This window comes from Trachemys scripta, chromosome 9 (genome assembly GCF_013100865.1).
Source record: "Trachemys scripta elegans isolate TJP31775 chromosome 9, CAS_Tse_1.0, whole genome shotgun sequence".
Taxonomy (NCBI): Eukaryota; Metazoa; Chordata; order Testudines; family Emydidae; genus Trachemys; species Trachemys scripta.
Window position 1 is genome coordinate 22,245,944 of NC_048306.1, and position 144,179 is coordinate 22,390,122.

General features: G+C 44.0%; 1 protein-coding gene and 1 long non-coding RNA gene across 3 annotated transcripts; one reads left to right on the plus strand and one right to left on the minus strand.

Annotated features, from left to right (window-relative positions):
• Window positions 1-20,366: 20,366 nt before the first annotated feature.
• Window positions 20,367-55,988, plus strand: C9H8orf48 (chromosome 9 C8orf48 homolog). Of its 2 annotated transcripts, none has more exons than XM_034781644.1 (7): window positions 20,367-20,690; window positions 24,756-24,889; window positions 30,948-31,207; window positions 34,586-34,705; window positions 50,700-50,932; window positions 53,594-53,746; window positions 54,333-55,148. In XM_034781644.1, the coding sequence occupies exons 3-7, from the start codon at window positions 31,003-31,005 to the stop codon at window positions 54,339-54,341; spliced, it is 720 nt and encodes a 239-aa protein (XP_034637535.1). In that variant the 5' UTR covers window positions 20,367-20,690; window positions 24,756-24,889; window positions 30,948-31,002; the 3' UTR covers window positions 54,342-55,148. The 2 variants fall into 2 exon arrangements, with proteins under 2 accessions (XP_034637535.1, XP_034637533.1); XM_034781642.1 differs by lacking the exon at window positions 54,333-55,148 and adding an exon at window positions 55,195-55,988 and having other exon boundaries at window positions 20,377-20,690.
• A 3,219-nt stretch (window positions 55,989-59,207) lies between these two features.
• On the minus strand, window positions 59,208-73,284 carry LOC117882823. Its single transcript, XR_004647118.1, has 2 exons — window positions 72,898-73,284; window positions 59,208-61,840 (listed from the first exon to the last, which is right to left on the minus strand). It is a non-coding gene; the product is annotated as an uncharacterized LOC117882823 (long non-coding RNA).
• Between the last annotated feature and the right edge of the window lie 70,895 nt (window positions 73,285-144,179).

The following is a 144,179-nucleotide window of genomic DNA, read 5'->3' on the forward strand; positions in this document are numbered from 1 at the left end:
ATCTTTATTTTTCAGTAGTGTATACAAACACCCACACCGCTCAATCTCGCCTCTACTGTAGGTGCCCTTATATTAGTTTAAAAGATTATGAAGCATAGTCCAAAGCCTCTTGTCTCGCCCAAACTGAGAGTACACAAGTTCTCTGACACTGGATGGAATATATGCAGCTGAGCATAAGTATAATGTATTGTATATATTAAGTAATTTATGCAATAAAATTCAAATCTGGATTTTGGATAGCAAACATTTTGGAGGTGTCCACATCTGGGATTTTACTTCAGCCCTTTATGAAGATAGGAACTGTTTGCAAAGTTAGATCTGAATCCAGTTTTGGATTTCAAACACCCTTGAAGCTGTGGTTCCTCAGATACAGAAGTAAGAAATGTTTGCTGGAGAGATACGTCCTGTGGTCAGAACACAGGATGAGGAGCCAGGAAGTCCAGACTTCTAAAACCAGCACAGCTAATGACTCTCTCTAGGTCTTTTTGGCAAGTCACTTAGGCATTGTGACACTGAGCATCACAGCGCCTAACTTCTAAGCACATAGAAAATCACAGGAACAACACTGCGATTCACAAACCCAAGTGAAGCACCTAAGCTCCTATACAATGAATGGGGAGAGATAGGCACCTAGGAATGAGATCCACAAACCATTATGCTAGTCAATGGAAGGTGCTGACAAGAGGGATGCATGCTAAACCCTGTCCTCTCATAGAGAAAGGCACCTAAGTCTGGGCTTTAGGGAGGCACCTGTCTCTGGTTGAGAGTCACAGACCGGGGGAGATAAGTGTTGAGCTACCTAAGTCATGCGCAGGGCCTAATCCAGTAGGCATGTTCAGAGGCTACCTACCAGATGGGTGCACACAAAACAGCCAGGGGGATGGGAAAGGAGAAAACTGCCTTTCTTTAGCATAGTGGATAGGGTGCTCACTCAGGATGTAGAAGATCTGTGGTTCAATTCTCCCACCTCTGCCTGACAAGGAGAAAGGTAGCAGATCCCTGTTCAAATCCTCTCAGGTGAGTGCTCTAACCACTAGGCTATAGTGTCATTCTAACTCTTTATCTGGACCAATTAATATTTAATTATTCAATTATTTAATTAAAAGTGGAACAACTTCAATAGGCGAGCTTGAGAGACATCAGAATATATCATAGCCTAGAGGCTAGGGCACTAACTGGGCTATTTTGTGTGAACCCGGCTGAAGGGTCTGATCCAGCAGATAGCCTCTGAGCATGCCTTCTGGATCGGGCCCTGCACACACTTAGGCATTTGGCCACCTGTCTTCCCACATTTGTGAATCACTCTGGGGCTTAGGCAGGAGAGAGGCACCTGGGTATCTAGAGTGAGACAGTGGTCTGCATGTCCAGAGGCAAAAGCTTAGGGGCCAAGTGAGTTTAGGCACCTACAGGGTTAGGCAGCACCTAAGTGGGAGTTTTGTGGATCGCAGTCATGCCTTAGCGCGTAAGTGCCTTCGTGGATTGCATCCTTAAGCTCACTGCCTCCATTTATGCCTCTGTAAAGTGGGGCTGCTATGCTGGAAGTTGAATGGAACTTCACTGAAGCTGGTGGGCATAACAGTCGCCTTTCATTCTGGAGAAATGTAAGAAGCAGTTAAGCTCTTTTAGAATAAAATACCTGAAACAACAGCAGCCTCTGCCCAAAGCACAGACAACACACAAGGCTGGTCAGAAGCTGAGTTATGTGTTTGCAGGAGGTTTCCCTCAGGGCTGAATGCAAGTGCTCATGGAGGTTTGTGTGTCTGGGAGCAGAAGCAGTCAGCAAGAGAAGCACTGGTGATGTGGCCATGAGAGAAAGCCAAGAGGGAGAGCTTTTGGGGGCAGTGTTGGATGGAAAGAGGCTTGGAACTGCGAGCAAAGGAACTACCTTGGGTTGTTTGATTTTTTTACTGTATTTGTGGAAACAGGACTTTGTTTATTTACAAAGAATGAACACAGAATTGTACCAAGGAAATATCTGACTCCATCACCAATTTCTCCTCCTAATAGAAACAACCCACCAGACCCTGAATACGAGCTAATCACTGAGGTCAAAAGGGGTAACAAGGATAATAAAATTTACTTACTTAACCCTTAAATTGCCCCTATGAGCTAACAACTACAGTACTGCACTTTTATCTCTTTTATGCTCCTACAACTTAAAAGTACCTTTGTTTGGAAACATCCAAATAAGCTCCAAGTAATTACCCTCCAAAAAGCAAAAATTAATTCTGTTTTAATGAAGACAAAAAGACAATAACAACCCTCCTCAGAGCACTGAGTCTGTGCCATGAACTGAGTCATGGGAGGATAAGGGGACCTTGCTTGCGGAGTATTTGGTTTGCTGCTTCCAATCTTGTCTCTGTTAATTGGCATTTTGCCACTGAGTACAATGAGAGCAGAATGACCCCTTCACTGGTGCTTTTATGAATAGGAGTTTGTGCTTCTTTTCTCTGACTCAGAAAAGAGGGGGCTCTCTTGTTCGAATTTCTATCACCAAACTGAAGGGAAAGCAGGGATGATTTACCTGCTCCATGATGGAGTCACCCCTTCTCTGCATGCCGACTAAAGCAACTCTGCCAGAGAACTCATTAAAAACCCTATCCTGGGATTCAAAGATCTTCAGAAGAGCAAACATGTTGCATTGGGAGTGGTTTGGACTGCACCAAAACCTTCTTGGAGAAGGATATCCCCAGACTGCCCTAAAAAAGTCCCCACCCCTTGTGCCATTTCAAATCGTACACATTGAGCATAGGTGCTGGAACTAAAGATGCGGGGGGTGCTGCAGCACCCCCTGGCTTGAAGTGGTTTCCATTATATACAGGGTTTACAGTTTGGTTCAATGGCTCTCTCAGCGCCCCCACTATAACAATTGTTCTAGCACCCCTGAGATTGAGCATTTTGCTATACTAACAAGATTCTTGGCAGATTGTTCAGGAATAAAATGCAGCCTAATGTAACTATTTGCCCAGTGGTGTTGCCTCCATACTTGGCTGTGGTAGTGAGAAAGAATATTTTATTAAAAGGGGAACACTGAATACTAATAGATTTCCTAGTCCCTTCAGCCTCCCCTGTGCAGCACACACTCTCCTACTAGACACAGTTTATCTTAGGCCAAAGGGGGAAATGGTTGTAGGAGTCCCTTGTTAAAATACTGGCAGCAGGACACTGCTATGACTTTGATTGAAAACATCACATGCTACAGCTCTCCTAGGTCACTGATGTGTTTTGGTGTTATAATTTCTATTCTAACAGTCAAAAGACAGTATTCTTTTTAAATGGGATTCTTTTTAAATAGCTGCTGCCTCCTGTTGGGACTAAGCAGGTGTCACAGAGGGGCTTGATCTCAGTACCCTGCAAAACCTACACACAGCTGGACAGCTGTTACATGTGTGAGCTCCATCTCCTCAAAATTTACTGGCAGCTTGGGCAGGACCGGCTCCAGGGTTTTTGCCGCCCCAAGCGGCGGGAAAAAAAAAAATTCAGTAGCAGGTGCTTCCCTCCGAGAGGGACCCGCCTCCGAATTGCCGCAGAACAGCCCGACGTGCCGCCCCTTCCCCTTGACTGCCCCAAGCACCTGCTTTCTGGGCTGGTGCCTGGAGCCGGCCCTGAGCTTGGGACTCAACTGCAAAGAGTAAAAATACAGACCACTTGCTAATGTGCAAAAGAGCAATAAAATATGGACACTGAATGGTAGTAAAAGAGTGCGGGAGAAAAGCCCGGGGAGAAGTGGCATCCTTCTGATGAAGTGTTAAAGCAAGGTCTGTCTTGCGCACCTTTGGTGATTCTCTAGTGAGTTGATAGATGCCCAAACTTTGCCATGCCAAAACCACATTAGCAACTTGCCAAGACCCTGAACGCGACACCTTATTTATATAGTAATTAGCATTTTTTTAACATCAAAAGTAAAAATATGCAACATGCCTATTCATTTGAACTTGTCAGTTAACAGGCATCACTGGGAATAAGCACCTTTAGTTGATCTGCTTTGTTTTACTCTTTGCCTTGTCAATAGGAGAGGGCAGCTGCAGGCAAAACATTTTAGGCTACCGCAAGCTGCTGGTGGTGCTCGGGCAGTATTCTGCACTCCTGTGATCCAGGTGGAAGGGAAAGATACCAAGTTACTTTTCCAAAAGACAAAGGAGAACCCCAGTTTCCTGCCCAACACATTTATGTTCTCTTAGTGAAAGCTACTGGGTGAGATCAAGTGTTAGGATTATGCCAGGTTGTTTAAGAGAGAGCCACAATGCCTGTCATGACGGGAGGTGAGATTCAATGAAAGGGGGCGTCTCTTCATTCCAGGAACTGAATTCCATCTTTGGATATTGTTGAGCTTGTGATGGGACGGCTGCTCTATTTGTACATGCAGGCCACCATTCTGCCCACAGAGACACAGGTGCCCACTTCCATTTACATCAGCATATCTGCAGGCAAAATTGAGTCCCTAGACGCTGCTACTTATAGTCTTTTGTGCAACCCATTTCTGGATACCCTGTAAAAGATATTTAAGAAAGCTAAAATTCTCTTTTATTAAACCCTATAATGCTGCTCATTAAAGGGATCATCCTGCATTCCTTATACACCCAAAACTCCCATGCAGCAGGAATTTTGGATGTACTGACCATGCAGGATTAGGAGCTAGATACATCATTCCCTGATTCAAACATTTTTTAAAGTCTCATCATCCCTTGGCACCACAGGCTGCGTTTGGTGACAGGATGCTGCAATACAGTCAATAGCTCCTTAAACCTTTTTGTCATTCCATTGACTGAATAATACCTTCATCCTTTCACTCAAGTCTGGCATGCTCCCTTGCACTGTGTATCTGCAGGATACCAGGCCTCTGGTAGCATGCAAAGTATTATCTCAGTTTAAAAGCAAGAGCTAGGTATATTTGCTCATACAGCAACTGCATAGTACCATCAGCAGATATTTCCTGAGAAATATGAAATTTCTGAATAAAAACCTGATGTTGCTTTATTTTCTATCAATCATAAAAATAGCACAAACTCTCTTTGTAACTGCATCGTAACAAAATGAAATGCAAGGAGTGGGGATTGGATATTTACTTCGACACTAGATTGTTGTAATTCTATAACATTGCAATGTTCTAAAACACTGCAATGAACACTGTAACTGTTCTTGAGGTTATTTGGTAAATTCCTGCATAATTATGAGGTACAATCAATACAGCCTGTAATCACTATGAAGTTATAGGGTCTATAGTAATGTGGTTACAAGCTATTTCGTGTCTTCTAAAAAAATCAGTGGAATTTTGACTCAGTGTCATTTGCACTACAAGACCCAATTGCAGGGACAACGTTAGCAGAATTAAATTTCTGCAGTATGGATTCTTCAGTCTATATTACTGACCAGAGATTCCTGAACCTTTGTGAAACCTGCAAGTGACACTGGCCAGTGATACTGATCACAGCCAGAACCTATGCTCTGGAAAAATAGTGATGGCAAAGCCATAACAGTAGGAGATAGAGATTGTGGCCACCACCAGCTTTTCATCTCTGACTATCAGAGTGAAGCTGGGTCACAAACAACTTTACATTTTTATTGAACTTTTTACAAGCAAAAAGTCATCCCAAGGCCCTTTACAGCAAGGGAGGAGTGTTCATTTGAAAAGCTAAACAAATCAATGATGTCTTATGGTGAGATTTAAAAAACATGCAACGGTTTTAGAATCATAATTATTTTAATACATACACACACACACACACACATACACAGAGTAAATTTAGTAATGGTAAAAGAAGCTGGACTGACAGCCCTGGAAACTGATGTCCACTGTACTTGAAGAATTAAGTGCAATTCCACCACTGGGTAATAAATCTCATTAAGAGAGCCTAATTAATTCTGTCTACAATGTTAACTGAGAAATGCACACATCGATCAAGTACGGATGCTTATGCAGCCCTATGGTTAAAGGATATTGTAGTATTAATGGAAGGAGAAATCAGAAAGCACATTCAACAATTGTGTTTAAAATTTACCATAACATATGAAGAGATGGGCTACAATAAAAGCCTATCAGTGCTTCTCACACAGCACTATTTATAGTTCTGTGCAGCAAAGAACACCAAGACATTAGTGTTAGTAAATCTTAATATTCTCTGACACAACTGGGTGGGCCATCCATTAGCACCTTCAAATCCTTTAAAAACAAATATCAGTTCAAAGAATTATGCTGTTAAAAATATGAACTTCCTAGGCACCAAGTGGGACATGATAAACTGACCTATTTAGGAAAGACCAACAAAAAGAATTATTTGTCTTGTGTAGCTATTATTACTTCTATTTATGCAGTGCCATCTACATTTAAGTTGTGCTGTGTTTGTCAGGGATTTCCATGCGGATTGGCTAGTGGTGACAGCTGTTTACAGGAGCTCAACTGCTATCTATTACAATTCTGACCTTCACAGCCATTTTTGTCATGTCACACTCTGATATTCATGCTAGCCTGGGCAAGAATATCATACCACTTCCTTAGCCATGGAGAACTCTATCTGCAACTAGGAGCAGGGGTTTGAATAAAGTGCCTTCAATAAAAGAAACTTGATGCTGTCTACTATCCAGGTAAGATGTGAAGAAGGTGAAAGCTTCAGCATAAAGATATAGATGTTATAATAGGATTGCCTGGTCAGCACAGCATCAAAAGTAGTTCTCAAATCCACAAGCACCAGCATGAATATTCATCCAAAACCTGTGTTACTATATAAGGAGTTTACTGCTCTGATAGTTGATCCTGCACAATAAAGTGCTCAGAAAAGTCAGGTGCTTTTTAAATTGTGGACATGCTATCTACAGATATTCAGTCTTCTACCCTTGCAAAGTTTGAGAGGGGGATGGGACACATGCATCTTCCTATGGTTTGATACTTAGCACTGTATTATACCCAAGAGCAATACTCTTGCTCGTTTGCTCTGCATTTTGCCTACTTTCTCATAGTATAGCGGATGCACATGACACTATATTGGAAGGGTGGCCAAACTTACTGACCCTCCAAGCCACACATGACAATCTCCAGAAGTTTGAGAGCCGAGGCACAGCTGCCAGGGCTCAGGGCTTCAGCCCCATGGGAGGCACCTGCCAGAGTGTGGGCCTTTAGCCCCACTCCTGCTGAAGCCCCGAGCCCTGGCAGGCATGCCCTGCGGGGCTGAAACCCCACGATCCCCCTCCCTGCTGGGCAGAAGCCCCTTCCCCAGCACTCTGCTGCAAGGCCGAGGTCACAAGCTCTCCTCTCCCCTGCCAAAGTCTGGTAGGTGAAGAATGGGCAGGGGTGGGGAGGGCGTGCGGGGCTCCAAGAGTCACATTTTAACTCTAAAAGAGCCACATGTGATTCATGAGCCACAGTTTGGCCACCCTTGCTATACTGCATGATTTATAATTTAATGAGTATTGGCGTTGGCACACACGTAGACTACATATCGAATTACACTTGAATCTAAACAATTTATGGTCACTGGTAATGCTAGTGCTTTATCACGCGTTGTCTTAAATAAGTTCTAACACAGCACGTCTGTTGGTCATTGTGCGCATGGATGTGAGTTGTGTTTCCCACATTTAGTGCCAAACTCCCTGTAACATCAGCACACAGTGTGCTCACTGCTTTTCACTTCTCCCAGATAACCCAATGCTCAGCCCAGCCCTCCTCACCTGATCATCTCATTGTGGAGCCTTTGAGGACACTGAAGAAGAATTAGATGAAGAAACCAGGGACTCCTTGAAGCAGTTGCTAGTCCAGGTACCTATCAGAGGAACTGTTATAATAAGAATGCCCAAATGATGACTAGAGCTGCTCAAATAGTCAAATTCATTGTCTGTGAGGATTAATTTTTAAACTGCCAAGCAACCAGATTATTCACTATTTCTTCCCTGTCAATCATTGAACAAACTATTTGCTAATAATTCAACTAGACCCCTGAAATCATAGGTGAAATCTGAGGCCTAATTGCAGATGAGGGGGAAATCACTATTCTAAGGACATACAGCAAGTCCTTCCACTTCTAACAATTTAGGAGCTCATACGTCACCATCCACACATCTCAAGAACCCCACATTATACATGATATTACTGAATATAAATGGGGAAAGGTCAGATCTGTCTGTCATGAGCTGGTGTATGGGCTAAATAAACTTGCAGTTCACGCAGCCCACAAAATGGCCTTTTTTTCTGACAGGGATTGTAAAATGGTGCAGTGATGCCTCAATATGTAAGGAAATTTTAAAAATCTGCATTAAGCATATTAGGACTATGCAAATTAAATAATAAATAGGCATCTGAAGCCATTGGGACTGCTGTCCAGAAGCAGCACTTTATGCAGTGATTTTTTTGGATTTTTGTTTTTTGACACTATCTTTTTTTCTACTTTGCAATTAAAAATACACATCTTAGTGTGCAGAAGTGACACTTAAGTTGCATTGTTGTAAACAGTGTAAAAATGCCTGGAAAAAGAAGTGGTAACAGATATGAAATGCTTGCATAGCCTAGCACTGAATGTCAGGGTCTGTGCCTTACTGATGGCTGTGAAGATCAGAATTCCCAGAGATGGCAGCTGTGCTCCTGTAAACAGCTGCCACTGTCAGCCAGTCACATGGAAATCCCTGACGAGCACAGGACAACTTAAATGGAAATGGCGCTAAATAAATTATAGGGGGCCAGTCTCCAGACACTGGAAATAAATGGAGTTTGCCGTTATTTCAAGTTGCATCCAAATTAGAAAAAAAGTTGGTATTTACCATAAAAGATAATTAAAAAAAGAAAAGAAAAGAAATTTAGTGTGGGAAAAAGTTGGCAGCCTAGGACAGAGCCTGGAAATCCTGCATCTATCACCAGATTAGGGACCGGCTGTGCAAGCTTTGCTTCCTGCCATCCAATATGCTTCAAACCTAATATGATTCATGACCCTCTAGGGATGAAAGGGAAGTTCAGTCTCCATGGCTCATTTAGTCCTTGGCCTCTCTGCAGAAACTGCCCACAGGAGGGCCAGTTAGTGGTGGTTTCTGTGATGCAAACCTGGTAGTATGCCTCATAGTAAGGAAGGGACAGGACTTGGTTGTAATGAATATAAAGGAGATTCTTCACTGAAATTGCTGGACTCAGGCACTGTGGCTGACACAAAATGTCTTCCAACTTCATAGCTTAGACTAATCACTTATGGAAGGGACTGGCTGCAGACCACCAATTCATTCCACATCTACAAGTGAACCAGTCTTACACAGTAGTGGCTTTAGGTTACTACAGCTTTGACATGCATTTGAACTGGCAACCCAAAGGGGAAAGGTTCCATACCCCATTACCACATCTCATAAGCCCATGCACACACTGCAACAACAGAGGAGCTGGAAGCAAACTTTCCCAAAGTTAGGAATTGTACAGAACTGGAGGGGTTTGGTCCAAGCCCACATAGAGTCCAGGGCAATAAGACAGCTCTGGTAATTCATGAAGTTGGTCCATGCTTTCCCACTCCAGTCCAAATGTACATGGTGCCCTAAGTTCAGACAACTGAATTTTAAGTCTAGGATACCATCTCCCCCACATGCCCCTTTTGATAATGTATAGTGGTATCACTGAAACCTGTTGCACAGAGATCGGTATGATGTCATCTAGCGAAGACTATAATGCTTAAGAAGCATCTAAAAAATGGAGAAAGATGATGCATCTCTCCAGTTGACATAACAAGACATTAACTGCATTTGACAGGATTTGTGAACTGCTCTTTAGGTATGCTGAAAATTCCCTTTCATGCACAGACATTGGCAACCCCCGGTGCACTTCATCATTTAACCTGTCTGCCAGCTGAGTATTAGCTTTCTGCCATCTATCTCCTTTCCTGACACCTATCTCCGCCCTCCTGTAGGTGGTTCTGAGACCCAGTAAAGTGAAAGACATGCAATTATTCTTCAGAAATATCCATCATATTACACTGTGAGAAATAGCATAAGATATATTTTAAGGGCTTATCCTGCTATGTACCCAAGAACTCTATGGTATGGCGATTTACCCTGCATGATAATGTATCCAATGTGAAAGGAATAAGAAAATCAGAAATGGGAATGTATTTTCATGATCAGATTAGGAATGTTATGAAAGTATGAAGGATTTGTGCCTTGTCATAGCAAGGGACGAGGAGTCAGGACCCCTGGATTCTATTTCTGTGTGAACTTGCGCAAATAATTTAACCTCTGTGCTTCAGTTTCCTCTCTGTACAGTGTCTAACTTATATGTTTTGTGAGAATTTAATTAATGTTTCAAATATGCTTTGAGATTCTGTGATAAATCAATGCAGTATTTGGCCCAATATCTATACACTAGTTGCTTTTTTATGTACAATCTGCTCAGAACAATACATGACAGTATTCATCATATGAACTCTGCCTACCCCTAAGAAATTAGATATTTTAATAAATTAAGTTAACATATATTCCATAATCAAGCTACATGAATTTGAAATTCCTGGTGCTAATGGGAACTCACTTAAAGTTAGTTGGGGAAAAAATTATCTCATTTTTTCCTACAATCAATTAAAATGCATCTGAGGGAATGACAAACCTGCTTGGTGGTTGCAATACCATTCAATTAAGAGCCATTAGTCCGTGCACAAAAGAGGAGCTGTAGGCATCTTATTGATATCTGATGGCCACAGCTAGCTATCAAAAAGGAGCTGGTAGCACCAGCTCAGTTTCTAGTGAACTGCCATCCACATCACAAGAGAGAAGGATAAGTGAACAGATAATATAGTAATGAGCTAGACAGACATACAGACAAAATATACTGGTTTACAATTTTTGAGAAGTCGTCTGCTTCAGAGATAAAATGTGCTATTTATTATGTATTTTGATGTGCTGAATTCAAATATGACAATTAAAACAACTGTTTGGCTACTATTTCTAAGATATTTAAGTTTTTACATTTGATGTCTATGTATATTGTGTAGATAGTAGAGTTTTAATCATAAATTGTAAACCTAGGTCATTTCATGTGTTTATGGTTGCTTTACATGATAATATTTCACCTGACCTGTTTATGTAACACTTTAAAAATCAGCAGAAGGGTTCTATAAATAAAATTTATTATGAAACAAAAAGGCAAAAAGCTATTATGTACATAGTTTAGTCCTATTCAGTGTCTACTCGGTGCTTCTTGGCTTGTCTCTTATATTCATTAAATGGAGCATTTCTTGTCACTGTCCAGCAATAGTCTGCAAGCATTGATGGGCTCCATTTGCCCTGATAGCGTTTCTCCATTGTTGCAATGTCCTGGTGAAATCACTCGCCGTGCTCGTCGCTCACTGCTCCGCAGTTCGGTGGAAAAAAAATCTAGATGAGAGTGCAAAAAATGTATCTTTAGTGACGTGTTGCAACCAAGGCTTTTGTATGCCTTGAGGAGGTTTTCCACCAACAACTTGAAGTTGTCTGCCTTGTTGTTTCCGAGAAAATTTATTGCCACTAACTGGAAGGCTTTCCATGCCGTCTTTTCCTTGCCACGCAGTGCATGGTCAAATGCATCATCTCAAAGAAGTTCACGAATCTGAGGACCAACAAAGACACCTTCCTTTATCTTAGCTTCACTTAACCTTGGAAATTTTCCACGGAGGTATTTGAAAGCTCCTTTTGTTTTGTCAATGGCTTTGACAAAGTTCTTCATCAGACCCAGCTTGATGTGTAAGGGTGGTAACAAAATCTTCCTTGATTCAACAAGTGGTGGATGCTGAACACTTTTCCTCCCAGGCTCCAATGACTGTCAGAGTGGCCAATCTTTCTTGATGTAGTGGGAGTCTCTTGCACGACTATCCCATTCGCAGAGAAAACAGCAGTACTTTGTGTATCCAGTCTGCAGACCAAGCAAGAGAACAACAATCTTCAAATCGCCACAAAGCTGCCACTAATGTTGGTCATAGTTTATGCACCTCAAAAGTTGCTTCATGTTGTCATAGGTTTCCTTCATATGGACTGCATGACTGTAGCGGGATGCTTACCCCGCTCCTGCCTGGAAGGGTTTAAAACAGCCCTGTCAGAGGGCTGGGGCAAAGGGAAAAGCTACTGAGCTGATTGAGGGAAGTGGCTGCAGCTGGGGCCATGCCCCAATCAGGCTTCAGCTGGCCTATATAAGAGGCTGGGAGCCAGGAGCTCAGAGTCTCTCTCTGAGTGCAGAGAGAGAAGGGCCTGGCTGCAGGGAGCAAGACAGGGTGCCTGTAGTGGAGCTGGGCTGGGGAAAGGCTGAGGAGCTGCAGCCTGGATAGCCCCAGGCTGCGGCCTAGCGGAAGGCCAAGGGGTACTGGGGGTTGCAGAGGGCAGCCCAGGGCTAGGCCAAGGCAGCAGGTCCAAACCCTCCTTGCCAGTGATGAGTGGCCTATACTGCAGTCTGCCCCAGGGAGCGGGGGCTAGTTGGTGACTGGCAGTGGCCTAGTGCTGAGGCAAGGTGGGGATAGTGGGTGCAGGTTCCCCAGGGAGGGGAGACCTAGTGTGGGGGTACTGCCAGGGGGCAGCATCCCAGTAATAGGGGCACCGGGTCCTGGGAGGGACATGGGTGCCAGCAGAGGACAAGGCAGATCACCGGCCTGCAGAGGGCGCTCCAGAGGCTGGTGAGCTAATTCCCTGGACGACCAGCAGGAGGTGCCGCAGGGGTGAGTCTGGACCCTCTTACAATGACCAACTGGAATTGATGGCAAAACATTGCCATTATGCAGAAAAACAGCTTTAAGACTCGTCTTCGATGAATCAATGAACAGTCTCCACTCATCTGGATCGTGAACGATGTTGAGGGCTGCCATCACACCATCGATGTTGTTGCAGGCTACAAGATCACCTTCCATGAAGAAGAATGGGACAAGATCCTTTTGACAGTCACGGAACATGGAAACCCTAACATCACCTGCCAGGAGATTCCACTGCTGTAGTCTGGAGCCCAAACAGCTCTGCCTTACTCTTGGGTAGTTCCAAATCCCTGACAAGGTCATTCAGTTCACCTTGTGTTATGAGGTGTGGTTCAGAGGAGGAGGATGGGAGAAAATGTGGGTCCTGTGACATTGATGGTTCAGGACCAGAAGTTTCATCCTCTTCCTCGTCTGACTCAAGTGAGAATGATTCTGGTGCATCAGGAACCGGCAGTCCTTCTCCGTGGGGTACTGGGCATATAGCTGATGAAATGTTTGGATAATGCACAGTCCACTTTTTCTTCTTTGACACACCTTTCCCAACTGGAGGCACCAAGTAGAAGTAACAATTGCTGGTATGATCTGTTGGCGCTCTCCAAATCATTGGCACTGCAAAAGGCATAGATTTCCTTTTCCTGTTCAACCACTGGCGAAGATTTGTTGCACAAGTGTTGCAGCATATGTGTGGGGCCCACCTCTTGTCCTGATCTCCAATTTTGCAGCCAAAATAAAGGTGATAGGCTTTCTTAACTATAGTGGTTATACTGCGCTTTTGTGATGCAAAAGTCACTTCATCACAAACATAGCAGAAGTTATCTGCACTATTCACATAAGTACGAGGCATCTCTGCTCACTTTGGCTAAACAGAAATGTGTCCCTTTGCAAAATCAAACACTGACAAATAAGAGAGCACGACACTGTATGATTTCTAGAGCTGATATAGGGCAATTTGTTCAGCAGAGTGATGTAAGCTTCGTTATGATTGCATCATCCATGACTTCTAGGAATAACATGATGCAATTCATATCATGTATGATGCAATACCAGCTTCAGATTGCATCATTCATTGTTTTGCCTAAAAAGCAAGTACTGTCCAAACCCAGTCATAGATTTATTCATAGATCCAGTCAAAGATGTATTTTAGTCATTTCTGGTTTAAATTGAGATCCCTTCCCTTTATAACTCACTTATCCTCCGCCATTCCCAAGTCAAGGGTCGTATATACTGACCCAATAGCATATCTTGAAAACTAGAGCCAATCAACAATTTTAAGCATCATTTTCATTCTCAGTGACCCAGAATTAGTAAAGTTAGACTATGTTTATTTCAGAAGCATTTTGGCTGTAGAGCAGTGCAGTCAGAATATCAAATGTCTGGGATGTTTGCCTTAGTCTATCACCCCAAAATACAAATATAACAGGAGTTTATTGCCTGTTCCCTAACATGCCCCCTATAGGGTGTGTATGTGTACTGACATATATATACACTCTTAACTCGGGGGTGGGCAAAATTTTTTGGCCCGAGGGCCACATATGGGTACGGAAATTGTATGGCGGGCCATGAATGCTCATGAAATTGGGGGTTGGGGTGCAGGAGGGGGTGAGGGCTCCAGCTGGGGGTGCGGGCTCTGGGTGGGGTTGGAAATGAGGGGTTGGGGGTGCAGGAGGGTGCTCCGGGCTGGGACTGAGAGGTTCGGAGGGCAGGAGGGGGATCCGGGCTGGGGTAGGGGGTTGGTGCACGGGACAGGGTTAGGTGTGCAGGCTCTGGGCAGCTCTGTATGCTGCCCTGTCCTCAGGCACCACCCCTGCAGCTCCCATTGGCTGCAGTTCCCAGCCAATGGGAGCTGTGAGGGCGGTGCTTGGGGCGGTGGCAGCATGCAGAGTGGAGCCCCCTGGCTGCCCCTTCACATAGGAGCCGGAGGCGGGACATGCCGCTGCTTCCAGGAGCTGTGTGGAGCCACGGCACGCGTGGAGCAGGGCAAGCCCCCGACCCTGCTCCCTGGCTGGAGTGCCAGAGTGTGGCAAGCCCTGGACCCCCCCCCATCCCAGTGGGAGCTCAAGGGTCTTATTAAAATGTCTGAAGGGCCAGATGCAGCCCCCGGGCCGTAGTGTGCCCACCCCTGCTCTAACTAAAGAAAATGTCCATCTGCTTGTGACCAGATGCCAAATTCAAGGTTCTGGTGCCACTTTTCAAAGCCCTGATGGGATAAGCCCAAGCTACCTAAAAAATTGCCTCTTCCTCCACAAGTATGACCATCTGTAATAACTAGTCTGTTCCCCTGGAACCGGGGTTCTCAAACTTGGTTTGTGGCTTGTTCAAGGTAAGCCCTTGGTGGGCCGCGAGACACTTTGTTTACCAGAGTGTCCACAGGTAGGGCCACTCCCAGCTTCAAGTGGCCGTGGTTCGCTGTTCCCAGCCAATGGGAGCTGTGGGAAGTGGCGCAGGCTGGGCCACCGCTTCCCGCAACTCCCATTGGCTGGGAATGGTGAACCGCAGCCACTGGGAGCTGCAAGCAGCCATGCCTGCGGACGCTCAGGTAAACAAAGTGTCTTGCAGCCCGCCAGGGACTTACCCTGAACAAGCCACAAACCAAGTTTGGGAACCCTTGCTCTGGAACAATCAAATGCTGAACCACAAGGGTGAGACTCATGCTCACAGAAGACTTCTCAGAAACTGGTCTGTGATTGTGTTCTTCATTTAAACAAAATATTAGAAAGACCATGAATCTCCATGTCTTTGAAATAACATACAAAATCACTTCTTCAGCTTGGATTTCTCTAATAATGATAGTAACCAATCAACAGAGGGATGGCAGGGGAGAAACAGAGATCCTTGCTAATTCTTTTAGAATCTGTAGGATTCTCAGATAACACAGTGATAAGCATGATATAAAAACCTAGTTAAGAAACCAGTTAAATATTGTGTTTAAATGGTACAGCGATAAGTTAAACACTGTGTTTCTGTGGAAAGGCTTCAATTTCTAATAGAAGTTATTTACTGACGTGTCAAAATGGCTCATCATTTTGAAACAGAGTCTGACAGATTCCAAAGGGAGCCAACCTATTATTGAGGAAAACTGCTTAGCTGCTTCCAGTACTGATCTGAGCGAAACCTGTGTTGAGCTCTGCTTTCCCTTGAAAAGCTCTCCCTTTAGCAGCAGGCTGGGAATGCTTCAGAAAAGTCCATGGAAAAATCCCAAGTGAAAACAATAAAAAAGGAAGAAAACTTAAGCATTTACTATATATCAGGGGTCGGCAACGTTTGGCACGCAGCTCGCCAGGGTAAGCACCCTGGCGGGCCGGGACAGTTTATTTACCTGCTGACACGGCAGGTTCGGCCGATCGTGGCCCCCACTCGCTGCGGTTCGCCGTCCCGGGCCAATGGGGGTGGCGAGAAGCAGCACGGGCGGGCATTTTTAATACAATGGACGCTAAAGGTATTAAACCTAATTCAATAAGGTTTAACTTAATTCAGTAAAGTTTATCTTAATTCCACAAGATTTGTCCAGGATGTTGCAGAATATTGTTCAGTCTGTCACAAGCAGTAACTCTTTTGAAGTTAGTGGAATTATACCGGTGTAAGGTAGAGGAAACTCAAACCTAAGGAACTCAAGGACATGGAGGTGCAGGCAGAGGCAGTTATTTTGAAAACAGCTTAATACTAGAACAGGGAACTCACTGTTCTTTGTTATTGACCCACTTTGGTTGCCAGTTGCTGCTTGATAAACAGATGACATATAGATTTTAATTGACCTTGCTGGAGAAATTGATAAAATGTATAACATGAACATCATGAATTTAGCTATGCAATTTCCAAAAGAACAAGGCATCATACTCTCTGGAAATGTTTGGGATGCTGAAAAATCACTGACATTGCATTACATATTCTTGAACTCACAAGCGTTACCATAAAAATCACTCTCTGAAAAACATTTGTTTTGAACTTACTTTTTCAGATGCTGTTTCCCCCCCGCCCCACACACAGTTTCCCATCAAGGTTTGAATGTGTAATAAATGAAAAAAAAAATTGTTTGATAGTGTGTGTGTGTGTGTGTGTGTGTGTTTCCTCACACAGAAAGGCGAGTCTATCATCATTTTGGAGTGCTGGTGGGAGGAAGTGGCTGCACTTTCCTATGGATTTTAATGAGCTCCTCAAACCAATTTTAGGACTGTTTTATATGAATTATGATCTGCTTTGTGTCTCGTATTTTAATTACACTGTAATCATAAGATGAGAAGGATCCAAAAGCATCTTACAGTCTGCATATGCCTTTCCCATTGAAATGTTGCCAACTGTGAGGATGAACATGTGTGTCAGCTGTTTAACAGCACAGCATATTAGGACAAAAAGTAAATAATAATATATCCACTTGAAAGTGCAAATTAAAATTAGGAAAGCACAATATAATTACGCAGCTTGGAATCTAGGGCAAGTCACAAAGCTTAATACCCAAATCTTTGCAAAAACAGACTTGGGATCCTTAGTATCAAAGTGGTAAAGTATCTTATTGTTTTAAGTCTCATCTAAAGACAACACTTTCAGCAGCATAATGTCCTCTAGCACCACATGGAGGTAACAGACTTGTTACTGACATGGAGCAAAAAATGCTAATTACTTGATTTCTCATAGCACTTCCTTCAGGACCAGTGCTTTTCTTGGAAGTCTCTCATCCACATACTTACCAAGTCTGATCTAACTTTCCCTATAAAAGCTGACAAGATCACAATACAAGACAGTATGGCTGCTTCTAAAAAGGAAGTTTACCTTTTTCACAAAAGATTGTAGCCCCTCCCCATCCTATTCTGTAGCTCAATGGAAGTAGAACCCTACTGTGTCTTCTTTCTGCCAGGCAGAGCATAATTAAAAACAGACACCTGCCAGTCACTCCATTACTTTTACTGTAATAAAATGATTCTTTTTTTATGTGCAGTGGCTCATGACTGGAGTTCTAAATATTTTTTACCATGGAGTCCCTATTCCCTTCTGCCTGGCACCAAATACTTATGAAATTAAGTCACTTCATTTTAACAAGGAGCATGTCCTTCAGCCAAGTAGCCCAGCCAAGATTACATAAACTGCATGTTTCCATAGCCACCAGAATATGAATAATCCCTTAGTTTCAAGATTTAAATAATTCTATAAAATTCAATATTTACCCATTAGAAAAATTCTTCAGTTTCTCACAAACACTGATCTGTAACATTTTTGTTCCATTTCATCTTGCGGCACCATTTAATTCCTATCTACTTAAACCTGTATAGTAATGATGGCTATTAATATTTCATCTGTGTGCACAACTTCTGATCCGCCATGGACAACTGCCAGTCTCAAACAACACTAAGCCGCAGACCAGTCCATTTCCTAATTGAAGATATGGATTAATTGGAATTGAAACCACCATTTTCAAATGCAGCAGCCCTCTGCAGTAACCCCTCAGAGAGAGACACATTCCATATCATTTTCTGTGCAATATTTTTAAGTTAAGCATTCTGTTCAATGATTTACAGAGTCTGGGTGCTACTTGGCAGCACTTTCAATGTCTATGCTGGTAAAGACAAAAATTATTGATATTTTTAACTCTAAACACTTATTTCTCAGATTTCAAATATTTGAGTTCTGACGTTTCTGGGTGAAAACACCTGGGTGTATAATGAGTTACATAAATTTTACCCATCATCAGAGTATGGTGTGAGGCCAGTCCACCACTGGGTAATGAATTTCATTATGAGAGCCCAATTAGTTCTGTCCACAAGGTTAACTAGATTACAGTCACCTGGGAAATGCACACACCTATCGAATATGGATTCTTATGCAGCCCTATGGTTAAAAGGGATATTGCAGTCTTAGTGGATTGAGACATCAGAAAGCATTTGCCTGTATTAAGACATTCAACAGTTGTGTTATGTTTAAATTTAACATATGAAGAAGAGATGAGCTGCAGTAAAAGCCTGTCAGTGCTTCTCACACAACACTATTTACGGTTCTGTATAGAAACAACTTCAGTACATTAGTGGTAGCAAATCTTAATATCCTCTGACATAACTGGGTTGGGCCATCCATTAGCATCTTCAAATCCTTTAGAAACAAATATCGGTTCAAAGAATATGCTCTTCAAAATATGAACTTCCTAGGCAGCAAATGGTACATTACAAAGACAAAAAAAAAATTATTTGTATCCTGGACTCCAAACCAAATGACTCAAATGTGAAGACAATACTTTCCCTGAATAAATGTCAAAGGAATAAACCTGTTAGGAGTAATATATTTTTCATGCACCAAAATTATGAATTTAAAAGGGACTGGGTAGATCAGGAGATTGAAATGAAATGTCAGAATCTTTCATCTCTAGGAAATCAATTCAAATTCTGACCAAGTCAGTAACCTAAAGTCATTACCTATTTTCATAAAATTGGTAATGAGAAAGTGTTGAATTGTGGGGAACGGTGTTTAGTGGTGAACTGTAAGGCTCTATCAGTTTTTGTTTTATTTGATATCTTAATTAGTGATCTGGAAGAAACTGTGAAGAGGTTGGCCTAACCTGGTGATCATTTATGTCCCAGAGCATGAAAACAGGAAGCCTATTTTAAATTACTCCAAATTGTGTTCTTATTCATTTTGGAATCTTACTATGCTGTTAGCTTCACTAAACTCCTCAGATGGAAATACAACAATAAATAACAGGTGAATCCTTGGGTTAGAGATGTATTAGCACATGGTACAAATTTTCTTGATATAGAGGGCAGACCTTTCTGAATATATATATATTTTTTCATAGTGCACCACAACTATAAGTGTGTTCTCCTTTCACTGTCACGCCACCAACTCTCATTTTCTGTCATGTGGATTATTTCCCCTCCCATTCACAATCACACAAAATCTCTGTAGCATCTTTAGCAATTTCACAAACGGAAAAAAAATAATATGAGGAAAGTATTTAATGCAGGTGTCGCTTTTTTGATTTGGCAGGCTGAGTAGAAAGAAGGGCCAGCATACAGCGAGCAGCCAGCTCTCTGTACATGCCAGCAAATGCTCTGTAGACCACAGCCTGAGAACCATTGCTCCAAAGCATTGCCTATCCATCTCCATCTTGCTCTTTACTGTCTCCCTCCAGTTATGCAGTCATTAGCTACACCATGTATCCTGATCTACAGTGGCTAACCTGTCTGTTATACATTATTCTTTTGTATTACAGCAATGCCCAGAAGCCTCCTTCAAGATCAGGGCCGCAGGGTGCTAAAAGGTGCCCAATGCTAGCCAAACATGGGCGAAGATGAGGTCCCTACTTTGAAGATCTCACAGTCCAAACGTGACCCCAACAGCGCAAGCCACACACAGCGTGTAGCACAGACCAGGACAAAACACGCCAGTGACATGCTGTGGGAGGCAGGCCAGGGCCAGGGCAATTTGTTAGGGGGAGGGATAGCTTAGTGGTTTGAGCATTGGCCCACTAGACCCAGGATTGTGAGTTCAATCCTTGAGGGGGCCATTTAGGGATCTGGGGCAAAAAACTGAGCAGGGGGTTGGACTGGATGACCTCCTAAGGTCCCTTCCAACCCTGGTATTCTATGGACCTCCTTGCCTGCACCCCTCGGCTATGCCTTCTCTAAGGCGACATGCAAACAAAGGGCGGGTTTTCACTGCCAGCCAACTCCAGCCAGGATACTGGGCGGGATGGACCTTTCAGTCTGACCCAGTAGAGCCGTTCTCATGTGCCGTCAACCCGACACGGAGCGAGCTGGGGTCAGTCGTAGGCTGAGCTCCATTAGCCGGGACAGCCGGGGCCGCCCCGGCGCTTTCTCCGTCCGTCACTGGCAGCTCGGAGTCCGGGCCCCTTCCCCCGCAGCAGTAGCGGCAGCTGAGCCAGTCGGGCCCCCGCCCTGCGCGGCTAGAGAGCCGGGGGCAGCGGCCGCGCTCGGAACCCAAGTGCGGGCTCTGGGGACAGGAGAGGAGGGGAGGCGCCGCCGCACCCGGGGCGGGGAGAGAGGCCGGGCTGGCTGCCTGGGCAACGGGAGCGGCCTGCAGGAGGAGGTGAGGCCGGGGTTTCCCTGTTCGGCGTCTCGTCCCCCAGAGCGGCTCTCCCCGTGCGGGGGAGGGGGCGATGCAAAGCCCCTTCCCCGCTTTGAGGCTCTCCCCGTGTTCCGGGGTGGGGGCACAGAGCTCCTCCCCGGGTCTGGGGGGGGGGTCTTCCTCTGCTAGTGGAGGGGGGATTTTAGTGCAGGAGCCTTTGCAATAACATTGGCTGCATCTTTGGCACAAGATGTGCTGGCCTTTTGCATCTCTCATGCCCCGTGGGATCAAGCCTGGCTTAGAACTTAAATGGGGAAGGCAACTCTCCAGTTTGCAGGAAGTTGTGTTAGCACTTGGCAGTTCATTGTGGTATTGTCCTTCAGTGTGTCCTAGAAGTGCTGCGATGGAAGGGGGTGTGAGCGCGTTGGGATGTGCACCAGAGGATTAATGCAAAGCCTGAGTACACACTGCTGGGCTAGGTCCAGCAGTGGATGGGAGCAGCAGGCCACATTCATTATTTCTTCCTCCCCCCTGCACTTTGCAGCAACTGGATGTAGGCTGCTTGGTTAGATGGACTGGGAGGCTCTGAAATTTATCCTGAGCTTGAGAATTCCTGTCCTTAGCCTTGCTGTACTTCACTGTATTTTCCTCAAGTGCTTTCTTTGTGCCTTTCTCCATTTTTTAGGAGTATTTATGCCATGTAAAGATCATTCAGCTTATTTAGGAAGAATTGGGATAGTAACACCACTGTATTCCTGATCAATTTCCAATTTGAGTCACTGCATTCTGCCTCCCTGCATTTCCCCTTCTGTTTCAATTGAGTACAGTGCTGATCAGCTCATGTCCTAAACTGTTGGATAATTTAGTTGCCCTATTCCACCCCACAGTTAGCTGCATTTTCAGTCATGAAGAAAGCAGTCCCCTTATAGTGTGCTCTAGGATCCTGGAAAAAGTATATATATTATGCACTGAAATTTTCAATCTGCTTTTCCCTTAATGGCACATCTTTTCCTTTTTAATAGCTGCCTTTTTATTTCTAATAAGAACAACAGCTGGAATTTGAGTAATCAGAATTATAGATCCCAATATGTATTTTTCAGTGACAATATAGTAGCTGTTATTACATGCAAATATATGGGTTGTTTTCTATTGCACACACAAGAAAAATACTTGAAACACCCACACAGGACATGCCCCCAACTCTATTTTCCCCCATTACTCTCAACTCTTACAATGGCTAATTTAGTTGCCTCTCAACCACGTCCCCACTGCCAAACAGTTCTGCAGCCATAATTCAGCCCAGGGGTACTAAACATTTCTGCAACACTTAATGACAAACACCCCCTAAATCCATTATATTCTTGATGGTAACTTAGAACACCAACTTGACCAGTAGAAAGCATCCCCATTCCTGATGGTCATACTATCAAATCCTGACACGTCCCTGTCCTCCTGATCACAAGCAGCCTCCTCTGCTCTTTGTCACTGTCTTTTTTCTATTGGGGTGTTGAGAATTGTACACACTATTCCAAGTGCAATGTCACCAATATCACACAAGGGGAAACGGACCTCCATAACTCACATGGTACCTCTTAAAAAAAAGAAAAAAAGAAAAAAAAAGAATGAACACCTTTATGAATAGTGAGTTGCCAGTTTTCCACATGTTTGTGAACTTCTGTGATGAGCTCTTATTTCTATGTTACATAAGCCTAATAAACAAAAATGTGATTTTTGTTTAACCTTCCTTTGCTATAAAATTAGGGAGTATTCTGAAAGAAGAGGATGTCACTACTAGAGTTCCAAGGGAAAAGAGAGTAGTCAAAAAAGCTAACAATATTAGGAACCACTAAGAGAGGGATAGATAAGACGACAGAAAATACAGTGCCACAATATAAATCCATGGTACACCCACACCTTAAATACAGTGTGTGATTCTGGTCACTCCATCTCAAAGAAGATACATTGGAAGTGGAAAAAGTACAGAGAAAGCCAACAAAAAAGATTAGGGGTATGAAACAGCTCCTGTAAGAGGAGAGATTAAAAAGTCTGGGACCGTTCAGTTTAGAGAAGAGATAAGTAAGGGGGGATATGATGTAGGTCTATAAAAATCATGAATCGTGTGGAGAATGTAAATAAGGAAGTGTTATTTGCCCCTTCACATAAAAACAACTACTAGAGGTCATCCAATGAAATTAATAGGCAGCAGGTTTAAAACAAACAGAAGGATGTACTTCACAACATACAATCAACCTATGCAGCTTGTTGCTATGAGATGTTGTGAAGGTCAAAAGTATGTTAAAGAAAGAATTAGATAATTCATGGAGATTAGGTCCGTCAGTAGCTATTAGCCAAGATGATCAGGGATGTCACCCCATGCTCTGGGTGTTCCTAAGCCTCTGACTGCCAGAAGCTGGGACTAGCTGATGGGGAGTGGATCTTGATAAATAGCCCTGTTCCGTTCATTGCCTCTGAAGCAGCTGGCTCTGACCACTGTTGGAAGACAGGATACTCAGCTAAATGGACCACTGTTCTGACCTAGTATAACCATTGTTAGGAAGTGGACTGAAATGAGTGATGTAAATTTTGTTCCCTTCCATCTAACAAGTTACATACCTTGCAAGCAGAACTCACTTAGGCCATGTCTACGCTAGTGAGCTTACAATGGCACAGCTGTGCAATTGCTCGTGTAGCTGCTTTGTGCATATGCGAGAGAGCTCTCCCATTGACATAATTAAGCCACCACCAGTAAGTGGCAGTAGCTATGTTGGCAAGAGAGCTTCTCCTGCCAAGATAGGTTACACTGACAGAAGTACCAATGTGGACAACACTATGTCGCTCAGAGGGTTCCCCCCCCCCCCCACACACACACCTGAGCGACATAAGTGATACCGCCAAAAGTGCTAGTGTAGACAAACTAAGGCTATGATTGCACAAATTAATTTGCTGACATTTGTTCATCATTGGAAACATACTGCTTCTAAGACTGCAAGTGGTCCTGATGCTGGTGCCAACAGAACAGTGTTGCTAAAAGATGTCCAGAATAGCGCTGGGTGGTAAATAGTTTTCCTGTTCTGCATAGGAATGAACTTGAAACATTTAGAAGCTTTGTGTGAAAAGCAACAAGAAACCCTTATTCCCCCATTAGCTAATAGCTCACTGGTTAAGAAGCTATTATTTGGTATGTGGGAGACCCTGGTTCAAATCCTGATCTAAATTACACAGAGCAGAGATTTGAATTAGAGTCTTCCACATCCCAGGTGAGTAGCCCAATCACTGGGCAATTGGCTATTCTGGGGTTAAATTACATCCTGGATGTGAAAAACCTCTCTTGATGAGTGTTTCATTGAAGCTGGTACATTCCTGCAAAAAGAAAAAATTGATTTCAACAAATCAATATTTTTCAATTAAAAATATTAAATCAAAAATAGCTGAATAGCTCTAGTTCAGAACATGTGGTTTGTGAAATCCATTTCCAAAAGAGAAATATATCAAATTATAGTATTCTACTTTGTGATAGAGCTATACAAAAAAATATTAGTCCTGCACAGGAATTCAGGAATTACAAGTTTTTGAATGTTTTTCTTTATTTCAAACACTAATCTACATAGAGAGTAGTTTCTTCCCTGATTTTACTTGCTAGTGCTTTAAATAGTTTGAGAATGTGATGGCCCATTTGGAGTGTGATTTACTGCTTACAAAGCGAAAAGAGAGCACCTCTTTTCTTCAGGTTTTCCTCTAGAATCCTTCCCATGTTCTCTGGCCTCATGTTACAGCCACCTTTTGTTGCCACTTCTGTAGCTGGCCAAGGGAGTTACTACAGAGAATTTCAAACTATATCACCTCCACGATTCCTCCCTCCCAAAGCCCTCAATAGAGAATTTAACCTGATGTTTGCAAAAGCGAGTACATATCTGCTACATCCTCATTATTTTACATAAGACCTGCTGTAGTAGGAGCACATCTAATTTGGTCTGAAGTCTGTTTAGCTGTAATTTTGGCTTTCCAGGATATTCCAGCATTGTGTGAAAGGTTGCTGCTAATACTCAATTCAACTTGTTTAGTAACTTACCACTTTGTATTGTAAAGACAAGGTGATGTTGGTTACATCTGATGTTGTGAAGTGGTTCCAGCTCAGCCAATCCATCATTTTGCTGAATTCCTCCAGTTCCTTCCCCTTCTATGCCTGCTGTGGCTGATGCTTCACTTAACAAAGATATTAGGTAAGTGTGAGCGTTAGAGTACTAATTGACTCCCAGCTTGCATTTCTTATTGTTATCTTCCCATGGCCTTGAACTCAATAACCAGTTTCAATCCTGCATTAATGCTGCTGTAACAAGCAGAAGTATTACATCAATGTTGATTAATATTAGAAGTTTAGATCAGCAAGTTTTGATTGTTGAACCAGCCTAAAAGCAAAATAGAAACCCTTTTACAATCTGACATTGAGACCCTATCCTATTGCCTTCATAACGTATTCATCATTATGGCAGCCACTAACAGATGCAGTAGACAATAGGCTGTGAAACACTAATTTGCATTTCCATAAGTAGCTCTTAAAGCTTAATACATTACAAACCATCCTTAATTGAGCCTCACAACCTCCATGTGTGATGGTTTACAGAAGGGCAGGCCAAAGCCTAGGGCTTAATTTCAGAGGTGCTGAGTACTGGCAGTTTCTGTCAAAGTTAGTTGGAGTTGAAGTAGAGCATCTTTGAAAATCTGCCCATAAGGGCCATATATTAAAAGGTATTTATGTGCTTAAATATCCAATTAGGTGCCTAAGTGGGATTTTCAAAAGCACCTAAATGGATTAAATATCTAAACACTAGTTGAAATTAATACTAGTTTGGTGCCTAAGTTGCTTGGCACTTCTGAAAATCCCACTGCATCTTTACATGCTTAAATATCTTTGAAAATCTGGCTTTCACCAAGTTCACAGTGAGTCAAGCATATAGAACTGCAAATAGAACCCAGGAATCCTGCTCTAGACAGTAGGGCCCAGATCCACAAAGGGACTTAGGCAATGTAGCAGTCAGCATCTTGGTGCCTAACTTTTAGGGACCTAGAAAGTCACAGGAACAGCACTGTGATCCACAAAGCTTGAGTTAAGCGTCTTGACTTCCTACCCACCAGGCTACAGAGGATACATTTATACTGTAATAAAAATATCTGCAGCACCAAGTCTCAGAGCCTGGGTCATTTGACATGGGCACAAAGGACTCCGGTTGGAGCCTTGGCTCTGAAACCTGATGAGAGGGGGAGCGTCTCAGAGTCTGGGTTCCAACCTGAGCTCAAATGTCTATACTGCTATTTTTAGCCCTGCAGCTCTAGTCAATTGACCCCAGTTCTGGGATGTGATGCCTTGAGTTTTTTATTGCAGTGTAGCCATACCCAGAGGCACTCTCACTCTCTCTGATCTAATGGCTGTTTAAGTATTTATCTACAGTGGAACAGTCACTGGGGCAGAGAGAGATTGACTCTGTAGCCTAGAAGTGAGGGCACCCAAATGGGAGACCAAAGTCCAGTCCCTAGTCCCCCTTAACCACTTCCTCTTTAGAGACATTGGAAGTGTCAATAGGAGAGATTGAGGAAGTCCCCACATCAGAATACCATATAGTCAGTGGTTAGAATACTCACCTAAGAGGTAGGAAACCCTCTCTTCAAATCCTTACTTCCCCAGTTAGTGGATTTTGTTGGAAGAAAAACAGGCTGACCCAGAGGCAGATTTGAGTAGATGGGCTTCTTTATTGCGGTACTTGTTCCCCTGGACTCAATTGTCCAGTAAGCACTGGATTAGTTACATCATACTCTTTATCTATATTAGTATGTAAATTCCTACATTTATTATAACATCCCCAAAACCCTTATGGAGTAATATGAATGCCCATACAATGAATATTGATAACCCTATACTGAATATAATTATCCTTGCCCCTGATTACTATTTACCTCATTAACATATTCTACCGATAAATTTTACTTTGAAGATACACTTTTTTTTGCTATAATTGCAGTCGAACTCCTTGGATCAGCAGTTTGCAGGGAAGGGAGAAAGGGACCATGACCCCAAACTCGCCTGTGCAGCTGGGAAAGAAAGGGAGAGGGAGATGATACTACTTTACCCAAAAAGGCATCCTCATTCCTCAGGCAGCTACAACCTTATCAAACCCTTAACAAGGAGAAGGGAGGGGACAGGGGTAGCCCTAAAATCTATCATCAGACACAAAGATGCCTGCATTTTATCAAGTGGAGCTGCCAGTCATCTCTACCATTGGTGGTATTTCCCTGCAAAGATTGGTCTTCCAGAATGTATGGGGTGTTGACAGTAGCATTGTTGAGTCTGCCTATTAGCAGCATGGAAGCACTGCCCACCTGGTGCCCTGTAGACCCATGGTGAAGTCCAACAAATCCTCACACCTAGATCATGCTACATCTCTGCTGATTTTTAATTTTATAAAGAAGCAAACAAACAAAATTAAAACATTTAGAGTTTGGGGAAAGAGGTTTCTTGCCATGTGAACTTTCAAGAGTCCCATATTGAGTTAATATAAGAACTGTCTTGACTGCTAAAATAATGTTTGGGGACAGTATCTCAGGAATTTATTATCTATGAGTTTAAAACTATTTTGGCATTATTAGCTCATTCAGAATTGACAGTAGAAATAAGGCGGACTTGGCTACAGGAGATGGACATTTGTGTTCTGAAGCCTGGGAGAACAGGAGCAGCAGCTATTATTGATTAGATCTTCAGTCAGGGACACATACCATAAACCAGTGCAATGCCATTGAAGGCAGTGGGTTCCCAAGTGGCAGAATTTGGCCCTTAGTGATATGTAGGGTTTGTTTAATTAGATAGACTCATATGTTTACTTTGGCAAGCTGATATTAGCTAATACATGGATGTGACTTGGTGTCAGGTCAGATATTTTCTTATCTATGTTATAACTGTATACTTAAGATTGAGGACAGATGAAAGAATCCCAGAGGATTTACATTACAAAGATTATTACCCAGCTTGTCTCAAACAAAATGCCATAGCTGATGTTATCAATACACAGTTCCCATAACTTTTTTTTTTTTTTTTTTTTTTTTTTTTTAAAAAAACACCAACTGTTCAAGGTACACAACATTAACAGAGGTAATGCTTTTAGAGAGCGTTTAAGTTTCTGCTCTTGTACCCATAGGCTTGCAACATGACCCATATAAAATGGATTTACAAATATATTTCTGGTTAGAAATTACAAATGCCTGTATATGGACAAGGTTCAGATTAATTTGTCACACCATTCAGCCAGCTATAATAGATCCTCTTTTTTTTGGCCCTGATCCTGTGCGATGGAACTCAATGGGAGTTCTGCCATTAGCTTCAGTGAGAACAAGTTCAAGCCCTGTGTGTTCTGGACTTCTGTTCACCACTATACACAGATCAATGTTAGCTGAAATTTAGGAGTATACTTAGAACATTGAATGCAACACATAATTTGGAAGTTAAATCTCCATGTTGCAAACTTTTGCTTTATGGCATTGGGAGGGTGCGTATTCAGCTAAGATCACTTTAGTTTTATAATTATATCAATGGGAAAAAGTGAGCTATTGACTATGTGGGGTTTGATCGTGCAGTCCTTATGCAGGGAAAATTTCCATTGAGGTCAAAGATGGCAGTTACATGCGTGTCTGAATGCAAAGTTAAATATGGGTGAAATCCTGTCTCAGCTGAAGTCAGTGGCACCTATTGGTTTTAATGGATCCAGGATTTCACCTTATGCTTGAATCTGCAGTACATACATTCTAATTAGTTGTGTATCCGTGTTTTGCTTTCTTATTGTGCCAACTTAATGTTTGTATGCAGTGTAGAGTTTAAGTGTAGGCCCTGATCCTGTAAAGACCAATGCTAGTGCATAACGTTAAGCACCTGAATAGCCCTGGTGACAAAAGACTCCACCACACAGTATCAGAAGAAAAACATCGTTTCTAGACATTATTGGCTATGGATACATTTTAAAAACTTGATCTGGCTTATTTTATCCTCTTCCACTAGGATAGTGACCTACCCACTATTTCCTTATTCATGAAAATCTTGCTCCAGTATATATTTTGAGTACTCAGTGGGACTACTCTTGCTTAACATTTAAGCACCTGCATATATGCAGGATTAGGGCCTTAATCATTCATTGCAGCATTCTTCCTTTACTGGAGTTATTTTTTTGTGAATCTGTTTTTAAATGTTGCCATCATTATAAAGACTTTGTTCACAGAATAAATCATTTTTAACATGCAAGTACCTGTTCTCAGAATCTTTAGCCTCAGATAAAGAAAAATAATGACTCTCTCTCTCCAAGGACCAATTGTTTTGTTAAATTATAATCTTTTTTCAATAAGAGGTTGAGCTGTATTTAAATAGAGATTGGCCTTTTTTTATTTGACTTGGGCATTTGAAGTTTGGAACTGATCTGTTTTACATGAATGAACGAACAAGAAATGCAAATTGGATCTAAAATGGATGGTAATTTTTATTGTTCAAGAAGTGTGGGATTAATATTTTATTAAACAACCTAAATTAAAGACTAGGGAAGGAAGAGTACCTGTAAGTACTTTATCATGTGAAGACATTTGTAGGCATACAAAAAACTCTGATCAGGCTGCTTCTAATTCTCTGTTTGCTGTGCTATAACAGTATCTAAATTGAGTAGAGCGTTTCCATGATTAGAATGGAGGAAATGGTTAAGACATAATCCTAATGGAAGAGGATAAAGTAAGCACATTTGATGCTTTAAAATGTATTAGTGACCAATTATGTATGTGAGTATTGTTTTCTTCCCACAGTTTGGGTTGGTTTTTTGTTTGTTCATTTTTTCTTTTCAGATTTGGAATAAATCCCCATTAATTTAAGTATATCAAGCAGTTGAAATCTTTGTTTTCTTTCCAGTTTTCAAAACAAAGCTGAGTAGTCCAAGGACGCTTTGTATTTCTGAGTGGCCAGTGAGAGGGATAAAAATCCACAGCAACAATTTCAATTTCTTGGTCATTTTTTCATATTCATATGAAAAATTTTTACCCACAATTTAGTGTAAATTCTTAACATTAATTCTTAATACCACAATTGCATGGTTTCTTTTTAAAGCCTTTTATGAAAGCTAAGCTATCAAAGGCAGTCATTGTAAAGGGGGATAGCCTGAATTCCTTACTTATGGTTACAACCTTGTTTACATCGAGTAGTACATTACTCCATATATTACACATAATAGTTCTATGAATAAGGTTGGTAAAATCTGGTTGTCTGTTTTTACTCAGGCAAATGTCCATTGACTTCAGTAAGTAAGGAATTCATAACTTGACCTCAGACTATTTGTAAATCTGTGAAAAGTATAAAAAAATAGAAATCTAGCTAATTTGACAAATTGTCTGGTTCTGCACTTTTTTAGAAATTAAATGATGTTACCTTATGGTAGTTTTGATATCAGTAGACTTCAAGTGTATACTTTAATCTTGTGTGAGCAACTACCATGATAAGCCACTTTTAGTACAGTTATGGCTAAAGTAATGATCTGTTCTTATCTGCAGTAGTAGGTTATAGGGTATGTACATCTGGAATGAAGTTAAAATAAAATCACTTAAATTTTGATATATTGCAAATTCATGAAATAACTATTTCAGACTCATATTTTGAGGTCAGGAGTGGTGCCAGAGTTTTTGCTGCCCTAGGTGGCAGTATTCCTCCTTGGCGGCAGCACTCCTTCTCTGAGCATTCGGCAGCGGGGGTTCTAATATATGGAGATATCCTATCTCCTAGAAGTGGAAGGGACCTTGAAAGGTCATAGAGTCCAGCCCCCTGCCTTCACTAGCAGGACCAAGTACTGATTTTGCCCCAGATCCCCAAGTGGCCCCTTCAAGGATTGAACTCACAACCCTGGGTTTAGCAGGCCAATGCTCCGCTCCTTCGGGGCACTTTGGTGGTGGGTCCTGGACCGAGTGAAGGACCCACCGCCGAATTTCCGCCGAAGACCTGGAGCGGAAGGAACCCCGCCTCCGAATTTCTGCTGAGGGTGTCAAAATGCCACCCCCCAAATCCTGCCACCCTAGGCAACTGCCTAGGGTCATCTAGTGGAAGTGCCGGCCCTGTTTGAGGTTGAACTATACCTTGCACACACACAAGTCTGTAACAGCTATTTGTAACTTGACTGAGTAAATTGCACTGTTGATTTACAGAGCAGTAGTCCAGGTGAATCTTTTTAAGAGCCATATGTTACCAAATCTGTTATGGGTTTTTCTTATTTTTAGTATTCTACTTTGGTGACCAGCTGGATTGAATACTCGGTGCTTTGAAGAGGAGTAGATGGAATCAGGCCAGAGTTGCAGCACTACTCTTTCAGACTATTTTGAGGATACATTTGAATCCTTCAGTGAGGAGGAGGAAGCCTGCAGGCAATACGAGAGTGAACCGTTTGAATCTTATTGTTCCACAGAGGAGTTGGAGTGGCCTGCTGCTGTGTTAGATATATCTGAAAGCGTATGGCAGTCAATAAGCCAGGATGATGAAGGTACGCAAGGTTTCTGTGCATTTGAGTCAGTCCTCCACCCAATTTTAAAATTACACAGAAGGGCACAAGTCAGCGAAAACAAAATAAAAATTACATCCAATTTTCTTGCTGTGCACAGCATCAGAAGCCTCAAAACATTGGCTTCCTCAGCCAGCTCTGTAATTTTGCTGAATCAAGACTTAATGGAGAGTATATGAGGAGGTATGATGTACCAAATTGAGTGTTTAGGTATGGAAGTCCTTATTCAATCTTACTGTGTGCTGGAGTTTATTGGTATGATAAACAGGTCTTAAAGATACCTTGACTGAATTCCCATTTCAGAAAAATAGCTGGACTGTAAAAATAAATAGTTTCCCCAAGGGAATTGTGGAAGGTCCATCACTAGGGACATTTAAAAGTAGACTGGAGAAAGACCTGAAAATGTACTGTTGTAACCATGTTGGTTCTATGATACGAGAGACAGGGTGGTTGAGATAATATATTTTATTGGACCAATTTCTGTTGGTGGAAGAGAGAAGTTTGAGCTATACAGAACTTATTGACCCAGAGAAGAGCTCTGTATAGCTCAAAAGCTTCTCTTCCACCATCAGAAGTTAGTCCAATAAAATATATTACATCACCCACCTTATCACTAAATATATATGTAACATTAACAAACCTACAGCAGGTAAGGGTAAAAGAAGCAGAGGGAGGAGGATAAAACAACTGACATAATAGGGGGTCTGCCTTCTTTGACATTTTGGTAGTGTTCCCCATCCTCCTGCAGCCTCTTTTTTCCCTTTTGTTTAGTCTGGGAGATACAGTGGTGACTTCAAGCCATTGATCAGCTGCTATTTTTAAACCTGTCACATTCTCTTGGTATAAGGGCTTGTCCACTCTAAGATAAATAATTTAGTTTTTAAAATGTGTTAGCTAAAGTGGTTTAACTAACATGTATTAAAAACTAATATAGACAGAGTAAGTTGCGTTTTAACTTGCGGTAGTTGTTTGTGTCATAACCCAGCCTCCCACTTTGGGGTCACGTTGGCCGGCTAACAAATGTTAAAATATAGTTAACCCTGCCTGAACTAGAATTTTAAAACCTCTTAGCTTAAAACATTAGCAAAAATATGCCTTTTATCCTAGTGCTCCTTATGGTATTTGTACACTGCAATAAAATACCCAGGGCACAGCCATGGCTGGCTTGGGTCAGCTGACTCAGGCTTGGGGGAAACTCAGGCTGCAAGGTTAAAAATGGCAGTGTAGATGTTCAAACTGGGGCTGAGGTTAGAGCCTGGGCTTTGAAATCCCTAGAGAGTGAGTCTCAGAGCCCAGGCTCCAACCCAAGCCCGACCAACTACACTACAATTTTTAGCCCTTTAAACTTGAGTCAGTTGATTTGGTCTCGGAGACTTGGGGTTTTTTATTGCAGTATAGCTGTATCCTTAGTGTCTTTCCTTCCCTCCCTGACCCAACAATACATTTGACCTTTCTCTCTATAAAAGAGACTAGCACTGCTACAGTTAAGGATCCAGCATAAAACTTATTTAGGCATGAAATCTTACTATAGGCCAGCTTCCACCCTTGGATTCACATGTCTTAAATGGAAATCTTGTGCACCCAAGGGCAGAATTTAGCCTTATAGATCAATGTGTCAAAGATTTGCATAATGAGATAATGTTTGCCTTGGTGACTTGTTCATGCCACATTATACAAGTGTCTTCTTCTAGCCTTAGTTCCATCTGTTTGGGGTCAGCTCTTCTAGTCCTTCCATCTGGGAAACACCCTAGTTCATATGGGGCATATTAAGGACTCATTTAATTGATTTCTTTGGCAGTTTTACAGCCAGCTGCCAGCCTGACACCATTCCTCCTCCTTTTTCAACCAGCCTTGGGACTAGATACGATGGACTTTAACATATCAGACAATTCTCTTAAATTTAGTGACTTGGTTCTGGATCTCTGTTTTCATAGTGCATACATTTTAACAAACTATTCCTTTTTCTGCAGAAGGTTTTAAGTGCTCTTTATACAGCCAGAACATCACATCTAGAGGAATAATCTAGTGCACAAAAGTAAAATATGGAAGAAATTGACTAGTTAAAGGAATACATATAAAAAGAGACAGCCTTTTCTTGTAAAGAATACTTGTTAAAGGGGGGGGGGGGAGAGAATCTGCAAGATTTGACTGTTCTCAGCCGTCCTGTACACTTGTTTTAGGGCAGGTCTATGCTTAAAACGCTGTATTGGCTACAGCTGTGCCGTTGTAGCGCTTTAATGAAGACACAGGAAAGAGCTCTCCCATCAGCACAGTTAATCCACTTCCCCAGGAGGCAATAGCTGTGTTGATGGGAGAAGCTCTCCCTCTGACATAGGACTGTCTACACCAAAGATTAAGTCGGTATAACTGTTGCGTAGGGGTGTGGATTTTCCAATGTAAGTCTGTACAGTAACTGCTCACTTAAAGTCATCCCAGTTAATGTTGTTTCATTGATCAGCAATTAGGGAACATGCTTGTTTAAAGTTGCGCAATGCTCCCTTATAACATTGTTTGGCAGCCACCTGCCTTGTCCACTGCTTGCAGGAAGAGCAGCCTGTTGCAGCTAGCTGGTGGGGGCTTGGAACCAGGGTGGACCTGCAGCCCCCTCCCCCCCCCAATCAGCTCCCTGCTCCCCTAAGTTCCCTGTGCAGCAGCCGCCCAGCAGGTTACCAATTGCCAGCAGTTCAGCTGTCCCTCTCCCCCCTGCCATATGCTGTTCCTGCCCTCTGCCTTGGAGCTGGTCCTGGGAGCCTCCTGCTTGCTGTGCAGGGGAGGGGGGCTAATATCAGCGTGTCTTTCCCCCCCTCCCCCCATCTCCTGTGCCTTATCTCCATGGGGGGAGGAGGGAGACGAGAAGAGATTGAAGTGTTCTCCTAGGATAAATGGACAAGTCAGATATCAGGAATGGCAATATACAAAAACCTGTATGAGAACACTTCAACCTCCCTGGACACACAATAGCAGATTTAAAGGTAGCCATCCTGCAGCAAAAAAACCTTCAGGATCAGACTTCAAAGAGAAACTGCTGAGCTTCAGTTCATTTGCAAATTTGACACCATCAGATCAGGATTAAACAAAGACTGAATGGCTAGCCAACTACAAAAGCAGTTTCTCCTCCTTTGGTGTTCACATCTCAACTGCTAGAAGAGGGCCTCATCCTTCCTGATTGAACTAACCGCTTTATCTCTAGACTGATTCTTGCCTCTGGAGATTTCCACTACATGCATCTGAGAAAGTGATTATTCACCCACGAAAGCTCATGCTCCAATACGTCTGTTAGTCTATAAGGTGCCACAGGACTCTGTTGCTTTTTACAGATCCAGACTAACACGGCTACCCCTCTGATACTTATTTTTATAGGTGATCACTCTGAGTTGTCAGACTCAGAAACGATAGAAAAAGAGTTGACTGGAAAATGGATCAGCCATCTCAAAAATAAAGATAGCATTAAGCAAGGCAAATCTATCATCACACACACAGGTGAGTTCAAAATCTGTATTAAAATCATTGCTTTTTAAATCTGAATCTCTCATATTTTAGTGCTCCTCCCTGGCCCCAACCTAGCCTGGCCCCCAACCTGCCACAGCCAGAGCAGCCCTAATTATGCTGAAGTCTGGACCTGCTGTGGCTGGGGAGCCCCTACCCCGGGCTGAACCTGAGGGTTCCTACCCCGGGCAGCCCTGACCCAGCCATGGCTGGGGCAGCGTGACGCGAACCCAGGTGGCTTGGCCCGCCCAGACCCAGACCCAGCCACGGCTGAGTTATCCTGGCCCAAATCTGAGCAGCCCAGCCTGGACCTCTTGCAGGGCACCCCTCCCCAAACCCAGCCCTGGCCTAGACCTGAAGTGGCTGGGGTGCCCCTCCCTGAACCTAGCCCTGGCCGGACCTGCGGGGACTAGGGGAGGGGCATCTATCCTGCAGCCTCAGGCCCAGAGCTGCCACGCTGGGTAGAGATGCCTCTCCTCTCCAGCCCAGGTGCTGCTGCTGGGAAAGAGGGTTGGTGATAGTGCTCTCTCCCCAGCGCACCTTCCTGCACCCCAAGCCTCTCATCCGTGGCCCCATCCCAGAGCCTGCACCCCAAGCCAGAGCCTTCACCCCCTGCACCCAACCCTCTGACTCAGCCCTGAGCCCTGTCCCACACTCTGAACCCCTCAGCCCCACCCTCACCACATGAATTTTTTTCTGTGCACTGATATGGAGGTGATGTGTCACACATCACCTCCATATTGCTGCACATAAAATTCATTCTGTACATGGGTGGGAAAAATTAGAGGGAACACTGGTCAGAGCTACTGTTATTTAATTTAAAACAAAATTATGAAACAAGGACTTTGCCAACAATTGAAGTAAAAGTGGATTTTCTTGAGTGAACGAACTCAAGTTTTTGGGTCATCCCTAAGTCCTTGATCCAACAATCAGATCTCAGCCAAGTGAAGTCCTATGGTATCTGGGTCCACAACTCTTTAATCCCTCTTCACCATAAAGAACCAAAAACTGCACCACACACAAGTGGTGAGGGGAAGGGGCCCTGAGCCCAAACCCCTTTAAAAAAAAAAAACAATCACACTTAAGCATGTGGCCAGTAGCCACACAGTTGTGAGTCAGAATTCCTGACTCCCAGTCTGTAGTTCTGGCTGTTCTATTACAGAGCTCAGAAATGCCATACAAGACAGTGTGATGGGGTGTATCTAGCCTACGACACTTGGTGTAGAATGCAGGTAATGATAGGGATGTGCTAAAAGGTCCAGATAAGGAGGAACAGATGATGAAACCCTCATGGCGAATGTGGAAACAGAAGCTCCTGAAGTGGATGCTGGAGAGCCAGCAGCAGCAAGTGGCCCAACGACAACAGCAGCAGGCCCAGCAGATAACCACCCAGCAACAGTTCCAGATGGCCCAGCAACAGCAGCTGGTCCGGGAGCTGGCCGCTCAACACCAGGCACGGAAGGAGTGCCTGGTGCAACAGATGGCAACACTGCTGCAATTGACCAGGCCACCTAGACTTGCCCTGGCAGGACCAGAGGCAGGGGATTTCTTGGTGGGGTACTGGTGCAACTCAGCCAGATGGGCCCAGTGATGATCCAGAGGCATTCCTGGTCATTTGAGCGGGTTAGCACTGCCACCCAATGGCTGTGGAGCACTGGGAAACCCTGGTGGCTCCATATTTGACTGGCCTAGCACAGTTTGCCTACTGTAACTTGGATTCTCATGAGGTACTGGATAACCCTAAAGTGAAGGCAATCATCCTGGGCCACACTGCCATTAGCCTCAACTCCTACTGACAGCTGTTCTGCCAGGAACCTGACCTCAGACAGTGTTTCAGTGCCTTCAGGACTATTGCTGGAGATGGCTCAACCCAGAGAAGTTGACTTGGGCCCAAGTGATGGAGGTGGTAGCCTTGGAGCAATTCACCCAGATCCTCCTCATTGGGGGGGGGGGGGGGGGGGGGGGGAGAAGAGAAAAAAGAGTGGGTGCAATGTCACAACCTGGCAAAATTTGCAGAGGTGGTATTCTTGATGGAGGACTAACAGCAGAACCCTAAACCAGGGAACCCCGGGAGGCAGGGGCCAGACTGCCAATAGAGGGAAGCATAGGCCCAAAATGGAGAGGCCCCAGAACAAGCCAGGGCTGCAGCCGACCAACTCATGACAGAAGCCGAACCACACATCCGCCCTTCTGTGAGAGAGTCCCATCAGGTGGTCTTGGGGTACTGAGACCTGACCCGTGCATGGGAATACCCAAAAGCCCATGCTATGAGTGTAGTCAGAGGGGCACTTCCAGTGTGATTGCTGTTTTATGGACTGCAGCCATAGCCAGGCGTGGGTGAATAGCACCCTGGTGACAGCCCCTCATCGATTCAGGATGCAGTCAGATACTGGTCTGGGCTAACCTGGCGAAGTCCCTGGACCTGCTGGGGACTCCTGTCCACCTGCAGTACGTCCACGGGGATGTATGACCATGCTTGACTGCCAGGTTGCGCCTTAAGGCAGGCTGCCTCGGTGAAGTATGCTGGGTTGGCTTAGCCCCAGCACTGTGTGCCCAGTGATCCTGGGAAATGACTGGCATGGTTCAGAGAAGTCCTGCATGAGTGGGAAAACCAAATCTAGAGGAAGGGAACCCTGGGCCAGCAAAGAGGGGACTTCTGGGCCCTGAAGACCCGGATGAAGATCCCCCAAACACCAGTATAATGCCCCACATTGGATGAAGCTGGACAGGAATGCTGGCAGTTGATAGGAACTTCCTAAGGGAGCAGAGGAAAGACGCGACCCTAAGGCCTTGAAACAAGTCAGACCCTGAAGAGGAGGGGGGCATGCACCAACGGCTACCCTAGGGGACACATTTTGAGGTCCATAACCATCTTTGCTGGCTGACCAAGGATCCTCAAGCACGAGAGAACCTCCGATAATTGCTGGTCCTCTGGAGATTCCAACAAGTCCTGTTACGGCTGGCCCATTCAGTGCCCTGGGGTGGGCATGTGGGGTGAGAAAAAGCCTTGCAAAGGGTGGCTGTGATTAGGGTTCCAAAGAAGCCACACTGAGATTGCTCAATTAAGGCAAACTGTAAAGAATGGGACAGACAATCCCCAAAATTGGTGATTATTCTAATACTTGGATTTACCAAGCCAGCAACAAAACAGCTTCTACAATACCTTACTGGTAGCACAGAAGCCAAAACAGTTTCCTTAAAGCAACCCAGCCTTGGGCTTCCACCCAGACAGCCAAGTCTAGTACGATAAGGATTATTGAAAATCTTGATCATATAAAAAGTTCTACCAATCCTAAAGGATCAGACACATTACCTCCCAGGTTAAATATTTCAGATCTTACCCAAATATACACTTACAGCCAATTCTTATTAGCTAAACTAAAATGTATTAAAAGAGAAAAGTGTATTGGTTAGAAGATTATACATGCAGAAATTAATACAGTACTTAGGTTAGTTTCATAGTAGATATGGTGAGCTTTAGAATTGCTAAGGAGTCCTTTTTAGAATTAGTTCATCAGGTTATAGTTCAGTGTCCAAATATTCACTATCAGGGCTGTGAATTAAGCTTAAGTAGATCTGAGATGAAAGAATCAGGTCCCAAAAGCCCTTTATACATTTACTGGGCATCCTCTTGACCCATGCAGTCCTTGGGTGAACAATAAGCTTTTGAAGTAACCTTCTATTTCCTAAGCATCACCAGTAATTAGCTACATGGATTAACATAAGGCAATTGCCTCTCTCTGCCATTTGCAGGTGATTTGCTATATATTCAAAGAAATCGAGATGGTGATATCACTATATTTACAGTTCATTTAAATGTTTATCTTCTTTTAATCTCTGAATTAAGAGAATATAGCAATAGACAGGAGCTGTTGGATTACATTCTAACAATATATATGTAAACACAATGCCACAAACATTATCAATATGTCTCTAAAGGTTGAATCTAAGTCAATTAGCAAATTGCTTAACCCTTTATGGCCCTGTGTCATAATTGCACTTCAATTCTGACCTGGCATGCACAGGAGGTGCGAGACTTGTGTCTTGTGCCCATAGTGTCAGCAAGCAGGCCTGAGGGGGATACTAGGGGCACCTCTGATCCCACTCCCAGTCGCAATGCCGTTGAGAGAATTGGTATGGACTTGGTGGGATCCTCGGAGAAAGGCAGGTCAGAGTTCTGTTACATACTTGTAGTTGTGGACTATGCAACCCAGTACCCCGAGGCTGTCCCACTACGTGCGACCACAGCCCCCACCATACCCACTCAGCACCTCAAGATCTTTGCCAGGGTTTGGGTACCCTGGGAGATACTAACAGACCAGGAAACAAATGTGTTGTCTAAAATGATGGCAGAATTGTGCCACCTATCAAACATCTGAGCCCTCAAAACAGTGAGCCACCCACAAACCAATGGCCTGGTAGAGAGGTTCAACAGAACCCTGAAGGCCATGCTCAAGAAATTTGTGGATGATGACCCATGGCAGTGGGGTCCTCCAGGCCTCTATGTGATTCTCCTCATTTGACCTCCTTTATGGGAGACAGCCCAGGGGGATCTTGGACCTGCTCTGAGAGACCTGGGAGAAGTCCAGGGTCATGGGGTCGGTCCCCTATATCTTATAAATTCAGGAATGTCTCCAGGGTTCACACTGGAAAATTTACTTCAGGCACAATGAACCCAAGAAGTTAAGTACAATCGGGGGACCAAGCTGTGGACCTTCGAGTCCAGGAACAGGGTTCTATTCTTATTGCCATTTTCAGAGTCCAAGTTACTTGCCAAGTGGCAGAGACTGTTTGAAGTAGTTCAGAGGGTGGGACCAGTGGATTAAGAGATCTGGCTAGTGATATGGTGGAGGGATCTCTGGATATATCATGTTAAGCTCCTGAAAGTGTAGAAGGCCTGAGAAGGCCTGCTGATCACCCCTTTCCCTCACAAGCCCAAGCTGGGACCACTATATTGGGAAAGACCTTGACCAGAGCAACAGCTACAATTACAACAGCTGGCCCAGGCCTTCGCCACCGTGTTGTCACCCCCCACCCACCCCAACCCGCCCACGGCAGATGGATGTAACCCAGCCACCATATAGCCACCAGCCCAGGGAAGAAGGTCTGAGACTACCACTGTCTGCTTCCCAAAAGATGTGGGAAGTGGTCTGGAAGGAGCTTAAGGTGATGCTTGCTCTGGGAGTCCTGGAGTGAAAGCCCAATGGGACAGTGAGGTTCTGCATAGACTTCAGAAGGGTCAAAGCCATCTCACATTTCAATGTCTACCTGATGCCATAGATAGATGAGCTGCTGGAATGGCTGGGAAGTGCCTTTTTTTTTTTTAAATCAATAATAGGGTTGACCAAGGGATACTCACCCTCTGACCCGGGAAAGACGAGAACCTTCCCTACATGGTTCAGCTCATACCAATTAGTCACCATGCTGTTTGAACTGCATGGGGCCACAGCCACATTCTAATGGCTGATGGGTTGACTGCTGCACCCACACAACTGGTATGCAGGAACCATTCCTGTTTCATCTGGATTTTTCAAAACCCTTCATCCTCCAGACGGACACCCCAGAAGTCGGAGTTGGGACAGTACAGTCACAGGAGCTGGATAGGGAGGAACATCCCATGCTTTGCTTAAGCCAGAGACTGTTCCCCTGGGAGACTAAATATTCAATGATTGAGAAGGCCTTGGCGGTGAAGTGGACATTCAAGGCCCTGAGGTATTATCTGATAGGGAGCCCTTTTCACCTGGTTACTGACCATGCACCCCTCTGGTGGATCACCACCATGTAGGACACGAATGCCCAGTTTACGCAGTGGTACCTCTCCCTTCAACCCTACGAGTTCATTGTACAACATCATCCAGGCAGGGCCCATGCTAATGAACACTTCTCCCAGGTGGGAGGAGAGGATGAAAAGGGAGGGCCCCCGCCGGGTCCTATCCTGAGGGGAAGGGTGTGTGACAGGGTGTATCTACCTTGCAAAAGACAGTCACAAATACGGACAGTTTTGTGGATCATGTCTCGTCAGTAGGAGAGAGGCACTAAGGATTTATCTGGGGAATCCCTCTAAGACCACTGTTTTTAAAATAAGTCAGAATCATAATTCTCATTTAGAAAGATCTTTATACTCCCGGGCCCACTAATTTGTGCTCATTTAAGGAGTGATAAGTAATGATATAGCATTAAGGAAATCTTTCACCTCTGATTTTTTTCCCCCCCCTCAGGGTTAGGGATTGTCAGGTTTAATCCTTTACATCCATAATTGTATTTATCACCAGTGCAATGAAGGAAAATGAAGGGAGGCAGGGGTGAGGGGAGAGAGAGTTTCATATGATGTGGTCTACAAATGTCTATTCCTCTTGGAGTTAATAAATGCTATAGTCTGTAGCCATAAGAGCCTCTTATTGTTTTATCTACTTGGAGACTACCTTGATTACTTCTTAATTGTTTTTATACATAATTGAAGATGAGCTCATCTGGTACTAGACTGCTGTATAATTAATGTCCCATCAGTAAACTTAGTGAAATTCTATCAGTATACACATTGAAATATTATTCAAGTAGTGCAGCAAAAATTTTCCAAATCTTACTAGTGACATTGTTAGATATGAATATGCCTGCCTATGGGAATACCCTGAAATAGCCTTTTATGTTTTAAGTTGTAATTTTTCTTCTTTCAGGTTCCAGATAAAACCAGGATATTTGCTTTAAGAAAATAAGAAAGCTTCTCTTTATTATTCTTTCCTACCTCCTTAGACTGTTTTATTGAGTACATGCACTTCAGAAGTGACTGTATGCTAATTATCAGGGCCGGTGCAAGGAAGTTTCACGCCCTAAGTGAAACTTCCACCTTGCGCCCCACCCCCCAGCCCTGTGGTAACTCCCTGCCCCCCCGCGCGCTGAGGTGCCCCCCCTCTTCAGCTCCCCCCCCCCGGGGCCGCTCTCCCCCCCCCCCGGCTCACCTCTGCTCCGCCCCCTCCAAGCATGCCGCCCCCGCTCTAATTCTCCTCCCCTCCCAGGCTTGCGGCGCCAAAGAGCTGATTGACACCACAAGCCTGGGAGGCGGGAGAAGTGGAGCAGCCGCTGTGCTGGGAGAGGGAGTCTGAGCCGCACGTGTCAGCGCGCCGCCGGCAGCCCAGCCCAGGAACGCTGTTAAAAAAAATTGGGGGCACCACTTTTTGGCGCCCCCAAATCTTGGCGCCCTAGGCAACCACCTAGTTTGCCTTAATGGTAGCACCTGCCCTGCTAATTATACATGAAGATATCATATACCTATATAAAATGACTAACAACTATAAAATTTACCATGAAAAGCAACAGTTCCTAAATTGCAGATGTCTATTTCTGAAAGTTTAACTGGGAGAATGTAATAAAAAGGTTTAGACAAGTCTAATCTCACCTCTGTGGGCTTGTCTATGCTAAGCTTGTTCCTCTTAAAATTTCTCCCATATGGTATCACTGCATCAGTTGAAGCAACAGTGAGGGCTCTAATATATCCATTTTAGCCACTGGGTTGTCTAGAACGGTTCTGAGCAGGGTTTGATGACATGGTGGTTAAAATACATGTCAACACTAGCACTTCCACCATCACTGGTGTGGATGGAGCTGTACCAGTGGTAGCAACACAGGGAAATTTTAGAGTAAAAAAGGCTAATATAGATACAAGCAGTGAGTACATGTAAACTTCTATTTCAGTGGTGTATGGTTTTTGTATGTGCATAAAGGGGAGCAGAGACCTATTTTTGTGAATCTGAGGTTGTTTTTTTAACCTGGCCTCATATATTCCTGTCTGCTGACTAGATCTAGTGTCTCATTTTTGTGTGCACAGGTTTCCACATGCCCAAAGACAGTAACTATTGACATATTTAACACACTACCCAACTAGGCTTTAAGGAGGTGTAAGGTTGAGAGGTAAACCAGGATCATCTTGTGCTGGTTGATAGCATATAACATGCATTAATGAATTAAACATCACAACATCCCTGAGTGGTAGGTGGGTATTATCTCCCATTCTACTGGGAGAGAGAGAAACTAAGGCATAAAGCAACTTAATGACTTTCCAAGGTCATGCAACAAACCTAAAGTAGTGCCAAAAAGAGGTCCCAGACCTTTGGACTTTGCCTTTGCTGTAACTACTCATCCCGGCTTCCTGTCGTCTCAAGGAAAGAGACAATGCAGAATAGTTAAGGCTGACCCGTTCTGTTGTACTTAGATACGACAAATACATGAAGGGTTATGGAATACATAGAAACATATGAGGTGTCACACCAGAGTGACCTGGTCAGGTATGTTGCCTCTGGCTGATATTCTGGTTCTGATGCCAAACCCAAGTAAACAGGCTTGTCGTAGGAGAGGGATTCAAGAGATGTTTTTTGGCGATGGAACCCTCCCCCCGCATAAGCTGTGGAGTGGCAACAGACTACATCACACAGTCAAAATCCAATGGCTGCCTACCTGAACTCACTGTCCTCTCCCCCGAAACCTCCAGCACCATAGATTACAGTTCTGCAACATGCAGGGGGGGGGGCTGAATTCCTGCATGAGCCCCCAGAAAACTGCTCCCCTGTGTTGGGAAGGACAGGGCAAGAATTCTGTCTATTCCAGTTTGAATTGCAAGTTTTTTGTACTGCATTGGCTTACAGCTGACACTCAGAGGAAGGGAGAGGCATCCCTCTCATAATGTTCTTGATTGCGCAATATGATTTCAAGGATCTACTTCTTGACAAGACTCACCCTACCCCTGCCGACAAAGCCAGTTTGTTCCCTGAAACACAAGGGATATATACATTTTAGTTCCCTGCAATAGCTGCACACAATTGACCTAGTTAAGAACACAGAGCCAGTCTTCTCTTTTAATCTATTAGTTTGCACAACAATTTTACTGTTGTCAGGTAAAATAATATATGGCACTGTGACAGAGTTGGACTCACCACTGTGGCACCTCCCGCTGGTCACTCCAGGAATTAGTTCAGTCCATGGGGAGCACCCTCTGCTGGTGGTGTCCCATCCATCATCTGTTCTCTGTTGGTGTCCAGACCCACGTTGTTCCCCACTCAGCGACATTTGTTTCAGACCACTGCCCTCCAACGGTGCCCCCTAGTCTAGCCTCACCCCCTTCCAAGGGGTGGGGATTAGCAACAGTCCTTGCACCTGCCTCAGTGGCCAACCACAGCCTCCAAAGTCTAGCCCTTTGTCTCAAGGGCTAGTTGCAGTTTGTTTTGGCCACCCTACTGCAGGGTCAGATGCAGTACAAGGCGACAGGGCCGGCTCTAACTTTTTTGCCGCCCCAAGCAGCAAAAAGAAAGCGCCGCCCGGCCGTAACAGCACCCCCAGTGCTGCGCCGCCAAACCCCCCCACCGAACAAGTGCCACCCCACTGAACAACCCCCGCCGAGCGCCGCCGCACTGCCAAACACCCCCACCCCCTGTGGAGCGCCACACCGCCAAACACCTCCACCCCCTGTGCAGCATTGCACTCCTGAACCACCCCCCCACGCAGAGCACTGCCAAACACCCCCTGCTGAGCGCCGCACCACTGAACACCCCCTGAGGAGCACCACCACCAAACACCCCCCGCTACCGCCAAGCCCTACTCCACATTGCCCCCCACCACCTCAAGATTGGCCACCCCTTACCAGGTGCCGCCCCAAGCACGTGCTTGGTTGCCTGGTACCTGGAGCCAGCCCTGCAAGGGGGGGGGCAGGGGAGAACAACCCAGGCCCACCCACTACTCTGGGTCCTGACCCAGGGACCCTCTAGTGGCAGCCTCCCTGCCCTGCCCTCCTCTTCCCTTATCTAACTGTCCCTGGGCCACTTCCTATCTGGCCCCTTGCACCCTCTAGGCCCTTTCTATCAGGGCCCACAGTCTGGTAGGTATTGGGCCAGAACCTTCCTATGCTCCCCCAGAGCCTGCCCAGCACTGCTCTGTCCGAGGGGCTGGTCTCCTGCTCTGGAGACAGACCTTCCCCCACAAAGGTCTGGGACAGACTGCCTTCTGTGTGCCTGGGCAGCCTTTATATAGGGCCTAGCCTAGCCCTGATTGGCTGGCTCTAATCTCAGCCCTGATTGGCTCTCAGTAGGCCCTTCCCTGATTGGCTGCCGACCTGCACAGCCGCTGTGGCGTACTCTAGCCCCCTCTCACATGGGGGTGGGGCAGGCACCCCACCACAGGCACCTTTCCTCCAAAGAGATCCCAAAGCACTTCACAAATATGTACTATGCCACTGAAATCTAGCCACCTCTGAGGTAAATTTCTAGTGCACAACCCTGCAGGATAAAGGGTAATGAGGAAGTTCTATGGCCTTTGTATACTGGAGCTCAGACCAGATGATCACAGTTGTCCCTTAGAATCTATGAATCTATAAACCCTCACCCTTTTAAGAAAAGTGCTATTAAAACTTTAATGTCCATGGAGAGCTAATAAAGCAAAGACAAATACCTTTGTAATGTCTCATCTGGAAGACTTTGATCCTGCAAGGTGCTGAGTGCCCTCAATTCCTGTTGATATCAGTCTTAACTTAACCAGGCAGGAGGCATTCACACCTTACCAGATGTGGCTCCAAATGATCAAATACTTATATTTAATAATAGTAACCTGATTTACCAGCTAGCCTGTAGCTACTCTGTATTATACAGTATACACAAATATTGTGAACTCCCTTTTTGCCTATTAGGCATGCAGCCTGTTAATCCATATCTGAACTGTCTGCATATTTAGACAATATTGAAAATCGATCTTGATATGCAGAGTTAAAATCCTTCTGAACAGCACTTATCATTCAAGCATGGGTGCTGGTTTTCACAATTAATTTTCCTTTACCCATTTTACAATTTCTCTTTTTAAAATACCAGAAATTGGTAGAACAAAATAACAACAAAATGCTTGCCAAGTTTCTAGTATTAAATCAGAGTTTTTATTTGAATAATAAAAAGTGCAAAATAAATCAAACACTGAAAAACTAGACATTTCTTTTTATTTTATTTTCACTTATATAACATTCAAACTCTTTTTGGGGAGGAGGGCGGAATTCCATGTGGAAAGCAAAAACCATGTAGGTCAGTGAGTTATAAACCACAAAGCAGGGTTTAAAATATAAACACAGTGACTTACTTATCTACATGGTGTGTGTTCAATGCCATTATAATGAGAGCGGCTGGGTGATTCAGTTTGTTGTGCTTGAATTCCCTAATGTTCAATGTTTTATGATATTATGAAGTATGTAAAATACAGTTCTATTTTGATGCCCTTCTCCGAGCCCCTGAAAATAAGGACTTGGGGATGACCCAACATGTAGGGTCCTGGGAAACCAAGCATCAGTGAAGCATGTTTCTGGAACAATAATCAGCACTGTCAGGGATTGTCTGTAGAGAGATACACAGTGACATTTACGTCTGCCACTGCAAATGGAGAGTGAGCATTCAAGCATGTCTAGCCCAAAGATGGAAAGAAGAGAGAGAAGACAGAGAAGAAAACTGTATTAAAACCAAACACTCTGTGTATGCCCTTTCTTAGCATGTGAAAAGACAGGAAAATACTGTACATATATGCAGGAATCTGAAAGGATTAGAGATTAATAACAATGTACAATGGTATGGAATACCAGTTTTTACAAATTTACAGTGTGTAGTAACTTAACTCATTCCTTTTTATTAGCTGCCTCTTGTTTCAGTAAAATTTGAGTCCAAGATTCTCCAACTGTTCATTTTAAAAAAAATAGTCTGACATTGATTGTGTCTGCCGAGACATTAAATCAGTGACTTATGATATGTTGTGCATCTGAGAGTCGAAGATCCCATTGCTTATTTAAAGGAATAAGGGACAATCTCACAGCCCTTGCCAACATTCTTTCTCACAATAAATTTGATTCTTATTTCTAGATTAATAGTTTCCAGGGCCAGAAGGGACCATTGTGATCATCTCTAGTCTGACCTCCTGCATAGCGCAGGCCATTGAATATTCCTTTTTGAATTAGAGCTTATCATCTAGAAAAACATTGCTTTGATTTAAAAATTGCCAGTGATAGAGAATCCACTACAACCCTTGGTAAATATCCCAGTGGTTAATTACCCTGACTGTTAAAAGTTTATGCCTTATTTCCATCCATATTTGTCTAGCTTCAACTTCCAACCATTGGATCTTGCTGCTAGAGGGTTCTAAGAGGCCAAAGGTGAGCATGAGCTTTTGCTGTGTTCATGGCATTTGATGTGTTTGCATAGTCTGAACTAACATATGCTGATGCAAATCAGATGTAATGCCATTTAAGTTAATGAAGTTAGGCTGGTTTTAAAATGGGGTGAGATGCGGAATGAACGCCTATATTTTATTTTATTAAAATTTAATATATAACTTGGTAAAGTGCTATGATAAACTGGCATATGGAAGGCACTGTTTCAGAATACATTTAATTCCATTTTAATTCAAATGAGCCATATACATTCATGCTGTATGTTAACTCCTAACTTGCCAGGCTATGATTTTAGTCATTGCTTGACAATGATTCTATGCACAACCTCCCACCTAGAAAATTCCTTTTAAAAGGAAAGTGAAAGTTTTTAGGGCAGCCTTGCAAAGTGGCACATATTTACCAGCCTATGCACAGAATCTTTTTGCCCAGCCTTAACATGATAATGAAAATATATATTTGACATGCCCATAAAAAAAGACAAAAGAAGACTCCCCCTTAACCCCACAGATTAGTATATAAATAGATATTGGCAAAGATGATGTACCAGCTATTACTAGGACAGGGAATAAATGTTCAGAAGTGTATGGGCTGTGTTTCTGTCCCTAAGCCCTGCCTGAGAAATTCCTCTACTGCTCCAGTCCTCAGGGGTTCTGTGAAGTTACCTCTCACTTGATTTTAAGAGGAACTAGGTTTGGAACAGAAAACCCTTCTAGGGATCTTGAGCCTGAGCGGTGCTGACCACCTACAGCAATTCTGAGGATCATGACCAGAATTTGGTCTAGTGGCTTAAGCCTTAAGCATGATGGCTCAAAATCAACTTTAAACTTGCAGCTTCCTGTTAATCATTTGATATTGGCAGACAGAACACCAGATTAGGGGGACCTGAGCGGATTTAGTATTTCCTATCTTCCTATAAGTTCTGTGCTTGTCTGAGAATTAAAGAATAGATACATAGACGTAGGGAGAAGTTGCTTAAAAGTGACCTGAAGAACTTTTTACTTTTCAGAAACTTCATTCAGGATTTTGTGTTTCTCCTTCCATCAGGTTATGGTAGAATTAATTCCAAACGTGGCTGAAAGTGCTGCAATTCCTTATGCTGTTTCTGGTGCTTATGATACTGTCAGAGTCTTGGTAGATAATCAAAGGAAGAGCTGAGTTTTCAACTGTTTTGTTTTCGACTGTGTTCATTTGTAATTTTTAAGTCTGCACATAATATCTGTTATTGACTTGGGATTCTGTAAAAAAACATTAAGTTCCTTATTAATATGCGTTAAAAAAAGTATGTTCAATGACCGGGGCATGTGTGGGTCAAGCCTAATGGTCAGAGCAGAGAGTCAAAACCAAAGACAGAGTGAGGTACCAAGCCAAAGATCAGAGTCGGAGTCAGGTGCCGAGCCAGGGGTCAGAGCCAGAGACAGCATCGGGGTAAGGCAGAGGAGCAGGGGCCCGCAGTAGTAAGGAACTGGGAGTAGATGGGGGTCTGGAATGGGGGACTGGAACCAGGAGCATTCAGAGAAGCAGGAAACAGAAGCAGATAGGAAGGGAGGGCTCAGGAGACAGGTAAGCAGGAAGCGTCCAACATCGCAGCCAGCCAAAGATTTCTTCCTGTGCAGACAATTTCCTACTGTTACTTCCTGGTTTATATAGTACTCCGTAGCCAGTCGGGGGACTGGATGTTTCCCCCAAGCAGGAGATTTGGAGATGGGGCCCTCTGTGAGTTAGTCCTTCCCTGGACCCTTCCCTAGTTATTCAGGCGAGCTACTGGGTGGCAGTCGTTGCCTGAGGGCTGCCTGTGGGCTCGGGTTTGAGCCCTGTGATTCCTCACAGTATGTTGTATATATGTATCTCTGTGAAATAAATAAAACTCAAGTACTGAATTTTTGCAGTAGTAGTTTTCTTTTTTGCTTTATCCATTCTGAGAGCAGTACATGTGAACATGTGCACAGTTGATTAGTGTAATTAAAACTCGATGCCTCTCCAGTGTATCAGTCCAACTTTGTAACATGGCCTATGTGCTGCACTTGTAGGGGAAAGGACTTGATGGCTGCAATTATCTTTTCCAGTCAAACCTCTGTGATCTTAACTAAGAAAAAGGCAATTTTGTTGTATTGCTTTTAAAGTATGGCTCATTCTTATTCATGTAAGTGGGATACGAGGTAATACCATGTCTTGCTTTGTCGTTAGTGGAATTGATACACCAAGTCATAAGGAGGAATAAATTACCTTGCTATAATTGATTCTGAACTGTGGCTGTTACAGTTCACTTGCTTTCCTTGTCGTCCATAAAGCAAGGCTTACTGTTTTCAACTTCACTTAATCTTAAATATAGATCGCTTGCTCTTTATAAAGATAGGCTGCATTTCTGAAAGGATGTTCTGTTTCCTTCCAAGATTCCAGAGCTACATCTTGTAGACGTCACATTAAATTCATCACAACATATTTAAGAGGAATTTTGTACGCTAGCTTATTATTTTTTAATATTTGTATTGTGGGGATGCCCTAAGGCACCAGACAGAATTGGAGCAGTACTGTGCGAGGTGCTAGGATGTAGCTCTGGAATCTTGGTGTTTGTCTCTGAGGAAGACCTGGTGTCTGCCCTGAAGAGTTTACGATCAAATTTTAGACAAGATACGACAAAGGAGGGGAACAGCCTATAGGAGGGAATTGTTGCAGTGGTACAATTACACTGTCACATAGACTTGGCAGGGCACAGCTTGATGTTTCTGAATAATATGAATTTAAGCACATGCAGTTGGGTTTTGGCAATCATGCAAAAGCAAGTTGAATGTGGATATAGAGAAATACTCTTTATCCTCCATAAAACACTTAAAAACAATGCAACAGATGAAAGCTGCATGGAGCCATCACTCAACAAAGCATGCTGCTAATGAAATATGCAACTAGTAACCACAAGAAATTTGTTACTCATTTTATCTGTTCTTTATGGGCTGGATCCAGTGTCCATTGAAGTCAATGGAATGACTCATGTGACTTCAATGGGTGTTGGGTCTGGCCTTAAATTTATTATTACGCTACTATCTTAATTGTAATTTCTCACTTTTTTATTTATTATTAAATGCCACCTGAAAGGAAGAAGGAAATGAGAGAGTGAAAGATGATGTTTAAACCGAACCAAATAAAGAATGTATTAGATGAGCATTGAAACTTGAGAGGAAAGTGTTTGCTAATGAAATAACATTGTCCTTTAAAAAAAATGTGTGAGGATGAACTGTAGATTATATAATATATTTTAAGTGTTTTCCAGCAGTAGCTTTTAATAGAACTCTAACTACTAAATGTGTGTGTGGTTTGCAATCAGATCTGGAGTTCTGACTTCAAATGTTAATGAATTTTGCTCTAGCAGATTGCAGTTCCTGCTAAGAAGGGGTTAAATCCAAATTAAGCAATCATATGGTCTCCATTAATGTATTAAGTGTCTAAACTAAGGGTAACTTCTGTATTGTTTTATTTACCACATTTACTTTTTCTCTTTAGTAAATCTGCATTTGTCTTGTGTGCTCTACATCAAGTACTTTCTTTGCATGTGATCTTTATCCTATCCCCTTCCTTTTGGACTGTGTTTCCTTTTTGGTGCATCATAGAGGTGTTTATACTTTGCATTTTTCTAAATGGATTATACCAGATTTACATGTAAATGTTGCATTGCTATTATGAATGCAAATACCTTCATACCTGACGTTGCAGGGTTTTTTTAACTACATGATAAGAGGTCACAATAGAAGACCTGAGATTCTTCTCCTCTCTGATATAGTAATTGCGATTTTTGTTTTGATGATGCACTGTTGACAGAAATTACTGAAGTATCAGATGAAGAACTGGATGCTCTGCAGTCTTTTTGCGCCATTAAGATAAGCCAGATCCATCATCAGTTGAACTCTAAGCAATCAAACAGCAGCAAACATAAAGATCTGCAGCATGGATTCACTTCAGAGAAGCCAGTGATAGGTGACTTGAACTGTACTATTCCTGATCAGCTAGTGAACAGAATCCATCTGAAAAATATCAGTGAGACAATGAAACAGGTACTGTAACCAAAACATAAATCATGCCTGTTTGTTTGTTGGTTGGTTGGTTTGTTTGGAGGGCTCCTAAAGAAAAATTGAAACTATATGGGCCAAATCCTGCTGTCCTTACTCATGCAAAACTCCCATTGACTTCATTGTGAGTTTTGCCTTAGTGCGGACTGCAGGATTTGTGTTTCTGATTTTCTCATTAAAGACCGTGTTGCAGAAATGCTTTTAATAAATAGCAAAATTATATAAAATTATGCCTACTGACAAAATTCTGATTTTTCATTGCGACATTATATACGATATGAGTAATTCACAGAGGCAGGGGTGGATAGTTATTGTCAACCTCTATGACCGTTAGGTTAACTGGGGAGTAGAATAGTAAGTAATGCTTGTCAGGCTGCCCTTGCCCTTTTGTGTACAGAACTGTTCTGGAAGTGACTTGTGGAGTCTGGGGGCAGCATCAGAGAAACGTGCTCACTGTCCAGGAGGTTTGGCATCCCCACTATAACAGTGCCCCCGTTGGTTAATGTACAAAGTGGCATTGGCTCTGCTCAAAAGAGGTCAGAAGCTGTCTTGCTACTTCAGCCACAGAGAGTTGACAGGATTGCAGTCAAAAGAAGTGGTGGATGACTGAAGCCTCCAGGGCAGCCTGGGAGAGTAAAATATGAGAGCCCTTCCTCTCCCCTTTTGTATAAACTCTTTATTGTAGTCCGGAATTAGGAGTGGCTATCAGGACACCAGCACAAAAACAGAAATATGTGTAAATATATAATACATTTTGGGCCAGATGTTTCCTGGTTGCAAGAAGGGAGGGCACAAAAAAGCTCACCCCTTATGCCTCTTCTCTGCCCCGGCTGCAGTCCCTGGTCTCTTCTGAGGTCATGCTTCTCTAGGGAATATATGAATGTGGGCAGTAGGGGAGTGTTTTTTCAGAAGGGTAAATATTGCTAGATAGATCTTCACCTTAGGGTCACTTGGCCGTGGATGTATCTGGCCTGTAGCATGGTTTAGCTTTTGATTGGAAAACTGACATCAGTGTTCCTAGATAAAAAAGATAATATCTTTTTTCGGAGACAAAGGTAAAATATTTTAGCACATAGGTATGGCTTTAGCCCGTCACTGTGAATGACACATTAGCAAAATACCTTTTAAGCTAAGATTACATGGAAAATTGTTGGCTTTTATTTGTCACTCTTTTGCACGAAAAACAAGAAGTGTTTAGGCATATTTTAATAGAAACATTCCTAAATGCCTGATCCTTTTTTTTTTTTTGGCCAACCTTTAATTTTTAACACTTGCCTAAAGAATAAAATGTGCCTGATAGAATCTGGGTTGCATCAGTGAGTTTGGTAAGATGTGCATGTGTCATTTTAACAGTTTGAAGGGCTTTTCTTTTCTGCCAGCCCAGTGCTCCTTTCCCATAGGACAGGCAGACTGAGACAAACAACGCCTCTTTCCACTGTGTGTGTGTCAGGAATCACAAAACTGTTGTTTATTCTCCAATGATCCTTGAATTCTAACTTTGTATTTATAAGGGGGGTTGAATATGTTACTGTGACAGTCATCACCTACAGATGCCTTTACCCATAAATCTTGGTGTTGGAAAGTGTCTGTGCCTCATTTGAAATGGGTACAGCATGTCTGCATCGGAGAATAATTTTGATAGAACCAAAAAATGAGTGGTGAATAATAACTGCAGTCATGTATTTTGCTTCAGTTACTACCACATAGATTTGCTTTAATTTACTGCCATACAGCATGTAAAAGTAATTGTTAAACCATTCATCAGCTAACCCTGTGCCAAGTGAGCAGAGAATAGTGGGGTTGTTTTTTTTTTACTTGTTTCTTTCTTTTTGGTGTTCAGTCCTGGGATACCGAGAGCTTCATTTTTTTTAACAGTTTTGAAATTACAGCTACTTACCTCCTTTCACTACACTAAAATGTAATAAAAAAACAGCTATTGATAAATTTGTAACAGTCTATAAGCCTGACTCTTCTTTCGCTTACATTGGTTTTACTCTGGTGTAATTCCATGGAGTTAGTCCTGATTTACATCTGTGTAAGTGAGATCAGAGTCAAATCCTATATAGATGTATATCCTGAGATTTGTATAAAGCCTTTAAGCACACTCAAGGTTTTGTGGTAAATAAGCTAACACACTTTAATAAATATTGTTATTCAACACTTGAAGGAAACTGCTTGTTCAATTTTACTTTGGTTTTAATTCAGAACTGTATGTACATATTTGAACCAATATCGCTTTAGGGTTCTTTTTCTTGTTAAAAGTTGTGAAGATATTTATTATCTTTTAAAAGATGGCATGTAGGTTTCAGTTAGCCTGCTACAAGAAAAATCTGTTGTATTACCAGTCAGTGATATGATGGCTGAAAAAAATCAGATTAACCTTAAATGAAACAAAGTTACTGCTGCTAGAAAGGGTAGCACATGGGGGAAAGCAAATGTAGTTTAGTGTAAAAGTCATTCAGACCAGCTCATCAAGATGATATTGTGAAAAAGATTATGAAATAATTTATGGCTCCTTAGAAGAGCAAATCTTTCTCTTCAAAAGCTATATATATCTATATTTTTTATTTGTTATTTTTTAATAGAAGCGATCACCTTGCTAAGATATATGTTACTCGTTCATTTTTTCAACTTCTCATTTTACAGGTGAAAGAAACTAAACTACACCAGCCTTCACAATGCCATGATTGTAAGAAAAAATGGACAGAACTGGCCAAGATTACCTTTCTCAGACAAAAGAAGACTTTAGTGGAGAAAGCTTTACTCCAAGATAAATTAGAAGAACAGATTTATGTCAAAGTAAGCAAATGTTATTAAAACAAACACTCCAGTGCATTTTGTACACACTTGCAGTTGAGGAATCCGTGAGCTAAATTGCATCCTAATTTATGACCATGCAGTCGCATAGACCTGCATGTAATGTGAGTTGGGATGGAATCTGGCCCCATGTCGTTACTAACCTGCATGGGGCTAGATCCTCACCTTGTGCTGATCATATCTATGGAGCTACTCTGATTTACATCAGCTGAAAATCTGGATCACCATTTTCCAGAGGTTTTTTTATATTGGGCGTGTCTGGATTGATTTCCCATGATCTGTTTTCTGATTGGCTAGCCAGGAACATAGTAAATTATATCATTGTTATATGATGCTTGCTGGTTACATCCACACAGGCTTCCATCCCATTTTCTCTCTTTTCAAGGACTGGGGTGCAAGGTGACTGCCACATTGCATAGATGCAGAGGCAGTTTTACTGTCGCAGAGGCTGTTCCTACTGCTCTTTCTTAACCATGACTGTATTATGGTGCTGCCATTTGAATTTCATCAAAATAAAAAGCGTTCTCATGGGGTTTCAGATAGAAACCTTGTCTATTTTTCCTTTCAGCTTCAATAAGCTCAAGATGGCAGCCACCTTGTGAATTGTAGATATGGAATGCAGAAGTTTTTCATTTACAATATTCTCCTGCTTGGCATGCACACTTCATCCCTTATCTTATGGATTCTCAAATCACCCTGTTTTGTACCTGAAGCGAGTTTTGTAGTTGCTGGTTTTCCCACTACTCTTCATTCTAACCTAAGTATTTACACCATGCTCATCATCAAGGTTCATGAGTACCTAATGCAATGGAGGGGAGTAAGACCTAGTGAAAACTGGCCATAGACTCAGGGAAAGAGGAGGAAGAGTGGCTCTGCAACATACTCTTTCTATCTGTCAGGAAGAAGCCCTTCCAACCCCATATTCTGCTGTTCAGACTCTTTGTTTCTGTATTATGCCTGGGGAGATGGCTGGTCTGCAGCAGCATCGACAGATCAAAAGGGATTTCCTCTTGAAAGATAATGTTGACCCGATTAGCATTCTGTCCCATGGATTCCTACTTTCATGCTAGGAAAGCCTTCTGGAGTGGGTTGCTCTAGGCCCTGACAGCATGGGCATGCACCTAGGGAACTGAATAAAGGCAGTGAGCCTCTTTGCCCCTGCCCATCTCAGATGTCCTGAGATCCCTGGGATTTCTCTGGTTTGCTGGCTCTCACATCCTGCACACTCTGATGTAGGGAGAATCCTCGTTCTCTGATGCAATGTTCTGCAGGATATTGTGAGCTGTAACTCATTAAATTTGCTGGCCCTTCTATGGGTAGCTCTGCACAAAGGATAATTTGGCCCTTAAGATGGCCTGTATCATTATAGTATGTGACAGATGGTAGGAGTCCAAAATAAAATGCCTCACTGCAGTTTTCTTTCATTTCAGGACTCGCTCACACTCATAGGAGAAATACACAAAAACCTCCCCAAGCTTTCAGAGGATCCAAGGAGTATATGGCAAAGACTGAATGAGAAAGGTCAGAAAGTGTAGAGCCTGGTTATGATGAGCATTAATCAAAGAATGTAAGAGCTGGCAAAAATCTTCTGGTGACACTCATGTGCCTAATGCCTACTAATGAGAACTGTTTTGTTAGTGACAAACTGATCAGTGGGCAAATATTCCTGCAGGTAGAACCAGATATTCCCAGAGCACAGGATTCCAGCTGACAGTCCTGCTCTGTGTCCTTCCCGAATGCAAAAGCTGCAATACAGTGTAGTCCAACCAAATACATTTTTCAAATTATGGAAGCTGACATTTTTTTTATTATTATTCTGACAAGCAATAACTATTGTATTTGTGGGTTTGCTTATGGGATTTCAGAGCAGCTCACTGCTTCTTCCATCTGTACAAAAAATAGATGGTTCTGTTTTTCTGGGTGGGGAGTTGTAATTATTGGGCTTCAGCTCAATCTTTACCTTCTGCTTCCTGTTAAATTGAAAGCTAGAGCCCCAGGTGGAGGAGAGAAAGAGAAGGTTGCAGAGTAACTGTAAAAGGAATAAAATGAAACTGGGCATTTATAGAACTGAAATAATGAGAATATGAACTGAAATAAATCAGTAACCCTGAGGATGCCAATAGGACAAGAAATGGCATTAAATTAATCATAGAACCTGTCTGTGGTGGATGTTTAGAAAGAGAAAGAAAACAAAATACAGAATAAAACTGGAATAAAATGTCAATTAAGATAATATTTTGACTGTTTTCTGAATTTGCTGATGCATTTGCTGTCACTTTCTATCGATTCCTGAAAAGGAATGTCACTATCTCATTGAGATTATCTCTGGGTGAAAGTCTGATACTAATAGGAAGTCCAAGGAAAGGGGCTTTGCAGAGGAGATCTCTGGGGGCAGGAAGCAATGAAATCCTTCTGCTCACTCCAAGCAAGGCATGTGGGCAGCACAACTATGACCACTAAGTAGTCTATGATCACCATCATGGCTTCTACTGACAGCTGTAGCGCGTTCCATCATCCCTCACCGGGGATGTGTAGCCAATGGATCCACATGAGTTGAAGACCCTCTGGCCTCTGCAACCTCCATGTTTTCAGCACGTTTGGGCCTTCCACAGCAATTGAGGATCTGGGAAGACATTTGTCTATCAAATGTGTATATGAAGGAGATCACTGCCTAATAGTTCAGTGGCTTATTAAGACATTAGAATGGTACTTTGGTGTTGCATTTTTTTCCCTTTTGGTAAAAGAAAATCTATTGATGGGGTTGATTTGATGTTCTGTTTAAACAAACTACAGGTATGTAGTTGTTACCTATACTATGTACTGTAGCTATCAGATCAGTGTACCCAGGGTTGTGTGTTTAGCCACATGGTTTCACGATGCCCAAATCAATATAAAGCATGAAAATAAATTAGGATGGCGGGAATTAGAGGTTCACTTAGATTATCCTTGATCTTGTGGTATGAATAACCTCCATGAACGATTTCATTAGTTTTGCCTGAGTAGGTTAGGCCTTCAGTGAATCTCTAGAGCAGTCTTAAATTCTTTAATACTAGCTGTTCTCATTCTTTCACTGGCAGCTTATTCCACCTTCTAGCAACCCTCTGGGCATAGTTGCCCATCCTAAGAACTCCCATTAGCATCACTTTCAGTTTTAGATCACGACTGCAACTTATATAGCTATCTTATATGGTGAGCAAGATGCCACTGGATTTTTTTGTTAATGCACCATCCTTAGGTATCTTAAAATCCCCCATAAGTCTCCTATTTTCCACTTTTATAACCCTGTTCACATTAGACATTCCATCTCTGCCCCATATTTGTCTTGTGACTCCACTTCCCCTCCCTTCCCAAACTCTGCCTAATTCTTTGTTGACCTTTTTTGAACTCCATTAGCAAAAGTTCCCCCGTTACTCAACATAACGTCTCATAAGGGCTCTGTTATGGAGCAGTGGTAGCAAAGTGCACACACAAAAAGGGAGGCCATGCCTAAGACCCTCTGAAAATTTACCCTTGCATAACACAGTGCAAAATAATACATCTGTATAGCTTTGTTTCACTACTAAAACCAGGGAATATTAGATACAGGGTTCTAAATACATGTTGACAGGACACAACAGTGCATTTGAACTCTGCTTTTGCTGTTCAGATTGTCACTGGAAATCTTGAAGTATTTCTTTTTAACTCTTAGTTCTCAACTGTTTGTGTAAATACACTGAATTATAAGTTCTTTCGATCAGGCACTTACCAATTTTATTTTCCCGCAGTGCACCATTCACACCCAATTTAGAGAGGCAGTTCAGAAAATTCATTTAAAAATTCAGCAGCCGTATGGTCTGTGGTGTGTATCTTTTTCTGCTGCTCAGTACTGCAGGCTCAGAACAGTTTTGGAGTTCTTCTCTTTCATATTTTATCAACAATAACTCTGGGATCTGAACACTTATTTTCTGTTACCTGGTTGCAGCTATTGCTGATGTACAGTATGAAGCAAATGAGAGAGCTTGCCCTGTAAATTACTTATTTCATACTCCTGCAGGGCCTGAGACTAGTAACCAAAGAATTTTGACATGGAGACCACAGAAAGGCACCTAGATCAGTGCTTTTCCTTTTACACTCCCCAGGAGCCATTTATTTTTTTGAGAGAGATTTTTGTTTTGATCTGGAGAAACATCTTTAAAACTGTGATCAAGAAAAATTTATTCATCTGGTTTCCTTGTCTGTGCTCATTGGGGTATAAAAGGAGCAAGACTGATGCGGGGTGAGTCATACAAGAAGCAGATGTGGCACTGAAACAAATTAGTCCATCCATTGTTAAGTGTCATTTAGAGTTTTTCGTTTTTGGTTTTCATACTGCACACTCTTACCCTTTTTTAATCCTCTGAATGATTTGTGAAGTATTAGAGTTTATTGCTATGAACATCTTGCAAATGCAGAAGTAATTTGTTTTTGTTACATACACTGATTTATTTTACATATTCATTAGTAATGGTTTTTGCGAGGCTGCACTTTATTTCTTGCTAACCTGACCGTGAATGTTGCTGAATTGACAACCTGAAAGATTATTATCCTGAAACTAGCACCAGACTGATACAGCATTGGCTACTATGGCAGTGCAATCTTCCCCTGAACTGTCCCACCTCTCCCTGAAGAGGTCAACTCTGAGGGGGATGAAGTTAACTCCAAGACCATTCATTTCTTAGCCTCTTTTCTGAGCACCAGTTATAGGAGGGGACTCTATGATATGGATGCTTGCCACTAGAAAATAGGCCAAAATATCCATTTCATTCCCCATAGGCCACTGCAATGCCTTAAGATGGTAATGATGTTCGATTGCTACTGACCTGGACTGGATTTAAACAAGGGCAGAGGTGAAAAACTGTATATCTCATTTCCGATCCTTTGTGCTCTCTGCTGCTTGGCTAGTTTCTTCACCAGTAAGCCTCATAGCAGTTTTAAATTTCTTCATTGTGTGCAGGCCACACTCACTGGGAGAGAAGTTTAGAATGCCACAAGCTCTCTAGTGCCCCCTGCCTTGTCAGAAACTCATTCCTGATCAACAATCTACAAAGCTTCATTGGGGCCAAGATTATACAAATTCACCTTTCCTTCCTCGAGACACCTTTCACTGTAGCCAATGTCATCAGAGCCGATGAAGCCAGTCCGATCCCATTCATTCAAATAGAAAGTTTGTCAGGAGCGTTGAACTGGTGGCAATGAAGTGAAAGGTTTACTGCTTTAAAGAATAGTGCCCTCCTGTGGGGATGAATCATCGTATGGACATAGTGCCCAGTTTCTACGCCGCTGCAAATCTGGACTAACTCTACTGATTTCAGTGCAGTTAACCCAGAATATATACCCTGGTATCGAGTGTGAAAGTTGTTCTAATATGTATAGTTTTTAAAATAATAAATGTGCCCCGTGTCTTCAAGTTACAACTTAAATAGTATCTGGTATGACAAAGAAATTACCTTTTATTGTCTCCACTGAATAAAAATGTAGCTGGACACACAAACATGTGCAAATTGCTGCTGCATACAGTATAGATGTTATAGTAAGTGGCACTTTGTTAAAAATTTAAAATGTTTCAGTTTTTTATTTTCACAAATGTATATATCAATAATGTGTGGATTAGGGTTGCATTTTTGTCTTCCCCAGTGTACTGTCCCTTTCTCTCACGTAGTGGATATACTATAGGTCTTTACCTACACAGACATGAAAATGGGATTGATGAGTTATGAGGGGTGGTGGGGGGAATGCCACTTTGCCCTTTCCCCAAATAAGGTAGTGGGTACCTTGTTCTTTTCAGAACATGCCTTTCAAGTTGTTAATAAAATAGATCAGGGGGCCCTATGAAAGCATTATCCACCTTCTGGACATGGGCATTCACTGCTTGCTTGCTTATTTATTTATTTATTTATTTATTAATAAAATAGTACTGTTTGGTCTCACAATGAATAGTGTGTATGATCCATAAATACACTGTAAAATAGATCCATAGCATGTAACAGAGTCTGCCTTTAGAATATCCTGTGAAAATCCATATTTTTGTTGTTAGCAGTGTTAAGAACATTTACATCTTTAATCTTCTTGCCAGTTTTTAAATTGAACTTTTTTGCCTACAGAAGCAAGTGTACAGCATTATCACAGTATTATAGCTTGTTTAAAGATACATACAGCACCAGCTAATGGTAATTGCAAGCAAGCTATATACTTGAGCAGGGTTTTCGTTTGCATTTTTTACATATTTTCTACATTTTAAAACAGCTACTTATACTGATGTTACATCCAACACTTTGTTAGAAAATATTACTTACATATGTTACCCACAATAGAGTCGGCATCTTTTGCATGACATAACATTACAGGCTACAAAAATAGAAACACGCCATTGTAAGCCGGGTTAAAAATAATGGCAAGCTTTAAAAAAGTGTGTTCAGCTTGCATGCTCCTTAATAAGTCTGGGACCATCATGTGAGGTGTTGAATGCCCTCAATTCCCATGGACCCTAAACAAAATAAATGGAATTATTATCAACATACAGTCTGCTAGCAAATTTAGAGCTCAATCTGTGCATGGAACTCTTCTTGAAGTCTTTGGGAGTTCTGCCCCAGAAGGCTTTCAGGGTTGGGTGGTAATTGGGAAAATCCTGTGGACCTTACTCAGCTAAAGCTTTCATTAGTTTATCAAATTTCGAGCCAGATCATCTGCTAATGATCAACTCCTATCAGCTATGCTGATTGGAACGAGCTGAGACTCTGGCCCTTTGACTTCCATGGGAATTTTGATAGAGTAAGGACAGCAGGGTTTGACCTACTGTTTTTTTTGTAAATAAAATGCAGATTAAAATATATGGTTGCATTTATTTTACTTTGCACAAACGAGACAACTGAATATTTTTGACTTATAAGGAAGCCGTTGGAAATTTCCAAACTATTAAAAATTCTTACAAATTAGGTAAAACCGGGATATATTTAGGTGGACATTTCAATATGTAGCTTCCAATAGTTAGTTATTTTTCACGTTCAGGTAATGCAGGAATATTTCATGTTGGATTGATTTCTTTTATGAAACAAGTCCTGACATGCTTTGGAACATGCTCTTTTCATGGTCTCGCTGATATTCCTCCTGCGCTTTCTGCAGTTTTTTACCCCTCAGTTGCCACTTGTGGAAACAGTAGGTCACTAAGGATGTCATTATCAAAGAGAAAATGATGATCAGCACTATTATTAGTGCAACCGTGGATGAGAGGGACCCTTCTAGCTGTTTAGTTTCAGTGTCTCCTGTTGCATTCAGCTTAGCAAAGTTTTCATATTCCGTCAAAGCCAAAAGTGCAGGTACAGGAGTTTCATTGAACTTGGGCCTCATTGGGATTCAGTAGTTGCTCTCACTCACTCAAAATTTCTGAAGAAACATGAACAAGGATTCCCATGTAGCCGATGTTGTCCATAAGAATTTTTTTTCTCGGCTTCTCAAGGCATAGATGGGGCTCAGAAGTATTGTTTGTTTATGAAGCCATGCAGTTTATAAGGAAGAGGATGTGTCAGAAAGTTAACAATGCACGTCATCTATATCCACACGGTGTATAAGTCAGAAACTGGTGCTCACTGTCACCTTCTCTGTCAGAAGAAGAAGCTGCTGATCTCACTGCCAGTTTTTGAATCTTTGTTTTCTTGAATGGATAATTAGAGAAAATCAAATCAATTTTCCTGTAACATTCTGGTGGCAGGGCTCCTCCTCAGGCTTAAAGGAAAAATAAGCGCCACAATGAGCATAGTTTACATCTTATGAATTTGCTTCACAGTGAGTGTTTTCTTTCCCCTGAAGTATTCCCCGAAGAGAATAAAATCAAAGGCAGATTTTTTGCTGAGAGGCAGACTTGGTTTTTCTAACATCATAGTTTCTAACAAAATCAGTTACAGAAAAAAATCTTTCATTCTAATGAACGGATTTTTTTTCCTCTTCTTTAATATTTGTTCTCACATTCACCTTGTCTGGAAGAGATTTTATTTTTTGTCCTTTTTAAACTGGAAATTCAGAGATGTCATCACTGATTGCAAAGCCGGGGTCTGGAAAAATTACCTAGGTTAAGAATAACATAGGGTTAGGCAAGAGTTTTGCTTTCATCAGCTGTCACATGAGCTAAAAGCTAGAATTTTAAAGACTTGATTTTGTATACTTGTGATATAGCTTAAAACCACAAGAATTGTTTTATTACTGTTTGCCATGAATATTGACATAGAGCCCAATCCTGCAAAAATTTAATCATGCGAGCAGTTCCACTGAAGTCAAAAGGGGTTAGTCTAGAGAAGACAACTGGTGTGAGGAAGGGTTTGCAGGATCAGAACCTCATTGTGCTTCAGGTGTCATTTTGAAGTTCAGTTTAAAGTCAGGAGGGACCATACTCTGCTGTCCTGACTCTGGCAGAACTGCCATTGAAGTAATTTATTTCTCCCTCCAGTCAGGATAGCAGGATTTGGCCCCATAACAGTTTCTTTTGGGAAGGAGAGTGATGAACATTTTTAGAGCTATTTATTTGAAATAACAGATTGCTCCAAACCCCCTCCACCCGACTTCCAAATGCTTCAAGGCCAAAATTAGGTCTTGGAGATGTTGCATCCCAAGCATTTGTTCTAAGATTCTCCATATAACAGGATGCAGTTGTAACTGATCCTACTTATGAAAAGCTGTGGCTCATCCCACTCAGGCTAGCAGAGAACTGAGGGTCTGTTTTACTAATTAACAGCACTTCTAAGCCATTCTTGACTGTAATAAAGACTGTTTACTATCGATTAGCATTCTGTTGATGTTAGAAGATGTAAATGAGCAGTTCTTGCCAGTTAGAAACAATATGTTCACAAAGTGAAAAATAAATGTCTATTTTAAAGAAAGTTTAAAAGCCAGCATTTAGTTTAGCTTAGGACAACAAAAAACTTGTTGGTAAAGAACAGGTATAGTTATAAGAAAACTATAGGTGGAGAACACCCAGCTTCTTTAATGAGTAAGTCTACTGCTTGCACTGTTCAAAAAGGATATCTCAGGAGGTTTTGAGCAACACGGTTATTATAATGCTATCCAACTCCACAAACAGAACCGTTGTCAAGCAGCCTAAGGCAGGAAACTGGGATGAAGGGATTTAAGACCATTAGGAACTGCCTGTCTGATTTTCAGTGTCGCTGAAAGCCCACCACCCACTCTGAAGTCCATGGGCATGGAGTATGCTCAGTGTCTCTGAAAAAGTAGGTCTTGTCATATCTTACCCAACCAAACATCCATCTAACGTAGTATCCTTTCTCTAACTGGCTTTTACCAGATACATCAGAAAAAGATGTAAAATCTTCATAAGACACCCGGCCAGGTATACAATACTATAATGCGAAGATGAGTGGGGATTCTTCCCGGCTCCATTTGACAATCAGTGAAGGTGGCCATGTTTTCAAAATCAAAATTGGGGTGCTTTTATGTCAAGATATTTTAGGACTGTAAACTAGGGCTCTGAATTTTTGCTCCTTTCTTTGGTTGAAAAGCAACAATGGTCTTGTGGTTAAGGGATAGTTCTACGGCTTATGTTATGGATGAGGTCAGACTAGATGATGATAATAGTCCTTTCTGAACTTAGAATCTGTTTATCTGTAAGGCAACTGGCTTGACAATCAGAATCAGGAGGTCTCAGCATTCAGTTCCTAGCTCTGACACAGTTTCCCTCTGTGATTTTGGGCAAATCACGTATAAGAAAACAACAGGTGCCTTAGTTCCCCATCCGTAGAATGGGGATGTTAATGCTTCTTTTGTCTGTCTTGTCTATTCAATTTGTAAGCTTGTTGGGGCAGGGAATATATTTTACTATATGTTTATGCATGCTTTGCAGAGTGGGGCCCCAGTATCAGTCAAGGCCTCTAGACACTACAGTGATAAATAATAATCTGCTCCGCCTGCAGCAGTGGAGTAGCTCAAAGAAAAGCTTTTCTTTGCCTTTTCCTCCTGCATATCGCTATCCATTGCTGCCCTCTCGTTCATGCTTCTGGCAACCATAGAGAGGAGGGAAGTGAGAGACAAAGGAACCACAGGATACCCCCTCTTTCCCAGCCGGAGCAGAGCTTTTGTACTGCCTAGACTGAATCTTCTACTCATCAGACACACACTGCAGCGTTGTCATCTGACATGTTATGACAAGAATTGACCCTGAATACTGGTTGAAGCAAAACCAATACTCCTTATATGAAGAGTTAGACATGTTAAAAAAATGTATAGCAGTACAACTACCTCTGGAACAAACACCTAGTAATTATAAAAACCTGCAGGAAATACCTTTTCACACAATGTTTAATTAGACTGCGGGACTCATAGCCACAGCAAGACCAAGAATGTAGCAAGATTCAAAAAAGGATTGGACACTTTTATGGATAACAAGAATATCCAGAGTTATGAAAAGTTAATGCTAAAAGAGAATGTTGGAAGGGACATAAAATATCATGTTTCAAGGTTTAAGCCAATCTCAGACTGTAAGAGAGCAGGATGAGACCTTCATAAAATAACTGATTATCCCACTGCCTACTGTAAGGTTTTTTGAACCTTCTTCTGAAACATGTGGTGCTGGACATGGTCAGAGACTGGACTAGATGGATCATAGGTCTGATCCAGTCTGGTAATTCCTATGTCCCTGTGAATCTTTTGACTGATGAAATTAAAGCACAAGGTATTTCAGGGATTCCCACAGACACTGGAACAACATATGAAAAATCAGAATTGTCCCAGGATGTATTTTACAATCAGTTTATGTTCAAAACATGAGTATTAGTAGCTCTGAACTTTCGTTTTAGCTCATGGTACGGCACATATTGTTATTATTTTTCATAAAAGTGTTTAATCCTTTTTTAAATAAAAAAGAACCTGAAAAGATCCTCCAACTGAGGCAATTTCATCCTTTTTCTTATTCAGTCTGCATTTTAAAAGTGCAAACTACACTGTGTTGTTAATCTGTAATTCTCATCAGTCTTTTAAGTAAAACAGAGTACTTTAAAAGTAATGACCTTCAAAGATCCCAATCTCCACTTAGCAATTAATCTGTGTTCATATGATCTGTTCTTTTGAGCAGAAGGGTAGCAGTTAAAATTTCCAACCACCTGCAGTATTTTGCGAAAATTGTTGCAGAACCTTGGAAGATGAATACATTTTCTGCATAGTGAATGTATAAGAGAAGACAGAAATCCTAGCATCTGCTTCTATTGAAGTAACTGATATTTTTGCTCCTGAAATCTCTGCTGACAGGATGGGGCCCTTAGTGCTATGTTTAAATTTAGCCCAGGGCCTTTAGGATTGCCTTTAAATCATCATATTAGCCACACACAAAATAGTACACACATCAAATTTCAGAGTGGTAGCAGTGTTAGTCTGTATCAGCAAAAAGAATGAGGCGTACTTATGGCATCTTAACCGTGGTCTACACTGAGGGGGGGGGAAATCGATCTAAGTTATGCAACTTCAGCTACATGAATAACGTAGCTGAAGTCAACATACTTAGATCTACTTACCGCGGTGTCTTCACTACAGTGAGTTGACTGCTGCCGCTCCCCCGTCAACTCTGCCTGCGCCTCTCGCCAAGCTGGAGTACAGGAGTCGACCCAAGAGCACTCGGGGATCGATTTATCACATCTAGACTAGACACGATAAATCGATCCCCGCTGGATCGATCGCTTCCCGCCGATCCGGCTGGTAGTGAAAACATACCCTTAGAGACTAACAAATTTATTTTGGCATAAGCTTTCGCCCAAATAAATTTGTTAGTCTCTAAAGGGCCACAAGTACTCCTCGTTCTTTTTACATATCAAACTGTGAGTGTAAGGTCAACTGCTCCTCCCATTGAAATTTAAAAGTCAACAGCCTCTCATGGGGAAACTTCCCATTTAAAAACTATTCAGTAGGATCTATGCCCTTTTTTAATACCTAATTTCATTCGCACAGTCATTTAGGACCAGAAACAACCCTGGGCCCTTAATATGTAGGAGAGTTCTGCTGTATTTATCATATACACTGCTAAACTTGTGCCAGAGTAGAGGGAAAAAACACTTCCAAGTGGAGAATTTGCCTGCCCCTGCTGGTTTTCCACCACCTGAACTTTTTAGAATTTAAAGACTCAGGGTGAAATTCTGGCTCCATTGAAATCAGTGAGAGTTTTCAAGCAAGGACCGGTAGTTAATTACAGTGTAAATGGGAAAAAAAGACAAAGGCAGATTTGTTTCTAAATTAAATGGTTTTCAAAGGGTTTTTTTTTACTAGTTATCATTGCATCTTTTGAATGACAAACAAATCTTTAATGTGGAACATATGTTAAAAGCTAAACATATTTCACAGTAAAAGCTCACACAAAACAAGAATGTCCCTCCTTGAAGTTGATCCTCAGCAATAAAAATGCAAATGTATTTGGTTCATTCTGAATATTGGGCAACAAATTATTTCCTATGTTGTTTGGTTGTTTTCATGTATCATGAAAGTGAAAGTGAAATGTCTTTGGTGTCTCTTGCTTAAGCATTGTTGGAGTTCACTTTCTTAGAGATCTAATACCCCAATAATGTGTACATCTAAATTCCAATAACGTTTAACGAGTATATTGAGCACATTACAACGGAGTGAATAAAACCTGTTAATTTTAAGGTGACAAAATGTCTCGCACTAAGGATGTATAAGGTGGCTCAGATTGTTGATCAGAAACAAAAGATATGCTAGTGATACAGTATGTATCACAGAGTCAGGTTCTGTCGCCCTTGCTCATGTTGAGTAGCATCTTCTTATTCTGAGCTACCGTACTACTCAATTTGAGTTAGGGAAGCAGAATTGGATTGTAAGATCCTTAGTGCAGGGATTGTCTTTTCTTGTGTGTTGGCCTCTAATAATTGTATTTGATTGAACAAATATACATTCCTGAAGTGTGTTCTCTGTACTTCTAAATGGAATTCTCCAATAGGGAGTCAGCAGGTGGATTTTGAATTTTCTTGCAGTTTTGGGAGATAGAGGAAAAATGGAATGTTTGATTATCATTTGCATGAAAAGCATTCTTGGTCCTCCCCTTCTTTGCCCTCCCCCCAAATAAAAGAGTGCCTCAGACAAAGATAACTTTGTTTAATGTTAATCAACAGCTTTGTGACTTCATATAGGAAGTTGCCTGCCCTGTATGTGAGAGCAGAATACGGCCTACTCTATTTATCACTGTACTTTTTAATAATAAACTAACAATTCGCAGTTGACTCATTTGCAGAATCCTTTAAAACTAAACACTGGATTGGAGACAGAGCTTTCCTCATGTTTTTTTCCAATTTCCTTTTTGTATAACTATGTTTTGCCAATCTTTATTGCAGTAAAATTAGGAAGGGCTGAATATTGTGAGGTGCTGATGACCTTTACCTCCACTGGAAGGATTGGGCCCAGAATTTTCAGGTTAGGTATGAGAAATGTTAATGAGTCTATGAATATATACTGTGCATTTTTGTAATTGATCCAGATCTTGCTTGTCTGAATTTCAGATTGTATCAGCTGAATAGGAATGGATTAGAGGGTCTTATAAATCACCAACAAATGTGAGAAGTGGTGTCATCCACTAGTGGCCAAAATATCTTCTCTAAGGCTATTAGGATGGGCTATAATTCTACTCCAGTGAAATCAGAGGCAAAATTCACATTGGTTTCAGTACAAGCAAGATGTCTGGCCCCTGAGTTGTAACATACACATTCTCCATTTTTAAATAAAATAGTATTACCTCTAGCAGTTGTAGCATCTTAAATATATATTTGGGGATTTTTGTATATCTAGTTATAGGGTGTCATTCTTCCTTCAGATATCTTGTAGATTTTCCTGCTGCCTTTTGAATGGTATATTGTGTTTTATTGTATTACGGAATAGCGTTCCTGGTTTTTCTGTTTTTACATCTGTTTGATGGAGGGATATTTGTAGTAAATATATCCATCATGGTGTAAGCCAGATATGTAAATATTGCCTCTCTTCCTTCAGAACCTGTGTGGCAAGACAATGAGTAATATACTCCTATGCAAAACAGCAGATGAAAACCAGAGTGAGAACAAATAAGGGACAGGGAAAGACTTCAAGAAGCAAATAGTATGAGGTTTCTGGCTGGCAACTGAATTTTGGTTGTGCAAGGGATTTTTCATAGTCTCCGGCACAGGACCAACGGCCATATTTTTAAAGGTATTTAGGCATCCTACGATGCAGATAGGCACTTCAGTGGTATTTTCAAAAGCACTTACAGTGCCTAGGCACTTCTGAAAATCCCACTAGGTGCCTGCCTCCATCTTTAGGCACCTAAATACCTTTGTAAAACTGGCCCTCTGTTCCTGAACCTGTGAAGAGCTGAGGAACCTGAACTCCCGCTAACGTCATGGGGAGCTGACAGTGGTTCATACATCACAGAAGGTGCTGGACACCTTTTAAGATAAGGACTTAAAAGTAAACTTGGGGATATGACAGAGCAGAAGCCTCATCAAGGCATGCTTGTGATGTCACTAAGTGTAGGAATCAGCACCTGATCAGTTTAGTTGAGAAGTCCAGAAATACAACCTACTTTTATTTTAACCTTCCCAACCTTGTGTCCCAAAGTAAAGCCACAACCTGTGCTACACCAGACTTACATTTATGCACACACCCCTCCCCAAAATAACATTTTGCATTAAAAAAAACCCTTTGCTATTATGTCCTGTGATATAACAGGACACTTAGATGAAGATTTAAGCGAGTCAATTAGTTCTTTAATTAAATCTATAAAATTCCAGCCCTAATCTCTTAGCATACTTTACTCTATTTTTATCTTAATGAGAGAGACAACTCAGCTTCTAACAGTTTTCAGTCTGGTGACTCCTGTTTAGCTTCATTAAACTGTATTCTGAAATATGACTTTGCTTTACTAGCTGTTTTAATAGTTACGTTTTGTGGAGGGATAGTGTTTATTTCCTATTTCTTTCTCTGTGTTGTTGCCTTCTCCACTGCAAAGCAAGGCTGCAGCCTTTAGTGTTACTCATAATACTCTTTTCAGCATTGGTGTGAGATTCATGAACTCAACAGAAGACCCAGTCCTGTTCCTATAGACACCAACTCTAATGAGACCAATTTCTCCAAGAAAACACTATAGTATTTTCAGGTAGCTTTTAGGGACAGATTTAAATTGACAAAAGCAAGTCACTTCAGAGGTGAAACTGACACTGTCCTTAAGAACATAAAAATGGCCAATGGTCCATCCAGCCTAGTAGCCTGTATTTGACAATGGCCAATTCCAGATGTTTCAGAGGGAATGAACAGAACAGGCAATTTAGACTGAAGCATCCCCCGTCATCCAATCTGAGCTTCTGGCAGCTGGAGGTTTAGGAACACCCGGAGCATAGGGTTGCATCCCTGACTGTCTTGGCTAATGGCCATAGATGGACCTATCCTCCATGAACTTATCTAATTATTTTTTGAACCCAGTTATACTTTTGGCCTTCATAACATTCCATGACAACGAGTTTCACAGGTTGATTATGCATTGTGTGAAGTAGTACTTCTTGTTGTTTGTTTCAAATCTGCTACCTATTGATTTCATTGGATGACCCCTAGTTCTTGTGTTTCATGATGGCGTACATAACACTTCTGTATTCACTTTCTCCACACTGTTCAGGATTTTATAGACCTCTGTCTTATCTCCCCTTACTTGTCTCTTTTCTAAGCTGAACAGACCCAGCCTTTTTGATCTCTCCTAGTACTGAAGCTGTTCCATACCTATAATCATTTTTGTTGCCCTTCTCTGTACCTTTTCCAATTCTAATATCCTTTTGGAATTCCAATTCTAATGTTCTTGCTAGCTCAATGAGCTGAATTCTGAGAAGCTGAGCACACACAATTCCCAATGATTTAGATTTAGTGCAGCACTATTCAGCATGTGGCCTCTTTTGCCTATATATTGCAGAAGTCTCTAATACGTGTTTTTATACACTATATTTGCTGCTCAGTTTAGGCAAAATATAGCATGTTAAGGATCACTGAATTTCCTCAGTTTTTCTGGTTTATATAAAACTCTTAAGGATTCATATTTGATTTTTTAATTTTTTTTATTTTAAACTAGAAAATCTCAAAGTACAGGAAAGATGAAGCAACAGACCTATTTTATTGTTTTTTGTTTCACCTATTTTTGACATTCATATTTATCTCATTGACCTTAATGGTTTCTTCTCAGTTGTGGTGATCTAACATGTTAATTGTGTGCAGCTATGACTTAATACACATTAATGTCTTCTTAGGCATGATTACTGTCTTTCATGCACTGCATATTTTTATGAATTAATGCCCCCAAATCAGTGCTTTTCTAGTTATACATGTGCAACACTTATTTTAACTTCAGTATGTATGTTGGGGTGAAAGGGTGGCTGATAGTCTTAAGCTCTGAGAAACTTGTTTGCCAATAGTTTCCAGTGCAGTTGTGAACCTGTAGGATTAGATAATGATGATGGTTGTGTTGAATAACCCTTACCTATAGCAGCCCTTCTGGGCTATAATGCAGAGTTTTAGCCACTGTCATAGGGTGTTGTTCCTTTCAGGTGTCCACATTCAATTTATTTAAAATACAAGTTAGGAAATCAGTATATGGAGAACCATGTTGTATTGTAATGTTATTCTCTGAGCATTTGAACAGGTCTGTTCCTTTAACGTATGCACTTAGAAGTAGGCTTCATTGTTAAAATTGTTTTGATATTTCTGGTCTCAAAACTACATACAATATATTTCCCCTCATAGGATGGTTCTTGAGGATAAGCCACAATTTGTTTTTCCTGTCAGAAAAACAGTCTTACATAATCAGATCCAAAATGTCCCTCACACAAGCAGGCGCATCCTTTTGTCCTTCTTGGACAACTTTTTTCTTCTTTTAGTTCCACATTCTTGTCCTTCCATACCTGTCTCTACACTGATTCCCACCTCTCTCACCTTTCAAAATCAGGGGTAATTATCAAGCATACTAGGAGATCTATAAATGGTCTAGATTTTTATGATACATTATTCTGTGAAAACACAATTCTGAATTCCAAACAGACCCTAATGTTTCTCAGAACCTGCATATCCAATGCTTAAAATCTCTCAGTGAATGTATGGTAATTTTTTTAAAGATCAGCTTGTCCCCAGTGCTCCATCTTACATCTCTCAGAGTCAGAGCAAATGCTCACCAGCCCAGATCCAAGTGGATTGTTTTAGTCAACCCATAAAACACGGAATGGATTAAAAACCTGAAAGCTGCTTGGAACTGATTTTTTTTTTAAACCGGAAGCAGAATCCTCACAAAATAAATTAAAATCTCAAAACCTTCATTTCCCTTTCCATTAACTTCTGATTTTCTCTGCAGATGCAGGAAAGTTCTGTTTCAGAGTTAATGGATTGGTTGTAAAAGGGAAATGAATGATTGAGTCTCTCTTCTCCCCCGACCCCTTCTCTTTTTTCCTTTACCATGCTCGTGATAAATATAATTATGGATGGGATGTTTCCATGGATTTTCAATGAAAAAGCGAAATGGCAAGACTGAAACTCATACAGGGATAATATTTTCTGAAGTTGCCAAAGAGCAGAAGATGATGTTGTGAACATTCAATTGCTCATCTAACTCATTTAGAAAAGCCAGGCTCTCACATTCCAGCCAGTGTGCCTGTTCTGGATGAATAGACCCAGCGTAATACTGTAATGTATTCAGCTCTGTGGGAATTGCACCTTCCAAGATGTGCAGGAAAAATAACAAGCTGGAGGAAAGAAGTGGAGCGGGTGGGCAGTGAGGGATGGTATTTTGGATGCATATGCAGAGTATCTGTGGATTTCTGGAAGGAGATCACATTTATTTCTCTTTCCCCCCACTCCCATCCGTGGGCTGGGTGTTGTCTGGATCCCTAATGATAAAGGGTGATAGAGCAGGAAAAGCATCAAGCCTCCTGTTTCCCCCACCCACACTTTAAAACAGAAGTAATCTCCTTTTGGGGATAGAAGAACTAAGGTGCAGTGGAGCTGGGCTCTGTCTGAGCTGAGGCTGAAGAACAATGCAGTGAAGGAGAGGGAGACAGACTTTCCTTTGACATTCTGGATATTCTAATGGGGGCTCGCTTTGCCTTTAACTTAAAAGAGCACAGAGAACTGAGAAGTTATATGAACTGCATTTCAGACCAATGGGCATGACATATATTAGTGTGAGTGTTACATGTATCAGTGTAGGTGTGTGAAAGGAAGGTTACATGTTCTAGGTATGTGCAGAAGAGAATGTATGGTATGTGTGTAAGGGTAGGTTACATGTTACGTGTGTCTGTCTGTATGTGTGGAGGAAGGGTGCATGTTCCATGTGTGGAAGGGCGTCCCTGATGAGTGCATGTGTGTGGAAGAGATGGGGGTACAATTACCTGTGTGGGAGTGGTAGAGTGCCTGTTATATGTATGTAAAGAAGGGGTGTGTGCATGCATGTATGTGTGGAAGGGGGAAGGGGTTCGTGTTATCTGTGAGGGGGCAAGGGGCTGTGTGGGGAGGGTGCATAGTGTATGTGTGTGGGGAAAGAGACTGCATGTTACATGTGTGTGAATGCATCATGTATGTTTATATAGAGTTGGGTCATATATAAAAGGAGTCCACTAAACCGTTCAAAGTGCAGCAAACCGCCAAGGTTGCCTTGTAGCTTTGCCATCATCGGAAGTGTTTTGTCTCCCCAAGTCAGGGCAGGGCTGTGCCGTGCGGGTCTGGAGCTGTCCAGGTGCTGAATTTCTCTCCAGCCGGTTTTATGCAAAGAGGCGACGGCTTGCGGTAGCTGACTAAAGCAAAATGCAACACTGCAACTTCCTGCCAGCCGCTCTCTTTGCGATGCAGCCGCCTGCCCCTCCGGACTAAAGGCACGTCTGGAGCATGCATTGTTCAGTGCTCTGATCGCCTCACGCTTTCCCCTTCTTCAAGCCCCAGGTGGTCACAAAATCAGCTCATTAGACAGGTTTCCCGGGAAAAGGCCACACGTGCCCTCCGCCTTGCCCTCTTGCACAACAGGAAAATAAAGGGTTTAGAATTTGTTTAAAAACAAACAAAAACCCCCCGGCCGAACCCGCCACTCCGCACAAAGGATACAATTGGATTCATCAGAACCGTGCAGCACTTACCTTGCCCGGCCACATCTTTCTCAGCCCCAGGGGCTACTTTGGAGAGGGAGGGTTGTCAGGGGCTGTGGGGCTGGCAAAACAGCCCCGAGCATGAAGTCTGCCACGGTGTTAACTAACCATTCTCCTCCGCCGTGCTCTTTAAAACGGAGAGGCAGCTAGTGCTGGATATGCGGGTTGGTCGTGCTGCAGACCCTGCGAGGCTGGAATAGCTGCACACGCCAGCCACCTCAGCAGCACTCACTGATCCCAGCCAAAATGTTCAACTTTATTTAGGAGGAAGAATGGATCACATGAGGGGCTTCACCAAGCTGGGAGGAGCATGCTAGTGCAAAATCAGGTCACTAACGTAAAAAGCCACGACTTAGTCATAGACACAAAGATTAATAGTGTTAGCATAATCCAGGCATATAAAGCAGGCTGAGACAAAGCCAGGAGATACTCACAGGAATTAAAAGCATCGCTGTTTTCCTCTCTTGTCTATGTCATTTATCAGGCTAATCTATTGCTCTTTTTAACAGGCGAGTTTTACTCATTTAGTCAAGAATAAACTAGAATGGGAAAGAACTGTTTTCACCTTCCAAGTGCTGTTGGCACTTTTCTTTTCTTTTCTTTTCTTTTTTTTTACTGGCTGTTAGTTTAAGATTTGTACAGGTTTGTTTGTTTGTTTGGTTTGTTCTATTTTGGGCAGGTTTTTTTTAAACCAACGACTCAACATTATTTACCTTGTCTATCCCTCTGTCTATATCCTGGATATTTGGAGGGTTTCCTGTATGATCTAGTCATAGATACACCCCCAAAACATATCAAAATCCCACAGGGAATAATATCATTTTCACAATGGTGTCTGTGATTCCAATTCTCAATTTACATCTGTTGATCAAACAAAAGAGAGAGGCCTGATAGCCAAGGTCTCAGTGTCTCAGTGGCTGAAGAGTGGTGGTAGAAGTTTCTGCAGTGTCCTGTAGAGAACAATGGCCTATGGCCACCATCCTCCTCCTCCTGTTGACTTCAGTGGGAGCATAGTTAGGAAAAGAGCTATCCATCCGTTCTGAAGGATTTGTTACAGCATGACCAGACATGTCATTGCCTTGTCTGTTCCACCACCAAATACACATTCAAAACCCCACACAATCTAGGATGGACTTAGATAAATCACATTTAGATAAATTAAACTTAGTGGCCAAAATGTTCAAACTTGGATCATAAAGCTGGGAACCTAAGCACATATTTCGGCACCTGCTTTCTGTAAGTGGCCTGATATTTATAGAAGCTGAGTAACTGTTGCTCCTTTTTTCCAATCTGCTTTTATTTTGCATCCCTCCCCATGCCACCTTTTCTTTGTCTGCATTTTGTTTTAGACTGTAAATTCAATGGGAAAGAAGAGTGCTAAGCACCTCTGAAAATCAGGCTATATTTTATGTGCTGAAATAAATTCCCTATCCCAAACAGGTTATAAAAAAATACAGACAAAAGGAAATCAGTAAGGGAATGGATATGTAGGACTGAGCCCTGATCAACCCCCTTCCCCCTGCCTCCCCCCATATTAAACCAGCCTTTGGTGAAACTCAGGGAGTTAACCATAAAGATGCACCATAAAGCCAAAATGATTAGCATATATTCTGTTAAAATAAAATTATTTGGAAAAGGGCTATGCACTCCAAACAACAAAAAATGACTCAGCCAACCAACAGAGTGTGACTATCCACAGAGTAGCATTCTTTCTTCCGAGCTAGTAGTGTGGTGGGGTGGCTGCCCCACACAGGGAGAAGAAGGGGTTAAAAGCAACACCAGGGAAGCTGTGCAGAACCCACTAATCAGGAAAGGATTTATTGAGTCCACCAATAGGGGGAAGGCTTGCTGGAGCAGCCAATCAGGGCCGGCAAGGGCCATATATAAAGGGCTGCTCAGGAGAGCAGAGGGGAGTCTCTCCCTGGAAGGCAAGGGAGGAGGCTGTCTGAAGAAATGGGGTAGGCTGACCATTGCCAGACTAGGGCCTGGCTATATGGTCTGAGAGGGGACTGGGGCTACAGGGGAAGTAGCCCAGGGATAATAGGCAGCAGGTTGGATGAGGGCAGTAGGTGGCTGCTGGCTTCAGGGTCCCTGGGTTGGGACCCAGAGTAGTGGGTGGGCCTGGGCCCCCCAACCACTTGCATCCCATCTTCCAATGAGGAGAGTGGCTGGTATCCAGACTGCAGTTTGCCCCTGAAGTGAGGGGTTGGACCTTGAACTGTAGTTGGCTGCTGAGGTAAGTGGTGGGACTAAGGACTGCTGGTCCCTCGGAAGTGGGGAGATACTGGAGTGGGGGCATAGCTGGAGTACTGTGCCCAGAAGAGGATGTTGCAGTCTGGAGAGCGATGTGGGTCCAAAGAGTGGAGACAGCAGTGATGGCAGGCATGACACCACTAGCTGAAGAGCTGAGAGCTAATTTCTAGGACGGCCAGCAGGAGGTGCCGCGGTGGTGGGTTCTGCTTGTTACAAGCAGAAAATAAACTAGCTTTGGCAGTTAGACTGAAGCACTTTCAAATTATTGTTATACACGCACCTTCTACTGAAATGTCTTTTTCAGTTGAAAGAGCTGTGTGGCCAATTACAAACAGTGTGATGCTGTTGCAAAAAAAGCAAACATGATTCTGGGATGCATTAACAGGTGTGTTGTGAGCAAGACACGAGAAGTCATTCTTCCGCTCTACTCTGCTCTGGTTAGGCCTCAGCTGGAGTATTGTGTCCAGTTCTGCGTGCCGCATTTTAAAAAAGATGTCGAGAAATTGGAAAGGGTCCAAAGAAGAGCAACAAGAATGATTAAAGGTCTTGAGAACATGACCTATGAAGGAAGGCTGAAAGAACTGGGTTTGTTTAGTTTGGAAAAGAGAAGACTGAGAGGGGACATGATAGCAGTTTTCAGGTATCTAAAAGGGTGTCATAGGGAGGAGGGAGAGAACTTGTTCACCTTAGCCTCTAAGGATAGAACCAGAAACAATGGGTTTAAACTGCAGCAAGGGAGGTCTAGGTTGGACATTAGGAAAAAGTTCCTAACTGTCAGGGTGGTTAAACACTGGAATAAATTGCCTAGGGAGGTTGTGGAATCTCCATCTCTGGAGATATTTAAGAGTAGGTTAGATAAATGTCTATCAGGGATGGTCTAGACAGTATTTGGTCCTGCCATGCGGGCAAGGGACTGGACTGGAAGGAGGTTTGAAAGTAGATTTCAAATCAATTGTTTAGAATTATCAGCAAATTGTCCTAACAGGTGTAATGTTGTACAGGGGTAGTCATGGAATTCTGTATGAGGGCATATTGAAAAGTTGGGAACTGTTTGTTTTCTTTTTCCAGAAAGAAGCAAATGAGAAGGAACATGATAGAGCTACATAAAATAATGAATTATATGGAGAAGGTAAATCAAGAGCTCCTATTTTTCCTGCCTCAGAATACAAGAACAAGAAGGCACTCGAAACTGAAAGGCAATATATTTAAAATTGTTAAAAGGAAATACTTTTTAACACAGCACTCATTGCTACAAGATAGCACCAAGGGGTGGAGCTTAGTAGGATTCAACATTCACAGGGGAATGAGAGCATCCATAGTTAAATATAATATGTTAATATGATAGGATAATTTTTAAAAAATGTATAGGGGACATAAACCATCATGCTTCAGACCATAATCCAGCCACTACCTGACAGGGTTAGATGGAAACTTCTTCTTTGAGCAGGTTAGTCTTTAATTTTCCATTAGATGGTTTAATTCACCTTCCTCTGAAGTATCTGAAACTGGCCAGTTTCAGGGCCAGTGGACTAGATGGACCACTGGTCTGATCCATTGAGTCAATTCCTTGACTCATAGAGAGCCAGTTAAATTTAAACACCGATCACATCTCTGGATGGCAACTCTCGCTTTACACAGAGAAGTAAAAGCATTCTGTAAATGAAGTTTCAGGCACTGAACATATCTTCATTTGTTTTGTATCTGCAGATGACTTTTTCCTCTGATTTTCATTCTAAAAAGAAAATAGAGAAGCTTTCAGAGGGGAGGAAGGGCCCATCCATTAGTTGGCAGATCTGAGGTTAACAGGCTCATTTTCTTTCGAAAGGGAAGCTACAACAACTGCCTGTCTTTTCCAAGCAATCCCTGCAGTAGCTTAGCCATAGAAGGAATGTGCCTGGGCTTTTCTGCAGGGAATTACCTACTCTGATGGGAGAAGGAAACTCTGGTAAGTCTGCTGCTATGGTCTGCATTTATCTGTCTTTCTACCTCTTTCACACCCATCACAATAGTATTTGAGTGCAAGGGATCAACATTTTGACTCCCTTTATTTGAACCCCCAGATTCCTAAGTTCTTTGCTCTTTACCTGACCTTGACTCTCCTCACCATGGGAGGCAACCCATTCATTTCCCCTGGATCATAAAGAAATACACTTTTGTAAAACTCCCTATTGAGGGTATAATTGTTCAAAAACTACTTACTGTGTATGTATGATTTTTGTCTTGGCTAACACATTGTCATTATGTTCTGTAACATCTGGTGGTCTCAGCCTTGTCATGATGACACAAATCAGCTTTCAGGGTAGCAGCCGTGTTAGTCTGTATCCTCAAAAAGAACAGGAGTACTTGTGGCACCTTAGAGACTAACAAATTTATTAGAGCATAAGCTTTCGTGGGCTACAACCCACTTCTTCGGATGCATATAGAGTGAAACATATATTGAGGAGCTTGTGATGAGAACCCAGAATTTTTGGAGGGCAATAGCAAATACTTGGGTTGCACTTGTCTTTAAAGAGAGCCATATTTTTCATGAACAGCTTGTGATGTCATTACATAAATCAGCCTTTGTGTTAGTGGATTCTCAGCATGGCAAGAACATTCAATTTACAGCCACAGAGTGTACTTTAGACCTTTCAGCCATGTTTTGAGTGCCTGTGCTGCATGCACTTAGCAAAAGAACTACAACACTCTGGGCCCACTTCTGCCACACTTGCACATAGAGTACGTCATCACTAGATTTTTGTACCTGGAATTAATTGACTGCCAGTTAACTCAAGGTAGTTAACATGTTTGTATAAGCTAGTGTGGACAATCCCCACGTATTTGGTCTACAACACTAAAAACTTTTGTTCTTTACCCAATGATGATCCCTAGCATAAAAAAACAAATGTTTGTAGCCTGGATGAAATGTGTGGAGTGTGTCCATACTAGCCGTTACAAACGTGCAACTACCTTGAGTTAATTTGCAATCAGCTAGTGAAAACTTACCCTCAGTAGCACCATGCTTCTCCAGTAGTTTCACTGAATTCCAGAAAGCTACCTGAGGAAAAAAGAACAGGAGTCTTTGTGGCACCTTAGAGACTAACAAATTTATTTGAGCATAAGCTTTTGTGGGCTGAGGAGTAAGGTTCTTCTCAGAATTAGGCTCTCTGAAGTATATTCAGCCTGCTGTTTCCACCACCAATTTATGTCCTCTAACTGACCACAAAAAAGTGTTAGAAAGTGGAGTATTTCATATCTTGTCTTCAACTGTATTGTGAAATAAAACATAAGACTGTAGATGCAAGAGTCTGATAGAATTGCAGGGAAATTAACATTTTCTATCCACTTCACAAGGCGTTGTGAGACTCAGTTCATTAAAGTTTGTAACCTGTTTTGATGCCCTTAGATAAACTTGCAGCATATGCATGCAAATTAATATTCTAGCACTCCGAATGCATATACATGTATACAGCTAATCAAAGCAAAATGTATTATTGTGCTAATAAAATGTCTGTGTTATGTATGTATGTATTTGTGCCTCTATATATGTGATGATAGAGATACATGCCCTACACTCAATCAGAAAATAATAATGCAACACATTTATAGCTACTATAAACCATTTTTATTTCATTTTATTTAATATAGAATCCCAAACTCGAGGTCGGATTTAACCATCTCACCCAGTAAAATCCAAACCTCTTTGGTTCTGATAGCAGCCTGTTTGAATTTAATGTGGTTCAGAAAGAAAGCCAGAGTTTCTATTAAATCCTGATTTTTTTAAAACAAACTGTTTTCACCCATAAAATCACATACGTTCTAGGTTTTGGAACCTCAGCTTTGACAGTAAAATGCCATCATTGTCTCTATCTCCACATTCCACCTTGGCCCAGCCTACGTATGCTGCTGCTGCTGTGGTGTAATGGGACTGGAAAAAGCTGGCCAGGAGAATTCCATGCTGATTCTGACATAGGGCACTGCTGCGGGAGGAGGGACAGGGAAGGACAGGAGATGCATGTTGGGGATGGGAGGGACAGGGCTGCAGTGCATAGTGCAGTGGAGATTGTGGGTAGTACTGTGACCTACGTGCAGCTGGGCAAGGGTTGCATATGTTGCAGTGAGGGCTACACCAGCTCCCAGAACAGTCTAGATTTGGGAGGATGCAAAAGTGGATTAAAGTCAGGTTAGCCTCCCTGCTCTGGACTACTCCTGTGCTGTGCGTGTATAGGAGGGTCAAACACTTAGTTGCTTCTGTAGGCCAACTCCATCACACACCCCAGGGGTTCCTTACATTCCTCCATCTCGCCCACCCCCCAAGCTTCCTGTATGCTACCCTCCCTTCCCCTCTATTTCAGAGACTCCCTGCAACCCACACCTCATCCCCTTCCTCATGCGTGGGGCTCTGTGTCCCACATTTCCCCTTCCCCTATACCCTTCTCTGTCCTCTTCCCCGATGCCCGGGGTTCTGTGTGTGCTGCCATTGCCCCCCTTCTCCCTGTGTCCCTCCCATTCACCCCTTCCAGGATCTCATTCTCCCTCCTGCCCTCCCATGTCAGAGGCTCCTTGTGCCCTCTCATTCCCCCTTTTCTCCCCTTTTCCACTCTAGTAGGAGCTCTGTGTGCCTCCCATCCCTGCCTCCACCACATGCCAGTGGCTGTATGTCCCCCTCGCTCCCCACATCATTGTGTCCTATTCTTCCCTTCTGGGCAGAGGTTCCATGTGCCCTCATTTCCCTCTTCCTACCGCATTTCTTATTTATTTTCTTTTAGTCTGGGAGATAAGTCATTCAGGGTGTCCACTTTTTAAACTATACTGGGAAAATGGGCAGAGGTGAGATGTGGGGTACTGTTATGCTGGGAGGTGTTAATGAGAGCCTGGGGTCTTTGATCTATAGACAGTTACTGAGGTGTTTGAACTTGTGCGGTCTGTTTACCAGATGTCAGAGGCACCATGTGTCCCCCATTCTCCCTTTCTGTGAATTGCATGATACAGTGGTCTGGTGGAAATAAACAGTGTATAATCATATAATTAAATACTGTAGCATAGAGCATATGCACAAAGGGGTCAAATTAAGTTTGCACAGGCAACTTTACTTATGCATTTCCTATTTTTTGAGTGCTTGACTTTGTAACCTGAATAATGTTCTGTTAATATCGTGTGTGTGTGTGTATAAATATTGTTTTATAATAAAACTGGCTTGTCTCCAAATCATGTCAGTTTCACACTGCCTGCTGTCACCATATTCGAAGTGGAAGCAGCTGGTATGCTAAAATGAGCTATGGCCTTTGGAATCCTTTAAGGTTAGGAACTGAGTGGTTGGAGTGAGATATTTACACAGAATGGAATCTTTGTTGGCCTGTTGGATTCCTCCCACCATTTTTCTCCACTGTATTTCATAGAGCAAAATACAAAAAAAACCCTCTCTCTGAGGTGTGCTGCTGTTCTGTTCTGACAAGTGACTCTAAAAATGCCATGGTGGGGTTTTGTGGTTAATGTGTCTCCATGATGTCTCTATCAAATGTGCCCCGTTCACAAGTAAAAAGATGCCTTTTTTTTTTCCTTCATGACTGCCAGCTGCAAACACAGCATGGGATCTGAGAGTCAAGCTGAGATCTGCTCTGTCACATATCACTAACAAAAAAGATTCTGCAGTCAGAACTTAGTTAACTATTCTGTTGATAATGCTAGAGCCAGAATACACTCTAGCTCCCTTTCCCATTTCTGGGTGGGCTCTGCATTGCTAACTAGAGCAGGGGTTGGTAACCTTTCAGAAGTGGTGTGCCGAGTCTTCATTTATTCATTCTAATTTAAGGTTTCGCTTGCCAGTAATACATTTTAACGTTTTTAGAAGGTCTCTTTCTATAAGTCTAATATATAACTAAATTATTGTTGTATGTAAAGTAAATAAGGTTTTAAAAATGTTTAAGAAGCTTCATTTAAAATTAAATTAAATGCAGAGCCCCCCAGATCGGTGACCCGGGCAGTGTGAGTGCCACTGAAAATCAGCTCACATGCTGCCTTCAGCACGCATGCCATAGGTTGCCTATCCCTGAACTAGAGTAAAAAAAATAGCAAAAATGTATACTAGTTATTAAAATAAGCAAATATATATTTGAATACACATAGGGAACAGGTCTTTTGAATAGGAAAGTATGATTTTTACTTAGACACTTCAGAGCAGAACCACATTTTAAGGTACCTCTTTAGTGATCTTAGGGAAATGGAACCTTAGAGAAGTCCTGTTTGGATTATTCAGAAATAAAGAGCAGAGTGAAATCTGAGCATTCTCTCCACTTTACCCATCCTAGAATCTTTATACAAGAGAAAGGTCAATACATTTGGAACTAATGATGTAAATAACTTTTCAAGGCCACTTCTAGAATATTTACAACAGAAGGACATCATGAAAAATATCATGGATAGGATTTTAGGACCTATAGTTGTTTCATTTGCAAAACTCCCATTGAAGCTTGTGTGTGGAATGGCTGCAGAGCTACATAGTCTAGATTTGATTTGATAATCTCTTATAACAGTGGAGATTAAATGGATCACCTGTAGGTATCCAGAAGGCATGCCCTCCCCCAAAGCACAGCATTGCTCAGCTGGCCAGATGTAATGGACTCCAGGTTCATCGTCTAATGACATCAGGTACTGGCTGCAGCTGGTGGCAGGGAATCAGAATAAATGGACCAATGGTCTGATCTGTTAGGGAACAATTCCCATGCTTCTACCTCTCCTGCTAGAATTAAAATTAGGCAATTCTAAAAAGATAATTTCAGTGAGTTTAGGAAACTCAAGTGACAAAATGGTTTTGTGCCATCACAAACAGCATTTAATTACTACGTTTACAGTTTGTCAGGCCAAATCCTGAAGACCTTACTTGTCTTTTACCCCAGTCAAAGTCCTGTTAACGTCAGTGAGGGGTTTGACCTGAGTAACAATAGAATGAGAAATGAGTGAGGATTTTAGGATTTCATCCGTTATGCATAAAGAATAATCTTTTCGTTCTGGTACTAGTTTCCTTGACCTGTGTGAGATATTCTTCCTGCACTGAATCCTTTGCCTCTGGTACTGTAACTGTAGAAGCAGATATCTGATTGCTAAAAAGGACAAGAAAGGACTCCTAGTTCATACCCATAAGGGTTCAGTGAACCTTAGACAGAGGTAAGAGGAAATAGGATCATACAGATGCGTTTTGGAAACTCACAATACTGTTTGTCACTTCCTTGCTGATACATGTACAAATACATCAAGAAGGAAGTGACACACTTTGTGGAGAGATGTTATACTGCACTCTGCAGAAAAACTGGCATCTTATTTCAATAAGTGTTTAAAACTACTCAGTGTCAGATTATCTGTAAATTCCCAAGAAAGGTTTCCAGAGAGGAGCAAATGCTAGGGCTCTGGATCTGCCCGTGGAACTCTCAGCTATTAATGAACTCTTCACTGTTTTACTTTATGTCCAGCAGTGGTGGAATTACTGCTGAGTCTGGCCACATAGCAGGAGTGATGACTTAGTGTTCTAAACAGGACTTTAGAAACATATAGACTACCAGAAACCACCAGTTTAACTCCTGGCAGGGTGGGCTTACCCTATTATCCTTCCCATATAGATAAATTCAATTCCACATCATTTGCTAGGTGGCCTCTTTCAGGTGACACCTTAAGAGTGGTAAACAAAAGGTCTTATGGTAATTTTTTGTAAGAATAGGGATTTCCCCCGTGTCTTTGCCCATAACTGTGCCATAGGTTTGACGTGTTTTTCTCCCAGGTGCTGTCCATTATCCCCAGAGGTAGCTACAGTTTGGTGGTGAAGAGATTCCTGTGTGATTGCTCAGGTCTTTGAGATCCCCTACAATGAAAAGCACTGTATAAATGCTAATTGTTTAGTTTTCTCTACCTGAACTAGAGGGAAAGTCAGTTCAGGGTTGAAAACATCTTCCAACTGAAGCATTATTTTATTATTTCTGTTCTTGTTTTGTTTTTGTCCTCTGTGCCCTTCATTCTTATGCTCTTTCTTATTTAATTTCTTTACTCATGTGCATGGATTTTGCTGCCTTGGGGTTGTTTGATGATCTGAACACAGGACTGGGAGCCATGAACCCCTGAGCGTTTGTCCTGGCTCTGACATGCCATGCGGTGTTAGGCAAGTCCCGTAACTTCTCTGTGACCCTTCCTCCCCATCTGTAAAATGATAATACTCACCAAGGTATTAGGAGGATTAATTTGCTAATGATTGTAAGGGGCTTTGAAGATTAGTGCTACATGCTACTTGTTCCTGTTAGCAGGAAAGTCATAAAATAATACTGCACCACATTTCTGTGGAGAAATTTTTTTCAGTGGGGCAAAGGAAATTTTCCTCCCATATTTTATTTTATTTAGAAATCCCCTTTGGCAGAATTTCTTCCATACATGCCAGAAGTGATAGTCTCAACGGTTGGCATTGTCGAGCAGGTTTTGGCTTCCACTATCTAGATCTGAATTGGGCACTCTTAGAGAAAGGCTTTAGACTCAGTAATTTACTTCCCCAGTTGGTCCAGATCCAGATCGCTGGCATTCAGGGAAGGCGGGGCTAGGGGCTCCTCTTCACTCAGGCTTTTATTTGAAGGACAGGACCTGAATAGAGCAACTGGCTGCTGTGACTGCATGCACCTGTGGGGTGGAGGGAGGGGCAATGGTCATTATCTCTGGGTTAGCATTCATCAGTTTGTTACTTTTGGAACTGTTATTCATGCACCCAGAAGTTTGATGGATGAAATTTTGTGAACTGAAAAGTAAACAAAATAAATATGAATCAGACTCTACATCCCTAAAATATCAGAAAGCAGAGGATTAATTAGGTGGATCTGATGCCTTCAGACTAGATATATCTGAGCAAGTATGATTTAAACACTGATTTAAAAGTGCCTAGGTTTTTATAAAACTTTTACACTGCGATCTTTAAGTTTAAGTTTTGCCAGACAAGACTGCTTCCTGATTATGCAGACTTAAACAGCAAACAGCTCATGTATCACACTTTGAGACCCTGCAGTACCCCTGGTACAGCAAACATAACACATGGCTTCTGATACAGGCAGAATAAACAAAGCTCCCTCCAAATAAAGAAGACATGGCAAAACTGCAGAATGACTTGTGATACCTATTTCTCAGTCACTTTGCCTGGTGTAGCCTCTATCCATCTGAAGAGCACTCAAGCAATGAACCAGGCATTTCCCAGGTAATAAACAACAATAGAAATAAAGTTCCCTACCACACATTAGACTGGACAGAGCACTAGAGAACATACTGCAGAGAACAATCCTGTACTTAGCCACCTGAGGACAGATTATGTGGCCTACTGAATGGCAGAATTTAGAGATAGAAGAGACCTATTAGATTATCCAGTCCACCCCCAAATGCCAGTGTTTTGTCCATTCTAGTTTAAAAGCCTCAGGCAATGATTATTTCAGTGATTCCCTTGGGAGATTATTCCATAGCCTAATACATCTAACCTAATAACTGTATCAGTTATAGGAATCATCTATTGCTGCTTTGATTCCATGACACTTCTGCATTTTCCTAATAACTAGACTCAAGCTGTAAAATTTGGAGCAGGATTTCAAACACTCCACTCCCCACTCCGAAGTTCTTGATTAGGGATTTTAGCTCAGCCCATTATAAAGGTAGGGACAATTTGGATCTAGATTTGAATATTGTATGGTGTCAGACCCTATTTTTCCTGACATTATATACAGGTCAGAGTTTCTTCAAGTGATTACATGTGTCCTTTCCAATGTAGGTGTGTGCACATCCCAAACACAGTCGCTGGAAAATTTTTCCTCAGTGGTATCCATCACGTTGGCTCTGGCGCCTTCAGAATGTTTACTTGTGTGATCACAGCACTGTCACTTTTCCCATTTCAAAGACCCTAGTATTTCTTGCTTTTCCAACTTGTTCAGGAAGTGGCTGTAAAAGTCCTGAAGTGCTTTGCTCCCTTCTTTCCACGGGCCAGTTGCTACTGGATCTCCTGGCTCTCTTAACACTCCATTCAGTAGCTGTCATTGTCTGTATTATAGCCCTCAGCAAAGGCATGGCTTACACTTAAGTTTTGCTGGCATACCTATGTCAGTTAGGGGTGCCATTTTTTTTTATACCCATAGCACTATGCTGGTAAAAACCCTACTATAGATGTAGTTGTAGTATAACTGTGCTTACATCAATGTAGTTTATGCTAGTTTCTAGCATAAGCATTTCTATACGGCTGTAATGGCATTCATGCTAGAGAGTTTTGCTGTTTTAACTATGTATAAATATACCCACAAAACCCTCCTATTACAGACAAGGCCTAAAACCCAATTTTTCAGAATATTTTTGGTATCATTAAAGGTGCTGTGAAATTCTGATCTGAAATTCTGCTATGTTGTGCTGTAGATTCTATATTGTACAGGGAATGTGGAACAGTTCTGTCAAAAGACAGTTAATTAAAAAAAAATCCTGTCAAATATGCCATTTCTCAGAAGGCTATTTCTCCAACCTTCTGTTTTAGTGGCTTAAGTTTTATTAGCAACTAAATCTGTCTTCATAATGACAGAACTGCTTAAAGATGATATTTCACATGCACATTTCAGGTCCCAGACGCTCAGCAACTGCTGAACACCCAGAATAAATGATCCACAAATACACATCTTTGAGGCTGTAGCTGTGGGATTCCAGACCATCTGTTGCTTAAAGGAAGACAGTAGCCTGTTCTCTTCATGTTTCTCCCTTGCAAGAGCTACTAGGCTCTGAACTTCCTCTTCCCACTTCCCCTCTTAACTTTAAATCACTTGACAAGTTAATCGGCACCTCCTCATTGCCTGGAGCTTTTAATGAAGTCCAAACAAATTAACTATTAAACAAGTTATGAACCAGCTCAGTGTGAACTGACTTGAATAAGCTGAGGATCAAAGCAAGTGGCTGTAAAATGAGTCCTGAAGTGCTAATAATGTGTAATAACTTTTAAAGGCTTAAATGAGGATGAATTAAACTGGGGGGAGGGGCAAGATGTGTTGAATTCTGCTTATTTAAAAAAATGCCACCTACTGTGGCTATGTTGTGGTTGTGTTTTGACAGAAGAAAGCTGGTGATGAGAAGGATAGAACTGCATTCTATTTCTAATGCAGTTTATTCCAAAAGTGACAGTGTACAAATGGCCAAGCCTGACAGATCTGTTCCCTGTGCATACTGAGTCATATCTGCTTCATTCATTGACAGAAATAATTTTTACTGCTTTGTAGTCTCATATGCCCTAATGAGCCAGCGCCCCCTTGGGAGACTGAGCTGGAGTCTTCTTGTAGCATTGTATACGAAATTCAAATCTGATTCACCTGTGTAAACCCATGGACTGCAATGTGTTTACCCAGCTGTGAATGAGGGCTTAATTTAGCCTGCAGGACCTTTACTACTGCTGCTGCTACTATATGAGAGAGTTGAGCTGTGTTCTTTCTGATACCTTACACAGTTAAAAACCAGCATCTTTATTTTTTTCTGAGCATGTTTGATCACGCAAGATATAATCAACATGCAGAAAAATGCCTGTTATGACATTTTAATCACTTTTCAGTCCAGAACCACTGTGACAGGTTCCCCCACCTGGAACTGGGGTACCACTGAGCTCTCTGACCCACCAGCCTAGGTTCCCTTTCACACTGTGCTGCTGTGACAAGCTGCAAAGCCCTTCAGTCTGCACTTTCACCAGCATTCACACAGGTAGGGACACACCCAGCTGCGGTTACACACAGGCTCTCTAACCACCAGCTTCCCAGGCTAGGACCCCACAGGAGTACCATCCTGCCCTGGGCAAATCTGGTCAGTATACAGGTTTAATACCCGGTTCGCCTCTCCCTCAATCTAAAGAAAACCATGCACACTTGTGGTAACCAAACAGAGATTTTCCCCATACACTCCAGTCAAAGCTTACTAGTTTAGATAATAAACTTGTTTTTGCTTTAACTAGAAAAGATAGATTTCACGTGAGTATAAGTGATAGCAAACTGATCAAAGTAGATTACCTAGCAAATAAGAAAAATGCAATCTAAGCTTAATATACTAGATAGCTAGGGTGAGCATCTAGTACAGGCGAGTCATCTTACAGGGGGGTTCTGTTCCGCTGTTAGCGCGTAAAGCGAAAACGGCGTATAGTCAAAATTACATTGAGTTCAATGGCGGGCAGAATCGCCCACCCTACAGGTACAGTATTAAAATTGTTATTTTTCTCTTTTTTTGGTTTTTACCGACTGCATAAAGCTGAAATCGCGCATGTTAAATGCGCGCAAGATGCGACAGACCTGTATTCATATCCAAACTGATGGTACAGGCAGACTTGTAGATTCTTAAGGCACAAGCTACACTTGTTTTGCAGCTTGGTATCCCCAGATGTTTCATACACAGGCTAGAAATCCTTTTAGCCTGGGTCCAACACTTCACCCAGCTCAGTCTTTGTTCCTCAGGTCTTTCTAGGAGTCATCTTGGGTAGGGAGTGAAGAACCACAGATGTCACTCCCTGCCTTTTATAGCATTAGTATATGGTGGGAACCTTTTGTTTCAAAGCTTGATTCCTAGACCAGTTTGTGTAAAAATACTGACATCCCAAGATGGAGTCCAGAATCATGTGGCCTGGTCACATGTCCTTGTAGAGTCATAGCAGCCATTACTTACAGGCTGTCTGGAGCGTTCTCAGGAAGGATCACCAGGAGATAAGCTTCTCCCAAGGCCTATTGTTTTCCCTAATGCCTCATTGGGAAGGGCCAATTCAGGGCAACCAGCTATCTAGACTGAAAGCATCTCGTCTAGTGGAGGTTACACAGATGTAACTACATTTGAAGTACAGATACACAGTATTTATAACTTCAGATACAAGAATGATCATGCATACAAATAGGATATTAATATTCAGCAAATCATAACTTTTCCGATGATACCTCATATGATTTATCTTACATAAATCATAATTATGTTTAATCATATCATAATATCACTGAAGAATATAGGGTCCAGTGTCACAACCAGACTTAAGGCAAACTCAAACTATAATGACTTTCCAGCCTGACTTTGGTCCTCCATCTTTTCTCTTGTGTTGGTCCCACTAGTGTTATCAAGTGGCTTGTGTTATTAAACACTTTGTGTCCTCCTTATTAATGCAGGGAGAGCTTATATTTAACAGTTGATGTTGTAAACATTACATAACTGTAAAACAATAGCAACCACAGACTGGTGTTGGTTGTATCCTCTGGGCTCTCTTCTGTCCTAAGCTGTGTCTTCCAAAATGGAGGCATGGCCTTTGGTCTCTGCAGCCACACCTCACATATGTACATAACCATTACAGGCTTGCCAATCCCAAGCATTCAAAAAAAATCACAAGATTTTTAAAATAAGTTTGATGCTCTTTATTTGCCTTCTGGTTTATAAACCCTTACATTCATGTTTCCCAGATTTTCTACACGGCCATGAAGACTAGAAACTTTTTTTTTTTTTTAATTAAAATGAATGTCTCACAACTCCAGCATCTGGGGCCTTAAGAAAAATATCATATCACTAGATCAGTGATAAAATTGTGGGAGCTGGCAATACAGCAACAGCATCTACTCAACACAGGTATTGCATGTACTAATTCCTGCTTCTTTCAATTGCCCAAAGCGACAACAGCTTCCTTCTACAGACATGGACTGCTCTGCTTATTAGTGCTGCAAAATTAGAAGATATAAAATGGACCTGGAGGTTTGTGTGTCTGAATCTCTGGATCAGTGCAGTAGATGCAATATGTAATTCAGGATGGGAACACAAGTTCCAAAGACTGTCCCAAATTTAATTCAAACTTGAACTGTTTTTAAGCTTTAAAGAGTTCTACTAGCTTTTTGTCCCTGTAATGGGGTGGCATCCGCCTCTTATGAATGCCCTTCTCCCTAGGCAATAGTGCCTGCAAACAATTCTTTTTACGCAGCAGGGGATGCACCTTTCTCTCAATTAGATGAGCCTGCTTTTATTTTTTGGTTTTACATCAGGGTGACACTTTCCTCTCATAAGCACCCTCCCCCTGCCGCTGGTTCTCTTAGCTGGTCTTCAGCAGCTCAGCCCTCCAGGCAAGTGGCACACACTGTCCCCCCTTCTGGCATATACAGTCCAAGTTCTTTCTTGGCCCTGGTATGGGGCCCTAGCTCTCAGGCTTCTTCCCCAAGTCACTGCCTTCTTTAACCACCCAACCAGGGTCCATCTCAGTACCCTCCACTGGTGTCCTTTTCAGCAGCCCTCAGTCCACAACCAGAGCAGCAGGGCCCATCTCGGTACCCTTACCTGGTCTGGCCAGGTCCTAGGCTCAGTCCCCTGAGCTCAGCCTGCCTGCACTGACCTTTTCATGGTCCTGCTGTTACTCTATCCAGCCAGGAACCAGGTCTTTAGCAGCCTTCCCTGGGCTCAGTTCTGCCTGGTGAGCTCTCTGTAGTGAGTTGTCCACAGCCTGCTGCTCATCTGGCCAGCCAGGCACCCAGTCCTCCCTCATCAAGCTCTATACAGCAACTGAACTTTCATGCTCTGCTGTTTATCTTATATAGGGCCTTTCTGGCCTTTGATTGGCTGCTCCATCAGCCCCTCTGATTGGCCACTCTTCTGCAGCCACTCTAGGCTGCCTGGAGGATTTCTCACTTCTCTATCCTGGGGCAGGGTGATGCAGTGCTACAAGGCTTCCAGCAGGGGACCTCCACACCTAGTCCACCCTGCCACAGTTCCCCAAATATTTTTTTAGGGATTGGTGATAGCACACACAGCCTTCAGTCTCTAGACCACAGTTTGGAATCCATTTCAGCTCTATCATGGCTAAAAGTCATTATCGTCCAGTGAATATCTAATGACTTATGTGCAGGGCCGGCTCCAGGCATCAGCCTACCAAGCATGTGCTTGGGGCAGCACCTGGAGGGGGGCGGCGCACACCCGAGGAGAGCAGGGCTGCAGCCGGGCTCGCCACCCTCCCCCCGGCATTCCGACCTGTCAGGAAGAGCAGAGCCCCGGCCGGGCTCGCCACCCTCCCCCCTGGCACTCCGGCCGGCTCGGGAGAGCGGGCCCGCGGCCAAGCTCGCTGCCCTCCTCCCGGCACTCCGGTCGGGGAGAGCAGGGCCGCAGCCAGGCTCAGCGCTCTCCCCTGCCGTGCTCCCCGCCAGGGGCGGCAAAAAAGCCAGAGCCGGCCCTGCTTATGTGAAATGAAATGGGGGTCTCAGAGAGGCCAGTTCCTAGTGAAACACACACAGAAACCTTCTTTCCTATTGAAAATGAAATTACATCTGTGTTGGCAGCCTTAGCATGTGGATGGTTGAATAAGCCATGGAGACTAGACTTCCCTTTTGTCCCTATAGATAACTCTGATCTGGAGGGATTATGTCACAATGGCAAGGCAAACAGGAGAGCTTGCATTGCTGTAGCCTATGCCACAACTGTTCTGTGGCTAAATGTTGCCTAGATACCATGTGAAGGGTGCATTAGAAATTGGATTGATAGATTCGATCAGATAATTGAACTCTCCAGGTTTCTCAGTTTGGTAACCATTACCAGTACCAAATTCACTGAAGAAATTAAAAGACATTTTAGTTATAAAAAGATTGAAAATAGACCCAGAAAGAAAATTAGTGGAAGGAGCTCATTAGGTCTTAGTGGATCACTTTGCGCCAGCACGCTGATTCTGAGCTGATGTTCGACTGGAATTCTGCCTGATTCTGGGTAGGTTTAGAGCTGCTTGGCTGGGAGTGAGCAGCTCTCCGGTGTTGTAGTCCCCAATGGGAAGGAAAGAGGAGCCTTCACAAAAGTACATTTGACACAAACAGCAGCCACTGCAGCCCTCAGCACTTCAGGAGGGAGTGAATGACAGCTGAGCATTCCATGCCCATGTTGAGTAGCATATTTTTTAATTACCACCTTGCTCCTCCCACCTCTCCACAATACTATCTCTTGGATTCTGGTCCTTTGAGTTTTGCATTTCTGTCACTCTGAGTTAGGTCACGGTACAGTGCAGGTTGTCACTTTGGGTTACATTTGATTGCGCTGTCTGGAAAGGGATCCAACATAATGTAACATGACATGGTTATAATGGAATTTAACCTGTCAGAATCCTTCCAGCAAACCTTTCACATTGTGTCATCTGCCTGCTATGGAGTTGGGTGCTGAGTGCCTGATGTGAAAGTCTACTGCATCCAGGAGGAACAGAGTAGAGAACAAGATGCCCCTTGCTGACCAAAAGTCCAGTCTATTCTGAATGCTTGGGCACATTGCTTCTAGCTTCTCTGTCGCTTTTTGAGGGGGCAGACACCTTTTCACACATTCAAACTCATACACTGCAATTTTATTTTATATGAAACAAGAATGTCAGTTTTCTTCTTTTAAAAAAGTCAGTAATAATATAGTGCCTTTCATCCAAGGATCTCAAGGTGATTTACAAACATTAATTAAGCCCCTCAGCAGCCCCATGAAGCAAGCATTTTTGTCTTCACTTTACAGATAGATGAACTAGAGTACAGGGAGGCTATGGCCTACCTTATCAAAGAGCACATTTGTTGTGGGGTTTCTCACTTTTTGGGTGCTCAATTCAATAAACTAGAGTTGGATTTTCAAAGATGCTGAGCACCCACAATTCCAATTCACTTGAGGGGGAACTGCAGCTGTGCAGTGTCTCTGAAAATCAGATCCCCTGTGTCTAAAAGTTGCTCATCAGAAACAAAAGAACCCATGATTACTAGACCAATATTTTCAAAAGCATCCAAGCGACTTGCTCACGGCCACACACAGAAGCAGAGCCAACCATGGAATACAGGAGTCCTGGCTCTAATCTTGTGCAGTTATAGCTGGACCATGTTTCCACAGTTGATGTGGTCAGATATGTTGTGCAAGTTTTCCCTGCACAGGTAGAAATGCATCTTAATTCTGACTTTCTGATCCCTTTTTACTGGAGTTTTATGCCTTTCCTAAGCAAAGACAGGGTGGGTGGAGGTTTGTGTGATGTAGACAGACCAGTATGAAATCAGCAAGGGCCTGATTGTCCTCTCAGAGTGGCTTTACAGTAGTATATCTCTAACAGAGATGATTTACACCACTGTGAGAGGAGAATCAGGCCCCATATTCATATATAGAAGGCAAAATTATGTGGCCTGTTATGCAGAAAGTCAGATTATATTATTATAATGGTCCCCTTCTGACCTTAAAAAATCTAAGCTGGATCTGAATCCACATTTTCAGGGATGGAAAGCCTAAGGCTTGGGCTACACTAGCAACGTATGTTGGTATTGTGATGTTACACTCCATATTCCTTATGGAAATGTTCTTATGATATGGATATGGCATAACTGAGATATACTTTATGCAAGATGGCTCGTGTAAGATATCATTGGAAAGGTTGTGATTTACTGAATGTGATTATCCAATGTGTATGCCTGTATCATTTCAGTATCTGAAGTTAGGAATATTGACCCGGTATCTATATTTCAAATGTGTTACTTTGGGTGACACCCACAACTAGCCCTTCAGATACAACAATGAAAAAGCTAGACAAGGCCTATGGCCCATCAGCAAAGACAATGGACTGTGAAAGAGCTAAGTCTTCCTGTGGATGCTCCAGATAGCCTACGAGTAATGGCTGCTATGCCCCTGCCAAGACATGTGACTGAGGCACCTGGTACTGGACCCGTCCCCTCCTCCCTTTGGAATGCCAGTGTTTTTCCACTGGAAGACAAAGGGTTCCCGCCATACACAAAAACTATTTAAGGCAGGGTAGTGACATCATCGTGGTGATTCTCTGCCTCCCCACCCAAAGAGACACTGAGAAACACCTGGAAAGAAGAACTGAACTGAGGGGAGAAGAGTTGAGCCCAATCTGGAATGGCATCTAGCCTGTGAGTAATAATACCTGCCTGTGACAATATTTAGGGTGAGAAATTACTATTTGTAGTAATTTCTTTAGTGAATCAAGTTTAGTTTGCGTGTTTTGTTTTATTTGCGTAATAATCATAGGCGTGCACAGCACATTTCGTTAGGGTGTGCACCCAGGGAATTTTTTTTTTAAAGGCAAACATCATAAAGGTTGGGGTGTGGGAGGGAGTGTGGGAGGGGGTGCAGTGTGCAGGAAGGGGCTCAGGGCAAGGGATTGGGGCAAAGGAGGGGTGTGGGGTGTATGAGGGGGCTCCGGGAAGGGGGTTGGGGTGCAGGGGGCAGGAGGGGGCTCAGGGCAGGGGGTTGGGATGCAGGAGGGGTGCAGAGTGCAAGAGGGGGCTCAGGGCAGGGGTTTGGGGGGCAAGGTGCAGGCACGGGGCTCAGGGCAGGGGGTTGGGGGCAGGAGGGGGCTCAGGGCAGGGGGCTGGGGGGCAGGAGGGGTGCAGGCAGGGGGTTCGGGGCAGGGGGCTCAGGGCAGGGGGTTGGGGGGCGAGGTGCAGGCAGGGGGCTCAGGGCAGGGAGTTGGGGGGCAGGAGGGGTGCTCAGGGCAGGGGGTTGGGGTACGGGGGGCAGGAGGGGGCTCAGGGAAGGGGGTTGGGGGGTGGGGGGCAAGGAGTTGGGGTGCAGGAGGGTAGGCTGTTTGCAGGCGGGACCTGGGCTGGGGATCTGGGCTCCCCCGTCCCAGCGGGCAGGCTCGGGTGCCGGGCCGGGCCGAGGGGGCTGGGCAGAGGCAGCCGGGGTGGATCGCAGCAGGGCCGGGCTCCTCCCAGAGCTGGACTCAAGGCCAAGGGAGCCGGGCCGGAGCCCCCGAACAGCGCCGGGGAGCTGAGCTCGCAGCCGGGCTCCGGGGGGGCCTATGGGCAGGGCTTGACCCCTGATCCAGGCCCACTACTCCCAGGCTCCACTTAAGGTGAGCTGGGCTCGGGGGCGGCCTGACCTCCCCTCCTGGGCAGTGCCCGGGCCCGCAACCAGTGCTGGGAGCGCAGGCAGGTTTGGGGCTCCAGGCGCTGGAGGGGGGCAGCTGCCTTGGGAGTGGGGGGGCTGCGGCAGTGCCCCCACAAACCCCACGGGCCACCCTAAGCGGCTGTGTTGGTGCTGCCGGGTGGGAGGCTGCCAGCGCACATGGGGCTGTTAAAGCAGCCAGGCCCGACCCTGGGGAAGGGGAGCCCAGTTCAACAGGGTGCAGGCGGGGAGAGGGCGGGGTGCAGGAAGGATTCGGGCTCCCCCGGCACCGCTTACCCGCAGCAGCGCGCTCCCTGCCTGCCCTGACGCCGCACCACACACCACATCCCCGCGCAGCCCCAGGGAAGGGGGAGGGGGAGGCGACCTAGGGCTCTGCACGCTACCCTTGCCACGCCTCCAGGTACCTCCCCCAAAGCTCCCATTGGCTGCAGTTCCCCGTTCCCGGGGACATTACTGCAGGATTGTGGCCACAAATTAACAAGCAGCAGAAATTCAGTCCATGGGCACAGAACCCCTCTTTTGTTCTCTCCTTCATAAGTTAATGATACCTTCAGTGAAACATGATGTTATTAGGAAATCAATGTTTTGTTTGTGCCATGTGTGTTCCTAAACCACTGTTTTTTCAATGTGACCATAGGGGGATGACTCAAATTACTATTCTGCCAACACATCTGTTTCCTATATAATTTGTTGTTGCATTAAGTTACAAGAAGTTATTTTAACAAGTACTGAGGCAGTCATATTAAGTACGTGCACTACAGAGCTTGCACTACAGTGTCTTCTAACAAGACACATCTGTTATTTATCTTAGGGTTTGGCTACACTTGCGAGTTACAGCGCAATAAAGGAGCCCCAGGCGCCCTAGCTCACACCCTGTCCACACTGGCAAGGCACGTAGAGCGCTCTGACTCCGCGGCTACAGCGCTGCTGGTACTCCATCTCGGTGAGAGGAATAACGTTTGCTGCGCCTTGGCTACAACGCTCAGGTGTCAGTGTGAATGAGGTGTTGGGTCATTGTGCTCTGATCGACCTCCAGAAACGTCCCATAATCCCCTTAAATCAAGTGGTCACTCTTGTCATTGTTTTGAACTCCTGTAGGAATGCGGAAATGCCCGTTCAAAGCTCCATTTCTGACAGCCGGCATGCAAGCCCTTACTGTGGAATGCTGTGCGAGAGAGAGAGAGGTGGGGGGAGGGGGAGGACTGCTGCTGTCTGAACTTATAAGACAGCATGCTGACATGCTCTCAGCCCCCCAAAACCCCACTCTCTCTCCCTCCACATACACACAACACGCTTCCTGTCACACTCCACACACACACCCCATTTGAAAAGCACGTTGCAGTCACTTGCATGCTGGGATAGCTGCCCATAATGCACCGCTCCCGGTGCTGCTGCAAGTGCTGCAAATGTGGCCACGCCAGTGTGCAAGCAGCTGTCAGTGTGGACAGACTGCAGCGCTTTCCCTACTGTACTCTCTGAAGGCGAGTTTAACTCACAGCGATCTACATCTGCAAGTGTAGCCATGCCCTTATTCAGTTTAACATGGGCTCTGTGATAAACTATTGAGATAATGCTGGACTTGCCAACAAATAGGATCTTGTATACTACAGAGACCAGGCCCAGTTCAAGCACTGTGATTTTAACACTTAGAGTTAAGCCAGCTTCTACCTGAATTCCATATCCTACTGGATGCTCTGCACTCCTCAAAAGAAGATGTTTCCCCTCATTGGCCAAGAGAAAAGGGGGAATGGCTACTCGCTACTCTGACAAGTCATCCGGATGGGGATCTCACTTTCTACCAGCTGTCATATTCAGACCTTAAAAAAGCAGCTTGGTAAAGCATGCACTGAAAATGGTGCTGTTGACTCATGTTCTAGTCATGGAATTCTTTTCTCTGATCCATGCTTCAGAGCTTCTATCAATGCAGGAAACATGGGCTGAGTTTGAGAGTGCTTTTTTGAACAGCAATGGACTGCCCTCATCCAAGAAATGAGAGATTTGCCTGGAATTTAAGAAACCCAAGGATTACCACCCATATCTACCTCCCGGGTTTCTGTTGTACACATTAGAGTCTATCCTCATTTCACAGGTACAGGAAATACAAAATAAGGCTTTGGGCAGTGAGTGAGATTGTCTGACATGAGCACTATATCCAATTGTTTTTTCAGCAAGGGTCACACTCATGAATTGTTGGCCTTGCTGGTCAGTTTGGTAAAATCCAAGAACTGTAAGAATCATATCAAGCAGGTGTTTGCGAGTCTCTTTCTAAGGCAGGGTCTTCCAAAAATGCGAAGCCTCATGAGTAGAGACAGTCCTATAGGTTCTCTCTCCCCTGCAAAGTATAAGATGGATGGAACACAGACTGATTCCTAACATAACATTTTCAGAATAATATAGCTGGACCGGGCCTGAACTTTGGGCAAGTTTGGATCCAGATCCAGAATCAGAGTCTCGGGCCTATTTCTTTGTTATAGCTTCTTCTCCAAAAACCCTCGGGGCGGCTACAGTAGTGGCTAGAAATCAAAGCCCAAAACAACACTTAAGTTTTTACCCACCCTCATCCCCTGAGAAAAGCACAGAAGAATGGAGATGAGGGCTGACCTTTTCTTTACCCAGTGATTCCTTTTATTCCATGACCTGCCAGAGACCTGATCCAAACAGAGAAAACCAGACACCTTTAAGATTCCCCCCATCCCCATACACATTTCTTTAAACACAGGAAAACATCAGTCCTTTCATGTCTGATTTTCCTGAGAGGGGTGGGGAATGGGGAGAGGTGATTTTGTTTTCCTAAATCTGAACTCCATCAGGTAGAGAGAGAAACAGAAGGAAAGGGTTTACTGATTTGGAATATGTACCAAAGTTCAGTGAATCACAGTCCAAAGGATACAGAGAAAGGGAAAGTTAGAAAAGAGAGCCCTATGTTACCTTACAGCCAGGGTCCTCACCACTGACTCTGCAGAGTTTTATGGTTGTGTTGTTGCTATTAGATCTCTGTCCACATACTGCAGAGCTAAAGCTTAATTAGGGCCTGATCCTGAGAGTTGCTGAGCATCCATAATCCCCACTTTAGCTAACAGGAATTTTGGGTTCCCAGCAACTCTCAGAATCAGGCCCATAGCTCAACAGAGTCTTCAGTATACATCAGTATAAATATCCTATTGTTTTGGGGGCAGGAATGCTACTTACTTCTACCCCTTGGCTACAGTCTTTGTTGCACTCCCTGCAATGAGATGAGCAAGAACAGATTCTCAGCTACCATGATGATTGGCATAGTTAAGAACCACATATAAATGGGTCTAGATAGATTAAACAAGTCCTAGTGGAGACTCAGAGGGCTCTTGTGTTCTGTAGGGTACACAGTAATGTGCAATGCATCTATGCAGTAGAGGTCTCCCTGAAGGGATGGAACAGAAATGTCACCACTTTAAACCTAACTTCATTGCTTTGTTATACAGTGGGGAACAAAAGGTTTCAGAGGAAGGAGTGCAGTTCCCTGAGCTGCTTTCGGTGTTAGTATTTGCAGGACACAACACACAAACACCCTGAGAGTTTGGGTCAAATCCTTTCAAGTTTACCTTCAAGCACCTTTGTGTGTGCAGAACTAGCCTGCCATCCAAGAGAGTATCGGTTTCTTTGTACACTTCACACTTAGTCTGTTTTCTCATGCAGCATAACTGGGAGCTCAGCCTGTTAGCTTCAGAGATCAAGCGTGTTTTTGATCTGTTTGCTTTGATCTGAAATGGACATGAGCTGTCCTCTGGTTCTTCCCATCTCAGTGGAGCACTTTGTGGTCGTACCAATAAAGGGAGGAGTGAATGATTTCCTTTCACGCAAGTGTGGGAGAGCCAGTGGCTGAGCCCCTTTGCTGGGTTACAGTCAGGAGTGAACAAGCTCTGCCTGCTGGTGTGTGAGTAGCAAAGGTATTTCCTGGTGTCTTATGGACAGACTTGGGGGGAGGGAATCCTAAATCCCTGAAAGGAGCAGAGTCACTAACAGGCCCACGCTTTTTCCAGGGCAAATAATCTTTTGTGGGGCAGATTGTGCTATTGAGGTACAGGCCTACATGGGTAGTGGGAGGAAAACTCGGGGAAGCAATCCATGAGATGGAGGAAAAGAGGCAGGTGGCTTCCTGTGCAGCTGCACAGGCAGCAGGGAAAGAGCCCTTGATTTGCTGAGAATTCCCACTGTTACTGTCTCCTCCCATTGCCAGCTCTGCTGCTGCTTCCTCTCCTTTGGGCCCCAGAATCCTCCAGCTCATAGGGACATCAGTTTTCTTTCATCTACATAAAACATCTTAAATCACAGCCGATTCTGAAAGGTCACAGTTGTCTCTTGGTCAGTGCGCCGGTCATCTCCATAGATCTTACAGACAGACCTAGGGGTTCTCTTACCTCCTCTTAATTCTGCTCTTTCCTGGCTCCTGGGAAAGGCATCAAATGTATCCTTCTCTCTCACAGATGGCTGCCGAGAGGGGACACCTGGCACTTCGTGGCACTCTTTACACAGTTCAGATAACATTAATTACATCTCCCAGGGAAATGGCCACCTGCCAACCTTTGACTCAAGATTATGTGCACAGTGAATGGCATGCAGCTCCACTCTCTCTCCGCAGACATGTAGCTCACCCTGCTGAGAGTAATTAATCGCCACTTTCCAGGCTTCCATGCACACCCTCCTCCCCATCCGCCAAGACACATCACAAGCATCATTTAAGTAGGGGAAGGTGTGGTGATGTGGTTAAAGCACCAGGCTTGGAATCAGACGTTGAGAGTAATGATTCTGGTTCTGTCACATACTACTGGCCTTATCTTGAGCAAGTAATTTAACCTCCAAGTGCTTGCATGTCCCTATTGGTAAAGAATGTTTGTTTGTGTCACAAGGGTGTTGCAAGGCTCAGTTTATTGAAGTGTGTAAAGTACGTTGAGATCCTGGGATGTAAGGTAGGAGGTATTATATTTTATTCATGATTCTTTCCCTCTGTGTTTTACAAAAGTACGTCTAGCTTTTTCCACAGGCAGGGAGCTAAGCATTCTTCCCACCCCATCCACTACACTCTTGCACACATGCAGAATCAGGACTTTCCCCCATGGGCAGACATAGCAGGAGTGCTCTCCATAGGCAGCAGAAGTGAGAAGACACCAAATGAGGGAGATTCAGCAGCCCTCTGCACCCCGGGAATGGGAGTAAATGGACTCTCTATAACATTCAAAAGGGACGGGGCTCGCTGGAACCATCCAACCTGTCTTTCCTCCTTCTCCACACCGCTGCTGTAGCCTTTTAGCTACATCCTTTCTGAGTCATAATTTCTTGTTTCCAGTCACAGATCCCATTAGCAGATCACAGCCATTTTGCAGTTATTGTCCACTGGGATTTGTTAAGTGTCTCACTGTGGAAGTGTTTAGTTTTTCTCCCGCAGAATGCATTTGCTAGGTCTGCCTGACATGTCTGTGACTGTGATTGAGTTCATTGCATGGGACCCCTCTCAGTAGCAGTATGGAACATCTCAAGAGGCTTATCCCAATGGGGTGGAATTTTCATAAATAAATGCTCCAACCAGCTTGTTTTCTGCTAAGTGCCTCAGAGCAGCATCTGAAGTTGTCTCTGCATTTCTCTTCCTTGAGTAATCAGATTGTTCCTTAGGCAGGAAGGACAGTGTGGCTGATTGATTTCTGTTCAGTTCCCTGTAAAACACTAGGCAAAGGAAGAAGCTTCCAAACCTCAGTTATGATGTCTGGAGAAGATTGGTTGATTCAGGGCTTTGTTAATAGACTATGGAACGATCCATCAGTAGGTACAATTTATTACCATCTCATGGCTGGTGGATATCCTATGTGCAATGAGTGGCTGATCTCTGTTCAGTTCCTGAGGTGTCTTCATTACAACTGGCCCTTTAGTTGGCAGTTTCAAGAGAAAGTTGAACAGAATAGGCCCCGAAGATGGAGCTACGCTTATCTTAGGGTATGTCTACACAGCCGCGGCAGCACTTTAACATGGCTGTTTAGTCGCAGCTCCAGCGCTGGGAGAGAGCTCTCCCAGTGCTGTAATAAAACCACCTCCATGAGGGGAATAGCTACCAGTGCTGGGAGCACGGCTCCCAGCGCTGGAGCACTATCTACACTGCCACTTTACAGCACTGAAACTTACATTGCTCAGGGGTGTGTTTTTTCACACCCTTGAGGGAAGAAAGTTTCAGCGCTGTAAGTGGCAGTGTAGACAAGGCCTCAGACACACTTGCAAGGCCTTCTGTCAGAAGCCAAAGCATGGATGGTCAGGTTCAGTGGTTAGAACCATAGGTAGTTGGACTTGAGGGGTTGAGGTAGCCAAAGTCTGGAGCCAAATGTCAATAGCTGGAGTCCGGAGCCTAGGGTCGAGCTGGAGTGAATAGCCAGGAACCATAGCCAAGGGTCAAGCCAGAGTCAATAGCTAGGAACGGGAGTCAAGGGTCAGACTGGAGTCAGTAGCTGGTAACCGGAGCCAGGGGTCAAGCCAGAGTCAAGAGCCAGGAACCAGAAGGAAGGGCAAGGAGGCAAGGCAGAGTCTATCTCAGCAGCAGGTCAGAGATCTGCCTTTTTTTCATAGACAACTTCCTGGTACTCCCTCCAGACTTAAACAGTAGGTCTGGATCAATCAGCGGTCATAGGAGGGGCTGCCATTTATTTCCAACATGGGTGGCACTTCCTGTAGTGACTGGTCTCGCAAGATGTATGGTGCATTGACCATAGCCCTGCCAAGGCAATCTGTTGATGATATGGAAGCACTGCCTGCCCAGAGCCTGCAGACCGAGATTCAAATCCCTGATTCTCCCATCTTCTTTGAGCAAGAACGATGAAAGGAAAAGGGAGGTTAGTTTATTTGCCCCTAATGAAAACAAAGATAGGAGAGGAGGCAGCTATTGTCCCCAGGCAACAGAGGAAGGGCTAGATCCCCAATCGAAATGTGAATCACAGCTCTTTATTTCAGTCTCTCCCAGGGCTAACTGCATAAGGGCTAAGCATAGATGTCAGTTCATACGCAGGTTTAGCAAAATTGACCGTGCTTATCACTTCGAACTCTGAAGAACAAGTCAACTCATCTGAAGGATGAGTGAGTAGGTCGGCGGTTATGCACTATGCATACAGTGCTCAGAAAGCAGCAGCACTCAACGAAGCCCCCAGCTTTATTTCTTTCCTGACTCCTGTATTAAAATAGAGAAGGAGCTGAGCCAAAGCCCATTTCCAAACTCTTTGTCCATATCACGCACCAAACGAGACCTGTGGTCCAAACATTTCTGAACTTGGGAGGAGTTTGAAATCTTCTCACATTCCAGGGGGTTTGGATTCTTTCCATCAGAGAGATACACTGGAGCATAGGCGCTGACTCTGTAAAGTCCTGGAGCACCCATGGAAAAAAATTAGTGGTGCTGAGCACCTACCGGCAGCCAGCTCTCCTACTCCCCCCAGCGCCTCCCACCCACCACCCACCTTCAGGGAGGGGGCAGAACTGGGCAGGAAGAGGCAGGGTGGGGGTGGAGCAGGGATGGGAAGAGGTGTGGCAGGAGCTTGGGGGAAAGGGTGGGTACGGGGCCTGGAGTGGAGGGGGGAGTTGAGCATCCCCGGGACCCGGAGGAAGCTGGCGCCTGTTCACTGGAGTGGCCAACTTGGCTCCAAACACAGCTCTGTGTCTGGGGTTCTGGCCCATCTCTGCAGAGCAGTAACAATTCATTCCTGCTTCTCTGCTGTTTGGCCATCAAAAGCAAACCTTACCACTGAGCACACAAACCTCTATGTATGGGTAAAATGACTTACCAAGGTCACACAGTGAGTCTGTTGCAAACCTGGTCATAAAACCCAAATCTCCTGACTGTCCTGTGCCTTGAGCACAGCACTGTCCTTTCTCCTTCATATGTTCTATTCATGAAAAACAGGTTTCAGAGTAGCAGCCGTGTTAGTCTGTGTCCGCAAAAAGAACAGGAGTACTTGTGGCACCTTAGAGACTAACAAATTTATTGTAGCATAAGCTTTCGTGGGCTACAACTCACTTCATCGGATGCATGTAGTGGAAAATACAGAAGGAAGATATATAATTTCCATTACCACCAAAAACAGTTATTTTTCTCTCCTGCTGACAACAGCTCAACTTAACTGATCACTCTCCTTATAATGTGTATGGTAACACCCATTGTTTCATGTTCCCTGTGTGTGTATATATATATGTATATATATATATCTTCCTTCTGTATTTTCCACTACATGCATCCGATGAAGTGAGCTGTAGCCCACGAAAGCTTATGCTACAATAAATTTGTTAGTCTCTAAGGTGCCACAAGTACTCCTATTCTTTTTTCATGAAAAACAGTATCCTATCCCTGGAATTTCCTCCCTATCTCTGTCTCCCTACTCCTTGATGGTCTGCATTCTGGAGATCGCCTAATAGAGATGGTTGACAATTTCCCAACAGTTTTCTGTCAGAAAATGCTGATTCAGTGAAATCAAACCATTTCACGAGAATGTATCAATTTAGTTTAAATTTTCAATGAAAAATTATTGAAATATTTTGTTTCTATAAAGTCAAAGGACTTCATTTCAACTTTATTGATTTCACCATATATTAATTATATTATATTATAAGAAATGATAAAGTTGAAACAAAGCATTTTGATAAGGTCCTTTCACTATTTCCTAAATGAAATTTTTCTGAATTTTCATTTTGCAATAAATTTTGAAATTTCAATTTTTCATTCTGATCCAGGATGAAAGAAAATTTTGAAATGTCAAAATTTCCCATGCAATGGAAATTCTGAGTTTAAAGCAGCTTTAGGTCCTATGTTTTAATATATTATACTTAAAGAACTACCAAGATGCCTAGAAAATAAGCAAAGCTTCTTGTGATCTTTCACTGCTGTATCCCTGTCTTCCCATCCACCCTTACCCTATTGTCTTCCCTTGCCATGTTCTGTCTAACTGTAACTTCTTGAGGAATTCCTGTGTTTATGCCATGCACATCTATAGTGCTGTACAGATAATCACACAGAAAACATATTGTGTGAAATGCTCCAGTTCATGGCTGGTTTTAAAAAATATACACATGACACCAATGATTAAATCACTGGGTGTTGTCCCCCATTAGACAGATGTGAAATTAAGATTCCTTCCATCTGTCTCTCCTGGCCCTTCCAGTGGGAATCAGAAACCCCATGAGTCATTTAAAGAGAGAAGGGGATAACCTCAGCGTCCTGGTCATCATCCCCAGTTATAGCAAAATGGGTTCTAATGTCCAAGGCATATGTGAGTGAATGAAGGCTAAGCACGTCAGAGTTTCTCTAACTGCCTGCACAGTCATTGAGCTGCTGATATTTAACTCATTATTATGTACAACTAAGTGAAATACCTTGTCTGAGTGGCACTATACTTAACACTACATTTTACTCTACAGCTTCACAAGAGGCTTATTGGGAGTGGAGGAAGCCCAGCACTTTGCAAAATGAAGACCCAGCACCTGGCAGGATCATGTTCTTAACTTTGGACTGCTGTACATCCTGTATTCAAAACCAAAGCATTTCACGGTTTCACAAGTGCCACAAACAGCTTCTAAAAAATAATGATTCCTGACTTTCTGTTCTTTCCTTGGTACAAATTATTCATCACTAAAAGAAAACAGGCATATAGCATTCTGGACATGCGGGTCTCTCATCACCAAAAGTGTGTTATAAATTTGAATGCAGCTCTCTCTCCAGGGCTGGTTGGGCTGCCACTTGAAGCACACTCCTTGGCAATCAGCTGAAACATAACAAAGCAAATGCCAGATAAGCCACTTACTAATTTATTGGACCTGATATCCGGGGGATGCAAGAGCACTTCACTATGCTGAAAATAAAGGCAAAGAAACCAAACACCAACCTATAGCAGCCTGAGCAGTTGGCAGAGCTCTTTTTAAGCATTTACATTATTTCACCTCTTGTAAGCATTTACATAGCACTTTTGTTGTCTTATACTTTCCAGATTGCTTGGCACACCTTTATCCTCTCTGCCAAAGTGCATTACAGAAATGAGCATTGTACAGTCCCACTTTTAGTAATGATTAGTTCTGTTCGTAGCTGCATCAGTGGGTATGAGCCCATTCTATAGCTAAATCTGTATTATACAGGGTAAACAGTTGAGAGTGAAATTGTTTGATGTTGCTATTCAGCTAAGTCTGAATGCAAACATTGCCATTTATCATAATTAGTTTTACTTCCTGCCCCACTCCCTCCCTTCCATCTTATTCCTTTTATCATTTTTCTTTGCAAGGATGTCACACTTTGCTATTCAAATGACAGTTTCATTTTCTGCAACATTCCATGAAACTCCCAGGGGACCAGAAAGGAAGGGCAAAGAGTTAAAGCTATCAAGGAAAGTAACGAACCAGCATGATAGTTTTACTATATATAAAAAAATCTTTGTTTGCTGAAATTTCAGCTCCTTCCCACCAACATAATGATTACAGGTGGAAGACCACATTGGAGTCATCCATAATTTGACCCTCAGCTAAGAATGTTCTATACAGGATTGGAGATCAGATATAATCAATAGTTACCTAGGCCCTACACTCCATTAGATCAAAGGCATGTCCTCATAGAGTTAGCTCTTTTTCTGAGGCCTTGTCTACACTACGAGAGTAGTTCGATTTTACTTAAATCGAATATTTGGAATCGATATTGCAAAGTCGAACGTGTGTGTCCACACTAAGGACAGTAATTCGACTTTGTGAGTCCACACTAACGGGGAAAGCGTCGACATTGGAAGCGGTGCACTGAGGGCAGCTATCCCACAGTTCCCGGAGTCCCCGCCGCCCATTGGAATTCTGGGTGGAGCCGCAAATGCCTTCTGGGTAAAAAAAAAAGGGGCCAGGGTGCTTTTGGGTAACTGTCGTCATCCGTCCATCACTCCCGCCCTCCCTCCCTCCCTGAAAGCGCCGGCGGGAAATCATTTCGCGCACTTTTCAAGTCATTGACAGCGCGGACGCCACAGCACTGTGAGCATGGAGCCCACTGCAACCATCGCTGCAGTTGTGGCCGCTCTCAACGCCTCGCAGCTTATCATACAGGTTGCCCTGAGGCAGATGCAGAAAAGTCAGGCGAGGAGGCTACGTCAACGCGGTGATGACCTGAAGTCTGAGAGTAGCACAGACCTCTCAGAAAGCAGGGGACCCAGCGCCGAGGACATCACGGTGGCAATGGGTCATGTTGATGCTGTGAAACGGCGATTCTGGGCACGGGAAACAAGCACTGAGTGGTGGGACCGCATAGTGCTGCAGGTCTGGGATGAATCACAGTGGCTGCGAAACTTCCGCATGCGGAAGGGAACTTTCCTTGAACTTTGTGAGTTGCTGTCCCCTGCCCTGAAGCGCAATGACACCCGGATGCGACCAGCCCTGACTGTCCAGAAGCGAGTGGCCATAGCCCTCTGGAAGCTTGCAACGCCTGACAGCTACCGGTCAGTCGCGAGCCAGTTTGGGGTGGGCAAATCTACCGTGGGGGTTGTTGTGATGCAAGTAGCCAAGGCAATCGTTGATGTACTGCTGCCAAAGGTAGTGACCCTGGGAAACTTGGAGGCGATCATAGATGGCTTCGCAGCGATGGGATTCCCAAACTGCGGTGGGGCCATAGATGGAACTCACATCCCTATCCTGGCACCGGACCACCAGGCCAGCCAGTACATTAACAGAAAGGGCTACTTTTCCATGGTGCTGCAAGCACTGGTGGACCACAGGGGACGTTTTACCAACATCAATGTCGGATGGCCGGGCAAGGTTCATGACGCTCGTGTTTTCAGGAACTCTGGTCTGTTTAGACGGCTGCAGCAAGGTATTTACTTCCCGGACCACAAAATAACTGTTGGGGATGTGGAGATGCCTATAGTCATCCTCGGGGACCCAGCCTACCCGCTAATGCCCTGGCTCATGAAGCCCTATACAGGTGCCCTGGACACTGAAAAAGAACTCTTCAACTACCGGCTGAGCAAGTGCAGAATGGTGGTGGAGTGTGCTTTTGGACGTCTCAAGGGGAGATGGAGAAGCTTGCTGACTCGCTGTGATCTCAGCGAAACCAATATCCCCATTGTTATAGCAGCTTGCTGTGTGCTCCACAATCTCTGTGAGAGCAAGGGGGAGACCTTTATGGCGGGGTGGGAGGTTGAGGAAATTAGCCTGGCTGCTGATTACTCACAGCCAGACAGCCGGGCGATTAGAAGAGACCAGCGGGAAGCGCTGTGCATCCGGGAGGCTTTGAAAGCAAAGTTCCTGAGTGAGCAGGGTAACCTGTGACTTTCTAATTTTGTGTACAGAGAAGCCTTCACCCCACTTCCAACACACGTTTCAAAATAAAAATAGTTCTACTTTGTTAAAGCACACCGTTTTCTTTAATACTGTTTTCGCGGGAATTTTTTAAAACTGGGACGCAGACTGTGGTGCGGAGCGGGTGTAGTGTAGTGACGCGAATGAAGCTTCTAAACTCAAGGATTGACGGGCTCCGCTGCGGTGGGATGGTTGTTTCAACGGAGCCTGTCACCCCTCCTGATCGGGACTGTGTGTATGGGGGGGCTATGTGACTTTGTGGCAGGGGGAGGACGATTACAGATCCCCTGCTGCATGGCTCTGTGATCCTGCATAAGGACTGCCGCTTAAGATCTGTAACTGCCCTCCCCCGCCACAAAGTCACAGAGCAACCCACCCCCCACCACATAACATGAAAACAACCTCCCAGACTAACCAGGGTAACTAGTCACTGCATCACTGCACTGTGTATGTGCCCTGCTGCTGTGCCTGCCCCCGCCTATGTACCCTGCCAAAGGTGACTGTCCTGTCCAATTACCAACCCCCTTTCCCCTCCTCCTCCAAAAGAACATGATTGAAACAGTAGTTAACATGAACGTATTTTTTATTATCAACTACACATGGAACTGGGAGGTGAAACTTGGACGGGGGCTTGTGTCAGGCGGGAAGGAAAGAACTTTTCAAGTTTTGGGGAATGAGAGCCTTCTGCTACTAGAGCTCTCTGCAGGGGTGGAGTGAGAGTTAGCAGGGACTCTGCCGCCTCTCCTTCTTTGCACTTTGGGTGAGGTGGGTATGGGACTTGGTGGCGGGGGAGGGCGGTTAGAGATGGACTGCAGCGGGGCTCTGTCCTCCTGCCTCCGTTCCTGCAGAACATCCACAAGGCGCCGGAGCGTGTCTGTTTGCTCCCTCAGTAGTCCAAGCAGCGTTTGAGTCGCCTGCTGGTCTTCCTGCCGCCACCTCTCCTCCCGATCCATGTTTGCTTGCTGCATTTGGGTCAATTTCTCCCGCCACTGGGTCTGCTGTGCTGCCTGGGCTTGGGAACAGGCCATAAGTTCAGAGAACATGTCCTCCCGTGTCCTCTTCTTCCTATGCCTAATCTTCGCTAGCCTCTGGGAGTGTGATGCCAGGCTAGGTTGTGAGACAGTCGCAGATGTGGCTGTGGGAATGGGAAAAAGGGAGTGAATTCCTCAGAAAGATAAATGTAGTTGTGAACAAAGAACATAGTCTTTCTCTGTGAACAAGACCATGCACAGCACCTATCACATGCGCACTCAGCACAAGGTCGAATTCTCGGCCTTCGCATTCAGTGCCTGGGGTCTTCCACAGCACATTTGAGAAGCGGGGCAGCACAACGGAATTTCTGTTGCAGGCAGACATGGTAAGCCGTAGACTTGTGGCAGTTTAAAACTTTTATATTACCACTGGCCTCATTTCACATTTAAAGCAATGTCAGTACCTGCTGCCAGCAATCCGGCAAGCGGGAACTCTGCCCCTGTCCCACCCCCTCGCGGCTGTCCCCAGGAACGATCCCTTTCGGCAGCCCCTCTCCCGCCTCCACCGCGTGGCTGCAAACCAGCGGTTACAGTTCTGTAAAGGAACGAGCAAGCAGTCCCAACACTAACATTCCCCTACCTAATTCAAAGCAGGTCACCATGGGCGACATCACCCTGATGAGGATCTCTGACAGCGAGAGAGAGAGAATGCTCCGGGAAAGCCTCCAAAGACCAGGGCCGTATGCCGCCCTGCTGTGCAGAGCAATGATTCCCGAGTACTTGATAGTCTCGTGGCGCGGCAACGTGTCGTACTTCGGAGGACCCAATAAGGCCGCTCTCCCCAGGAACCTCATGCAACGGCTTTCCAATTACCTCCAGGAGAGCTTCATCGAGATGTCCCGGGAGGATTACTGCTCTATCCCTGCACATATAGACCGCATCTTACTCTAGCTGCAGTAGCAGGGACTAAACAGTAGAGCGGCTTGGGCAGGACAATCACGGAAAACCGGACATTGCTAGATTTTTTTTCAAAACTTGCACTGCCCATGACTGAACCGTTAAGTGCCTAGGGCAAACTAATCATGAACAACCCATTCTTTTAATTGTTAATATTCCTGTTCTGTTAAAAATAAATGTTTAGATGTTTACAACACTTACTGGATGATCCTTCACCAGATTCTGTGTCCGGGGTAACGGCTGGGGAGGGTTGGTAGGGGATCTCTGTAAGGGTGATGAAGAGATCCTGGCTGTCGGGGAAATCAGCGTTGTGAGCGCTGCCGACTGCCTCGTCCTCCTTATCTCCTTCCTCATCTTCCCCGTCCGCTAACATGTCCGAGGAACCGGCCGTGGACAATATCCCATCCTCAGAGTCCACGGTCAGTGGTGGGGTAGTGGTGGCGGCCGCACCGAGGATGGAATGCAGTGCCTCATAGAAACGGGATGTCTGGGGATGGGATCCGGAGCGTCCGTTTGCCTCTTTGGTCTTCTGGTAGCCTTGCCTCAGCTCCTTGATTTTCACGCGGCACTGCGTTACATCCCGGCTGTATCCTCTCTCTGCCATGTCTTTAGAGATCTTCTCATAGATCTTTGCATTCCGTCTTTTGGATCGCAGCTCGGAAAGCACGGACTCATCGCCCCACACAGCGATGAGATCCAAGACTTCCCGATCAGTCCATGCTGGGGCCCTCTTTCTATTCTGAGATTGCACTGCCATCAGTGCTGGAGAGCTCTGCATCGTTGCCAGTGCTGCTGAGCTCGCCACGATGTCCAGACAGGAAATGAGATTCAAACTGGCCAGACAGGAAAAGGAATTCAAATTCAAATTTTCCCGGGGCTTTTCCTGTGTGGCAGTTCAGAACATCCGAGCTCTTACTGCTGTCCAGAGCGTCAACAGAGTGGTGCACTGTGGGATAGCTCCTGGAGCTATTAGCGTCGATTTCCATCCACACCTAGCCTAATTCGACATGGCCATGTCGAATTTAGCGCTACTCCCCTCGTCGGGGAGGAGTACAGAAGTCGAATTAAAGAGACCTCTATGTCGAACTAAATACCTTCGCGGTGTGGACGGGTGCAGGGTTAATTCGATGTAACGGCGCTAACTTCGACATAAACGCCTAGTGTAGACCAGGCCTGAGAATCACACATTGTTTTTGGCTGTTGTTCCAGATGGATCTGTTCCAACTTTCCCTAGTAAAGGAGAAAAAAACTTTGATTGGCTGCTACAAGTTCTCCTGGAGTCCTGACAGCAGAACTTTTCTTTCCTATCTTATCTGTCTGTCAGGAGAAGAGTTGCGCAGGCAACTTTTTTCCGTCCTGTGAAAATCTTTGAGATATCAAAACAATTTCTTGTTCTGAATTAGAATGTAAAGTTCAAATCTAGAAAATTTTCATGAACTGAAAATCAAAAAAGAAAGAAAAATGGTTTGGTTCAATTAATACATTTCATTTTGATAATTTTAAAATGTTTCAATTGATTATTCACCATTTTTAATTTGTTAAAAATTTACTATAGTTTGCTTAAATTTCAAAACAAAACATCATTTTGAACTGAAAAATTAGAATTTTTAATTTTGATAATGTCAAAACATTTCATTTGAACAACTTTTTTTCATTTTTTTTTTTTTTTTAGTAAAAAATTAATTGAAACTGACACTTTTCCATAAAAAGTTTAAGTTTTGGAAAATCAGCATTTTCTGACAAAAAATGTTTTGTCAAAAAATCTGTGAGCGCTCTAGTCAGGAGTCTTTGGTGAAATTGGATTATTTGTTTCTCTTCCTTGGTAATGGATTTGGGATTGAATAGCTTCTCTTTAAAATCCCCATTGATTGTATGAATGTCTTTACAAATTGTTACAACTTGTAAGAAGACAAGTTGTTCCCAAACTGTTGTCTGGATCAGTTTAAAGGGACATGGATTCTTCTAGCGTCATGAGAGAGGATGCTTCTGCAGACATTTGAAGATCTTAGGATGATGAACCTCCAGCACTCGAGGGTCAAAAAACTGACGGAAGGTGAGTCACTGGAGCCGTGTCATCCAGAAAACATTTGTTTTCAGGAAAATTGCATTGCAGTAGATCCATGGATATACAGGAATTTACAGGCCTCACCATTTTGCAAACTTTGTGTCCACTTGTAACTTTGTGGCACTGATGAGGACAGGAGTCAGATAAGCTCAGACACCTACCTCTTGATCTAAAGGAGAATCTCTGTTAACTCTGCAGCATAGAGGCTACGACACACACATAACCTGTTGCAATGTAGTGTGTCTAAAAAAACAAAAGAAGGTTAGGGAAGGGAGACACTGTCCTCCAAACTCTCACTTCCCTCCTTAATGGTGTACCCTTCAAGCCCATCCTGTTGACCAGTCAGTAGGGTTTTGTGCTCTCTGCACTGCCCCTCTCATTCCTTTCTTTCTCAATAGGAATTTCATGCTGCGGCTTCTCTGGCACCAGACTATCAACCCTGCCTCTCACCGAAAAGTCAAAACTAAGTTAAAGCTCTAACAGTTTTGGCCTAAGTCTGTATCTGATTCTGGACTTGAATCTCAGTGTCAATATTAGTGGTGATGAAGTGTTCATTTATATTTAGACTCTGTATGAATTGCTTTTTTATTCCTATTCACTGAGATTTTTTTTATCCACCTAGAACCCCTTTCATACAAACAGTCCATTTTCCCCCTTTAATTCTGCCAAACCTGGTGTCTTATTGATTTACTGAGTGAAGAAGAGTGGTAGATGTACAGGGCAATGGATGTTTCCTCCCCTTGGGAAGGCTGATAAATTCTACATGAAGTGCTTCTGTGGGAAATGTTTTCTCAAAGTGCTATTACAGTGGCATTGGAAGGAAGTATCATTCACTACAGGTTCATCTCAGATATGCATAATCGGAGAGATTCTTTGGTCTCAAGATTTCTCCTGTAACTAATGCCATAAATGTGAACTGCTTATATATGAAAATGGCTTAAAGGGATACACAGTAACTCCAAGGCCTCAATCTTCAGCTGCTTCAAGGAAGTGCTCCTTTGTGACTCCTTGATACTGGAGCCATTATGAACTAGAACTGACTGGCTGTGGTTCCAAAGGGCCATTTGGGAACTGCCAGAGCCCAGTGCACTTGCCTATGCCCCTTCCCTTCATGTGAGGAATCCGCAACTGGGGAAACCTGCCTGCTTACCAGCCTCTTTGTGCCACTAGAGCAGGGGTCAGGACAGAGTACAATATTAATTTTGGAGCTTTCAGACTCATAATTTCATGGACAGATTAAGGCAAGGCAAGGCCATTGGGGCACCCTAGGGCTCCACCCCTGCAGTTCCACTCCCATGCTGCCATCTTCTTAGTCAATACAAGAGGGATTGAATCAGGGACCTCCAGAGCTAAACACGGCTACAGCTTGAGCTAAAGAGCCACAGCTCCTTAGCTGGGGCCATAACAGACTCATATCCTGTATGGATCGGGCACTGAGGGCGACCTGTAACACTTATCCACCAGTGGGTTACACAAGCTTCCTCGCACACCCTCTCTAGTCAGTGTGACTCATCCTTGGTGCGTGTCAGGGGAAGAACAGAGTTCGGGCTCCATGCCAGCCCCATCTTTGGACTCTGATGAGACTGCGGACCAGGGGGCTGGTTAATGATGATTACCATGGTGTAATCTGTGACATAAAACTTGGTCCTCTAAGAACTGGCCTGAGATCCATCACTCAGTTCCCACGGGCCACTAAGCAGCCATCAGATACTGCAAGTCACTTGGTTCCATTTCTTATGGTGTCATTAAAAAGGCAGTATTGAGTTTGCTGTCTGGTGTGTCCACATGGAGAACAATACCGTGTCCAGTATATCTAGAATCCGTGGCTGTAAAAGCATTACAAGAGCTAAACAACAATTTTACTCCCAACTTCCTTTGCTTTTCATTGCCAAGTACAACTCATAACTGAAAGACAGGAAAATAAGTCGTAATTCAGACTTGCCCCCAAGAATTCTCTTTCCCTCTCTGCTTCGATGTGAACTTGAGAGAACCAACCAGCGCACTTTGATGTTTACAACTACTTTGTCAGGAGAAATCTTGCCTTTGGTTTGGCTCTGACCCTTTGCAGGCAAGAAAAAGTACCTTGTCTTTCCTCTGTAAAGGGCAGAGAGCAAATCTATGTGAGCAAAGCACTGGAATAATGAAGCAAATGGCAGCATATCCCACTTGAAACAAGGACAAGACATTGACACTGACTCTCCTCTCTCACTGGCTTGGCATGTCAGAGAATCGGGCCCATCATTTTAGCCTGGTAAGGAGGTTGGAATATATTGAAATGAGTTCCAGGTGAGTCAGGAAATAGACCTTAAAGTTTCCTTAACATTTTAACAAGACATGATCTGACTTCAAGCCTCTTTTGTGTGCAGCTTTGTTTAAACTCTTGCTAAAGTTTCCCTTTCTTGATACATTCCCTTTCATGCTAATGTGAAGGAGTGAGGGCAGAAAAAGAGACTGTGTGTAAAAGCCTATGGGCTCCCACCTCCAACCTAATAAAGCTCTGCAGATCCAAGCAACTTGTTGCCTTTCCATGTTCCATGTCTTGGCTGGCTGGGTCATGTTGCTTATGAAACACCTTGCTTAGTGAGGGCACTGACTGAGATGATTGACAGCCTCTGCCTGTCAAAGGACCAAACTGGCACAATCCGCTGCAGGGAGCTTTAAAGCCTTTAAAAAGAGCCGAGTCTCTTCTGCTCACAGGAGCCCATTAGTGATTTTCTGCTTTTGAATCCAAGTTTAGGAGGTACCATTAGGATCCCAGATAACCTTATCATCGACGTCGAAGGGATTTAGTGAGAGACACTTGCTGTTTGATTCCCTTCTCACCACAGTAACCCAAAAAAAAAGGCAGTTAGAATGGAAAATATTACCTCAGTGAGGATTCTGTGGGATTCTAAAGCTTTAGCATATAGCATTAAGAGCGTGAGATATTGATTATTAGGTACTAGAGGACAACGCATTAATAATAGAATATCACTGTTTAATCAGACAGTGTATGATAGGTGAAGTGTCTGATCACAATGTGATAGCAAGTCCCTGTAACAGAGGTGTCTGCAGTGGATTGTAATTAGATCCCCTGCCACCCCCCAGGTCTGGTGTGATACTCTTGCCACTTCTGCAATTTTTGCTGTCAAGATTGAAGAGTCAAATGAGGCCATTTCTGATCTTCCACCATAACCAGCATTCCCTGTATCTTGTTAACATTGTCAGATCTTATCAGAAAAGAGACCCAAATGGCTGCATCAGCCCTCTGCCTGACTGCTTCTGCCACTACTCAGAAGCACAGGAGCAGAAGAATGTGGCATCATTGCCTGTTATCTTTAGCTAGCACCAGCCAAGACACAGAAGATCTATTCGATTTTTTTCCTTATATGCTACTGCAACTTCCAGAGTTCCTCCCTATGTCATAAAATAGCAGAGAGATTTTTTTTTTTATTTCCAATTACAGGTTGCCTCTTTCAGGAGTCCATCAAGATAAACTGCAGCTGCTGCTCTGTTGCAATGGGGTACAGTTTAACAGGGACCAAGCACTCCTGTGCCAATGTCAGAGTGTCATGTCAGGGAACATTGTCGCTTGTATCTCAGTTGCTCATTTCCTGAGAGGTTGCATGAAAAAGCCTCATCTTATCACAGAACCATAACTGTAACCTAGATCTCAGCCCTCCACCCAGCTGCAGTGCAAAGCAGTCAGGAAGTTACCCTAATGGGGCATTTGGGGAATCCCCAGTAGCAGAAAGTCATTCTAGCAGTCTCTATAACATGTACTCCCAGGCACAAGAGGGCATGTCAGAGCCAGAGCTGGAGCACTTTGTACTCTGGGGATCTCCAACCAATGGAAAGTTCCTTTGGGCTGTTCTGAGTTATGCTCAAGGTTTTACTTGATCACAGCTGTCCCCAGGATCAAAGGTGCAGAAAGGTGGCTCAGAGCTACTTTTCTCCCCCACCCTCCTCGTGCACGTATGCCAAACAAAGCTCGGTTTGGCCCTTTATTTTCTTTTCTTCATACTCTTGGGACCTGATCTCTTCTCTCTAAATTGGTGTATATCAGGAGTAATTCCATCAAAGTCAGTGGAGTTCCACTGGTGCAAAATTAGTGTAAAAGGAGGAACAGGCCCTTGATCTAACACATGCTGAGCTCTGAATCCAAGCACACATCTGAATTTTCTAGCTACCTTCCTTCTCTGTTTTTGGACAATCCTAAACCACTGATCTGAGTTTTGAGGTGGAGGAAGGGTCTAAAAATACAGATCTGGACTGTGTGGTTTGGGTCCTTCTCTACACTGCATAAAAAATGGGGCATCCTTGCCACCCGCCCCGCAAGTTAGAGATTGTAATGACCCAGTAGGAGTAGAGAGATTGTGCCTGGCAGATGCCGATGAGTGGAGGTTTGGATTGCATAATTAAGTGCGTGTGGCAGGCTGCAGGCAGGGATCCTTGAGTGGTGATGCTCTGAGCTGGGGCTGTGTAAGCTTCTGGGATAAAGCAGGCTCCCTTTTTGATGTGACAAGCGTGTTTCATGCTAATTTTATTAGGGTGACCTCCCTTCAGGCCTGCAGCAGGTCCCCAAGTCTTTGCAGTAATTATTACACCCATGAAGTTCTTAAAGAAGGAATTTCTCCATAAGGCAAACTTGAAAAATAAAATCAGAATTTGTGCAGGATAGAGCTCCCAAAGCAGGAAAGGCTGGTGCTGTCTCAGTAAACAGTAACTTCTGCCACCCTTGCTCATGCTGAGTAGTACTTTACTCCATGAGGAGGCCCATTGATTTCATGAAGCTCAGTGCTGGGACTTCGTAAGCTTCCAGGATAAAGCAGATTCCCTCTCTGACCTCACAAGGGTATTTCAGTGTAAGGGTGGCAGAATCCAGACCTTTCTTAAAGCTGCGAGAGTCAACTGTGAGAGAAGATCTGAGTAGCCCTGATTCTCCTAGTCCTGCATGCATACTTTTTCATTTTTGTCTGTCTTCCTGTCTTTGAGGATAGAGTCTTATCTGGGTCCTTCAGTCTGGGTGTGAGGCAGCATATACGGCGTTTGAAATGTTTGCACATACTGCAAGGGTCTCTTTTTGCTGTTATCCTGCCAGGGTGCAGCTGAGACTCCAAGAGAGAATTTAAGATCAAAACAACTTTCATGTTTGTTTCCTATTCTTCATTCAGTATCCTGACTGGAGCCTCTTGGGCCCTGTGGTGGGGTGTTCAAACCTCACACTGGAACGGAAGGGGTTAAAGAGCTGCTCTTGGGCCCAAGCGGCCCCACCTCACCTGCAAAGCCTGCCCAGGCCAGAGGAGGAGCAGCGTAGCTCAGTGGCAGGCAGATGGCGGAGGGGAGCTGCCTGACACTGAGCTCCTGAGAAGGAGCACTGGAGGCCTGCTTGCTGCCTGGCTATAGTGACCTGACCAAGCCTGCAAAGAAGGCACCGGTGACTCTTTGAAGGTCAGAGACTTTATCTTTGTGTTTTAGTTCCTTACTTTACTCTGTGGGAAGAGAGGGGACTGGTATGAAGTGATCCAGGGGGGCAGCTGCATAGCACCCATGGGTGCAGGACTTAACTGCCTACCATTGGGTCCTCGATTGGAGCGTGGTGAAGAGGGTGGCTCCCCTACCAACCACTAAAGAGGGACAACTACAGAGGCCTGTTCTCTGATGTGGGGAACTTAGTTGAGGGAAGAAAATCTTGAAGAAAAAAGGGTCTGGGCTGTGAGATCTTAACCAAAGAGGAGGAGTCCTGAGTCCTCCTGCTTAATCCTGAAAACTCCCCCATTGTTGGGTTCTTTATGCATACCCTGAAAGGGACAGGCTTGAATATGTGACCTGGCTGGAAAGCAAAAACAGACTACAGGTCTGTCTCATCTTACGCGGGGGTTCCGTTCAGCGGTTCGCACGTAAAGCAAAAACCGCGGATAGCCAAAACCCTATTGAGTTCAATGGCGGGCAAAATCACCCGCACTACAGGTATAGTATTAAAATTGTTGTTTTTCTCTTTTTTTGTTTTGTTTTTTGTTTTTGCCGACCGCGTAAAGTTGAAATCGCACATGTTAAATGCGCGTAAGATGCAACAGTCCTGTACTGCAGAGTGGAGTAGCAGGGAGGAAGGGGGTTGCCTGGGAAGAAGACAACTTGCCACATGCCCATCTAACCAGTAGGTGGTGCTGTGGGTGAGCATCCCCCTTCGCAGGCCCCTTAGATGATGTTTTCTCAGCAGCCAATGAACCTTTACAAGCATTAGGATAGAACTCTAGAATGAATTGCTTCGTCCTCAGAGAGTAACAGAGGCTAAAGTTCACTCACCTGCCCAGCAAGGAGAGTCAGATGCAGCTATGTTAGATTCTAAAACAAGAGACGCACACACTGAATGGGGAATTCTTCGCTCCTGCTTGGTTTTAGGCACTTCCATTCAAGCTGATCCTGACTGAAGCACAGTGTTTTCCTGGGGCTGTGTAGTGACCTTATGTTCTGATGGGAAAACAGCCCACACAGATGTATTCCCATCTGAATCACATCTGGTAATTAGAAAACACTGTCACCAAATATTTTATTTGATGTCATGAAAAGTCATTTTGGGTGTTGTACCAGCGTCCACATATTTTGATAACAAGCATGATAACATAATACAAATCAGTAAATGCTGGTTTAAAACACAATTCACTAATCAGTATCGTTCTAGCTGAGATTGTGCTAGGATTTTCACTGTAAAACGTCCCTTTCAGGATCTCTCTCTCATTATTGTGCCTCCATACTTCACTAGAAACTTTAAAATCACACATTCTGCAAAGATCCATTTCCCCGGCCCCTCTGGCCCTCTGGGGCTAGTTCCATGCACCAGCATTGGCCCCCTGGTAACACTGTTTCACAGAATGATACAGTCTATGGCAGTGGTTCTCAACCAGGGGTTATACGTACCCTGGGGGTACGCAGAGGTCTTCCAGGGGGTACATCAGCTCATCTAGATATTTGCCTAGTTTTACAACAGGCTATGTAAAAAGCACTAGTGAAGTCAGTACAAACTAAAATTTCATACAGACAATGACTTGTTTATACTACTGTATATACTATACACTGAAATGTAAATACAATATTTATATTCCAATTGATTTATTTTATAACTTTATGGTACAAATGAGAAAGTGGGCAATTTTTCAGTAATAGTGTGCTGTGACACTTTTGTATTTTTATATCAGATTTTGTTAGCAAGTAGTTTTTAAGTGAGGTGAAACTTGGGGGTACGCAAGACAAATCAGACTCCTGAAAGCAGTACAGTAGTCTGGAAAGGTTGAGAGCCACTGGTCTAGGGAGTCAGGATTTGCTGAGCAGGACAGAGGGACTCTATGGGAACGGAAAACAATTGTAAATATTGTAGTGCCCAGGTTTTTTTTTTTGTTTTTGTTTTTTTTTATGTGCTGAATGACCCTTCTTAGCCAGATGTGTGTGTTTGAGGGGAGGGGCCAGAATGTTCCCCTTCTTAGCCAGGTTTGTGGGGTTATGCTTCCTCCCTCCTAGTCTGGGGTGTATGTAGTTCCCTTTTAAGAAAAACCAAGCACCCCATCTCCTTCCCAATTTTGTGGGGTCTGGCCAACTCCACCTTCTCCTCAGTGTCTGCCTTCTCACTGTTGTCTTCTCCCCTCATTCCTGGAGGGGAGTCAGGTCTTGGCTGACATTTTCTGCTCATGGTGCTTAGGAAAAGACCAAGACCAGGTGTGACGTTATTGATATAATCTGGGACCATATAAATCATTGTTGCAACCAAAGTCCTGTAGTGGCACCAAATCTTGTATAAAGGGGATCAAATGAGGTGTCTAAGACAAGGTTATGGTTTGCTGGTTATGATTATGCTGTCTATATGTGTGTATCAATTTTGTAGTTGAAGTAATGAATATTGGCTCTAGACTGTCTGTATTTCAAACTTATGCTATGCTTCTGGAAAACTTCCCAGACAAGTTGGTGTTAGCTCTGCCTAAGCCTGCTTGATGGCCTATTAAGGGCCATCAGCTTTACAATTGACTCATTGAGAGAAGGCAAATACGCCTTGCAACTCAGCAAAGTATGCAGGGACTGGCCCATGTGACTCCAGACTCCATTTTGCTGTAATTTTCCACAGTAAGGACAAAGAGGTGTTCTTACACCTGGAAAAGACTATAAAAGGCTGATGCCTCTCCTCCATCTGGTCTTCAATCCTGCTTCCTACCTCTGGAGGGACTTTGCTACAAAATGAAGCTCTGAACAAAGGACTGAATGACCCATCCCAGCTGTGGATGTACTGTACTCCAGAGACTTGATTTAAACCTTCAGTTTATTCTATCACTGCTACAAGCCTGAACCAAGAACATTACATTACTTTGTATGTAATTGATTCCATTTAACCAATTCAAACGCTCATCTCTCTTTTTCCTCTTATGAATAAACCTTTAGATTTTAGATTCTAAAGGATTGGCAACAGTGTGATTTGTGGATAAGATCTGATTTGTATATATATATATATTTTTTTTTCTCTTTTACTGGGGTATTGGTTTTCATAACCATTTGTCCCCATAACGAGTGGCACTGGTGGTGATACTGGGAAACTGGAGTGTCTAAGGGAATTGCTTGTGTGACTTGTGGTTAGCCAGTGGGGTGAGACCACAGTCCTCTTTGTCTGGCTGGTTTGGTTTGTCTTAGAGGTGGAAAAACCCCAGCCTTGGGCTCTAACTGCCCTGTTTAAGCAATTTGTCCTGAATTGGCACTCTCAGTTGGGTCCCGCCAGAACCAGCATCATTAAACTAGGTTGTCATCTTCAATTACCAGACAACTGTTAGGAGCAGAAATGGACCAGGAGACTTATTGGACCCGTCTAATTGTCCCTGTGTTCACTAGTAGGTGCAAGTGTAACAATTCAGGGCAACTGCACTTGTATTCCCCCTCAGTAGTCCACCAAGGGCACCCACTTTTAGACTTCTGGCTTCAAGACATCACTTCTCTTGGGGGAAAAACCCACATCTTTCTCCCTCCTGACCAGGGAATCTTTAAGGCTGCACAGTTTTCTGTTGACACAGATATTCCTCAGCAAGTCCAACTGTCTAAAGAAGCCAGCATCTATGCTTTGCTTTCTCTCTGAAGACTATAAACTATGTCATTGCCAGCAGTCACAAGTTACCACACAACTCTTTCTAAGTAAGCCCATTTATTCTTAAAGTGAAAGCATTACAGAGAAAATGTATTAAAAATAATAAAACCGTGCACACATACTAATAAACTTAGCAGAGGTCACCCCAGCTCCAACCTTGGGTTCTGGTAGATGTCAGTCCTTCAGAACCCACAACTGAGTTTTTCCCAGGGTTACAAGTTCATAATTATCTCAGATTCAGAACCAGAACAGGCTGGGCAGTTCAGCCACTTCTTTATACAGCTTGGGCCTTTGATTTTCTGGTCTCCGGGAAGTTAATTAGACAGTGATCCACTTCTCAGGGCATAGCTTCAAAAGGCTGGATTTTTGCATAACCAGAGGTGGGGAATTTGCATTAATCTCTCCCTAGGTATTTGTCAGGAAAGCCACTTCATACTTATTGTCCCAAAAGTCTATTCTTATCTAGCCCATTTTCAGTATAGTCCTTTGAACTCCCAGACCTCACATCACCTCTTCCCCCTTAAACAGGATACGTGCAATCCCCTCCCACAATAATACATACACTTTGCATTTAATAGAATGGACCCCAGAGAAACTTAAACTTGATTCAATAAGGTCCTAAGGATATGCAGGAAATTATTCTGTTATCACAAAGTGCATTTTGATTCATATTCAAAAGAGCCATTATTCAGAGCTAAGGGATTTCTGAAGTCCCTTCCATCCTCTTATGGGTGTTAATCATCCTTTCCTTGGGCTTGTGTGTTATTACCAAGAAAACTTCATCATGATGAAAGGCTCTGAAAAAGATTTACCTGCCCCTCTTGCAAGGATTTGAGTTTGGGTCCTGATCTCCTGACTCAATCCCTGGGGTCCTCCCTGAGGGGGAGCCATCTCTGATGAAGAACTCTACTGAGAAACGGGAAGGACAGAAGGTCAGCCTGAAAAGCCTTTGAAAGGGACTTTTTAAAGTGGGAGGGAATGCAGGTATTGCGGAGGGCGTCCCCCTTACCATCCCAAAACAAATGGCTCAGAAAGGAAACTCACTATACAGGCTAATTTTAATAAAATATTTCCTTTCCTTTAAAGAGCACCCCACTTCCATACAAGATACAAGGCCACTCCCATGGGAATGAGAGCTGTGGTACTGGTCCTACACTTTTCAGAATGATTTTAATTGTGATACTTATATTTTAAATGAAGATTCGTACAGTGAATTCATGTCAGTGAACACGAAAGCACATTCCCAAAATTCAGTAAGGACCTGATCTAGGAAAGCATTTAAAGCAGCTGCTTAACTTTAAGCACATTAATTTGAAAAGGATTTAAAGTTAAGCATTTGCTTAATTGCTTTGCTAATTTGATGGAGAGGCTATGAGAGCAGCTCACCTTTGGGAGGACTGTACCATTATTGCTGGATCCTTCCCTGGGGCTAGTGATTCAGGAAAAATGTGGAGTTCTCTATGTGAGGTCTTTGTTCACCCACAGAAAGAGTGAGTGAGAGAGAAATAGGGAGGAAAAGAGAGAAGGGAAGAGACAGAGGTGGGAGGGACAGTAAACTCATCAAGTCTGTTAAATGCTAATTCCATTGGAAGAGCCGTCAGTAATTTAGACAAAATCGCTACAGTATTCTCTTATTGTAAAGACACATGCTACTGCATCCTCCTGCCATCCCCAAAGCATCAGCAGGAGGATGAACCATTAAACCTCCATACAAAAGGTTAATCATAAGAAGGCCTTTAACATCTCCTGTATTCCCTAAGAGAACCCTTCACATTCTGTTCTCCTCACAGCCTCATTCTGGTTGGTCACTCTCACTTGTATATAAATAAAAATATAGTAATTCAGGAAGAACCATAAACCTATTTCTGAAGTAATAACTTGCAGATACAGTTGAGTGGAAACAGGACGCCTATGTACCCTAAATTTGATGTTTGGTTATCAATGCAGCAGGTATATAGAATTGTTCCAGGCAATTACACTGTCTGGAATGCCTATATGGGTTTCTTCAAGTATCTCCTAGGTGCATCTTAAAAACTATGATTATTAGATGAGATTTCTGAATTGATACAATATAATATAACTCATGCTAATATAATACATTTTATGCATTGCATTGCCTTTCTTTTTTCAAAGGAGTAACACAAAGCCACACTCATTCATGGGGGAAAAAAGATGAGGCTTAGGTAAATTTAGGTTCCAAAACTTGAGATAGAAAGGCAGACGTGTCTGCAGATGGGCATATAATGAACAGTTGCACAATGAATTCAGAGTAAGGGAAGGCATGAAACAAAAAGTAATTTTAAAAAAGATTTTCAAGTTCCATTTCAGATTTGTCTAAAAAGGAAATTGAGAATCCAGGAAAATGGAATATTCTGTTGCTTAGTGTCATTACATGTAATATTCACATGATGTTACAGTAATATGCAACAGACTCCTTTAGAGGTATGTGTAGTCCTATCCTGAGTGTACTGAACCTGCATCTCACAGATTACTGAAGGTTCTGCTTCTCTCTTGAATGTTGCCATATTTGTATAGCTTGTCATGCCAATAATATATCACTGACCTATGTGTGTAGCTGCTTGTGAAGCAGCAGGGGCAGATGGAGGGGTTGTGCAGCTGGAGGGGCAGAAATGTCAGCAGAAGCCAAGAGCAGATCCATGAGTGGCAGCAGTGCAGAAATATATTCAGAAAGAGCAACAGCATGGGCAAGGGTAGGAATAGGAGAAGGGACAAGGGGATGAAACCATTGTCAGCAGCAATGGTTTCTCCTCCCAGTCTGCTCTCGGACCAGCTGCTACAGGCACTCTTACCTCCCTGAGCCAGCCCCTACGTTGAATACATGAGGCCCTGCTGCTGCTGCAGCTGTTATTGATGACATTACTAATTTATTTAGCAGGCAGGAGTATTTGGAATGGGAGGGAGCATTCATCTGTAATGTTCACATTCCCCCTCTGATATAGGCTGCCCTTGGCAATGGCCCTGCTGTTAGTCTCAAGCCTGTTACAAATCGTCATTTGTTTCGTTCAGCTGTTTAATCCACTTCTTTGGTTTGAATTGCTAATTCGTGGTGTGTCAGAAATATAAAACTATTGGTTTGGTACGGTCCCCGAGTTGCCATTTCTGCACAGCACCTGAAGTGCCATCTGCCAACTTGTTTTTAATCATTTCATTTACAGCAATGGATCCTATATGGATCTGGGGTGGGGGAGGGGTTGTGTGTATGTTATGCATTCTAGTGTATGCTAACTGCTTGGGTGTGGTTGTATTTGTCTTTGTCCAGTGTCTGTAAGCAGGGTATGTATCTGTGTGTTTAATTTCATATACTCATCTATATGTGTGCTGTTCTGTCTACTTGTGTCTGTGTGTATTGGACTGTACGTATGTACCTCTGTGTGACTGCATCTATAGCTACTTGTGTGCTAGGCACATGGAAACAGGGGTTTTGGGGGTTTTTTTGCTCCCAGTTGCATCTTTCTTTCATTTTGTTTCAGAGTCTGTTGATCTCAGGAGCAGTAGCTGAGCCTGTGCCCCACTCATAGGAGGGCAAGGGCTGGTTATCCCCTGACAAAAAGCCCTGTTTCGCTGTCAGTATTCAGGCTCTGTTTTAGTCCTAGCAGGGGAGGTCTTACAGGCACTTACTTATTTTAAAAAGTTGCATGATCCAATATTGTCAGGAGTCAGTTGATGTTACAGGGATAAGCCAATGCTTAAAATGGTTCCAAAGGTTCAGTCATGTTTGGCAATACCAATGGAGGCAAAAGACTGGGTAGAATAAAGTTCTGTTCTCTAGGTTATAAGCCCTAGATGGAGGTGTCCTAGGAGATGATAAAACACTGTTGTGTCCTATATCCACACCCTCAGATGTGGGAGCCACATCACCTCTTAATAACACTAATAATAATAGGTCAGAAGGTATGGACCCAGTCAGTTCTTAGGCCTGGGCTACACTAGGAGTTTATCTTGAATTTAGCAGCATTAAACCGAATTAACCCTGCACCTGTCCACACAACGAAGCCCTTTACTTCGATATAAAGGGCTCTTAATATCGATATCTGTACTCCTCCCTGACGAGAGGAGTAGCGCTGAAATTGGTATTGCCATTTCGGATTAAGGTTAGTGTGGCCGCAATTCGATGGTATTGGCCTCCGGGAGCTATCCCACAGTGCACCATTGTGACCTCTCTGGACAATAATCTGAACTCGGATGCCCTGGCCAGGTAGACAGGAAAAAACCCGCGAACTTTTGAATTACATTTCCTGTTTGCCCAGCATGCGGAGCACAGGTGACCACGCAGAGCTCATCAGCACAGGTAACCATGCAGTCCAAGTATCGAAAAAGAGCACCAGCATGGACCATACTGGAGGTACTGGATCTGATCGCTATATGGGGAGAGGATTCAGTGCTAGCAGAACTACGTTCCAAAAGACGAAATGCCAAAACATTTGAAAAAATCTCCAAAGGCATGATGGAGAGAGGACACAATAGGGACTCACTACAGTGCCGAGTGAAAGTTAAGGAGCTCAGACAAGCCTATCAAGAAACAAAGGAGGCAAACGGTTGCTCCGGGTCAGAGCCGCAGACATGCCTCTTCTACGCTGAGCTGCATGCAATTCTAGGGGGGGCCGCTACCACTACCCCACTTCTGACCATGGATTCCGAGGCGGAGGTAATCTCAGCCATGCCTGAGGATTCTGCGGATGGGGAAGAGGAGGAGGAGGAGGATGACGACGAGCTTGCGGAGAGCACACAGCACTCCGTTCTCCCCAACAGCCAGGATCTTTTTCTCAGCCTGACTGAAGCACCCTCCCGACCCCCAGACAATGAGGCCATGGAAAGGACCTCCGGTGAGTGTACCTTTGTAAATATAAAACATGGTTTAAAAGCAAGCGTTTTTTAATGATTAATTTGCCCTGAGGACTTGGGATGCATTTGCGGCCAGTACAGCTACTGGAGAGGTCAGTTAAAGTGTCTGGGAATGGAGTGGAAATCCTCCAGGGACATCTACATGAAGCTCTCCTGGAGGTACTCCAAAAGCCTTTCCACAAGGTTTCTGGGCAGTGCAGCCTTATTCCATCCTCCATGGTAGGACACTTGACCACGCCATGCTAGTAGCAAGTAATCTGGTATCAACGCATGACAAAGCCTGGCAGCGTATGGTCCCGGTGTTGCTGCCATTCAAGCAACATCCGTTCTTTATCTTGCTGTGTTATCCTCAGGAGAGTGATATCATTCATGGTAACCTGGTTGAAATATGGGAACTTAATTAAGGGGACAGATGTGGCCGTTCCTACTGGGCTGTTTGCCTGTGGCTGAAAAGAAATCCTTCCCTGCAATTAGCCAAGTGATACCAGCCATGCAGTGGGGGGAGGGATAAAGCGATCATCACAGAGAATTGGATGGGGTGGCGGGGTTAGTTTGGTTTCTGCTGCTGCATGTTAACAGGAAAACTGCAGCACTCAACGGGCTTTGCTTGGTATGTGGGAAAGGAGGGTGCTGCTTGTAGAAAAGCTGCAGGAGCCAAAAGACAATGGTTTACCATGGCCGCATGCAAGCCGAATTCTGTTGCCCGGACCTGCGTCTGTGCTCTCTAACACCAAAGCCACAGGCACTCAATATTAAAAGATGCAAAATGTGACCTTGTACCGAAATCACATGTGCTATGTAATGTGAATAGCGTTGTTCACCGTGAAAGAGTATAAGCACTGTTCTGTAAAATGTATCTTTTTAAATACTTCTCTCCCTTTTTTCCCTCCCTCCAGCAGCTGCAAATTTTTCAAGCCTCCCTCCTCCGTCTCAAAAGCTATCTCAGATAAGGCGTCGAAAAAAGAGGATGCGAGACGAAATGTTCTCAGAAATCATGGAATCCACCCGCAATGAAAGAGCTCATCTGAATGAGTGGAAGGACATGGTATCAAAGTACAGGAAAGATGCCAGTGAACGTGAGGCCATGAGGAACGCTTGAGATGAGAGGTGGCAGGCTGCAACGCTGGGGCTGCTGCATGATCAAACAGACATGCTCCGGCATCTGGTGGAGCTTCAGGAACAGCAGCAGAGTGCCACTGCAGCCGCTGTATAACCTCCCTCCCCCCTCACCATGTTCCATAGCCTCCTCACCCAGAAGTGTAAGAACGCGGTGGGGGGAAGGAGGCTACGTGCACCCTCCCATTCCACCCCAGTAGACAGCCCAACCAAAAGGCTGTCATTACTTTGAAATTTTTTAGTGGCCTTTTCCTTCCCTCCTATCCTCCTCCTAAACCCCACCCGGGCTACCTTCTCAGTTCTCTCCCTCTTTTTATAATCAATTAATAAAGAATGCATGATTTTTAAATGATAGTGACTTTATTTCTTTTGAAAGCAAGCTGGGATCGAAGGGGGAAGGTGGGTTCCTTACAGAGAATGAGTCAATCAAGGGGGTGGGTTTTCATCAAGGAGAAACAAACAGAACGTTCACACGGTAGCCTGGCCAGTCATGAAACTGGTTTTCAAAGCTTCTCTGATGCGCAGCGCTTCCTGGTGTGCTCTTCTAATCGCCCTGGTGTCTGGCTGCCTGTAATCAGCAGCCAGGCGATTTGCCTCAGCCTCCCACCCCACCATAAAGATCTCCCCCTTACTCTCACAGAGATTGTGGAGCACTACAGCAAGCAGCAATAACAATGGGAATATTAGTTTGGCTGAGGTCTGAGCGAGTCAGTAAAGATCGCCAGCGACCTTTTAAACGTCCAAATGCACATTCTACCACCATTCTGCACTTGCTCAGCCTGTAGTTGAACAGGTCCTGACTACTGTCCAGGCTGCCTGTGTATGGCTTCATGAGCCATGGCATTAAGGGGTAGTCTGGGTCCCCAAAGATAACTATAGGCATTTCAACATCTGTTATTTTCTGGTCTGGGAAGTAAGTAAGTCCCTTCCTGCAGCCATTTAAACAGAGTAGTGTTCCTGAAGATGCGAGCGTCATGAACCCAGCCACCCCACGTTGATGTTGGTGAAACGTCCCTTGTGATCCACCAGTGCTTGCAGCACCATTGAAAAGTACCCCTTGCGGTTTACGTACTGACTGCCCTGGTGCCAAGATAGGGATATGGGTTCCATCTATCGCCCCATCACAGTTAGGGAATCCCATTGCAGCAAAGCCATCCACGATGACCTGCACGTTTCCCAGAGTCACTACCTTTGGTAGCAGCAGCTCAGTGATTGCTTTGGCTACTTGCATCACAGCAGCCCCCACAGTAGATTTGCCTACTCCAAATTGACTCCCGACAGACCGGTAGCTATCTGGCACTGCAAGCTTCCACAGGGCTATCGCCACTTGCTTCTCAACTGTGAGGGCTGCTCTCATCTTGGTATTCTGGCGCTTCAGGGCAGGGGAAAGCAAGTCACAAAGTTCCATGAAAGTGCCCTTACGCATGCAAAAGTTTCGCAGCCACTGGGAATCGTCCCACACCCGCAACACTATGCGGTCCCACCAGTCTGTGCTTGTTTCCTGGGCCCAGAATTGGCGTTCCACGGCATGAACCTGCCCCATTAACAGCATGATCTCCAAAGCGCCAGGGCCCCCAGTTTGATAGAATTCCATGTCCATGTCCTCATCACTCTTGTCGCCGCACTGCCGTAGCCTACTCCTCGCCAGGGCCGGCTCTAACTTTTTTGCTGCCCCAAGATTGGCCACCCCTTACCAGGTGCCGCCCCAAGCATGTGCTTGGTTGCCTGGTGCCTGGAGCCGGCCCTGCTCCTCGCCGCCTCGTTTTGCAGGTTCTGGTTCAGCAGAAACTGCACGATAACGCGTGAGGTTTTTACAATGTTCGTGACTGCTGTCTTGAGCTGAGCGGGCTCCATGCTTGCCGCGGTATGGCGTCTGCACTGTTCACCCAGGAAAAAGGCGCGAAACGGTTGTCTGCCGTTGCTTTCCAGGAGGGAGGGGAGGATGTACCCAGAACCACCCGCGACAATGTTTTTGCCTCCATCAGGCAGTGGGATCTCAACCCAGAATTCCGATGGGCGGAGGAGACTGCAGGAACTATGGGATAGCTATGGGATAGCTACTCACAGGGCAACGCTCCAGAAATTGACACTAGCCCCGGTACATGGACGCACACCGCCGAATTAATGTGCTTAGTGTGGCCGCATACATTCGTCTTTATACAATCTGTTTTCAAAAACCGGTTTCTGTAAAATCGGAATAATCCCGTAGTGTAGACATACAGTGGCAGACTGACAAGAACAATGTAGGAACTTCAGGAACTGGTACTGACGATTCATTTGGCAGCAATCTTTGTTCTTTCTCATACCTCGTGCCAGTAGGAGGTGCTGGTTAGAGAGAAGTACTGTCCTTCAAATGTGGCATAAAATCAAGGCCCTGACTGCTTGCACTTACTTATTGAAGATTTCATGACAGTTTTTGCAAGTGCAGTTTTGTCACTCCCAGAGCATTTTCCAATATAGTAACTATACTGAGCCTTCCTAGATACCCCATCCCATTTGGACACAGTATTCTTCTTGTAATTCCTGTCCTAAACTGTTATATGTACTATTATACAGCTGGCACATTCCACCCTACTGGTGCCCCTCACTCCAAAGATTGGCAGCAGTGAAAAAGAGCCAGGCCTACCCCCATGGGAGCCCTGATTGATTAAAGAGCAGGCACAAGCAGAGAGAGGAGCTGATCCAAGTATGCTGTCCGCTAGGGGACTCAGAAGAAAAATCTCCCCTGTCTTCTTGCTGCCAGCCCACCTCCGTTCCCACTGGAAAGGAGGAATGCCACTCTGAGAAGGAGCACAGTCCTGCCCAAGTGGGGACAAGAGACAGGCACTGGGACATTTGTCTGACATGGGGGAGAAGTCATACACAGGAAGCATGTGTTGTTGCTGCTGGAGGGACCATCATCTCAGGTAGCATGCTGGGGCCATGGCTGCAGCCAGGCTAGAAGGAGCAACCTAGACTCAGAACAGGAGTCCTGACCTGCTTGGCAACCATTGGATACTGGGCAATACAACAGAGACTGGGATTCATCCTCCCACCACACACAAGCACCAGCCATTGGTGCCAGGGCAGAAGGTACCTAATTTGGGACTAGAGATTGGGGCTGGCGGGCTTTGGACTCAGTCAGGTTAGAGATAGCACTCCTCTGTATATTTAGGCAATAGGGGTGCAGTAAATTGTTGCTGGGGGTGAGGGGTAAGTTTGACTCCCCCGTGGTCCCTTGTTTTGATCAAAGGTTTGTCTCTGCTCAGATAACAATGTTGTAGAGTTGTGTGCGGCAGTTTCTGGGGCTAATTCCTCTCTTGATAGAGGGTGTGGCAGGGTACTTTGGGGTGGGGGTAGTGGGACTCAAGCAGATTGTCTCAGAGGCATATGGCTTGGCACTTGGGATCCATGTAACAAACCCAGAGTGCCCCACCATGTTGCCTATCAGTGGTGGATAAAGTGATTCATGGGGAGTGTGTGTGTGTGTGTGTGTGTGTGTGTGTGTGTGTGTGTGTGTGTGTAGAGTTTGTCAAGATATTTTATTTGGCTAGTCCAGCAAAGACTGATATTCTTGCTTTATTGCAGTTTTTAAAATAAGCTATTTTATGAATGGTAGGTGGTGGTGTGCAGGATTGTACTTAAAAGAAATAGTTCAAGTAATAAATACTTTACTCCTCTGCTTGGTATTTGCTGGCACAGGAGTCTCAGAAAACACACAAACTGCTAACTCAGCATATCATTATCTGTTTTCAAGATTTATGGTATAAAGCACTGATATTAATTGCATGACAATATTCAATGCAAGGATCCTATTTACTGTGTTACACTTTGTCTACACTGCAGTTAATAACCCTCGGCTGGCCTGTGCCAGCTGTCTCAGGCTCGCAGGGCTTGGGCTAAGGATCCGTTTAACTGCAGTGGGGTCCTTCGGGATCAGGCTGGAGCCCAGGCTTTAGGACCCTCCTCCCTGCAGGGCGCCAGAGCTTGGGCATGAGCCTGAGCCCAAACGTCTACAGTGCAATTAAACAGCCCCATAGCCTGAGTCCCATCAGCCCAAGTCAGCTGGCACAGGTCTGTTCCAGGTGTCTAATTGCAGCATAGACGTATCCTCTGAGGCCACAGGCGGGTTTGAGGCTTCTCTGTTTGTCAAACATGAGTTAATTCGTCTGTCAGAGTGTTACTGAATATTTGTGTCTGCTGTTAGCATCAGAATTGCTGTTTTGTTCAGAAACAGATCATCGGAACTGACTCCACCGTCAAAGGTTAAGCAAATAAATAGTTTTGAGCCATTAGGTGCCTGTATTGGGAATATTAACTCAGGTGTTTTATGTTAATCAATTAACAACATAATCACTATAGAGAAATGTGGATTATGACTAGAGAGCGGTTTGTTGTTTGGTCTAGCAGCCGTTAGCTTTAAACAAATCTGTAGCCCAACTTCCCTCTTGTTGAGAGAGATTCAGGAGCCACAGTTGAAATATTTTAATTAGAACTGGCCAGGAAATGACTTCCCTGTCTTGGGGAAAAAATTGGGATTTTGAGACGTTCTCTCATTCTGAATCGGGACCAAAATTCAAAATCGCAATGATTTTCGTGAACCAAAAATCCAGAAAACCTTCAGTTCAGGTCAATCAATGTTTTGTTTTCATGATTTCAAAATGTTTCTTTTCAAAGTTGACCTCTCTTTTTTGAATGTTATGGTAAGTTAACTTTCAAAACAAAAAGCTATTTTGAACTCCAAAAATGGAAAAATTTGTTTAGAAAACATCAAAATGGGATGTTTCAGTAGCTTTGAAACTTTTTCCATTTTTTTTCAAAACAGGAAATTTGAAAGTGACCCTTTTCCACAGAAAAATTGTTTTTGACCAGTTGAGAAACCCCTTCCCTCTTTAAATCCACCGCATGTGTTTGAAATGCCTTTTCCTGATTGCTTAGCTTGGTGAGCACATCTAACATCACTCCCTTGTCGTTTGAAACTGCCCCACCGACCTTGCCAGCTACACGCTCTAGGGGTGCCCCTGCCTGGAGTAGAAAGGAGGTAGTAGATCTTCTGGCCCTATGCGGAAATGAGGCTGTACAGCTACGGACCAGTCATAGAAATGTGGACATCTCCGAAAAGATTTCACACGGGATGCAGGCAAAAGGGTATGACAGGGACCAGCGACAGGGATCAGCAACAGTGGCACATGAAAGCGAAGGAACAGAAGCAGGCATACCACAAGGCCAGGGAGGCCAACAGTCAATCTGATGTCAAACCACAGACATACCACTTATACAGGGAGTTGTACACCTGTACTTGGCGGAGATCCCACCAGCACCCCACAGACAACCATGGATACCTTAGTGGAGCCCTTGACAAAGACCCCTGCCATGAACATCAAGGAGAGAAGGGACAAGAAGGGGGGGGGGCAGCTATGTAGTGAGCCAGGATCTTTTCAAGACTCCACTGTAGTCTAGTGAGTACTGACAGCTGAGCACAGACAAGCCTGATGCAGGGGAAGGGAAGTCAGGTAAGTGTGTATGCACTCTCCCTTTAAATGGTCAAATGTAGATATGATGTCCAGCCCAACCCCAAGTTAGCAGGACACGGATCTCTACTTTTCATTGTCTTACTTGTGCAAGAAGAGGTAGAGGTACAACAGAGGGAGAGTTATCTGGTTTTCATTCCCCTCTAGGGTTAGGCAGGGAGGCATGCGGAGCAATTTATTACATAGTGATGTACCTTGAATCCTCCTGAGAGATCTTGATTAAACTTTCATGGAAGCACTCTGCAATTCTGTCCTGAAGGCTTCTGGTGATGGCTGCCTTATTTCTTTGTGGTAGGACACTTTCCCATGCCACTCTGTGGTGACTTCGCCAGGGACTGTTGCGGTGCACAGGCCAGGGGCATGTGGCTAAAGATGGCTTCGGGATATCAGCAGCGGCTATGTTCTGTGCCTTTGTGACACTCAGCAGTGAGATCAGCTACAATCACCACCGCCTGTGGAAAATAGTTCCAGTACTCAGCGCATTGCCATTATCCAGGACACAACAGTCATCTATAATCACTGGGCTACCTTCTCACTGACATCTAATCTAGTGTGTAAACACTGCTAATGCCCCTTCTATCTGCCAGAAGTACCTTCAATTGTCGTTCTGCACCTGCTGAGCCAGTAGTTGAATCTTTTCTTACAGCTGCCAATGGGGCCAGTGTATAGCTTCATGAACAAGGGGTCCTCTGGGTTCCCCTATGATCACTATTTGCATGTCACCATTACCAATGGTAATCTGCCAGTCGGGGACAAAATGTCCTGCTTGCAGCTTTCTGAACAGTCCTGTGTTCTTAAAGATGTGAGCATCATGCACCTTCCCTGACCTGCCACATTGGTATCAGTGAAGCGCCCCTGGTGATCTAACAATGCTTGTGTAACCATAGAAAAGTAGTCTTTCCTGTGCTCTATGGAAGGTGGGCTGGGGCCAAAATAGGGATGTGCGTACTGTCTATTGCCCACCAGAGTTCGGGAACCCCATAGCTGCAAATCCAGCCACATTGCCTAGTGTCACAGTCCTGTGCAGCAGGATACAATTAATGGCCCTACACACTTTGATGACAATGGCCCTGACTGTGGATTTTCCAGCTCCAGAATTATTTCCCACTGACTGGTAGCAGTCCTGCATTACAAGCTTCCACAGAGCAATCAACACTCACTTCTCAGCTACGTGCTGGAGGCCTGGAGCGAGCTCAGCACACAGATCCAGGAATGCGGCCTTTCACATCAATAGTTCTACAGCCACTGCTCAGAATTACAATGCAATCCCACTGGTCAGTGCTCGTTTCTTGGGCCCAAAGCGGTGCTCCACCACCTGCAGCTGCTGACCATGAATGTCACCAACAAGTTGGAATTGGTTTTTCCTCTGTCCCTGAACAACCTGTCCTCAAAGAAGTTGTCATGTTCCCCATTACTGTGAAACATTCTGCAGCTCTGCAAATACCAGATCATTCGTCCTGTATTTGCAATATTCATTATAATAGTGCAGAGCTGTACAGGCTCCATGCTTCAGAGAGCAACAAGGGTTGTGTGCATTTGTAGGATTTTAAAAAAAGATGAGAATTATGCGATAGGAATAGCATTAAGAGATGGAGAAAGTTGTATGATGGGAACTTGACCCCTTGCACGACTCCTGTGTGTCCCACAATGCATTGCTAAAATTCCCCAAAAGACATTGTGATACAAGTCCTACCCCTAGTGCACTGCACTTTGCATCAACACTAGCAGTCCTGGTGAGTATGTGAAGTGCCAGTGCAAGCAGCCAAGTATGCATGCACAAGAACAACATATTAACTATGGCAGATTTACACCAACATAATTTGTCCACCAAAGTTTGAAGTATAGACATGGCCTCAGATCTTTTTGAGGTTTAGGTGTAATGGCTGGCTGTATCATCTGGGAGCAAATCTGGAAGCCCCAAACTTTACTGCTATGCCAGTTCAGAATGTCCTCTGAATTCCACTCCACAATACACAGCCCCTGATCCCTAGCTAAACTGATAGGCACTGTGGTGTTCAGTGATTATGGTGCTTGCAAGAGATCTGCTTCATTTTGTGTCCGATTCCGGTAGGCTATACGTAACATGATCTTCACAGTGTTCCACACAAACTCCCTGGGAAGCTCAGTCCTCAATACTACAGACACCATAGGTGTTTCAGGAACCAAACTCCTGAAAGAATGTTCTGGGCCCCCTATAGAAGCACCTTTCCATAGTTCCAGATGACTTTCTCCACCCCTGCAAAATAACTTAGCTAATAGAGTGATCCACATAGCTGAATGGTTTTAGGTGCTTTGAAATAGACCCTGTCAATGTCAGCCAGTGGTTTTATTCCCACTGTCCTATGGCTGTTCTTGTTGGTTTCTATGTTAGTGGGAAGGAGTGAATTCCTTTGTCTTAAACTACAGCCTCTTACTCTTAAGACTCCTTGGTATGATCTATCTTTATATCCATTACAAAGAAAACGATGTCCCGTCCCCCCCCAGAGATCGCATCCAGATGAATGTGTTTTTATTCATGAGCAGAGCAAGTTAATTTACAAGGGTTCCGGTACTCAGAACACAGGGGCACTGGTAGTTTTGAAACATGCCTTGTGTATGATGGATGGGACACATTATCTAAATGCTAATAAATACTAAGCCACAAATTAGCTTCATTTTTCTTCATTCTTCAGTTGCCTGTGGTCCTTGAATGACACTAAATCTAACATCTGACACATTACAATACTAACTAGTTCCAATTTCTTTCTTTGTTTTGTTGTTGTATTTTTTTTTCAGTTGGACAATACAGATGTGCCTGGGTTTGTATTGCAGCCTCATAGTCTTAGATCCTCAGCCTAAGAGCAGATTGTGTAGTTTGGCATGGAGGGTGGAAAGGGAGCATAAAGCTCACCTGGTACAGGAGTCTGTAGGCTAGTTTATAAAGTCTATAGAAAGTTTCATATTCTCTACTAAATTGCATAGGACTTTTCCATAAGGGCAGTGTCCTTTAAAAATGCACATTTGATCACATCTGTGTAGCGTAATCCACTTTAGCTGATAACCACTTTGTATAACATTTTCAGTTATAACTCTTTAAAGTCTTATAGCCTGCTCAATATTAGGCCCTTAAACAATGGTAGATGAATATAGGGTTTTTAAAAATAGGAACTCTCACTTGAATGTTGAGACAAAATTTCAAGTGCAGGTATCTGAGCTGTGTCTACACAAATCTGCATGCACATCTGCTGCACCCATGTAACCCTGACAATGCTATGTGCAGTTAGCCATTTTACCCAGGATCATGCTCATTTGCTTGTGCAAAAGGTGAACTCATTGGTGCAGCTCATGTGCTGTTTACAAATGTAAGGAAGGTGTATCTTTGAAAATCTGCCACAGCGTGTTCCCTGTGTTAATATACATTTGCAATTGTTTGCGTTAAGAGCATACTCAGCTGTAGTATCTGCTGGCCAGACATGAAGCAAACAAGCCATCCGGCAATGGATGCTGCACATTCATCCTACATGTTATTGCAGATGAGCTTCAAAGCAGGAGCTTTTTGCTGCCTATGGACCACCTCTACCAGGAGAACTAAGGGGCATCTTCTTCAATAGGGACCATGCTGAGTTCCTTTCAGCTGGAAGCTGCCTTTTGAGTATTGTACACTAGCAGGTGATTTAGAATAAATACTAGAAAATTGACTGTGTCCTTTTTTTTTAGACCTGATCCTACAAGGTGCTAGGCTCCCTCAACTTCCTTTGGGTATATCAACACTGCAATAAAATACCCATGGCTAGCCCATGTCAGTTGACTTGGGTTCACTGGGCTTGGACTCTTAGAGACTAACAAATTTATTTGGGCATAAGCTTTCGTGGGCTAGAACCCACTTCATCAGATGCATGGAGTGGAAAATACGGGTATTTATTATACCTGCTACTATATTTTCCACTCCATGCATCTGATGAAGTGGGTTCTAGCCCACAAAAGCTTATGCCCAAATAAATTTGTTAGTCTCTAAGGTGTCACAAGGACTCCTCATTGTTTTTGCTGATACAGACTAATATGGCTACCACTCTGAAACGTGGGCTTAGACTGCGGGTCTATAAAATTGCAATGTAGATCTCTGGGCTTGGGTTGGAGGCTGGGCTCTAGGACCCTCTCCCCTCACAGGATCCAGCCCAAGCTTGGATATCTACCCTGCAATTTTATAGCCCCAGCCTGAGTCAGGCTGACATGGGCCACCATGTGTGTTTTATTGCAATATAGACATACCCTTTGAGGTCAGTAGGAGTTGAAGATGCTCAGTACTTCACAGGATTAGACTATATGTTAGGTAAGTGTGAAAGAAGCTACTGTGAAGATCAGTGCAGTGGAATAGGCTGAACGAAACAGGATTTTTCATAGGTAAATTAGTCTATTACATTTATAATGTGCATACCATTGAAGTATCATATACTCAGTCTCTGAAATGCAGCCAACAGTTCGTTGATTGGATTTTGATTTTCTATTGAATGTTAACAGACCATCCAATATATTCTGTACCCCACACACTGCTCTGGTGAGAGAGCCTCAGTGGGTTTGCATTCCAATAGTGTTGGAGGCAACTGGCCATTCCTCTTGCACCAAGCAGTTCATGGGACAGTAGTGAGTTGTAAATGGACTGTGGTGAAAAGGGATTTGTCATTAGAACTATCAATAGATGGGTGTGTGGTTGCTATGAGAACCAATAGTCTCATAGTTCATGAAACTCCCAGATCTCTTTGAATTTAAAAAAAAAAAAAAAAGAGGGGTGGGAGAGAGAGAGAGAGGCAGGAAATGTCCCATTCTTCACCATGCTGGCATTTAAATCACCCCAGATCTCACAAGAACAGTACACGAGAGTCTGATAATATTGAATCTGATCCCAAAGTCTGTTCCTGATTCAGACTCAAACTCAATCCATGGCTAAAACCCGACCCAGATCTGAACCCAGCCTACTTGACCCATGTTTAACTTGTATGTCGCTGCATTGTTATTGGCTTCTATGTTTGTTCTTTTAAGCCCCATCCTGATCCCATTGAGACCATTGGTTTCAATGGGATCATATTTGGTGGTTATTTTTTTGTTGTTCATGTCATTCAAAAAGACTGATAAAAAGCACTTGAAGGAAATAACGGTTCAGTGGACAGAGCACTGCACTTTTCATGTGCCATTTGTAAACATTGAAGAGTCGACCCTAACAGGCCTGTGATTTGTTCACATTCCTCCATATACAAATATAAATGAGACAATCTCATTAAAAAATTGAAGTGGCATTAAGTTCAGGTCTTTCACATTTAATGCTATTCAGCTCTCCTGCCATTTATTTCATTGCTCTTCACAAAGAAATTATGTTTCCAAGTTTCAACATTTGTTCTCATCTGTACCACCGGCTCCCAGCAGACCTCCCTATTTCAGCCCGTAATATCACAACGTGTATCCATAGAGACTGGAGTAAAGTGATAAATAAATGTGGTTGGGAAGAGAATGCTGTCACCTTGCGTAGCCGGGACAGAAACAGGGAGGAGATCACCAGCACCTCATAGGCTAGATTGGGACTAACTTTGAATATGGGGAGGGAGGCCATGAAGAGCCTTCATCTGCACCCATAGGTGCTGACTCCGTGGGTGCTCACTGGCAGCCCCATGGATCAGTGCCTCCTGCTCCCTTCCCCCAATGCCTCCCACTCACTGAGGTGCCCTGCTGGTCAGCGCCTCCCCCACCTTCCCAGTGCCTCCTGCCCGCCATGATCAGCTGTTCAGTGGTGTGCAGGAGGCACTGGGGGGGGAGAAGTGGGGGTAGGAAGAGATGGGGGATGGGGCGGGAAGAGGCAGGGCAGGGGTGGGGCTTGAGGGAAGGATGGAGTGGGGATGGGGCAGGGGCAGGAAGAGGCAGGGCAGAGGTTGGGGCTTGGGGGAAGGGGTGGAGTGGGGGCAGGGTGGGAGGTCGAGCACCCCCTGGGAACAGAGGAAGTCAGCACCTATGCCTGCACTCCTCCATTTCACCCTGAGCAGGGGCTAGTCAGGATCACAGTCCTTGCACTCCCAGAATGCAAGAAGGATGCTGTAAGGTATTAGCATCCCTCAGTAGTACAGAACAAAGACAAGGCATGCCCATACTGCGGGTCCCTGGTGTACATCGGGGTTGTGTTCTTGAAAAGGGCAACAGATACCAAAACAACAGATACTGGGGACCCGCTGGTACAACAGTGGCATAGACAGGAGGGGACACTTGCGTGGGCTCTGGGAGGGTGGGCAATGATGGGGGGGCGGAGGGGTAGGAGCAATCTGGCCGCCTCTTCTCCCCTCCAGCTGGCCTTGTCGGCGAGAGGGGATGATAGACGCTCTGTCCAGGGTCTCCCAGAAAAATGGGGGGCCCTGTAAAAATGTGCGCCCCTGCACCCTCACCCGCTCTGCCCACCTGCCGGGGAGTGGGATCAGGGAGTTGGGGCTTGCCCCGCTCTGCCTGGCACTCCAGCCTGCTCAGCACTCCAGCCCGGGAGTTGGGTCAGGGCATGGGGGCTTGCCCCACTCCACCACTCCAGCCAAGGAGCAGAGGTTGGTGGCTTGGAACCTCTGTGTCCTGATCCCGCTCCCCAGCAAGAGGGCCCGGCGACTGGAGTGGGGCAAGCCCCCAACCCCACTCTACAGCTGGAGCACTGGGTGAGCGGTGTGGGGCAAGCGCTAGCGCAGGAGCAGAGCCGGGACTCGGGGTGGGACTGGATGTTAAGTGGGTGAGTCGCGGCCCACCCTTGGCTATGCATATCTGTCACATATCCCTTGCTCATCAGTAAGGGAACATGTTCCAATTCACGTCAGTCCTGATCCACATATCCATCATTTGCAACTTACGATACAGTACTGCAAATGATGGATATGCGACTCGAGACTGACATGAATCGGAACATGTTCCCTTATTGATGAGCGAGGGATATGCAACACAACAGATAAGGGGGAGACGTATACTGGGGACCCCCTGTAACCACACTCCCCTCTGCACTAGCCAACGGAGTCAAGCTGGTGCGCTGGGTGCATGTGCACGCTGTCCTCTGTCCACTGATGTAGCATGGCTGGCTCCCACTGTGTTGTGTACCTCCACAGTGCCAATGTCTTAAGAGTCACGTTTTATCCCGGTATGCACACAGGGTGTACAGTATAGAATATATTAATGATGTTATAGAACTTGGTGTGCTCCAGTGGATAGAGCATAGCCTGGGAGTCAGGAAACCTAGGTTCAAGTCTCAGCTGTGTCACTGACCTGCTGTGTGACCTGGGGCAAATTGCTTCACCTCTCTGTGCCTCTGACCTTTCCACCTTTAATCAGTTTAGATTATAAAACCTTTGGGGCAGGGACTTCCACTGTGAAGCCTTGGTCTTGGGTTGAGGGCCCCTGGTCAGTACTCGAATACAAATCTATATAAAATTCCAGGATTATCACTGTATGACACTTTGAAGCCTAGAATTGCTGTTAAATCAGTGTGATGTGACGGAAACAGCTGCAAGCATGGCTGAGAGCTCTTTTTGTTCAGAATATCACTAGGTTCAATCATCACTGGGATTCATGATTTATTACCATCCAGTTCTTAAAGTTCTCAGTCATTTTGATTTTATAAATTTCACCTGTTTGTCAGCAAGGCATGTATCTATGTCATCATGCCAAGAGACCTAGACCATTGTGATAGCAGAGTCACTCAATGGACCATCCTTACGCTACAGTTAATTTGCATGCAACAGTTTCTTTGGCTAGATGAGGAAGACGGCACAGATGGATTACTTGGCCCAACTGCCACATCTTTTGTAAAGCACCCATACAACAACACACCCAGCAGAAACAACAACTCCTCTGGCTAAGTCACAGACTGATGTGTAGTGTTCCTCTGCACTATGAAGCACTCCAGAAGTGGCAGCATTTCATTAGGTGGTGGAAGAGATTCATGTACATAATGTATATTGGGATGAAAGGCATAGTAGGATGGGACATAACAAACTATTACTTTACTGATTGTTCCCATGATTAATGGATTGTGTCAGCATGTACTCTCCTTACAACACTGACCACTGTGCTCCCAGGCATGTATTAATAATTGTGAGATATAGGCCCATCTCCTACAGAAACTTATGCTGATGTATAACTTTACACATTGCAAGCAGTCCCTTTGGGTTTCGTAATGCTGGTGGAGGGACTAGAGACCACAGGCCCATCTGATCTGAGGACGCAAGGACCAGAATCATGCCTGGTGCCTATAGCATAAGTGAAAGGAAGAAAAGGCTCTTTGAACCCTCTTCTGTTCCCTGTAGCCTCCTCCTCTGCTTAGGACCAAGCACTATTTGGATCCCTAATTTTAAAAGGATACAGAAAATGAAAGTACGTCAGGGACCTTCATGTACTTTCGAGAATCCTGTTTCATAGTTAGTCCCATTAGCCTAAGGAAGAAATGATCGTGGTGCCGTCCCTGGAAGCATAAAGGTTAACAACCATGGAAGTAATGGAAAAAGATTCATGCTGATGTGAAGAAGAAAGATGCATGTGCGGTTCAAGTTCATCTTGGCAGAGTCACATGGAAAATGCCAATCCAGCAATTTGAATGCTGCCTGGAAATTAAATGTACGAGGGGGCTGTGAAAGTAATGGCTCATTCCATCAATGAGTGTGAGAGCTACAGCCCAGGAGGCTGCAGTCACTAATAACTCCCCCCTTTCCCTCCCCCTGCCTCTCTCCCAAGTGCACAGGAAGAAGTGGATCCGAAGAAGTGGGTTGTAGCCCACGAAAGCTTATGCTCTAATAAATTTGTTAGTCTCTAAGGTGCCACAAGTACTCCTGTTCTTTTTGAGGATACAGACTAACACGGCTGCTACCCTGAAAAGTGCACAGGGTGACTCTCCTCCACGAATACACATCAAGGTGACAGAAGACACCAATAAAGAGAGGGTTTGTTTATCTTACTGGGCAGTTGCTGCTTTCTGGTGAGAGAGACTGTGAGCTGAGATGTTCATGCTGCTGACAGCAGTGGCTGAGGCGAATGGCTTTACCTATGACTTTGGGGCTAGTCACAGTTACAGACTAGGGTCTGATCCTACAAGGTGCTGAGCACTCTCAGTTCCCCATGAAGTTAAATCACAGCCAAACTAGGGCAGGTGTCCTGGAGAGGAGACGGGGGGCCAAGAGCAACTTCCCTCTCCTAGCCTACTCATGGCAGGGGTAATGGTAATTTTTCTGGCTGCCCTTGGGAGTACAAGTGGGGGAGGGAAATGCTAGCGTTGCCAAAGGGAGCAGTCTGGTTAGGGTCATGGCACTGGCAAAGTTGGATGGGAGAGGAGGAAGGAGTCCAGGGAGAAGTATAATAGGTCCAGGAACCTTTGGAATGTCAAAGCATCTCCTCTCCAGCTTTACAATGTTTCTGTCTCTGAAGTGGCACAGTTTGGCCCTGCACCCGTTGGCACCATTTCTGCTACAATACTGATGTAACATGCTGGCGCTGTGTGTATGGGTGCGTGCGTGCGGTATTGACCTCTAAAGGTTGTATCACAGAGGTGATAAAGGACCTATTACTAGTACCAGCTAAGGAAGAACTCCACTAGCTTACATGATAGATTTTGTAAGTCCTCCCTGCCTCCTCAACTCTTTTGGTTTTGTTTTGTTAAGCCAAAAGTTTGGGCTTAAAGTATTTCTCTGTGTAGGTTTTTAGTAACACCCATCATCATAGTACCTGCCCATCTGAACACTAATACTGTGCTACTCAGTGTGACCATTAAATATCCCTTTACAAAAGTTGGTGTTCCACTGTTATATGCATCTCATTGTCACCTTCCAATAGGTAAGGGTTTCCTCCATGGATACCCACAGTGAGTGACCCATTTTTTCTCTTCATTCTTAAACACTATGAGCTGTAATAATCACTTCCATGGCAGTTAGGTTCTCTAGGGTAGTGGTTCTTAACCAGTGGTCCATGAAAGGCTTAGACTAAAAATGGACTGAACAGAATTCAAACTATATATACAGACAATAGATTTCCAAAGGGGTCTGCACCTTCATTCAAAATTTTGGGGGGGGTCTGCAAATGAAAAAAGGTTGAGAACCATTGTTCTAGGGATTTGTGACCAATCATGATGTTTTTCCTCAGGTAAGCCAGAGGGGTCACCAAAGAGTAGTGCAAAAAAATCTTTTATCCTTACCCTCTTCCCCTGAAGAGCTGTGCATGCTGACTCTGACTTGCTCCCAGACTGGACTCCTGAATGTAGATGACCCCAAGACATTACATTAGCAGGACATACAGTAGCTTCTGCTTTTTTGTGTGTTTTCTTTTCAGCCGACAAAAGCATGCAAACAGAGCCAAGGAAGCCCTGAGTCCCAGAGAGGGAGCTTGTTCACCATTCACTTTGCCCACAGACTGTCTCGATGCTGCAGAGGCAACAGGTTTTCCTGCTTAGGAGAAATGGATGCCTCAAGTAACTCTTGATGGGATAGTAACAAATGTTTATAGATAATGGACCAAATTCAGTCCATTTGGACCAAATTCAGTCTCGGTTTCACCTGTGCAATCCCGTTGACTTCTGTAGAGGTTGCAGATACATATGTGGCTCATCAGTTATTCATGTGCACAGAGTTCTCAAAACTGGGATCAGTATTTCAGCTTAATGACTGGCAGTGACAGGTCTGGCAGAATGCTGAACAAGAGTTCAGGTAGAGTGAGGCTAATAGAGAAAAATTCATTGCCGGGTAAAGGGTAAGTAGCAGGGACAAATTCAGCATTAATAATAATATGTAGAGATATATCTCTCTCAGAGAACTGGAAGGGACCTTGAAAGGTAATTGAGTCCAGTCCCCTGCCTTCACTAGCAGCACCATGTACTGTCCCTGACAGTTGTGTTTTTTGTTTGTTGGTTGGTTGGTTTTATTGCCCCAGATCCCTAAATAGCCCCCTCAAGGATTGAGCTCACAACACTGGGTTTAGCAGGCCAATGCTCAAACCACTGAGCTATCCCTCCCCTTCTTCTATGTTACCTTTCATCTAAGGATCTTAGAGTCATTTTTCAAAAATTAAAGAAACACTACAATGCCTCTGCAAGGCAGGTAAGTATCATATCTCCATGTTACAAATCAGGGAACTGAGGTAAGTCAGTGGTTCTCAAAGCCGGTCTGTTGCTTGTGCAGGGAAAGCCCCGGCAGGCCGGGCCGGTTTATTTACCTGCCGCGTCCACAGGTTCAGCCGATCACAGCTCCCACTGGCCACAGTTCGCCGCTCTAGGTCAATGGGGGCTGCAGAAAGGGCAGCCAGCACATCCCTTGGCGCATGCCGCTTCCCACAGCCCCCATTGGCCTGGAGTGGCGAACCGCGGCCAGTGGGAGCCACGATCAGCCGAACCTGCAGTCGCGGCAAGTAAACAAACCGGCCCGGCCCGCCAGGGGCTTTCCCTGAACAAGTGGCGGACCGGCTTTGAGAACCACTGGTATAAGTAACCTGCAAAGGCTCATATGAGTCAGTAACAGTGCTGAGAATAGAGGACTCCTGGCTACAAGCCCCTTGCTCTAACTTTTAGACAACATTTGTAGGGCAAAGAACATTGATCAAATCTATAACAAGGAGAAAAAGAGATCGGGGGCAGTTGCTGCTTGCTTCAGCTCTTCAGTCTTAACTGGCCCATTATAACTCAGGTGCCTGGTTCGGTTTAAGTTATTGCAAGCCTGTAATTAACCCAATAAGGGTATGTCTACATTCCAGGTAGGAGATGTGATTCCTAGGACAGACAGACTTATACTAGCTCTGCTGGAGCTAGCATGCTAAAAATATCCACGTGGACTTCGTAGCACAGGCAGGGACTCAGACTAGCCACCTGAGTTTAGGCCCAGGGATTAAGCAGGCTTGGATGCTGCCAGCTAGCTCAAGCCTCCACCTGCTTGGCGACATCTACACTTCTATTTTTAGTGCATCAGTCTGAGTCTGTCTACTTGTGCTGGGAATGACACCTCCCAGCTGCCGCGTAGACACACCCTTAGAGCAGGGGTGGGCAAACTTTTTGGCCCGAAGGCCACATCTGGGAATAGAAATTGTATGGCGGGCCATGAATGTTCACAAAATTGGGGTTGGGGTGAGGGCTCTGGTTGGGGGTGCAGGCTCCGGGATGGGGCCAGAAATGAGGAGTTCAGGGTGTGGGAGGGGGCTCCGGGCTGCAGTGGGGGAGTGGGGTGCTGGGACAGGGTGAGAGCTCTGGCTCGGGGGTGCGGGCTCTGGGGTGGGGCTGGGGATGAGGAGTTTGGTATGTAGGAGGGTGCTCTGGGCTGGGACAGAAGGGTTTGGAGGGCAGGAGGAGGATCAGGGCTGGGGCAGGGGTTTGGGTTGTGAGAAGGGGTGCAGGTTCTGGCTGGGGGTCCAGGCTCTGGGGTGGGGCTGGAGATGAGAGGTTTGGGGTGCAGGAGGGTGTTCCTGGCGGGGATCGAGGGGTTTGGAGCACAAGAGGGGGATCAGGGTTGAGGCAAAGGGTTGGGGCATGGGGAGAGGCTCAGGGGTACAGGCTATGAGCGACGCTTACCTCAAGTGGCTCCCGGAAGCAGTGGCATGTCCCTTCTCTGGCTCCTACACGGAGGCGTGGCCAGGCAGCTCTGCACGCTGCCTCATCTGCAGGCACCACCCCTGCAGCTCCCATTGGAGCGCCGGAGGGGACCATTTGCGCACATAGGAGCCGGAGCGGGCCATGCCACGGCTTCCAGGAGCCGCGTGGTGTGGCCCCCGATCCTGCTCCCTGACTGGAGGGCTGGACCGGGACCATGCTGCGGCTTCCGGAAGCCCCTGCACCCCGGCTGGAGCGCTGGAGGGGGGCAAGCCCCAGACCCCACTCCTCAGCGGGAGCTCACGGGCCAGCTTAAAACGGCTTGCGGGCCGGATCCAGCCTGCAGGCCATAGTTTGCCCACCCCCGCCTTAGAGTCTGATCCTGTTTCCAATGCAAATCTGACTTCAGTGGGAATAGCATGAGGCTCTAAGAGAAGAGCCAGCAGGTTTTATTGGCCACATTTGGCATGACCTGTATCCACCTAAAATGCTTTGGATCCATTTCTATCATTCCAAAGCCCTGGGCTGAAATACTGAAGGAATGAGAGCCCATTGCACAGGAAAGTAGGAGGACTGAGGAAAGTGATTACAGAAGGGTACCTCACATTAACAACCCCTCTATCAGTTTCAGAACAAGACAGTGCAGCCTTTCAAATGCTAGTAAAAAAAATCCAATATTATTATTGCAGTAGAAAACTAGTTGTTTTCAAACTGATTTCCAGTATAAACCCAT

Coding starts and splice junctions, on each gene's coding strand:
- C9H8orf48 (XM_034781642.1), top strand. CDS start 31,003: ATGGAATCAGGCCAGAGTTGCAGCACTACTCTTTCAGACTATTTTGAG. Junction 34,706..50,699: donor ATCTATCATCACACACACAG/GTGAGTTCAAAA, acceptor CACTGTTGACAG/AAATTACTGAAGTATCAGAT. Junction 53,747..55,194: donor AAGAACAGATTTATGTCAAA/GTAAGCAAATGT, acceptor CTTTCATTTCAG/GACTCGCTCACACTCATAGG.